A 144,179-nucleotide genomic window follows, 5' to 3' on the forward strand; every position below is an offset into this window, starting at 1 on the left:
CCCCCGGACGCGCCGCATGGTCGACACAGATGTCGTCGCGCTGGGCTTCGTGTCTATGCCCGAGTTCAGCAAAGCCTCAACCGCCTCAGGAGTATTGAAGAAATGAGTCTTGTCCTGGGCTACCACACGTAGGCGAGCCGGAAAGAGAAGAGAGTATTTCAGGGCTAGGCTGCGGAGTCGCTGTTTCACTGCCAGGAAAGAGTGCCGCTGACGTTGCACTTGAACAGTGTAATCAGGGAATAACATGATCTTGGCGTTGTCAACCCTGACGTCAGACAGTTTCCTAGTCTCTCGCAGTATGGCGTTGAAGTCTCGATACTTCAACACACGAATAAGCATGGGTCTTGGGTTGGAGCCTGTAGGAGGGGCTGTGTCGGGACCCAGTGGGCCCGCTCCACTACGAAATGCTGAGAGAGGGTGCCCTCGGGAAGTAGGTCTGTGAGCCAGCGCTCCATGTGCACCTCCGGTTCCCTACCTTCCCATCGCTCCGGCAGGCCTATGATGCGGACGTTGTTCCTCCTCGCTCTCCCTTCCGCATCCTCCGTGTGGTCCTCCAGGAATTCCACTCGGTTGAGGAGGTCTTGGACATGCTTATCCGTCTGCACGACCTTGGGCGTGACATCGGCCACAGTGGCCTCTAGGGCAGCCGTGCGTTCCGATAGCTTCTTGTGGTCAGCCCTCAGGTGCGTGAGGTCAATGGCAACGCTATCAATTTTTGTTTCCAAAGATGTGAGGGTCAGTTGCAATGATTACTCTAGTCGCTCCATCGCCGCCAGCATCGTGTCTAGTTTGGAGGTGGTCTGGTCGTGATCTGTAGATTTTGCCATCTTCCCCTTCATCTGTGTGCCGCTAGCACCGGCCTTCGTCTTGGGTCCCCCAGACATGGGCAGCGTGATGTGGTGTGGTGCTCGGGCGCACGCGGGGAGCCCCCCCAGGTCCTCGAGGGGGGCGCAGGGCAACAGCTCCACTAAGTCAAGTGGGTGGCCACACCGCACACCAAGGAGAGTGTTCACAGCTCGGTAGAAGTAAAGAGGAGGAGTAAGGTGTCTTCCCCTTGTGTAGACAGTACCCTCCGGTGTGCCCAGGCAGCAAACCCCTCCCCGCTCTGCAGGTCCGATGTGAGAGCCACAGTCCCCTGGCTGCCGCCAGCAGCCCTGCACATCCAGCCAGTCATCCGGGTGGCACCGATTACCTCAGTGAGCACCCCAAGGCCAACCAAGACAACTGCGTGCCTCTCCGGCACCTCACACAGCTCCCTCAGCTCCCTCCGGAAGGGGGGTTCTCCAGCGACGAGGCGATCAGGTCTGGGGCCCCAACAGGGCAGATGACGCCGCTCATTTTCCACCTCGGGCAGCCAGCCAGCCAATGTATATAAAGGAATCCATGCACCAATGGAGGGTATCTCCAGCTCAGAGCCTGGGAAGCCGGTCACCTCATGATTATTCTGCCAGCGCTCGTCTCACTGTCCAGCACGAAAGACTCTGGGTATGGTCTCCAGCAGGGGGGACCCTTGGGTGCCGCCCACGGGCTCGGCAGGCCCCCACGCCAGCCAAAGGAGTCAGCCAAGTGCACAGCAGCTCCCGCTACAGATCAGGCAGGTGGCAGGGGTCGAAGCCCTCCTCAGGGACGGCCGATCCAGCAGGGCCCCCCATGCAGCACCAGCGTCCGCAGGGGGTAGGGTCCGTGAAGACTTGCCGCAGCTGCCAGGCCCCGCCCCGCAGGTCCCACCCGGTCAGGCCTTGCGGGTGTGGCCAACCCCAGCCCCGCGCCGACCTGCGCGCCGACCTGCGCGCCGACCAGGCGGGCCCACCGAGGGGGGTTGTCCGATCTCTCCGTCTCCGGAGCGGTCAGCAGCCCCCGCGACACCCCACAAGAGGCAGGGGTCCAGCTATTGTCCCGATGCAGCTCCGCTGATGATTCTCGGGACAGATCCAGCTCCGCAGCCCGCAGGCCTCGCACCACAAACATCAGCGGCCGGGCCTCGCGGTCACAGCACGGCCCCAGGCTTGCGCCGAAACCCACACCGGCCGGGAGAGCCCGCCAGGGGGGCGCTAACTCCACGCCGCCGCAGGACTGGCCAGGGATCTCCGCTCGGCTCCAACCTTGACAGGGGCACGGAGGTCGGCCCCACACAGCTCCGGTGATAGGTAGGGCCTGATTTTTAGCAATTATCTTGGATAAATGGCCTGTGGTAGGGGAGCTCAGCTTGGAGCTCTACCCGGACACGCCGCCATTGCGTGCTTAGCCACGCCCCCCCAAACAACCCTTATATTATAGGTTTAAAGACAACCTATATAGAAAGCTATCCTAGTGGTAGCTGTGGAGAGCAGCCTTCAGGCTAAGTCTTGAAGGAATGTAAAACAGCTTGTTTTACCAGTCTATAATCTCGTGAATGACCACATGAAAGGAGAACCACAGCAGGTTATATATATAAAACATATGTATTTAATCTAAACACATCCATCTAGTCTCTTTAGGAGGCTAAAGGCAAAAGTACACACAGTAAACTTATTTAGCACACAGTAAATTAGCACAGTATGCATTTAGCCCTAGGGGCGTCACAAACCATGTACTAAGAAAAGCGTTTAAGTACCACTACAGTCATAGAGACAATGCCTAGGGCCTGTAGAACCGCTGGGGCAACCAGGAGCCACCCAAGGTAGTGACGCAGGAGACCCACGGGGGACGCGTTCAGCGTCTAAACACAGTCCCGAATCACCATTGACTTCTATAGGGAAAGTTGCAATTAGAATTTTAAAGATTAGGGACACTTAGAAGTGAACTTGGAGCAAACCCCTTGAGAACTAGATAGCTCGAGAGTCAAGACCCACGGGAGCACCGAAGTACTCATGTTATCTCACCCAGGGAAGCCGGGTGCATAGGTGTTTTTTCGTGTCGGGTTCGTCTTAGTTTTCTATGGCGAGCTGCAGAAAAGTGCTGCAGGCGGCCAAGTGGAAAGTGTCCAGATGGATCCAAGGGTGGATCGGAGATCTGAAGAACCTGAAAGCAGAGGGGACAGAGTCTGGGTCACTTGCCAGTGACCAGGCAGGCAATAAGAAGGCGCCTTTGGAGGGGAGTCAGGGCACGTCTGGATCAACCAGAGAAGCCCAAGAAACAAAAGAGTTACCTTCATGGGGACCCACCAGTTGACGGACCAGGGATGGCGAAGGGGCCTCAAGCATAAATGCTAGAAGCGGGTCCACTGAACACTCATGGAGTGTCGGCCCACAATCTTTGGTGCAGATGGTGCTCAGGGTTGGACTACGAGTAGCCTAATGCACAACTTCGGGAAAGCTCGGGAAGTAGGTGCACTAACAAATATGCACGGTGTCCAGGAGTTCCGGTCCCACGTCTCTCGAGATGGCTACAGGTCTCAGCTTTGCTGTGATCTCGTGTGGCCACAGAGATGTCTGTAAGTCCATTCCTGTGTCGTAAATCCTTCAGGATCCAGCGGGAGCCTTGGAAATGCAGACCGGCAAGATGCTTCTTTGGTGCCTGATTGAACAGGGGAGTCACTCCTTGACCCCAAGGGAGATCCTTCCATATTCTAGTCGAAATAGAATGTCGAAGTTACAGGATATATGTTGCAGAGTTTCCTCCAGGATAATATAAACACCTAATGACTGGGTTCCTATACTTATACTAAGTTTAGGGGTTGTACTTACTCTAGGGTCCCACCTATGGGAGGACCCAGGGTGGTGGTGGTAACACCCCTTCCCCTTTGTCCCGTTTTGTGCAAGAGCAGGGGCTGAGTGCCCCTGCAACCCGTTAGAACTGGGGTATGCACAGGGACACCAAGTGTGCCCCCAGCACTGTCTGAAAAGCATTCACTGAGTGCACCAGCCCAGCCCGAATACACTAAAGTCTGTCTGGGGAGGTGGTTATACATCCCTGTGATAGGAAACCTATTGTCCAGGCCTCCCCCTGGGGAGGCATAGGATTCTGATGCATTCCTATCTTAACAAAACGTTGTAAATCTGGAAATGTGTGAGGTTCGATGGATGTTGGGTGGGTACACCGTAAGCAACACCATTCAGAGTAATGCGTGAATGGGGCCCATATTTACAAGGCCATGAAAAGTCATTCAGGGTGACTTTACATGGCCTTGTAAATATGAGCAGGCCCATAGCGCTGCCCGTGCATCAAAAAAGGGCCACATCTGTTACATAATCGCCTTGTTAAACAGGCTCATAGTGTGTAGCCTGTGTTGATTCACATTTGTAGATAGGGATTGAATTTTGCTGTAATCAGATCAACTAAATTCTGATTAACAAAATCCGCTTTAATCGTAACCATATGCTGGAGTGTAATGAAAAATAGATGGTTGTTTTGAAACTTTGTACAAGCTGCTACTGACCTTTTTTCTGTTTTATAGAGTTTTAAACAGTGCGGAGACACCAGCATTGAAAACCTTGTGACTGATTCCCCTAATGTGAGGGTTGGGATTGCATACACTACCTTACCAAAACAGAAGTCCAAAACTAAGGTACAGAAAGTACTTGGTATTAGTTACAGCCTATGTGTATCTAAATCGTGTTTTTTCACAGGTGTGGGCTTGCAGGAGAATATGCCTCATGCAGGAGCCTATCTGTGTGAAGGACTGTCCTACAACTATAGACCCGGGGTCTCTTGAGTGTGGAGTACCATGAATATCAGATTTTCCATGAGTTTGGTGTGCCCACGGGCAATAACTTGGGTGCAATGCACTTGTGATATTTTGAAATCAAATGAAAATGAAATGGTGGTTAAGAGCACCTGGTTTTTCATAATAAGTTTGACCCTGGAGATGTATGAAAATATTACATAAAAGCAACTTTTTAATATTTATGCATATTTCTATTCACAGTTTTATCAGTGGGTGCCAGATTTCCTTCATCCTGATCGGCTGACGAGGTTTACAGCTGTATATGATGTTTGTCAGATTTTCGGCAATTTGTTTCTCAAAAACAGGGTTATTCCCCACAATTTGTCTCACACAAGAACACGTCTCTTCCAAGGCTTGACCCATATCTGTATTCTGTGGATTTGTTCATTGATTTGAGCAAAGATCCAGGCACTAGTCACCATGCCATTCTTTGATGGAGCGGAGCTGGCTGACAACCAGGAACTCCTGCCAACCCTGGACATGTCGGAAAACTAGAGCTCCAGAGTCATCCAATAGGATATGGCTTGAATGAATCCCATCAAACTGTAATACCAAGAACAGGTTTTATATAGGGATTAAGGCAACAAAGTTTGCACCACTATTTAAATACCGTGACTCAGTCCAAAGCGAAGGTGCTAGAACCAGGAATGTAATCCCTATACAAACCTCAAACAAGGAAAATAAGGGAACCCTTCTTCCTTGGCAAGCCAAACTTTAGAAAATGACCAGCACCCTTCAAGTTTAAAAATACAGTTTATGAAGAAAAATATTTTTTTGTCTCAGTATTTGTTAAGTCACATATAACATTGTCAAGATCGTTTTCCCAATGAATATATAGACAAGAGGCTTTAAATCTTCAATTTTCTTTCCTTAATTCAGTTTTTCATTTTTCATTAAAATAGTCGCTGATAGCCAAAGAGCCAACGCGTTTCGTCCGTCACCGGACTTCTTCAGGGCTATACATAATAAAAAGGATACAAAAACACATATTTACAAGATTGCAATCCATAACTGCTAATGACTAAACACACTTTGTTTGTGGAGACAGAGAACCATAGTTTTTTAGTAAATACAGACAGCTTGCTAACATTTAAACAGTCTTTTGGGAAAACATCTACATTCACATTAATGAAAATACCGGACAATAGAGAGACAACATAAAATACATAAACTTTGAAAAATGTTTTTTGATGAAACTGATAAAAAATTCCAATCAAATTCTGATCTAATATCAAAAAGATATCAAGAGAGATGCACGAACAATGACTAATTTGAACATAATATGTACAGGTTTCTATACCTATAGATATTTTATCATTATTGCAAAGAACATTTTGGTAAATGATACTGTACAGAAAGAGTTTCTTAAAACATGAATTAGACATATAAAGAGAGGTTCCTATATCTTACAATTACATTGTCATAGTTCCAAAGTAATATAAATAGAAAAATACCTGCATATAAAGTGTACATTTCAAATTTCTAGATGCTGTATGGTTAAAACTTCCAACAGATTCATCTGCAGAGGTAAAGACAACCAATAAATATACCGATACAATATATTATATATAGGTATCTAATCTAAAAAGTCTGTGTAACCCATCATACTCACGGAGATGTACAAGAAGATCCTTTCTTATTAAGGAATATTGAATAATTCAAATTGAGGTCATGGAAAGATGTAACAACGGTTTTTGTCAGGCCAAGGTGAGCCCTAAAAAAGATATTTATTGTAGAAAAAATCAATGTTGTTTTATTCGTATTTATGAATGAGAAAAGAGAAGATCTTTATATTTAGACTGCATAGAGTTACTGGTAAACCAAGGGATAGATCAACTTGTAACAGTTTATAGATGCGTTCTCCACACATAATCCCATTTGAATTTAGAAAACGAAATGAAGTTACTGATAAACCAAAGGATAGATCAGCTTGTAACAGTTCAAAAAAGCGTTCTCCACACATGATCCCATTTAAATTTGGAAAATGAAATAGACGATCAATAAAAGCAATCTCATGTGAAGAGCACACATCTTAGTAACAAGATATAAAATCCTTTACACGGCAATCCTTACGAACACAATATTAAGATGCCACAAATAATGATATCAATGTGGCCAGAAAAATATAATCGTTAACACACATTTGTAATAAAAGCTACATACCCAATAATAAGGGCATATTCCCATGTTCCTCCCTTGGTCAATTGAATTCAGCAAAAGGCAAGATAATTGAAAAGCCCCGGTTTCCTTAAACTTCGTAATATACAATGATTCTTAAGCAAAAAGTTCCTGCAATATGGTAAAAGGATATATATAAAAAAAGGGGATAGTATTGGTACCTAAAAATATATTAAGGATAGTATAAGTACTTAAAAATGTATTAGAGATCGATGGTAGACACAAGAGAACTGCTCAACCAGTGAGCTAAATAGGCAATGGCCAGTGCCATCTTAGATAAGTCAAAGATTATCAAAAATAATTCTTAGTTTCTTGCCCAATAAACCATAAGTGAGCCCAGTAATATCATAACCATAGGCAAAGTATACACACGTCATATATCATATCCCCAAAGTAATCCAGCTTTTTTTTATATAAAGAGGAGAGAAAATTGCGAGCCCCACTTACCAAGCACACCGCAACAACGAACGTAGCAACCGGTACTCTGGTTCAACTAGAGAACCCAGAGGGCCCTCCTTTTATACAAAAAACGGAAAACATATAATTGAATAATTAACAATTAATGATTCTAATGAGCCGCACAAACGTAAAAATAATGGCTGCACTATATTTTGGTTTAGTTAAAAAGCTATTAAAATGGTGGTGCCATCTTAGAACGTGCATAGGTGCTGTCAAAAACAACGTTGTATTATACGAACAGTATTTAAGAAGCCTTCAAAGGTCAACAGCATTTTATGAAAACATTTACAAGACAGAACAAAACCCATAAGCTACTGAATGAATTTAAAAACAATCGCGCACGCGTCAAAAAACTAAATGTTTTTGTATATTACCGGGCAGCTCAATATAATGGTCAGTATATTGTCAAGTAAACCAGGTACGGTATGTATATATTGCATGGCGTGTAAGAACATTCTGTATTCAACAACCGAAATCTCGGCGATATGTTAAACCATATCGCAGGATTCCAAAAAAGGCAGCGCCATATTGGAACAGTGTGTAAAGCGCAAACAAGATAGCGCTACCATTGAAAAAGAATAGAAAAGTTTCCTAAGCAATACTTTTAATATACGTTATGCCGCCTATTTTGCCTGTGCTTTTTTGTACAAAATCTACCATTGGTTTTTGCAAATACTCATGTCTTGATTTACCAGTTCCAATGTGGCTTTGATATTTCGCCACTTTTTTAACCTTTCCTATACATTGTCGCTATTTGAACTTCTTTGGGCAAGAAAGCCTCTTATGTAATATCATCTTCTTGATAACTTTTAAGCCTGCCATGTTTCTAACTTAAATGCTTTGTTTATAAATTGAACTGCTCTGCATCATAGATATTATTCTGTCTTACTATGAGATAGTGTCCTTTACAACTCCCATTTCGTGTCCTAAAAATGGTGTATTCACTTGGGCATCCCGCCGTTACCGGCTTTCTGTTTCTTTTTCAATGGTAGAGCTATCTTGTTTGTGCTTTACACACTGTTCTAATATGGCGCTGCCTTTTTTTGAATCCTGCGATATGGTTTAACATATCGCCGAGATTTCGGTTGTTGAATACATAATGTTCTTACACGCCATGCAATATATACATACCGTACCTGGTTTACTTGACGATATACTGACCATTATATTGAGCTGCCCCGTAATATACAAAAACATTTCGTTTTTTGACGCGTGCGCGATTGTTTTTAAATTTATTCAGTAGCTTATGGGTTTTGTTCTGTCTTGTAAATGTTTTCATAAAATGCTGTTGACCTTTGAAGGCTTCTTAAATACTGTTCGTATAATACAACGTTGTTTTTGACAGCACCTATGCACGTTCTAAGATGGCGCCACCATTTTGATAGCTTTTTAACTAAACCAAAATATAGCACGGCCATTATTTTTACGTTTGTGTGGCTCATTAGAATCATTAATTGTTAATTATTCAATTATATGTTTTCAGTTTTTTGTATAAAAGGAGGGCCCTCTGGGTTCTCTAGTTGAACCAGAGGACCGGTTGCTACGTTCGTTGTTGCGGTGTGCTTGGTAAGTAGGGCTCGCGATTTTCTCTCCTCTTTATATAAAAAAAAAGCTGGATTACTTTGGGGATATGATATATGGCGTGTGTATACTTTGCCTATGGTTATGATATTACTGGGCTCACTTATGGTTTATTGGGAAAGAAACTAAACATTATTTTTGATAATCTTTGACTTATCTAAGATGGCGCCGGCCATTGCCTATTTAGCTCACTGGTTGAGCAGTTTTCTTGTGCCTACCATCTATCCCTAATACATTTTTAAGTACCTATACTATCCTTAATATAATTTTAGGTACCAATACTATCCCCTTTTTATATATATATATATCCTTTTACCATATTGCAGGAACTTTTTGCTTAAGAATCATTGTATATTACGAAGTTTAAGGAAACCGGGGCTTTTCAATTATCTCGCCTTTTGCTGAATTCAATTGACCATGGGAGGAACATGGGAATATGCCCTTATTATTGGGTAGATAGCTTTTATTACAAATGCGTGTTAACGATTATATTTTTCTGGCCACATTGATATCATTATTTTTGGCATCTTAATATTGTGTTCGTAAGGATTGCCGTGTAAAGGATTTTATATCTTGTTACTAAGATGTGTGCTCTTCACATGAGATTGCTTTTATTGATCGTCTATTTCATTTTCCAAATTTAAATGGGATCATGTGTGGAGAATGCTTTTTTGAACTGTTACAAGCTGATCTATCCTTTGGTTTATCAGTAACTTCATTTCGTTTTCTAAATTCAAATGGGATTATGTGTGGAGAACGCATCTATAAACTGTTACAAGTTGATCTATCCCTTGGTTTACCAGTAACTCTATGCAGTCTAAATATAAAGATCTTCTCTTTTCTCATTTATAAATACGAATAAAACAACATTGATTTTTTCTACAATAAATATCTTTTTTAGGGCTCACCTTGGCCTGACTAAAACCGTTGTTACATCTTTCCATGACCTCAATTTGAATTATCCAATATTCCTTAATAAGAAAGGATCTTCTTGTACATCTCCGTGAGTATGATGGGGTTACACAGACTTTTTAGATTAGATACCTATATATAATATATTGTATCGGTATATTTATTGGTTGTCTTTACCTCTGCAGATGAATCTGTTGGACGTTTTAACCATACAGCATCTAGAAATTTGAAATTTACACGTTATATTCAGGTATTTTTCTATGTATATTACTTTGGAACTGTGACAATGTAATTGTAAGATATAGGAACCTCTCTTTATATGTCTAATTCAGGTTTTAAGAAACTCTTTCTATACAGTATCATTTACCAAAATGTTCTTTGCAATAATGATAAAATATCTATAGGTATAGAAACCTGTACATATTATGTTCAAATGAGTCATTGTACATGCATCTCTCTTGACATCTTTTTGATATTAGATCAGAAATTGATTGGAATTTTTTTATCAGTTTCATCAAAAAACATTTTTCAAAGTTTATGTATTTTATGTTGTCTCTCTATTGTCTGGTATTTTCATTAATGTGAATGTAGATGTTTTCCCAAAAGACTGTTTAAATGTTAGCAAGCTGTCTGTATTTACTAAAAAACTCTGGTTCTCTGTCTCCACAAACAGTGTGTTTAGTCATTAGCAGTTATGGATTGCAATTTTGTAAATATGTGTTTTTGTATCTTTTTTATTATGTATAGCCCTGAAGAAGTCCGGTGACGGACGAAACGCGTTGGCTCTTTGGCTATCAGCGACTATTTTAATGAAAAACTGAATAAAGGAAAGAAAATTGAAGATTTAAAGCCTCTTGTCTATATATTCATTGGGAAAACGATTTTGACAATGTTATATGTGACTTAACAAATACTGAGACAAAAAAATATTTTTCTTCATAAACTGTATTTATAAACTGTAATACCCAAAATCCTTTCCAATCTCCAAAATATATGCAACAAAAATCACAATTTCTTCAATTCTCTGTCACAAAAAAACTCCAGACCTAAAGGCGAATAACAGATGTCTAACCATCCCACGGTCCCACACTTCTGATAAAAATCATGCCCCACATGTGTGGGGTATGGTTTCAATCTGCCTTCACTATCACTATGTAAGGACCAGATTGACACTACATTGACCTAACACACTCACATATTTGGTCTAATGCTGTCCCATATGAAAGGCCCACCCTTACATGTGAACTACTGCTAGAACTATGGGAATGCTAACTGGTGGGACTTGTATTGACCTTTTTTCTGTTTTACAGGATGTCAAACAGAGGGCTGATTTGAGAGGCAAAAACATGCTGACTGATTCCCCGATTGTGAGAGTTGGGAGTGCATTCACTGCCTTACCTAAACCAAAGCCAAACATTAAGGTACACAAACTACCTTATTTAGGTACAAGTTATGTTTATCAAAATTTGTAAATTAGAAGGATGGTAGTCCTTCAGCATGGGGGAACTAATGTCCTCCTACACCCTAACAAATGGAGCACTATTCTTCAAACTCACATTCAGGCCCTTTTGTAAAGTTCATTCCGGTCACTCCTGGAATCCGCAGGTCCCCAGAGCTGGCCTCTAGGTACCAGGTGTCTCGCCACCCAGGGTTTGTGCAGCTTCTAGTATTCAGTGGTCAGCTGGGCCTTTTTGAAGTTGATGATCCTTCTGATTTTGTGTCACTGAAACATTCTAATAGGAGGGCAACAGCCTGTTCATTGTAGAGCAGTTTCAGTCTCTAGGTACCAGGAAAAAGTCAGGAGGCTGCTTTCTTCAAGGAAGGCCTTCTCCAGTTTTGAATGTTGCCAAGGCAAGGCATATTCAGAGGAGGTAATGGTGAGGTGCTAGTCTTACCCATGTGCACTAGACAGTGCTTAGAGAATGCTCCCTACCAAATCACATCTACTCTCTTACCCTATGCCAAACTCCTTTTGTAGTCCTTCCCATTGGAATTACTGTAGTACTTTCTGGAGCCCAAAATTTAACACAACTGAGCCCTGCTTCTTCCAGGAAGGTCTTTGGCTCTCTCTACCATCACTTGCCTGGTTAGAAGGAATCTCCTCCCCTATGTCAGGATCAAACCCGCTTCTCCCTCCCACTAGGCTTGGTACCAAAAGGTCTAGGAGGGTCATGAAAGTGGAGCATTCTGACTTGTCAGAATTAAAGCTGCCCTTTGATGTGCCAAGCTACATGGTTTCTTCCGGATGGCTAATCCCTGCTGAGAGGCCTGTTTTTGACAACACACCTGCCAAGAAGCTAGGCAATTGTCATTTGGAGGGTAGGGTCAATAACTCCAGCCGAGAATGTGCATTGGCCTCTTGAGGTAAGTTGAGTGGCAGAACTGGTTCTAAGTTACTCCTCTTTTTGTCATTTCTTTATTGAGTTTTAAGCACAAAAACAAGAAATAACACGTGGGGTGTTGTCCGCCGAAACAACATATACTGTGGAGTCTCAGCAGTATTGCAGTGGCACGTCTGTAACATGATAATCACCACTGCGCACACTTGAACCCATTACCAGGTGGGTAAGTCCACTTGCTGAGCACACACATTGCTCAAGTCTTGTACTAGCTTAAATATAAACATGAAGGTCTTATCCGAAGTTGTCGCCATCTTATTTGCTAAAACAGGTCATGCGCAGGGCACTCTACAGCATAGATCTTCACCTTATTCCTGCTGGGGTATGCTAGGTGTATGACTGCAAGTGACGGGGCCCTATACCACAGGATGTCTGGGATGACCACTGTTATGTATGCACATAACCTGCTGAATGGGGCATGCCCATGTGGTGCACTCAAGGGGGTGATGATCTTCAACTGGATAGTGTAACATAGGAAGTGTGTCAGAGAGTGTGGGCAATGTCCTAGTGCAAGTATCCTATTGTGATTTTATGGGCACGCAGTGTCAAGGAGGACACATGTCGGTCTTTGCTTCCAGATTCAAATGTAAATATCCCATAATGTTATCCCCTGTCCCTCGCCTCCATAAATTCAAGACTTTATCATGATTTCTGTCTCTGCCTTTGCTCAGCTAAGTAAAGCCTTGAGCCAGCTCTTTGTACCAGGAGCTGCACAGGGCATCCAAGAAATCACAATTTATCTTTTAAACAACAAAAAGGACAGGTCGAGGAATTTATGGAAGAATTAATCCCCTTTCATTTTAGTTCTAATGCCTAGCATGTATGTTTCAGGTGTAACCAATACTATGCGCTCTACTAGGGTCAAGAAGGTTCCCCCTATATTAGTCTGAGCACATTGTACTACCGGACAGTCCCACACCATATGGAAATATCTCACAAATGGCGAGTTGCCCCTTGTCCAGAGCACCGAGGCCTTTGTAAACATGTGTTTGATATGTTGTGGTGTAAAGATACGCTTGGTGCAGGTAATTTAATTGTGTGTAGCGGAACCTTGGGTTTCATGACACCTCCTTAACCTATTGTGATGCTCACTCACATTGCTAGTCAGTGAGATCGGTAGGCGTGTCTGTTGCCCAGCGCTCCCCAACCCCAGCGTCCATTTTGTGATGTTGCGCTAGTGGGGCAGTGAACAATGCATTAATGATCTTCTATGTTCTGCTGTGGGATACGTGTGCCATGGTCCCATTGCTCCTGGAAAGTATGCAGCGTTCCCTCCACATAGAAGTGAGTCAGCTTATTTCCATGGTGTCACATTGTGGCGCTTTGTGACTGTCTGTTGGTGTGGTAGGGGCCATATGGGGGTCAGTGGCGAGTATGAGAGGGTTGATCTGGCCCTACCTACGTATTTGTGCCAGCGGATGCGGGCCATCCTCCTTTGGTGAGTCTAAGTGGCCAGTAGTGCCCTGGATCTCAATAGACTTGTGTATATATATGTTCCCCCTTAAGTATGTGAGGTGAGGTCTTGGTTTCCCGTATCAGTGGTAGTATTCTTTCAAATCGGTCAGAATGTTTTACAAGTATGGCTTTGTGATGGCTCAGGGGACCGCCCCTTGCATTACTGTGTAGTTTAGTGCTCCAAACTGTCTTTGGAGGGTGGAATTAGGTCAGCTTATGTTTGACCATTATGTCTAGCTTTGGGAGGGCTGTATGCATCAGGCTCGACAGTCTACCCTGAAAGATGATCTCCGGATTAAATTATTTTGCATGGGGGAGAAGATATTTGTTTAATCCAATTCCCACGGGTCTGGGCCGGATGCTGGTCTCTGGTATGGTGGCAGGTCAAGTCAGGTTCTAACTGCTCCCATACAGTCACAGGCTTGGCTGCCTTGATTTGGGAGCTCCGCGGAAAGGATCCTGGTTGCAGCTGTTCTGAGTGGTGGGCCGTGCTATCTCTGGGGCAACGGGCTAAGTGTTGGCTTTCTGGCACTGTTTGGGTGTCATGCAGTTTTAGAAAATGGGTTACTGGTTGATTGGGAGTGAGCCCTGGTCAAGCAGCAGCCACAGTCCTTGTCAGGGAAAGGCATAGGCATAGGCAACCACCCAATTAGTCTGTGTTTAATCCTCTAGTAGATGGGCACAGAGCAGTCAGGCTTAACATGATGGCAGTGTGTAAAGTATTTGTGCAACACTTCAAACAGTAAGGCAATGAAAAAAAAACACAAAAAGTTCCCACACCAGGTTAAAAAACTAGAGCTCAGTTTAATAAGTAATCAAGACCAAAATGACAAGCATCCAATTAGTAGAACTGGCGTCTATTCAATTTTTTAAGTTTTAGGTCAAAACAGCACCAACCAGCGCAAAGTGCCAATTGTGCGTATCTGGTCACGCCAGACCAGGACAAAGTCACAAGTTCAGGCCATCTGCGATGACACGTGGGATGGCTACAGGGATCCAGTTAGCTTTACTGACAGAGTACCTGAAATCCAGGTTACAGAGCATTGTGCGGATCCAAGTCAAAGATGCGCCATGCAGCCGAAGCGATGTGTCAATTCCAAGAAGCGTCGAGGCTGGTGTGCGAATTCCTGTATTGTTTTGGATGTGCTACGAGGCTGCTCATGGATGCACTTTAGGTGCACTTCTGAGGGTCCAGGTCTGGGGTGGCACCACTTGGTAGGATAGACTCATAGATGAGTCCAGGTGCAGAGGGAACGTTGTTGGAAGCCTGTTATGTCCATGAGGATATAGATCAGGAGGACAGCCATCTAGCCAATGGAGTCACTCTGGCTTCTGAGCTCAAGAGACGCAGATCCAGTCCAACTCAGCCAGGCAAGAAGGCAGCACAGCAGGGCATTAGTTCTTTCAAAGCGGCAGTACAGCAGAGTGGCAGTCCTTCAGCAGCACAGCAGTCTTTCTTCCTGGCAGAGTATCCACAGGGCCGAGGCAAAAGCGGTAGAAGAAGACAAGGAACCAGGGCAGCACAGCCAGACCAAATATACTAGGAGAGACCACATATACAGTGGAACCCTGCGATTGAACAACAAGTGAAGAGGAGCAATGTCCAAGGATCCACTGCCCTCGATGAGTCATACATCATAATAGTCAATCTTAGCCATGAGACCTTGACCCCTCTTAAGACTATAGCCATAGTGATCATGAACAGCACAGATTACAATCAGAAACATCTCCGCCAACTGAGTGATCACGGGTAGTATCAACATTTACAAAATGACCCAACTCAGAGACTACAGAAAACCATCAAGACTCTGATAGAGAGAGGATATGAAGCAGGCTGGATCACTAGGAGTGAATCTGAGTTCTTACAACCCACTCATCCCAAGGTTCCATATTTCAACATACTCCCGAAGATTCAGAAATCAACTAGACCACCAATAGTTTCGGCGATCGGCTCTAACCCTGGGCGTAGTTCGCGTAGTAGTGCTACGCGTAGCTACGTGAAGTGCACTTCGCACTACGCGAGCTACGCGTAGGTATGCGAACTGTGTAGTGTACTGTGCAAAATGCTGTTCGCACTGACTGCAGAGTGCAGGATGCTTGTCTGCACTATTGCACAGTGCAAGCAGTCGTTTTCTGCCGCTCGAGTAGATGTCTACTCGAGCTGCAGCTTTCTCAACGTGGACTGGTAGTTTCTCATTGCGAGCGGTCTCGAGCATACGCGACCACTCGCAATGAGAAACCTGACCTCCCTGCGTTGAGAATCTTGCCGAGAGGTTTATTTTCCACGCTCGTGATTGCCAACTTGATGTTGCTGATGGCGAACAAGGAAAAAGTCTAGCCGGGATGTCATTTTGCTCGCTCGAGGTCATCAACTTGACGTTGAAGACCGCGAACAAGCTACGCGTGTTAGCACTGTGCTACTTGCAATTCGCTTAGTGCAAAATAGTGCAAACTTCGCAAACTACGGGAGCGCAGCGTAGTACTTCGCCCAGGGTTAATTGGCTCCCTTTTCGAGCCCCTATCACAATTTGTGGATTGGTTCCTGCAACCTTGTGTGTCAGAAATGCCATCCTACCTGTAGGATACAAAGCATGTTCTGAACACATTGACAGGCATTACTTTCGATCCAATTAAACATTTACTTGTCTCCTACGATGTAGAGACTCTATACACGAATATCCCGCAAGGTGACACACTGAGGACCACTGCATATCTTCTTAGCTCTAGAACACGAGAAGACATGACACCTACCTTATTCATATTGGAATGTGCAACAATAGCAATGAAAGATGATTTTTTTCAGTACAAAGAATATCTGTATTGGCAGACTAATGGTACTTCAATGGGGAGTATTTGTGCCCCGAGCATAGCAAATCTATACATGCACAATTTTGAAATGTCTTGCATCTACCCTCCATCCAATCCATACACAGAGAACCTGAAAATTGGGAAGAGATATATAGATGACATCTTGGTGATCTGGGAAGGTGACACAGAGACACTGCATGCTTTCTCAGGGTGGGTGAATACCAGGAACACCAATCTCAGATTTATCTGCGAACACAGCAGAGACTCCCTACCATTCCTGGATCTCTTGCTATACCTCAAAGACGGTGGTATTCATTCAGAACTCTACAACAAGCCCCTGGATAGGAACTCCCTTCTGAGCTATAATAGCTTTCACTCCTGTGCATTAAGGGATAATCTGCCAGTAAGGCAGTTTCTGAGACTAAGGAGAAACTGCACCGAAATATGAAAATTCAAAGAACATATGACTACACTTAGTACTAACCTATCCCGGAGAGCATACCCAGAAAAATGAATCAACCGAGGAGCTAAGCGTGCCAGAAATATTAATAGAGAGGCCCTCCTAGGTAGGCACATCAAACAATGTGATGACAGGTTAGTCTGTGTAGGGACCGACAGTCACTTGACCAACACAGTGAAGAGGATTGTGACAAGAAACTGGCCTGTACTAAATACATGAATAGACCACTCTTTGTACTCAAACCCATTAGGAACATCAAAGATATGGTAGTCCACACCAGCCCACATACTGAACAACCACAGTTAGTACAGAACACACTGTGGTCCCTACCACTGGTAAGGAGACACCTTCCATGTGGGTCATGCTCAGCATACCCATACACTATAACAACTACACAGATTGATTTAGGCTTACGGATACTATGGTAACTTCCCAGACATACAACTTGCAACACAGAGGGGGTAATATACTTATTGAGATGCCCATGCAGATTAAATTACATTGGGATGACTACTCGCAAGCTCCGCACAAGGATCATTGAGCACCACAGCTCTTTGCGGTGTAAGAGAAACAATACAAAACTGACTAGACATTTTTTGCAGCATGCCCACTCTAAGAACGATATCACCTGGCTGGTATTTGACAAGCCCAACTATGCAACCAGTATAGGTACTTTAGAGTCAGTTCTCTTTCATAGTGAACAACGCTGGGTCTATAGGCTCGAAAGCGACAAGCAAAGGTTAAGTGACAATATATACCCTAGTCAAGACTGGGAAGTTGACAGACCAGTTTGCCTCCCAGCATGATGCCAAAAAGTGAGTTGAAGGTATTTTCCATATCGACCTTAGACACAGTAGATCTGGGCTATGCTCCCCTGGACGCCAATATGCGTGCCCATTCCTAGTATCTGACTCGTGAAGACCACAACACTACAACATGAGAGAGTGCCTCTGTCTTTACCCAGCTTCAACCTATATATTTTAATTGTAGACCATGGAACTGCCAACGAGGGATGCTCGCTCGGGCTATAAGGCTACCTATGATCACCTGACTTTGTCCTAGGACATACCTGATAGCATTGAGTCACACTGCCTGATTAGTCAGGTGTAAGGATACAATGCCTTTCTCCTGTTCTTTACAACATTTTACTGTTGGAAGTTGTTATTTTTTCAGTTTATACCTTTTGGGACACAGCCATTGATTTTACTCTGCGCTTTGTCCACTGTGAGCCCGCCACCTCTCCTTCACACCACAGGCACTGAGTGGTTTAATTCCATTCCCCGCCTCCCCCCATGGAGTGCAAATCCCAAGCATCCTTGGACGCAGTAAGCTCCATGTCGAAGCTTGGCACGCAAACTACTTACTGAATATGGGCCCGTCTCCCGGCTTCATATTGACAATCGGTGCTCACAGGGTTAACCCTCGCCGATACACCGGGAAGACTGAGGCACCTAACTTTAGGTAAGTTCACTTGTGGGATTCCACTTTTCCATTTGCAAGAAACCTGCCATACCACCATTTACCAGGGAATGCGCTAGTCTCACAATCTGACATCCTTCTCAATATAGATACCTTCATGAGAGGGGTGGCTGCCAGTAAGTGTGCTCCACTTATTAAAGATACAGGTTTACTATATCTAAGGGTCACTGCACTTAAAACCTATAAGTCACCCCTATAGCAGGACTTTACAATCCTGAAGGCAGGGTGCTTGGTTCTAAGTAAGAGGGTGCCCCTGCATAAGCAGGACACCACTGCAGCCTACGGAGTCTATTCTCCCGGGTTGTCAGTGGAGCAGTCATTGACGAATTTAGAGGGGAATTATGCGACTGCATGATAACCATCTCTAAAATGGCTGCCACAAACCGTATTGTGTTTGGTGTCAAACATGTTGGAATCATACTCTCACACTGGTAATCGGTGTGGGAGGCATGATTCCACCCATCGGTAGAGCAATCTGTGAAGCTCTCAGTGTTCCTGCTACTAGCCTTCTAGTCCCGCAAAGCACAAAATGGATGCTGCCGACCTGAGACACATTCCTGCCCTCCTGCTTCTGTGCCAAGCTCTAGAAGGGGAAGGCAGAACAATAGGCATCCTATCACAGGGAGGTGTGACAAACTCCTAGACAGGATTTAGTGTATTAGGGCTGGGTGGGTGAGCTTCCCAGTGACTGAAAGTCTGCACAAGGGGCACATTTGGTGTACCTGTGTATAGTCTAGTTCAAGCTGTAGGCTCCCGCTCTGGCGCGAAAATGGACAAAGGACATGTGTGTAACCTCCCCCTTGTCCAGACCCTCCCCTGAATCTTCCCAACCCTTGTCTTAGGGTACTTAAGGGCTTACCTGGCTGTATGACCATTGATTCATTGTGGACAAGATTCAGACCTGAAACCACAGCGTTTCAACCGTCTGGGCACCCTGGACTTTTCTAGACTTCGTTTGGGCCTGACTCTGTCTCCCTCTCAGCCTGCTGCATCTTCTGTGCCTGTGCAACATACAGGATCCATGCCGAACCTGTGGAGAATCAAAGACAACTGAAGATAATACCCTTGGATTAAAGGAGTCATTCCTCTGCATTCGCAGGCACCTCAACACTACTGACCAGTCTGACAATTCTGAGCTCCTATGGACTCTGAAGGTTCCAGCACCACAGGAGGTGGGTTTCTATGTCCCTCGAGGCTCGATCTGCCCTCTCACCAAGGTTGAGGCTAGTATCCCTTGTTGGGGCTGCAATACCTGAACCCCTGTGCATCGCATGTATTTGCAAGTGCATGAGCTTGTTGGCAATTCCTTGACAAGTGAATTGGGCTCTGAGTAGCCCCACCTCTGGTGACTTTCTCTACAAAGATATTTATCCATCTTGCACCAAGTGTTCTGTGGCTTGCTGTTTTGTGAAACTGCAAATTCTATGTCTCCATGCTGGTCCGAACCGTACGCTTTCTTGACTTCCTGTGTAGGTTGTTGTTGCCGAGGCTTGTTGGTGCTCCTGCTGGACACCTATCCCTCAGCACCCGCCATGCTTCGTGGGACCGCTTGCATCCAGCTCCTGGTTGTCCTCAATGTCGCCTGGTCCCCGCAGCCGCGGTGTCAAGAGCACCATCTAACTATCCTGAAGCACCCGACATCAGTGGGCATACGTATCCTGAGCCCCTGGTCACTTCTAAGCGACCCAGACTATGTCCACTCTGCTTACAGGTACTCTTCATCTAGAATCCACATTTGGATTCCACCGGACATTCTTCTCCCTTTCAGCAGTGGCACTTTCTCGAAGTCCTCCACTGAGTTCGACGGTGGTTTCCAAAGGTCACTTCGTCCCTATGCACCCGGCTTCCCTGGGATAGTTAACTTGGGTTCTTCAGTATGCACGGGTGGGGTGGATCTCCCACCTTCTGTCTTCCATGGGATTTCTTACAAGCCCACTGGGAAGGGTCCCTTATCATTAAAACTCCAACCGCGACTTGTACATAGACTTGTACCGAGCACGCGGTCGTGTTCCCACACAGCACATGGACTCCTTAGGTAGTTCCTTGGGCTCCCAGCAATTCTATGTCTTCTCAACATTGTACTGACTCGAGTCGTGGTTCTTATTCCACTTTCTTAGTATATGGTTTGGTCCTCCTCTGGGGCCCACTGTTTATTAGTGCTATTTACATTGATTTCTTTGCAATAGTATTGTGTGCTTTGTGTATATCTCCGTGTAGGAGATACTGGAACGTACTAGAGAGTATTATATAATAAATACATATTTTTATAAATACCTTGTGTGGTTCTCTTGCGTTTAATCTACACTATATAATTGTATTCTGGTAAAACAAGCTGCTTTTCACTCTTTCAAGTCTGAAGGCTGCTCTCCACAGCTACCACATGGATAACTTTCTAAGGTTGTTTGAGACCTCTTAAATCACCATAAGGGTCGTCTGGACTGGTGCAAGGTGCCCACTTTAATTAGTAGACGTCATATACCAGGCCAACTTCTCACATGAATCCTTAGCTGGAAAATTGTTGAGAGTCTACCACCAGAATTAACTTAGGGTAAATTAGGTAAATATTTCAGGGATAATTATAATTAGTGCTCCCTGTTTTCCGCTTTTACGTATTTTTACAGATAAATACAGACAGAAACCAATGTGGTTTCTGTCTGCATTTATTTTTTAAAGTGGATACATGCAGTAAATTGTGCTCTTTTTAAGTGACTCTCTGTGCTGTCTTTCCTGAATTAAGGGACAGCAGCTGACCAGGTGCACAGCACGATAAATAAAAAACAGGATGAAATGTCTTTAAATAACGCCATATGTCAACATTCATTTATAGTATATGCTAGTATTGGCTGCATTGTTATGTAATATTTGACAGCTTAAACAGCTAAAACACGACGAACATCACAGTATAAGTGTGCATCTATCAGTTACACAAATATGGAAATGTAGTTTTTCAACTTCATTTATACGCAAAACACAAAATAAATTTGGATAAATGCGGATAAAATGGGCAAAAAATAAATATGGATAAATACAGACGGTAATGTTAAAAAAAAAAAATAATATCAAACCAGGATCCTTCATTATAATTAAAAATCCTTCTACAACTCAAAACTTGGAAAAGCAGGATATAGAGCTCAACAAATCTAAGAATTTCCCTTTACTTTACTCTCCTTCTTCCTAATTTGTCTCCTAGGAAAATCTATTTACAAACTTTTTGAAAAATAGAACATAAACTCTGTTGCACAATGGTGACTCATGTCAAGATCTCTCCATTACTGAAATAATGTGGATTCTATTTCCACATTGTGTATTACATTTATTAATAAAAAGTAATGAATATTAGTAGATTTTTAAAGACTTGTATGTGGAACATGACTGCAACATCTGACAATTAGTTCAGTGACACACCACTGCAATCAAATGCAACTGGAATAATCAATTTTCCACAAATATATTCAAGAAATATACATTTTTGTGTCCCTTACAGTAATTCAATATGCATTTCAAGACTTAAAAATTAAGAGTTAAAATGAGTTTAAATTAAGGTTAAATGGGGCATGGCCAAGATGGCGGATGGCTGAGATGCGTTTTCGTCCCTCTCTGATCCTCACTGGAAAGCCCCGCTGACAATAGCCTGGAGCAGGTGGACGCCGCTCCCCAGTGGTGAGCGAGTTGACCTCTGGTACCTGGCAGCCCAATTCAGCAGCTGCCCCGACTCCTGGACCGGTAAAAGGACGCAGAGACGCGCAAGACCGCGTGTGGGTCTCCGGACGGCTGCAACTAGGCCGGAGAGTTGGAGGACCGACTGTGAGCGCTGGGACCGTAAACTCTACCGCAGAGACACCGGTGTGGGCCCGCCCCATGGTAGATTTCCCTGGGGACTTGGTGGGGCCCGGAAATCTCCCGCTCTGCACCATAGAACTGTCCAAGGCCCCTGGTGGCTGCAACAACCCCTGAGGAGGATCCTGAGGTGGGATTTGTGCTTGTGCTGCATCAACTGCAGGGCAGAGAGCGGGACCTCGTCCATTCACGCCCAGAGGAGCACACCTGAAGGCCCGCTGGGCCGACAGAGCATCGGGCCTGCAGCAGGGAGTGCAGAGCTTGTCATTCCTGAGAGCAAGTCCAGAGGGACCAACCCAGACAAGAAGGTGCGGAGAGGGGGGGAGCAGCTGCAGAACTAGTGGATGGGCCCCCCAGTGATATACCGACCTGATCAGTGGGCCCCAGGGTGGACGGCAGGGGCCCGTCTCCTGTGCCCATGAGTGAACTGGGGAATGCCCCAAAAGCTTCAGCAATTCATAACCGGATCAAGCCTTACATCGAGACAGATGCCTCGCTTCAGGCCCTTGAGTCCCCTGGCCCTTGTTGCCTAAACCAGGCCTGCACTCTCGCGCCTGCATATAAGGGAATAGGAAAGGCCTGAGCATCCAGACACTGACCATGGCAGGGGGCAGATCACCCTTCCCTGTTGACCTCCCTCCATGCGGTGACCGATCCGGGGGTCTGCATCCTTACTGGGCACCTCCGAACCCCCCCAGCCTACGGACCCCCCAGCCTACAATTCAAAGCCACAGGCACACCTCCGTCTGCTCCAGCCCCTGGCTTGTCCTTTGCCTATCACCAGCGAGCAGGGTTGGACCTACTGCCTCCCCACCATGGCTTCGGGGAAAACTAAGAGAGGCAGGACGGTGAAGGGCATGCTTCTCTGCCCATCGGGGGCACACACAGGAGACCCGGCCCCCTCTAAGAGCTGCGAGGAACCAGCAGATGCCACTCAACCAGAAGCATTTGTCTCCGGGGCATCGCTTCCCGGACAGAGGGAAAGGACATTGTCGCCTTCGTATCTGAACTATTTAGAGCAATCCTGGATGCTGGCTCGAGCTAGAAATCAAGATAGACCACGCACACAGGGTCGGACCTCAGAGAGGCCCGGATGGACCTCCCCCACACATCCTGACTTGCGTCCATGATTTTACACTCAAGAAGGAACTCCTAAGGACTGCCAGGGACAAACATCCAATCCAGTATCTAGGCCAGTCTACCCTCCTGTATAAGGATTTGGCAGCGTCTACCCTTCAGAAGCGTAATGCCTTCTGGCCGGTAACCTCCCACCTTAGAGAGCTGGGGGTGTCCTACTCCTCGGGACATCCCTTTCGAATGTTTTTTTGCTTAGCAAGCTCCACCACCTTCCCTCTCTGTACGAGGCATGCTGTATACTCAACCTGAAGGACTCTTCCCCGGAGGGTCCTGGCACCGGGAGGGGAGGCAGTGAGAGAAGGGGGCCTCACGGTCCTGGGGGCCCATGATCTCCCCCACCTCGAGTCTGACCAGACCCTGACACCATCTCTAGGGAGAGGGGGACAGTCCTGGTTACCCTAGGAGGAGACTCAGTGGGGGCGACGGCTACATGATCTGAAATGCTCCTACCACTTACACTCATTCTCTATGAACTTCCATTCTTTTCCTCTTTTGGGGTTCAGAGGTGGGGAGTGCACAAAGATTCCTCCCTACCTTTGGTATTCCATGGAGACACCCATACTGGACAATGCTCTTCTCTTGAACAATATGAGTTATTTGTTTAATTTGGCCATTAGGTCCTTTTGTTATGGGGACTTGTTGGACCTGGTGACTAGACACGCTTGTACATCCCATATCTATTGTACCACATTTGACTCAATGGCCCACTCCCTTGGCACAGACGGGGCTACTTGAAGATTACATGACTGACCACTTAGTGATTCTCACACTCAATGTTAAGGACCTAAACCAATACGCTGAAGCAGAGCTCTATCCTCTCCTATCTATAAAACTCTGGGGCACACATAAATGCACCTTCTACCCAAAGATCAGCATAGATTCCGCTCAACGGCATTCCCCTATTAGTTTTTCTTGTCTCCCCCGGCTAAAACGGCTGGTGTTGCGATCCTGGTCTCTAAGACATTCCCTCGTAAGGTGGGGCTTTAACAGGCAGAGATTAAGGGCAGACTTCTAGCATCCTCTCTACCCGTAGGATCTAGCAACCTCACAGTGGGCACCATATACTCCCCCAGCAAAGGAGAGGAACCCTTTCTTCGCAAAGCAGTGTCTAAAATCATGGGTACACATTGAAGGATGTTGCTGCTGGGGGAGGACTTGAATCTTATATTCAATGCCAACCTGGACAGATCAGCACAATGCCACAGACAGGCAGGGACACTCTCGGTAGCGGGAGAGTCCTGGCTGGGCAGCATGGGCTTGATAGACCTCTTGAGCCACACACAATCTTGGGGTTTGGCTAGATGCCACTCTTAGCTATCAGGAGCATACCAAGAAATTAGCAGGTACTTGCTTTGGCCTACTCCGAGGGTTTAGACCCTTGTTGGGGTTCCTTGATCCTTCTACCCGCCAGATGATAGTACAGGCGGCCATCCTGTCCAGATTGGACTATGCTAATTCGCTCCTGTTAGGGGCAAATAAGGCAGGAACGAATCGTCTGCAGCGTGTTTAGAATGCAGCAGCTCGTGTCCTGCTGAGGCTCCCTAGAACTTGAACTGGGGCGATTTGCCACCTTCATTGGCTGCCTTTGACGAAAAGAATCAAATTTAAAACTCTGTGCCTGACTTTTAAAATCTTAAACTTCTCCTTCCCTGAGATCCTTTCCATATTACTGGTACCCTACGTTCCTATGCGCCAACTACGATCAGCTGGGCAACACCTAGCTATGGTCCCCTGAGTGAAGCGTCTCCGATCTGGTGGACGATCTTTTCGCTGTTTGGCGGGTAAATTGTGGAATTCCTTGCCTACGCAGATTTGTTGTCTGGACAGCTTTATTTCTTTCCGTAAGGCCGCTAAGACCTTTCTCTTTCCAGTGCCTTAATCCCGTATCTCATCAGTGACACTGCTACTAGCGCCATGACACCTCTTCGCTGAGGTAGCTGCGCGCTATATAAATGATTTAAATTAACTTAACACCTTGACTTCCAAAATTCCACCTTCTACTCTCATACTCACAAAACTTATGCTTGTATGCTTGACTTGACTACATTTCTAGGACACTCTGGAAGTGGCCTCCATGGTCCAATCAACAGAGATTGAACCCAGTTTGCTTTCTGACCACACCGCTATGACAGTGACCCTTGCTGTGCCGAGGTCTAACCCACCCCTCAGAACCTGTAAACTTAAAGATTTCTTGCTCTACCGCCCTGAGGTCATAACCCAGATCACCACAACAATCCAGGACGATCTGGTAATCAACGATACCCTTGAAATCTCAATTGCCTCTCTGTGGGATGCCTTAAATGCTGTGGTTGGAGAAGAATTTATAGCTATAGATTTGGCGGACAATAGAATCCGACATGAGAAGAGGGAGAGCATGTCCTGCCAGGTGGAAGAACTAGAACATATACATAAGAGAACAGGGGCCCCTAGGATCTCTAGACAGCTCGAGACTGCCCGAGCTCAACTAGCTGAACTGCATGTGGACAGTTCAGAACACGCAGCCCTTAGGCTCCGGCATAGGTTTTACATAGGGGACAACCGGCCTTGTCGCCTCCTGGCTGTAGGAGAGTAGGGTCTGCTATCCTATGGTCACCCCAAATTTTTGCTTTTTGCTTCACTGGTTTATGACTTAATGTGGCTGTGGGCCTGCTAATCAGACCCACAGCCTGCTGTTCTCTCTCTAAATTACTGCCAATGCACTTTAGGTGCATTACGAATTGGAACTGGTTCACCTTATTGGCCCCTGTAACAGTGTACCCTAGGTACCCAGGCCATAGGTGTTCCCAAGGCCTACCAGGGGCTGCAGCATGTATTGTGACACCCCTGGCCCGGCCTCCATATTTGACACAACTGGCTGATCACTCAGCTGGGGTAAGTTGGTGTAATCACCTCTTGCTTAGATATAGTATCCCTATATCTACCCTTAAACTGGACACATATGTTCCTATCAGCCACTCCTATGGAAGGCCTCATCAATCCTGGAGGCAGAGTGCTTGGAAATATGTGAGATGGTGCTCTAGCATGAGCTGAGCCCGTCTGCAGCTGTCGGGAACCACTCCCTGAGCTTTTCCGGGATATTGCCATACCATATACTCTTAAGTGCATTATAATCCTCGCGGTTAAATGCTATCTTTGGTTTGGCTTTATCAAAACATGGCGAGTAAGGTGTCATACGAATTGGAATACTATCCCCTCGACAGTTCTGTCGACGGGGATAGCATTCCACCCTTCTAGAGGGACCCGACATGTGTGTAGCCTTAACCCCGGTTAAAGTTAACCAGAGCCTCAGCATCACAAAATGGATGCTGCCACCACAGACACGAGTCTGACCTCCTGCTGCTGGGAGTCCTTCCAGCAAGGGAGGCTTGGACAAAGGGTTTCCTGCCTTGGGAGGTGCGAGCACCACCCCAGACAGGGTTTTGTGTATTGGGTAGGACAGGGCTGAATAGAATCAGACATGCCCGGGGAACACAAGGTGTCCCCGTGCATAAGCCAGTCCAAACCGGTCCTGGGACTCTCCAGACCCAGGCCTGGCGAGGAGCTGGACAAAGGAAAGGGGGTGTAACCGCCCCCCTTCCTGGTTCCTCTCAGAGGAGGGACCTAGTAGGTGATCCACCCCTCAGATTGGGAATAAGAGTGGGAGCAGTGCCATTGCACAGCAGATCATCCTGAAATCAACTTTAAACAAGAAGAAGACTGGACTTCGACATTCTGCTGCTCAGAAGACTGAAGAGAATCTCCCTTGTGGCCTAGGAGTGGCCACCCTGTGAAAGCAGGCACCAACCAGCAACTCGACGTCTGCTTTGCCGCCGCCTCCCGCCGGAGCCCGAGCCCAGAGCTTGGCAAGACCCAGACTCTCAGACTTCTCACAGCCCGATCCACAGTCCCTGCAAAGAAGGGACCCGTGGAGGCACCGAGAGACGTGGGACCGGACCCTTGGAAGACACTCGAAAAGCTGACTGCGCAGCAACCGAGGCATCCTCGATGTTGTGCTTTGGGAACTGAGAACCCCCACCACCGAGCAGCCCTTGCACCGAAGATCAGCCCCCCAGCATCTCCACCATCTGCGTGGGGCCCTTTTGCATTGTGCCACTCGACGCGCCATCTCGGCTACTAGCCACGTGGTCAGCGGCCATCTTGGCGACGAACTCGACAAACTACACTGCGGGTCTGGTTGCTCCAGACTTGCCCTAGCTCCTGCAGAAAGGAGCCCCCGCTCTGACCTTGCTGGTCTGAGTGGTAAGCATTTTTTGATTCCTGCGTGGCTTGCATTAGCCAAGGCCTGTTTGCTCCGATCAAGTTGCCGACACCGCCAACAGCGGGAAGCCTGCGTAGGACAGCTCGTGATCGACTCCTGGACGTCCTCGACCCCCGGTGTCCACGTGGCTGCAGAGAGAAGCTACACCTCAACGCCTGTTTGCACCCGACATCGCCTGGTTCCAATCTGGTTCCACGGTAGTCACTGGCTAGTGACTTTGAACCTTGTCCCCTCTGCTGTCAGGTCTTCACATCTTCAGATCCACCCTTGGATCCACCGGAACTCTTCACATCGAGCCGCCTGCAGCATCTTCAGCTCCAAGCACCATCGACCAGCGTGACGAAACCCGACACTACTTCGACCCTGTGCACCCGCTTCCTGTGGGTGAGGTAACTCAGCTCCGCCGGTGTTCCTACACTGGTACACATCTCAAGGGCCTGTGTCTTAATTTTCAGCGTTCTAGGTCACTCGGAAGGTTCTGAATTAACTACCTTTGTACTTTTTACGCACCATAGACTTTACATTGGTGAGTGCGTGCACTTTAAACACTGCACCCGTGTCCCGCGGGCCTTTCCCGACTTAGTCACTGCTAGTCTTGAATAGCTCCAGCGATTCCCAAGGCCCTAGGCCTGTTTCCGTTCTGATTGGTATCTCTTATACCACTTTCTTAGTATATGGTTTAGGTGGCCCCTAGGGCTCATCCATATTGTGCAACTTTTGTGTATTTTAAACTGTCTTGTGATTTAACGCTTGTGCTTCTGTGCTCATAAAGAGTCCAGGATATTTTATAGTTAATAAATCAATATATATTTTCAATATATATCTGTGTGGTGTCCTTTCATTTGGTATTCAAGGGGGTTGTGTATGGTAATACAGCTGGCTTCACATGCCTTTCAGAGTTTAGCCTAAGACTGCTTTGTCCACGTTACCACTAGGATAACTGGTCTACAAGGTTGAATTACAACCAATCATCATAAGGGTTGCTTGGCATGGTACAAAGTGATCACTAGAATTAGTGAGCATTATATACCAGGCCAACTTCTCACATTGGTGAATAGCGGATTGGGATCTGAGCTTGCTGTTGTTTTACCATTACAATCTTTGAGATTATCATTTGAAAGATCATACAGGTACCTGCTAGGTACATATAAAACAAGACTAGTATACTTAAGTTCTACTGAACTTAGTTGTTGTAGAGCAAAGGGAGTAGCACACCCTGACTACAACTACTAGATAGGTTTAGTAGGTAAACACCAGTGTAGGTAGATTGCAACACATCCACCCACACTAGAGTAATGTCTGGAGCAGAGGGTTCCACTGGGAACATCCCTGTTGAGAGTGACCCTCCAAGGGCACCATCCAAATTTGCTATTTTTTCCTTTAAGGAATTAAGACAGCTTTGTGTCTTAAGGGGTCTGAGGACAGGGCCTTCCCCTATCACAGACCACCTTAGAGAGATCTTGGACCAGTCTGAGACTCTAAAGACCTCTAAGGCAGACCCCACAGGGGATGCTGAAGGAGGCCATCCTTCTGAGGATGACACTATAGACACCCCTGTCCCTATCATCCTGGTAGATGAGGAAGCCCCCATCACTGGAGCTCCTCAGGTAGATGAGGAGGAAGAAGAGGAAGAAGAGACAGAAGGGGGAGCAGTGAGTCAGATGATGACAGAAATAGTCAGGTGCTGGTCAGTAGACTGAACCAGGCTAACTTAAGCCTATTTGGGACTGAATCAGGTAACAACCCATTCAGACCCCCAGGTGGACTTAACCAGAAGCCTAGGAGGAGAAGGACTCACTCAGGTGACTCTAACAACTCCCATGCTTCTAGAGGTTCTCATGGTCACTCCAGAAGGGAGATGACTAGCCCTCAGAGAAGGGAACATAAGGCCAAAATGAGAGAGGCTGAATTGAGGATCCAGAGACAAGAGTTAGAGGTTGCCCTGGCCCAAGAGAAACTAGCTAGAGGAAGACAGCCTAGAGAGAGTGGGGTAATAGAACCCACTGGTGGCAGCAATATCCACAAGGATAAAGACAGGTCTTTTGATAACAGAAACCTGAGTAAGATTGTGCCCCCCTACAAAGCTGGGGATGACATCCATAAATGGATAACTGCAATGGAGAGAGCCTGCAGAGTACAGCAGATCCCTCAGGAGCAGTGGGCAGCAATCTTGTGGCTCTCCTTTGAAGGTAGAGGCCGAGACAGACTCCTCACAGTTAGTGATGGGGATTCTAGAAACTACTTGGTCCTGAAGAGTGCTCTGATTGATGGGTTAGGCTTAAACACTGAACAGTACAGGTTAATGTTCAGAGATACCCAGAAGACACAGACTCAGGACTGGTCTGAATTTGTTGAGTGTGCCACTAAGGCTCTGGAGGGATGGTTGCTGGGAAGCAAGGTTACAGACTATGAAGGATTGTATAATTTGCTGATGAGAGAACAAATTTTAAATAATTGTCAGAACCAGCAGTTGCATCAACATTTGGTTGACTCAGATTTGACCTCTCCCCAAGAATTGGGAAAGAGGGCAGATAAATGGGTAAGAACCAGAGTTAAGCAAAAGAACCAGAAACAGAACCAGGGTGGTGACCAGAAGAAAACAGACCAGAAGGGTGGGGAGCAGAAAGCTAAAGACCAGAAGTCTTCAACAGGGCCCAAACTGATACAGAGGGTGGGTCCCAAACTTCCAAGAAAAAGAAGAAAAAAGGTCAGAAGAAACCCTGGTGTAAAACTTGTAAAAACACCTCTCACTGGACAAGTGAGTGTAAAAAGGGTGGAGCCCCCAGCACTGCAGCCCCTAAGGCAACTGCACCCACTAGTACAGCTAGCAGTGCTGGTCCACAAACCAAGGGGGTAGTGGGTATCACCTTGGGAACTGAAGGAGATTCTGACCTGGTCAGAACCCTTACACAGGCTGTTCTGATTTGTGAAGGGGACATAGATTTGACCCCTGGCATAAGTCCCAGTAACCTGGGCAAATACAGACAGACGCCTTTGATTAATAACAAAGTGGCTCAAGCTTACAGGGACACATGTGCCAGTGCCACAATGGTGACACCTAACTTTGTGGACCCTGGACAATACATGCCAGGTGATAATTACCTGGTGACCAATGCCAGCAATGTCACTACTACACATAGTGTGGCACTTGTTAACTTTTCCTGGGGAGGGGTAACTGGCCTAAAAAGAGTTGTGGTTAGTGCTGATCTCCCAGTTGAATGTTTGTTGGGCAATGACCTGGAGAACTCTCTATGGTCAGAAGTTGAGTACAGGACTCATGCAGAGATGTTAGGGATATCATCACATGTCCTTGCTGTGACCAGGTCACAGGCCAAAAAGTGCCTCTCTGAACCTCAGGTCTTGGATCCTGGAACAATGGACCAAGTACCTTCCAAGAAGAAGAACAGGAGGGTTAAGGCTGTGCCTTCCCAACTGCCTACAAGTGAGGATCAAGCTTCACAGGAAGCTGGTCTTGAGACCCCTGAAGGAACTGTCTCTGAAGAACTTGAACCTGATCAGGTTGAGTTTCTGGGGACAGGGGGACCTTCTAGGGCAGACTTGTGGCAGGCTCAGTTAACCTGTCCTTCTCTTGAACCCCTCAGACAGCAGGCTGCTGCTGAGGCTGCTGGGAATGCTCAAGGTGCCCATAAAGTTTATTGGGATGAAGGACTCCTTTACACAGAGGGTAGAGACCCCAAGCCTGGTGCAACCAGGAGGTTGGTTATACCTCTGCAATTTAGGGGTTTCCTTCTCACCTTGGCCCATGATATTCCTTTAGCAGGACACTTAGGCCAGAATAAGACCTGGGACAGGCTTGTCCCTCACTTTCACTGGCCTCACATGTCTGAAGACACCAAGGAGGTTTGTCGCTCCTGTGAAACCTGCCAAGCCAGTGGTAAAGCAGGTGGAACAACAAAGGCCCCCCTGATACCACTACCTGTGGTGGGGGTTCCCTTTGAAAGAGTGGGGATTGATATTGTAGGTCCAATGGATCCCCCTACAGCATCTGGGCACAGATTCATGCTGGTGGTGGTGGACCATGCCACCAGGTACCCAGAGGCAATTCCACTTAGGACCACAACAGCTCCTGTTGTGGCCAGGGCCTTACTTGGAGTTTTCTCCAGAGTGGGGTTTCCTAAGGAGGTAATATCTGACAGAGGTGCCAACTTCATGTCAGGATATTTGACAGCTATGTGGAAGGAATGTGGTGTCAACTACAAGTTCACCACTCCTTATCATCCACAATGTAATGGGCTTGTTGAGAGATTTAACAAGACCCTAAAGGGCATGATCAAAGGATTACCTGAAAAGCTCAGGCGAAGATGGGACATCCTACTGCCCTGCCTTTTGTTTGCTTACAGAGAGGTCCCTCAAAAGGGGGTTGGCTTCAGCCCCTTTGAATTGTTGTTTGGGCACCCTGTAAGAGGACCCCTGTGTCTGGTGAAGGAAGGATGGGAGTTACCTCTCAAAAAGCCTAAGCAAGACATAGTGGACTATGTACTTGGTCTCCGCTCCAGGATGGCAGAGTACATGGAAAAGGCATCCAAAAACCTTGAGGCTAGCCAAGAATTACAGAAAGCTTGGCATGACCAAAAGGCTGTCCTGGTTGAGTTTCAGCCTGGACAGAAGGTATGGGTGTTGGAGTCAGTGGCCCCAGCAGCACTCCAAGACAAATGGTCTGGACCCCATACAATTCTGGAGAAGAAGGGAGAGGTTACCTACTTGGTGGACCTAGGAACTCCCAGGAGCCCCCACAGGGTGCTCCATGTCAACAGACTAAAGGCATATGTCAGCAGGGCAGACATGGGCTTGCTCATGGCTACAGATGAGGGACAGGAGGAAGAGAGTGACCCTCTCCCAGACCTGCTCACTCAGAACCCGGAGGATGGTTCAGTTGATGGTGTGGCCTTAGATGGCAGCCTCACTGAACATCAGCAAAATGACTGTAGACAAGTTCTACAGGCATACAGGCATATGTTCTCATTGACACCCAGTCAGACTAACTGGTGTACCCATGTGGTGGACACTGGTGACAGTCTTCCTGTAAAGAGAAAGATTTACAGGCAACCTGACCACGTCAGGGACTGTATAAAGACTGAGGTGCAAAAGATGCTGGAATTAGGTGTCATTGAGCCTTCAGAGAGCCCCTGGGCTAGCCCAGTGGTTCTGGTCCCCAAACCTCACACCAAAGATGGCAAGATAGAGATGAGGTTCTGTGTGGATTACAGAGGACTCAATGCTGTCACCAGGACAGATGCACACCCTATTCCAAGGGCAGATGAGCTCATTGACAAGTTGGCTTCTGCCAAATATTTGAGCACATTTGACTTGACAGCTGGCTACTGGCAAATCAGGTTAGCTGAGGAGTCTAAAGCCAAGACAGCATTTTCTACCCCTAGTGGGCATTATCAATTTGTGGTGATGCCCTTTGGTTTGAAAAATGCACCTGCCACCTTCCAAAGGTTGGTGAATCAAGTCCTCACTGGGTTGGATGACTTTTGTGCAGCTTATCTGGATGATATTGCTGTCTTTAGCTCCACCTGGGAGGATCACCTGGTCCAACTGAAGGAAGTGCTTGAGGCTCTGCAAAAGGCAGGCCTCACTATCAAGGCCACAAAGTGCCAGATAGGGCAGAGCAAGGTTGTATACCTGGGCCACCTTGTAGGTGGAGGCCAAGTTCAACCTCTGGAGAGTAAGATCCAGACCATAAAGGACTGGTCCCCTCCAACTACCCAGACTCAGGTCAGAGCTTTCTTGGGCCTGACTGGGTACTACAGGAAGTTTGTTAAGAACTATGGGTCCATTGTGACTCCTCTTAATGAGCTGACATCTAAGAAGATGCCCAAAAAGGTTCAGTGGACAGAAAACTGTCAAAAGGCATTTGATGACCTGAAGAAGGCCATGTGCTCTGCACCTATCCTGAAGACTCCTGACTACTCAAGAGAGTTCATTGTCCAAACAGATGCTTCTGAGTTGGGAGTGGGAGCAGTGCTTTCACAGCTTAATGTAGATGGCCAGGACCAGCCCATTGCTTTTATTAGCAGAAGGCTGACCCCCAGAGAGAAACGTTGGTCAGCTATTGAGAGGGAGGCCTTTGCTGTGGTGTGGGCCCTGAAGAAGTTGAGACCATACTTATTTGGCACTCACTTCCAGATTCAGACCGACCATAAGCCCCTCTTATGGCTTAATCAGATGAAGGGTGAAAACCCCAAACTACTCAGGTGGTCCATTTCCCTACAGGGGATGGACTTTACAGTGGAGCACCGCCCAGGGACTGACCATGGCAACGCAGATGGTCTCTCCAGGTACTTCCACTTAAAACATGAAGACACAACTGGTCAAGGTTAGTCTAATGTCCCTGCGTTTGGGGGGGGGGGGTTGTGTAGGAGAGTAGGGTCTGCTATCCTATGGTCACCCCACATTTTTGCTTTTTGCTTCACTGGTTTATGACTTAATGTGGCTGTGGGCCTGCTAATCAGACCCACAGCCTGCTGTTCTCTCTCTAAATTACTGCCAATGCACTTTAGGTGCATTACGAATTGGAACTGGTTCACCTTATTGGCCCCTGTAACAGTGTACCCTAGGTACCCAGGCCATAGGTGTTCCCAAGGCCTACCAGGGGCTGCAGCATGTATTGTGACACCCCTGGCCCGGCCTCCATATTTGACACAACTGGCTGATCACTCAGCTGGGGTAAGTTGGTGTAATCACCTCTTGCTTAGATATAGTATCCCTATATCTACCCTTAAACTGGACACATATGTTCCTATCAGCCACTCCTATGGAAGGCCTCATCAATCCTGGAGGCAGAGTGCTTGGAAATATGTGAGATGGTGCTCTAGCATGAGCTGAGCCCATCTGCAGCTGTCGGGAACCACTCCCTAAGCTGTTCCGGGATATTGCCATACCATATACTCTTAAGTGCATTATAATCCTCGCGGTTAAATGCTATCTTTGGTTTGGCTTTATCAAAACATGTCGAGTAAGGTGTCATATGAATTGGAATACTATCCCCTCGACAGTTCTGTCGACGGGGATAGCATTCCACCCTTCTAGAGGGACCCGACATGTGTGTAGCCTTAACCCCGGTTAAAGTTAACCAGAGCCTCAGCATCACAAAATGGATGCTGCCACCACAGACACGAGTCTGACCTCCTGCTGCTGGGAGTCCTTCCAGCGAGGGAGGCTTGGACAAAGGGTTTCCTGCCTTGGGAGGTGCGAGCACCACCCCAGACAGGGTTTTGTGTATTGGGTAGGACAGGGCTGAATAGAATCAGACATGCCCGGGGCACACAAGGTGTCCCCGTGCATAAGCCAGTCCAAACCGGTCCTGGGACTTTCCAGACCCAGGCCTGGCGAGGAGCTGGACAAAGGAAAGGGGGTGTACCCGCCCCCCTTCCTGGTTCCTCCCAGAGGAGGGACCTAGTAGGTGATCCACCCCTCAGATTGGGAATAAGAGTGGGAGCAGTGCCATTGCACAGCAGATCATCCTGAAATCAACTTTAAACAAGAAGAAGACTGGACTTCGACATTCTGCTGCTCAGAAGACTGAAGAGAATCTCCCTTGTGGCCTAGGAGTGGCCACCCAGTGAAAGCAGGCACCAACCAGCAACTCGACGTCTGCTTTGCCGCCGTCTCCCGCCGGAGCCCGAGCCCAGAGCCTGACAAGACCCAGACTCCCAGACTTCTCACAGCCCGATCCACAGTCCCTGCAAAGAAGGGACCCGTGGAGGCACCGAGAGACGTGGGACCGGACCCCTTGGAAGACACTCGAAAAGCTGACTGCGCAGCAACCGAGGCATCCTCGACGTTGTGCTTTGGGGACTGAGAACCCCCACCACCGAGCAGCCCTTGCACCAAAGATCAGCCCCCCAGCATCTCCACGATCTGCGTGGGGCCCTTTTGCATTGTGCCACTCGACCTGCCATCCCGGCCACTAGCCACGTGGTCAGCGGCCATCTTGGCGATGAAACCGACAAACTACACTGCGGGTCTGGTTGCTCCAGACTTGCCCTAGCTCCTGCAGAAAGGGGCCCCCGCTCTGACCTTGCTGGTCCGAGTGGTAAGCATTTTTCGATTCCTGCATGGCTTGCATTAGCCAAGGCCTGTTTGCTCCAATCAATTTGCCGACACTGCCAACAGCGGGAAGCCTGCGTGGGACAGCTCGTGACTGACTCCTGGACGTCCTCGACCCCCGGTGTCTACGTGGCTGCAGAGAGAAGCTACACCTCAACGCCTGTTTGCACCCGACATCGCCTGGTTCCAATCTGGTTCCACGGTAGTCACTGGCTAGTGACTCTGAACCTTGTCCTCTCTGCTTTCAGGTCTTCACATCTTCAGATCCACCCTTGGATCCACCGGAACTCTTCACATCGAGCCGCCTGCAGCATCTTCAGCTCCAAGCACCATCGACCAGCGTGACGAAACCCGACACTACTTCGACCCTGTGCACCCGCTTCCTGTGGGTGAGGTAACTCAGCTCCGCCGGTGTTCTTACACTGGTACACATCTCAAGGGCCTGTGTCTTAAGTTTCAGCGTTCTAGGTCACTCAGAAGGTTCCGAATTAACTAACTTTGTACTTTTTACGCACCATAGACTTTACATTGGTGAGTGCGTGCACTTTAAACACTGCACCCGAGTCCCGCAGGCCTTTCCCGACTTAGTCACTGCTAGTCTCGAATAGCTCCAGCGATTCCCAAGGCCCTAGGCCTATTTCCGTTCTGATTGGTATCTCTTATACCACTTTCTTAGTATATGGTTTAGGTGGCCCCTAGGGCTCATCCATATTGTGCAACTTTTGTGTATTTTAAACTGTCTTGTGATTTAACGCTTGTGCTTCTGTGCTCATAAAGAGTCCAGGGGATTTTATAGTTAATAAATCAATATATATTTTCAATATATATCTGTGTGGTGTCCTTTCATTTGGTATTCAAGGGGGTTGTGTATGGTAATACAGCTGGCTTCACATGCCTTTCAGAGTTTAGCCTAAGACTGCTTTGTCCACGTTACCACTAGGATAACTGATCTACAAGGTTGAATTACAACCAATCATCATAAGGGTTGCTTGGCATGGTACAAAGTGATCACTAGAATTAATGAGCAATATATACCAGGCCAACTTCTCACACTGGCAAGCTGTCTTTGATGCCAACACCAATTGACAGGGGTCCCAAAGGTCCTGGACAGGGTGGGACCCAAATGGACCGATGATGCACACATAGTTGAACCATTTCTGGAATATTACCAGACTCTTTACACAGCACAAGACCTCGCACCGGACGCAATCCCTGAATATCTCAAGGCGTCTACTACTGCCACCCTGGCGTCCATGCAAGCGGCGGAGCTAAAACACCCAATCCGGATAGACTAAGTCATCTTTAGCATGTCCCACCTGAAGCTATCCAAGTTCCTGGGGCCAGATGGATTACCAGCCTCCTTTTATAAGACATTCTGCCACAGTTTAGCCCCTATTCTTACCAGGCTTTTTAATGCAATTGGAGACAAAGGGTCACTTCCCCCTTCAATGCTCCGTGCAGCAATAGTACTAAATTCCAAACTCGGGAAGGACAGGACTCACTGTTCTTATTATCATCCCATCTCCCTCTTGAGCTCCTTACAGGCATTCTTGCTGCTAGGCTTAATCCCCTCCTCCCAGGCATCATAGGTCCGATCTGGCTGGATTTGATCCCCAACGCAGTGTAGTGACAATACAAAAATGATCCTGTACATAATTGATAAAACCCAAAGATATGCCAAGAAAGAATGCTCTTGGCAGTTGAAACAGAGAAAGCTTTCGACAGGGTACAATGGCCCTATTTGGAGGCAGCCTTGACCCTTTTTGGCATAGGGGATCACTTTCAAAAGTGGAGTCTTAGTAGCTACACTCAACCAACAGCGGTAGTTGGCATCAACAGCTGCTGTTCCTCCGCCCCTAACCATCTCACTAGAGGGACCAGGCAGGGGTGCCCCTTGTCGCCCCTGCTGTTCAGCCTGTACATAGAACACATGGCCCAAAAAGTATATTCCAACTCGCAGATAAAAAGGTGTCCAATACGGAGGAGAATTGCACTCCATCGGCCTTTGCCCAGATGACGTCATAGCCTCATTGGAGGAGCCCTCCGCTTCACTGCCCGCTTTCTTAGCAGCACTGGAGTCATTTGGTCAGACATCAGGCTTTACGGTAAATATCCAAAAATTGCAAGCCCTCAAACTACCCCCTGGCCACAGACGTTAGACACTTGCAAAAGGCCCTGCCCAAACAGTGGGCCCCGGTATCAATCCCATATCTAGGCCTCCAGAAAACCACTGCCATCACTGACACTATTAGGCTTAACTAGCAAAAGCTAACTCACTAGATCAAATCCGAACTGTGTCAGTTGTGGTCATACTCCCTCTCTTGGCTAGGACTAATACTAGCAATTAAAATGACCATCCTCCCCAGGCTCTCTCGCTAAAAAGAAATTAATGGATGTGTGGGCAGATAAGCATCCTCGTATCTGTAGAGCCCTCATCTACTGCTTCCAGATGAGGGTGGCCTGGGAGTCAACAACCTTGTTCACTATTACCAGGTCACCTAATCAAGGGTTTTAGTGGTATGGTCACATGCAGAATCTGAAAAGAAATGTCTGTTTATAGACCGAGCTCTGGCTGGCCAGGCACCGTGGCGCATCCCATACCTCCATAAAGAAGCACAGTCCAGATCACTTACTCTTGCCCATTACCAAGGCTTTGCTGGCAGTCTGGGACCGCTTAGCAACACAGAGGGGTCTCATGACCTTTCCCTCGCCACTTACCCCCATAGTCAAGATCCTAGATTTTCAACCAGGCACCCACAATCCCTCATTCCAAGTATGGGTACATGCCGGATGCAGGTTGGTGGGCCACCTATTTGACTTGAAGGGTCCACTCCCCTTCGCGACCCACTGTTCAGAATTTTCCCTCGCTGAAATGGAGCGTTGGCACTACACTCAGATCTGACACTGGGCATTGCACCCCACTATTTGACCTGGTGCAGACCGGCAACTTACCCCCTTCGAGAGCTGGCTTGTGTCGAGGTCATCCAACAAGCGCCTGGTCTCAGACCTATACTGCCTGATCAATTCACCTACAGAGGTCTCCAAATCCAAGAGCCAAACAGGATGGGAATCAGAAAGAGGCAAGGAGTTTACAACATTACAATGGGGCTACATTTACTACACGGCGCGACACACCACGCATAGCATGGCCAGTATGGTGACTGCCACAAAGATCGTCACATACTGGTACTACACACCCCACCAGATTCATAAATACAACCAGTCTAAATCTCGTGACTGCTGGTGCCACTGTGGATCCTGAGGTACACTCCTACACATTTTATGGGAATGCCCGAAGATTAGGTCCTACTGTACACCGGTGCTCATTGAAATTGACACTGATTTGGACACATCCCAGCCCGTCACCATTACTTCTCTATCTCACTCTTATGGTCACCAGGTTCAGGTTCAGGGGTGGAGGGACAGGGGAAGGGGGGGTGGTAGACGCTGGCAATTGTTATGGTACACTGCAAGTGTAATCAGCTCAAATTAATTTGAAGTACTCTGCTCGGAAAATTATTTTGCTCAATGGTACATTGTGAAGGAAAGGACGTTTGATATGGTTCCACATTTACTGCTGAACAAATTTGAGTAAAGGTTTTGACTTTTTTCATTCTTTAGGATTTCAAACAGTGGGATGGAGCAAGTTACAAAAAGTTGGTGACCAACACCCCTAGCATGAGCACAAGTGCGCTTGCTGTCCATCGGAAACAGTGGCCAAACATTAAGGTATGCAATCTAGTCAATATTATCCACATTCTCCAAACACAAGGGTAGTGGATCACTGAGACTTCACAATTCACTTGGGGCTAGATGTAGGTAATTCTAATTTACTGACTCATAAATACCGAATTTTACCGATTCGGTATTTATGAATCGGTAAATTAGAAGGAGGGAGATGTAGGTGAATTTATTTTTTGAAATACCGATTCTGTAAAAATCGGTATTTACCGAATCGGTAAATACCGATTCGGTATTGCCCATTGATTCCTATGGGCCTTGAAGCCCGTAGGAATCAATGGGCAATACCGATTCGGTATTTACCGATTCAGTAAATACCAAATCCTGCAAGGGTGCAGGGGGTGTCACTTTGACACCCTCTAGCACCCCGAATACAGGCACGTGTAACATGTGGCACACATACATGCCCTAAGGGCATGTCTGTGTGTCACATCGCACAGGTGTGCATGCACAGATGTGCATGCACACCTGTATTCGGTATTTTACCACCCAATAGGATTGGGTGGTAAAATACCGACTCTTAAGGGCCTGTGGCACTCTTTGAAGTGCCACCTACATCTCATTTACAGAATCAGTAAATTTACCGATTCTGTATTTTACCAATTCTGTATATTTACCGAATCAGTAAATTTACTGATTCTGTAAAGGACATGCCCCCTACATGCCAAATCCTAAATACCGGTCAGTAATGGCCGAAATCGGCCGTTACCGACCGGTATCTGGGCTCCTACATCTGGCCCTTGGTCCTAGGTGCACCTGTGGGCCATTGCTCATTTCATTTGTACCAACCTGTAAGTGAATGCACAATGATGTCCTAAACAGTTAATGTGCATATTTTAGTCCCATAGACCACTGGTGTTAAAGTCACACATATGTCAAGCCTATTTGGAGACCAAATGCAAACAACTGCGCCTTTCACCTAGTTAGGCATCGTAAACAATTCACACAAACAACATGTTTTTCTTCTAGTGTGTTTCTGAAACTTACCTAAAGTGTATAACATATTGATGGGTGCTTACGTGATGAGAGGTACTTTTCTTTCTATCAATTTAAAAATGTGGTTTTCTCTTAATGGTTTTTCAAACTTTTTTTAAAAATAACAAGTGAACTCCCCCTTACCCAGTTATGTATTTGATACTAACTTTTATTAAAAATGTCCATACAAACAGTATAGTTTTTCTTCTGCTCACAAATCATGAGAACAGCGTCAATAAAGCTCGTAGATAAAGGAGCAGCTTTGGGGGTCAAAAGGAAAATTTCCATGGCATCTCTGTACTTCTTTATTTTGGCCTCGTCATTTTTCCTTTCACCCTCCCCTCCAAGGGAGATGAAGATAGTTTCAATTTGCTGAGGTAAAGTTAGTTCCTCCAATCACTAATCTGGGTGTAAGCCAGCTACTGGTTAATAACACTGAAGATCTGTTCCTTTGCTTGTTTGAAAGCAAGAATATACAGGCCTCATACTCCAGAACATTGCAACAGCCTAGAAGCCTAGGCCACTGTGGACGATGAGATATTTGTGAGTTGCCTTGAGGAGTTAGTGTTTCCAGTGCTAAATTTGTAAAGAAAGAAATTGTCCGGGACCTTCTTAGGAGGCCAATGTAGATTACATCAATCATACCCCCTGCCTTGCTGCCAGTGACAGTACCAATTCAAGTACAAACCATCATACTTCTTCTTTTCTGACAATTCAGAATATCCCAGGCAAATCAAAGCAGTAGCAAATAATGTTCATTTTGATTGTATATTGAATTGTGAAACAACTGTTGTTCTGCTCCTTTCAAAAGTAGACAGACACCATCGACATGTGGTGGACTGTCGTAAGTGCCGGTGTTGATCATAAGTGCAGGCGCCGAGCGCCAGAAACCACCAGCTCAGATTAGGCACTGGTTTCAACCTTGAAATTATTTTGGTCATTCCTCTCCAGATCCAGCCAAAAGGTCTGAATTAGGTCCATGAAATCAACACCACAAATGATTTTTTTTTTCAGAATAATACGGTCATACCGTCCGTGCTTGCTCTTCAGTGTTTACTTGTATTCATTGATACTGCTCTAGAAATAGCACCAGGTGAACCTACGGATCTAAGCTGATGATAGTCAAATCTACTTTCAGCTCGAAAAAATGCTGGTAAATCAAGTTGACCTCCACATAAGATGATAGGAGAATGTGTGAAATACGTCTAACCACTGGCAATACCTCAAGGTAGCACTCCAACCCACTTCTTCTGCCCTTCCCTGCCAACTCTTATTAGACACAGCCATATGCACATCAGTTTTGACCCTGCTCAAATAGAAATAGTCCAGCCTGAACTGCAAAGCCAGGTCCTCTCTGAACCAGAATACAAGCAACCCAAGACCTGTTTCACCCTGATTGAAGTCATCAATTGGGTGTAGCATTGTGTAAGTAAAGTCATAACTCGGGATGCCTGTCATGCTTCCATGGCATCCTTGTTGATGCTGAGTGTTTTTGGGATTACTGGAAGGGGGCATGGTTTTTATTCTTTGAATATTTTTATCATGAGTCCTGTTCCTTCTTGCACCTGTGACCAACAGTGGTAATTGTAACATGCTTTAGGATCTTCGCTAGGTACGCCACATGTTGAGGTAATTTAGTTACTACCGCTTTTAAAAAGATCGCTGCAAATACCTTATGATGAGAGGAACGTAGTGAATCCTCCACTGGAGGATTTTCCTCTTGTTGAGAGACTACCACCAGAATTAACTTAAGGTAAATTAGGTAAATATGGCAGAGATAATTATCATTTTATTTCCTTCAACAAGAGAATACTTAGAAATGCAGTATATGCTGCACTGCAAATCTAATTATTTCCCTTTACCACGCACTTCTACTTTTCCCACTGTGTTGTCCTCCTAAAATATGTTTTTACCAACTGTTTGTATAATAGAACGTAAACTCTCTCTAGTACAATGGTGTCTCATGTCAAAATGGGAAATGTGGATTCAGTTTGCACATTGTATCTTACATTTATAAAAAACCATTCATGAATATCAATACATTGTTTAAGACTTGTTCGTAGAACATGACTGGAACATCTGACAATTAGTTCAGTGACACACCACTGTGATCAAATTTACAGGAATAATGAATAATTCACAAATATATAAAAGAAATGTACATTTATATGTCCCTGGCAGCAATTCGATATGCTTCTGAAGACTTAAAATTCAGCTTAAAAATAAGTTCAAATTATGCTTAAAATTAAGTGTTATCCACTCAATCAGATTTGAAGTACTCCATTCGGAGAATTATTTTGCTAGATCGGCCAGTGTGTAATAGAGGACGTTTGGTATGGTTTCACATTTGCTAAAGAACACATTTGAGTTAAGGTTTTGACTGTTTTTATTCTTTAGGATTTCAAACAATGGGATGGAACAGGTTATAGAATATTGTTGACAGAGACCTCTAGCACAAGCCCAAGTGCTCTTGCTGTCCGACCGAAAGAGTGGTCAAACCTTAAGGTTTGGAATCTATCCAATATTACCCACATTCTCTGAACACAGGGTAGTGGATCACTTAGACTGCACAACTTACCTTGTTCTAAGTGCCACTGTGAGCCTTTGCACAATTCATTAGTGACAATAAGCAAGTGAACACGCAATGATGTTCTACACAATAAATGTGCATCTTTTAGTCTCATAAACCAAAAGGCGTCGAAGTCACACATATGTCAAGCTTCTTTGGAGATTAAATGCAAACAGCTGTACCATTCACTTAGTTGTGCACCTTAAAATTCATGCAAGCAAGACATGTTTTTGCTTCTGCAATGTTTTTCTAAACTAACCTAAAGTGTATAAAACATTGATGGGTGCTCAAGTAAGAGCGTCTGAAATATATATTTCAGATACATTTTTATTACAAATTTCCATACACACAGTACAGTTTTTCTTCTGTTTACGCCGCGGGACTCTTGCCTTACACCACCTAGCTGCCGGGGCTTGTCAGAGGGGGACTCCCTGTCCCAGTGTGCACTGCTCCAGACAGAGGAGCCAAGGACAGCACTCTAGTGCTTTTAAGCACATCTTCACTCCCACGACGCAGGACGCGTGCGGGCCAAGGGCGGGCCCATCCTTGCCCGTCATTGCCAGGAAGAGCCAGGGCCACCCCCTTGCATTCGGTTCAGGACAGCAGCGTGAAGAGTCATGTCCTATTTTGCAAGATACTGTAACTCTCACATTTGTTTCCCCGCTGGTCTATGGCTAGCTTTTATCAGCCCCTCGCTCTGTAATTTGGCACAGACTTTTTTGGGTTGGACACTGAATTGGATTTTCGTCCCTCCCTGGACAATTGATTAACTGAATTGAACTAATTACAAGTTGTGTCCATTTTGATTGTTAAACCTGCTGTCTCCCTATTGTGTGTATTCTGAAGGACTACTTGTTTTGTATTTGTTATATTGGATGGGCCCTAGCTTCTTCGTGACACCTATACTCCAGCTGCCTAAGCATTCTTAATTACTCCCTCATAGTATTAGCCACAGACTGTTTGAGGGGCTATTTTGTTTGATTACAAGGAGCGTGAAGGATTACAACAACCACGAGGCCTGGATCTACGCACACCTGTGCATCACGCTGCCCCGCCTCCCCGTGCTACATAGCGGCTCGTGGCCCCCGCTTCGCGGGACGCGCGTGGGCGCCTGCCGGGCAAAACCTGGGCCAAGGGCGGGCCTGTCTGAGCCCGTCCGAGTACGAACGAGGACGGGACGGGACGGGCCCCACTGTTTAATCCTCCATCTGAGCAACATATGAAGGTTAGTACGCATTTGCTGGATTACTAAGACCGCCCTTCGTACTTTTTTTTTGCTACAAACTATTGGATTAGCTGTATTGTAATAAAAGTAGATAATGGCTACAGCGAAGGCGGGAAAGGGGAGAAATTCGCTATCAGGCGGATCTATTGTGTGCACACTAGACCAATTTTTAACCAGGGCATCTGGCACATGAAATTAAAATGACTGAAAAGAGGCTATCTATGGAGCCGATTTTTGATAAGCAGTCGTCAATGGGCACGCTGGCCTTGGCATCATCACCAGTGCCTCAATTAACAGCCAATATTGTGTCTTCAGGTTATACTGGTGAGGGAAATCAGTCATCAAAAGTTGCTGACAGTTTGTCTAGTCCCCCAGCTACTGTGGACACTGTAGTAGTTGATCCATGTATCCCTCTACAAAATTGCGAGCTTTCCGGACCCACAAGACCGAGATTGCTAACACGGTCCGCATCCAGTCCTAAATTGGGGACTATTTCTCCGGCACCATGCCCAGTAGTCAAAAGAAAGCGTGGTGGAGCCACACTGAAGAACAAAAAAAACAAAAAAAGCAAAAATCCAGAAATGTAGCAACTTGGGGACAAATCCAACCACAAGATCTGTAGCGGGCCCTGATACACCCCAGCTTATTGCACATGGGTCTATGACTTCACTAAGTACTGGTGATATGTTCCCCACTGAGTTAGGGGAAGACTTTTGGGCTAAACTGGAATACATATTTACTGAGACCTGTCTTCCTATCTATGATAGACTGAACTCTATAGAAGACAGACTTTCGCATCTCGAATCATTGTTTGGCCCTGCACAGGCAGAGGGTGGCATGTGGGCTGAAGGTGGTACTGGAAATATAGAGGGGCTGTCTAGGACAACAAATGCAGTTTGCCACCATGTAACCCTGCCGGCCCCCAATGACTTAGTGGAATTATCCGCCCCAACTGTATTACCCAACGAACACCCTAATCAACCTAGTGACTGTGTTGTGTTCAATGATCCAGCAATACCCAGAAGTGAGGAGGGTGGGGGGGACAGAGGGGTAGCAAAACATCAACCTTCAGCAAATATTTCTAAGACTTTTGATGTACCAAAGAGTGTGCTACCACATATAGATCTCCCTCCTGAGTCTATACCATATGTGGCAGTTTTAGCAGGGGTTCCTGTTTTGAGCCAGGCAAAACAAGACGTCTACAGTGAGCTTAAAAACAATTGTATCCATTGGCTGAATTATAACAGGCCTCTCCCAAACCAGGTATCTAGTGAAATCCTTTTTGCTAGACATGTGGACTGGGTGGGACCCGGACGAAAAACATTCAGGGCGATTGTGTTGTAATTAATTTTAGGAATAGATGGGCCGTTGAGCATATCTGTAACTGGGCAGCAGGTTGTTCAGTAACGCAAATCCAATCTCTTCCCCTAACTTACTTTTACTCGGCTGCGCATACTAACCTTAATTTTGACTCTATTAGAATAAGACAGCCTTGGGGGGATGGGGACAACTTGGGTTATAATGCCCAGTCAGGGTATGCCAACTGGAAGGGATCCCAAAATCGTTCTCCTGCACTGGCTATGTTCCATCACAACAACAGATTCAGCATTTTGGACCTAGTAGACTGACGGTCGAGGTGTTGTTTGTCCCCACTCGCCAATGTTGATAAAACAAGTTTCTTAGAAGTCAGTGAAGGTCCTGCAAGAATGGAATGCCGCATTATCCAATATGGTCCTCAGGGGGGTGAGAGCATCCCAGCGGCAACTAGAGGTAATGGCAGGGGGGGCAATAGGAGCAAGCATGACGGTGCGCTGTCTGGTGCCCCGCCTCCAGTAACACAGGAGGATGTAAGTAGTACGAGAACTACCATGGTTAAGGGAAGGGTCTGAGATAGAGCACCGAGGAAGAAGGGGCATAACCCTGGGATGGGGGGGATGCACATGGATGACCCATCACCTGGGGTAGTCAGTTGTAGCAGGACACATAAGAACCCCAAAGTGCGGGAGGCAAAAGGTAATATTAAAATTCTTTCATGGAATCTGGCAGGGATCAAAAACAAATTCTTATGTCCAGATTGGGGTTTGTTTGTAGAAAAACACAATATCTGTTTAATGCAGGAGACGTGGGCCCTGGAAAATAACCAATGGAGAGGCTTCACCCCTTTTAACATACCGGCGACAACGATGGGTAGGGGCAGACCATCCGGGGGATTAAGCATCTGGGTGGGCACGCACCTAGGTGCTAAAGCTGAGCAGCTGCCAACAAATTCACAGTACATACAATGTGTTCTCCTATCCCTTCCAGCTAACAAATTGCCCTAATAAATATCTACTCAAGGCCAACGCAGAGTGGGCAAGAGTCCAGAGTCATTAAACAATTGAGAGACTACATACTGACTCTCGACCCGGAGAACATTCTAATAATAGGGGGCGATTTTAATTGCCTGTTTGAGCCCCATAGTAATGTGAGCCTAGATGACCAAGATAGTGAGAATCAGTACTGGAACATTCCAGAACCCCTGATCCCATCTGTCAGAGCGTGGACGCCGCTGGTCCTCCAAATACATTTGTGTATCCTTTCTTTTTCTCTGTGGGCTTGCAATGGGAGATTAAAATCGGATAGACCTGGCCTACCCACTTTTAATAGAGAAGGGCAAACGTCAACTATAGACTATATTATGGTCGAATCTAGATCTTGGGATAGGGTCCTGGATTTTCAGATTTACCAGCTGAAAGATAGCGACCACAACGCTCTAGTTATGACACTTAAGCCAGGGAGCTGGGCCCTGTCCAACTATCCAGTAGTGCCCATTCTAGCTCAACAACCTCTCCTTCTACATAACAACAGGCGGAGAGTAAAATGGCCCCATATACTAGATTCCCCAAATAAGTTAGCACACATATATCAGCAGGTTGTGCCGTATCTTAGAGAAAGGGCTGGGGTCGGGCCATTGGGCACTCAAGTAGCGCAGGACATTAGGCCGCTTGAAATACACAATCAGCTGAGCTCCAAGCTGCTTGGGGTGTTTTATCCGGAAGTAAGCATTAAGGAAAAACCGGTCCCATCTCACCCCTGGTATAATGCCTCCTGTCGTAAAACTAAAAGAGATTTATTGGAAGCTATAAAGGCCAGGGACAAGCCGAGGATAAAGGAACTTTGGTTGCAGTACAAGCGGGTTATCCAATCTAAGAAAAAGGCCTGGTAACTAAAAAAATGGGATGATCTGAGAACTTCTCTCCAGTATAAGGATTCGAAATCCTTTTGGGCAATAGTTAGTGACGGGGGAGGGAGGGTAAATCAGCGATAGAACCAAACATAGCACCAGCAGTATGGGAAGCCCATTTTGGAACCCTGTATGCATATTCGGACAATGAAAGTTTAGCACTTCCAACTTTAGGCCTCCTCCATGAGTATAGATTGGGGGCGGGGGGGTACAGGAGATTACTCCCGTTGAAGTTGAATCTGCTATTGCCAAGTTATTACCTAACAAGGCGCCCAGTCTTGACAAGCTTCCAGGGGACCTATTTCAGTCAGAACCAAAAATATGGGCCCCTTATCTCTGTGTCCTGTTTAATTTAATCCTAAGGGGAATGGACCTGCCAGACACCTGGCGTGGTGCAGAGATAGTTCCCATCCACAAAAAAGGCTGCCCCCTACTACCGTCCAATTACAGGCCTATCAGCCTGATAGACATCACCCAGAAGTTGATGGGACGAATAATCCTGGAAAGAATCCAGACCTGGGTCGAGGAAAATGAGATCTTGAGCACTTTTCAGGCCGGTTCTAGGACGAGTACGTCAACTATTGACCAGATATTCAGACTTCAGGTTCTGTATTGGAAAACAGTGAGTGTGGAGGGTGAAAGCCTCTACCTCATTTTTGTTGACCTGAGGTCTGCATTTGATCTGGTCCCTAGGGCAAAACGGTGGAGTGTACTCTTAGATCTTGGCATCCCCCTATACCTCTTGGGTGTGTTAATAAGGCTCCATACAGAAACCTACGCCCAAGTGAGGTGCGGGAAGCATGGAGAACTGTCAGCTCGCTTCCCAGTAAAAAAGGGGGTGCGCTAGGGGTGCGTCCTGGCCCCTACCCTTTTTAGTTTATATATAAATGGGCTTATAGATCACCTACTAGGTGTAAAGGATATTGATGCCCCAAGGTTAGTTTCAGGTCGGGTACCCGCATTGATGTTCGCGGACGACACTTTTTTTTTTTAACTCTTTTTATTATATATAAAGAAAACAAACAAACAAGGCAAAAAGAGCAATACAGTGCAGGTGCATTCCGGAGCAGGAGGGAAAAAGCAGGAAAATCATAATGCAAGTCAATTAACAAGAACCAGAGGGGGCGGGCATAATCGGGGGAAAAGACTCAAGATTTTAAAACATGAAAAGTAGAACAAACCATGGAATGTCGGATCAGGGAGAGTGTGGGACATCGGGGACATCAGGAAGGGGTGGTGTGCATATATCACCTCTGTAGGAGTTCCATTGACTCCAAATTTTACCCCATTTTTTGGGCCCACCTCGCGCCACATACACCGTCTTCTCTCGAAACATACACCAATCCATGTTCTCCTTCCATACCGAGACAGTCGGCGGGCGATGAGCGCCCCACAACTGTGCAATGTCTCGTATGGCAATCATGTTGGCCAGGGTCGCCCATCGCGTCTGAGCCACGTCATAGTCATTCGGTTCCCACACATTCAACAAACACCGCCTAGCTTCCGGTTGCATTTCAACTCCCGTGACCTCCTTCATAACCACATGCACTCTATTCCAAAATGTAGCAACCTCTGGACATTCCCAAATTATATGAAGGAAGGTGGCAAGTTGACCACAACCACGGATGCATAACCCATCTACAGAATAACCCATTCGAATCAGTCGCGGGCCAGTCACATAAACACGGTGCAAGATTTTGAGTTGGACTAGTCGAAGACGGGCTGGTATTGCGACCTCCTTGGGTGAGGAAATGCCGTCTCTGGTCCAGACCTCTCTTAGATGTGTCAACAGGTCAGACCGATCATTAATCAATTTCTTATAGATCAAAGAAATCGTGCTATCGGGCACATATCTGTCAAGTATTCGATCCTCCAACGGGGAAGATTCCGGAATATTAGTTCCATTTGGGAAAACAGAACTCAACGCATGACGAATCTGTAAATAACGAAAAAATTCCCGATCACTCAACTCATATTCCGCCTTCAAGACCTCGATAGTCTTGATCCCATCCTTAACCCAGAGATCGCCCACTCTACTGATTCCAATCATATCCCATTTCTCAAAACCTTTCGTCCTCCACAAACTTCCCAACCTGCAAGAATCATATAAAGGGGTTGCTCGGGTTAGTCTATCGCTCCACCCCATTGCCGCATTTGCACAATGCCACACCTGCACCGCAATCTTGGTAGGTCCAGTAAGCTTCCGGACCGATGACCTAGAATAGAGCGCCCTGCTATAATTCCCACTCGGTAACAGCCACCTATCCATCTCAAATGCGGGATCTAACCCCGGACCATACATACAGTGATTGATTGCACTCAGTTGAGAGACCCAGTAATAGCGCCTGATATCTGGAAGAGCAATACCGCCGTCATACCAGGGAAGCGTAAGTTTAGGGAGGGCGATACAGGAACGCCCATCCCAAATCAGCTGTCTTTGTAAACTCTCCACCTCCCGGAAGTATTTTGCCGGAACTGCGTCAAACTTTTTCTGGAGCGCGTATAAAAACCGCGGTAGAGACATCATTTTGAAAAGGGTCACTCGCCCGAGGGGGGACAAAGGAAGGCTGCGCCAGCCCACCACGTCAGAACGCAATCGTTGTAGCAGAGGGAGTAAATTACGATCATACCTGACCACGGGGTCCAAAGTGATAAAAACTCCCAAATATTTGAATCCCGCATGTGTAACCTGTATGGGACAACCACGCGGCAATACAGGGGTGCCACCCGCGAGCACTTATATACAGGACTTAGACCAGTTAATCACGAGGCCTGAATTGCGGCCGAATGAAGTCAGCACATCAAACAGCACGTTTAACGACTTTTGGGGCGAAGTGAGGTACAACAAAATATCATCCGCATAAAGCGATATGCGATCCTCAAATTCAGGAGTCCATTGTATACCCCTCATCGATGGTTCCCAGCGCAACCATGCAGCCAGAGGCTCCAGGGCAAGAGCAAAGAGAAGTGGAGACAACGGACATCCTTGTCGAGTACCCCGTCCCAGAGCGAAGGGGCAGGATACCCGACCATTGACCACCACCTGCGCCAACGGTGTCTCATATAGAAGTTTCACCCAGCCAATAAAGCCAGGACCAAAGCCGAATTTCGCAAGGGAGGCCCACAAATACGACCAAACCACGGTGTCAAAAGCCATCGTGGCGTCAAGGGAGACCAAGATGGCCGACTCCCGGAGATATGGGGCTCTCGCGAGAGCGCCGTGCAAGCGTCTCAAATTCAGTGCTGTATCGCGGCGTGGGATGAACCCTGACTGGTCCGGGTGAACCAAGTCACCAATTACATTTATAAGACGGTTAGCTAGTACCTTAGCGAGGATCTTTGGCTCCGCATTAAGAAGCGATATGGGTCTGTAGGACGCACAACAAGCCTGTTGCTTCCCCTCTTTGTGAATCACTACTATCGATGCAAGACGTTGATCGTAAGGAAGGGAGCCAGTATCTCTCGATTCCAAGAACATATAGCGAAGATATGGTGCAATCCTATCCGGACGCAGCTTATATAGTTCAATAGGGAGACCATTGGGACCCGTAGCCTTCCCCGATCGAAGAGAGCGTATGGCAAGAGCTATCTCATCTACTGAAAGTGGAGCGTCCAACAGCTCCCTATCTGAGTCCGATAGGCACGGCAGCGAAATATCCTTCAACAACTGATGAGAGTCTTCTTCAGGCCTATCAGACACTGAGGAATAAACCTCCCGAAAGTGATCAGCGAAGCACTCAACTATCTCAACCGGGTCAGTCACACGCATTCCATCAAGCTTCTCAATCATCGGAACCACACGACTCGCTCTTTCCTTTCTATCCAACCAAGCAATCAATTTCCCAGCTTTATCCCCCACATCATATAGCTGCCCCTGTCGCTCCCTACTCATGAGTTTAGCGGCATCGGTCACCAGGGCCCTGTAATCAGACTGTTTGAGACTAAGGACATGAAGTTTATCACGGGTGACCCCCAACTCCAACCCCCCTTCCAGTTCAGTAATATCAGCCTCAAGTCGGACCACTGCCTCATTTCTACTTTTCTTAGCAGCAAGCAATCAATGATAAGGCATGTCCACGAAGGACTGTCTTAAACGCTTCCCACAATGAAAAAGAAGAAGACACCGATCCCTCATTCTTAAGAAAGTAGTGATCCAGAGATTTAACAAGTTCAGCACGGGTCTTAGGGTTGTGGAGATACCAGGGGTTAATCAGAGACACTCGACTCCCAGTGCCCGAATTAGTGTCCATATAAAGCCATACAGGAGAGTGGTCCGAAATTCCCAGAGCTAAATGTCTGATCTCCTTAATCCATGAGGCCTGTGCTGCCGGCATCAAGACATAGTCCAACCTGGAAAGGCTACCATGGACACCCGAATGGAAGGTAAACTGTGCCCGACCCGGATGCATCACCCTCCAACAGTCAATCAAGCCCAGCGTTTCCAGAAATCCACTCAACCATGATTGGGACCTTGCGAGATCCAGGGGGGGATGGCGGTCCTCTACACCAGAAACAACAGAATTAAAGTCTCCACCCACCAGCAACATACAGTCAGGAAGTCCCAGAACCACCCTCCCCAAATCAGCGAAGGTCGAGGACTGCAAACCAGGGGGGACGTATACAGAAAGCAGCGTGATGGTCTTCCCCTCCCACCTACCAGTGAGAGCAGCATATCGCCCTCTGTCGTCACATATTACATTGTCAACCTCAAGGGGAAGGGAGTTCCACACAAGAATACCCACCCCCCTGGAACCGGAGGTGAAACCAGCGTGGACAGCAAGGTGGTACCCCCGCCTATTCATAGCTTGACAAGTGTTCCCAATCAGATGTGTTTCCTGCAATAACACTACATCAGGGGAGAAGCGTTTCAAGTATTGTAACACCACACCCCGCTTTATCCTATCCCCCAATCCATTAACATTCCAACATAAAAGTCTCAACCCCCCACAATCGAAACGGTAGCGGAGCCCTCCCCACCCACAGCGCAGCACCCAGATCAAATAGTAAATCAATACGTTGCCTTGAGAAAGAACCAAAACACCCCCCAAACATTCCCCACCCTCCCCCCACAATCCCCAAAAACGAACTCCCCCCACCCTGCACCCCTGCATTAGACTCAAAAGCCACCCCAACTTGCAGTGTGCCTGTCGCCCTAACATAAACTAATCTACAAAAAGAAACCCAGAGGAGGAAAGATTCCCATCTCCTCGCCACCTCCAAATATACACATAAGTCTTATAAATACAGGAGACGTCAAACCACGGCAACATGTCGTAAACAGTGTCAGAAATCCGGGAGTTTCCACTCATTCTTGCTCAGGTTGGCCGCCCTCAGCTCCGCCGGAGTGTTCTGTGCGATCTCGTCGCTCAGGCAAGGAATCAAGCCAGTCACTCCCTCTATCGGGGCGATCAAAGAAAAATGTCCGGTCCTCATATTCAATCCGTAGTCGGGTCGGGAAAAGCATCGCATACTTCAGTCCCATGTCTCTCAGTCTCCGCTTCACTCCATGGAACTCCATCCTCTGTTTCTGAACAGATTGTGTGAAGTCCGGGTAGAAGCTCACAGTGGTATTCTCAAACTTTACCGGGCCACCCGTCCGCGATGCCTGCAGGATAGCGTCTCTATCCCTGAAGTAGAAGATTCTAGCAACAATCGGACGTGGGGGAGCACCGTTTTTCGGCTGACCACCCGGAACCCTGTGCGCACGTTCCACGGCAAAGAATTTGCTGAGGCCTTTAGGAGCAAGATGGGTGAGGATGAGGTCCTCAACAAGGAGATCCGTGGAAGAGGCTGTGGAATTTTCCGGAACACCAATGATGCGCACATTGTTGCGTCACGACCGGCTTTCAAAATCCTCCAGTCGACGATTAAAGAGGTCATTAGAGGACCGGAGATTATGAACCTCCGTTTGTAAGTCAGAGACATCCGTAGTGAGGCTGGAAGTCTTCAAATCCAAGGATTTTACCTTTTCGTTGGTCCTTTCTGATAATGTTGACGTCAAAGGCCACTGTGTCGAGCTTGAGGGCGATGGCTTCATACTGTTGATCCATAGAAGTCTTCATACCAGTGATGGCGCCCATGACGTCTTGCAATGTAAGATCAGCCAACATTTCGGGGTCCTCGGTCACCTCACCCTGATTTCTGTTCGCCCCCCGGCTGACACCTTAGTTTGGGTGTAGCGGTCCATAACGTTTGTTTGGATGGCACCCCCTCAGAGAGGGGTCTTGGTTTTGCGTTTCTCGCTGTCGGGTTTGCCCGTCATGTCGGGCGGTAAGCCCCCAAGAAGCGCCCTGGACCTGGTGAAAATGGTTTGTGCGTTTTCCACACAAATATCACCAAAAGCAACGTTAGCGGGCATATGGCGGTAACCACATACACGCCTACAGCCTACAGTGAAAACTCAGGGTCCGGGCGCAACTAGGGCAATCAAGACAGGATAGAGATGCGAGAGGGTGAAAACCCAAAAACGAAACCGAAAGTCAACTCGAGGCAGCAACCAAGACTCCGCAAGCCGTTGTTGTTGAATTACAGCCTGGGTACTCGGACCACTCGAGGCCCGGAGGAGTCCATGAGGCAGGCCACAAAAGTTCAAGAGATCATAGTGACGGTTCCCGGAGTCCAAATGGATTTCTGAAAACAGCTAGTATGTCAGCTGGGTTGCGTCTTCAATAGCCCGTCGACGTTGGCAGGATAATATTCAGGATAAATGCGGGAGGTGGCGAGGGTCTCGGGAGCCCTGGGCTCACGCAGCCATCACGGATGCACGCGTAGCTCCTCCCCCGAGGACGACACTTTGTTGTTGTCCAAGACATCAATGGGTATCCAACGTACCTTGGAAGGCTTCGCCGATTTCTGTGCATTGAGAGGCCTGGAGATAAATGTATCCAAAACTAAATTTATGATCTTCAATCCACCCAGGCAGACCCTTCCAAATCCAGTATTAGATGGCATACCTTTGGAGCGAGTAAAAAGCTTTGAGTATCTGGGCATCATCCTTGTGGAACATCTGGAATAGGATACTCAGGTAGCAAAGGCTGCTCTAAAGTTAACTCAAATGGTGGGAGGGATATCGAAAATGCACAGAATATCTGAGTACAAGCCTGCCGCTCCTGTTATAGAAATTTATAAAGTACAGGCTAGAGCGGCTTCTATGTACGGGGCGGAGCTCTGGGGGCACCATAGGCCCACTAGCCTTACAAGGGTAGAGCACACATTTATGAGGAACCTGTTGGGACTGCCTGTTAGCACCCCGTTAGTACCTCTCCGGCTGGACCTAGAGCTACTCCCCATTGAGGTGGAAGTGGCTTTAAGGCCACTTACTTACTGGAGAAGACTATGGTCAGTTCCTGAATTAGCGCCCTATAAAAATGAGTTTAGGGATGTGTGGGCTGAAATCAGAACTAACAGAATCCCGTGGTTAACTCACATCAAGGAACATTGCAGTAGGATTGGCTTACCCAAGTTACGGGGAACACCAGAAGAAGCGTGCCCGGCAATATCTAGGGCCAATCTGGTATACCATCATAGGCACCATAATCTATTGTCTCTTCATGTGAGTTCTACAGTTGGTAGACTGACATCTCAGTTCCTCCAAGTAAAAGAGGACTACAAAAAGGAGGACTTCCTTGACCTGATTTATCCAGCTTCGGCAAGGAAACTAAATATGCAATTCAGGATGGGTAGTCTGCCGCTTATGTCATTTACCATCAAATGGGACATAAATAAAAATACTGATTGCCCAGCGTGCAAATAGCATCTTGAAAATGAGATTCACGTCCTTTTTTTCTGTCCCAACTACCAGGCTGTAAGCAAACACTGGGTGAAACCCATTTCCTCCTAACCTTGGCTTCAGAGAATGTTCTAAGACCTTTAGAGTATTAAAATACGACACATACCCCCCGATCGTTTTTGCCGTCTCCAGTTTTTTAAACGGGATGTGGCATAAACGCAGGAATTTTTCATTGAAATCATTTGATGATTTAAATATTTGTAGGAAATTAAATGTACAATTTCGATAACTATCTAGAATGGTTTAATTTGATTTTAATATATGATACCAAGGTAATGGTTTAAAATTTGTGAAGCAGGTGTACATATATGATTGTGATTGTCCTTGTTTTGTTTTATGTTATTTAACCTTTGCATTGTAGTGTTTGTATGTATTTTATTCTGTACTTTTATGGTCCATTGCGACCGAAATAAAGTTATCGAAAGAAAGATATTTATCCAGTAAAATAGCGACCGGATTCAGAGCAGTGATTGTTACTTGCCCGCACCAGTGAGAGATGGGGAAAAGGGAAGCTACTGAGGGCACGGGGCAGCCCAAACGGGCAAGAAAGCGAAAAAGTCCACCAAACCGCTGACGCACAGAGGCAACAATTGCGTCATGGATCGCATTGATTGCCTGATAAGTGAATGCGAAGGTGCCTTAGTTGCCTCACCAGGCCCCGATCCCTGTCCTGCCATTAGGCAACCTTCCACCAGTTTCACCAGCCCCAGTGGATATGTTTAGAAGATTACCAACCAAAGCGACTTTGTTGAGCAAATAGGGGTAACTGTCTCATACTGTGAGGGTCCACTTCCACACCCTTAAGTTCCATTATACCCCATATAAGCCAGCCCGAGCCTGCACCTGAGTGCACCAATAGGTCCGCCCCCCCTTTCTGATCTGATTGATGACTCGCTGGACCATCAGTCCGCAGATGGCCTAGGCGAACCAGTATCTGCACCTGTCTCTTACCATGGGTGTAAGCACCAATGCTCTTATCAGCTCATCAGCAACCTTAGAACCGAGGTAGGGACTTTAATATCTATGATTGATGGGCTTACTACTTTGGTCAAACAACTGCTACAGAATGACACGCAACCTCAATTGCCCATTGAGCCCTCCCAAGGAACACTCAACCATCCAACTAGTACAGGACCCTCTTCACTTTTGTCTGGCAAATCGGAAGGGGTTTGCCTTCCCCACAGGCAACCCTGTCCACACTGTGCTGTTATTTCTCAAACCCAAGGACCAGCCTACCAAAATGCCACTCCTACTAACTATTTTCCCACTGTAATGTCCAGAAACAGCCCTTCCAAACACTTAGGGGTAAGAAGTATAATCTCACACCAAGACTCAGTACATTCAAACCACTACAGGTCAAAGCCGTACTTACCACCCCCTATTAACTCAGCATTAGTTCAGAAAATTCATATGGTCAATGTCCCCAAACTTAACGGGAGTGTGGGGTATGAGGGAAAAGATGCACTCACCAACAAAGCGAATAATTGGATTTGTCACGTCAGGTGATGTCGTTCTGTGATCCGTGACAATGTTATCAGGGCAAGAAGACTCACATTCCCTGTTCAACCCTATGACTGTATTGAACTAATTCTTAAGGGTGCAGATCTGTCTGAGGGTCTACTTGCTTTGGAATATCGCACTTGCTCCCCTGATGATTCTCAAATCCAATTTAAGAGCTGTAGACCACAAATGCAAAGAGCTGTTGGCTCCTTTGCTGACCGTGGTGAGTCTATCTGAGTTCTTATTTAGATATGAATGATTGACTTCAGGGGGAGGAGTGTTATAATGCTGTGCCTTTTCCCTCACACAAAACAAACATGCTCATGAGGGATAGTCCACCAACCATTCAGAGAAGTATCATAGTGCTGGGGGAAGAAACTACACAGGAGGGAGGGGTGGGAGGATCTTGTTTCACTTCCAGAGAGCCCGACCCTGGTAGAAATATCAACCGCCATGTAATCATGCAGTCTCCCACCAGCACCTGTCCCGCTATCCCAGGATCTGATTTGCTTCCCAGATCAGAACTTGACCAGCAGCTTAGAATAGTCTCCTGGAATGTGGCAGGGTTAAGATGCAAAATGTCACTCCCCCACTGGAACACCTTAATTGAGGGATTTGACATTTGTATTTTCCAAGAGACCTGGAGCCTGGTCCCCTTGTTCAAATCTGGGTATGCATGCTATTGCTCTCCAGTGACCGCTAGAGGAAGAGGGCGCCCAGCAGGGGGGTGGATAATATGGGTGGGGATCGCGCTGGGATGTCAGATCACCTTCCTCCCAAGCCCCAGTCCTGATATCTTGGGGGTCCACATTAAAGGTCCTAATGGGGGCATTTCCATCGACCTATTTAACATCTATGTTATGTTAAGGGGGAGACCTTCGCCCACGCTCACACTTCTGGAAGAGGAGTTACATAGGTGCCCATCCTATTCAAGACTAATATTAGCACGCAATTTCAACACCTCTTTTGAGCCCCTAGACATAGAGGACTTCATGTGGTCGAATGAAGATGGCTGTAGATGGGCTGTCCCCCAATTAGACCTTCCTCCAGTTAGGAAACGGACAAAGCTGGCACTCCAAAAGAATGCCCTAAGCGCAGAATTTCAGCCAAGGGCAGTGAATGGAAGACCCCCCTCGATTGGGTTGGGCGTGAACACGTTCAATAGGGCCAGCGGTCCATCCCCGATCGACTACATCCTCCTCGACGTGGGGCTTTGGAGGAATGTGATCGATTTGAATGTGGGTGTTACAACAGACAGTGATCATAATTCTCTCTGTCTCATTATGAAGCCCCTGTCGGACAATCTCCCTACCTCTATGAGAGGCGCCCAATTGAGTAACACCAAGGAGGTTCATCAATCCTACTACAGGTGTGCACTAAGATGGCGGAAGGTAGTCTTACAGGAAGATCAGATCAGGAACATACATAACGACTTGGAAGCGGGCACTATTGAGCTTCAATCTCTGGCCACATGTCCAGGTAGCAAGGATGAGATAGTTATGATCCATACACGTATCTTTGCTCACCTCAGCTCCCACTTCATTGATTCAAGAACTGACCGAAGGCCAAGCACTTCAAAAGGGGGAACAGTCTTGTGGTACACAAAGGATTCTAAACGTGCAAGCTCAAATCTAGTTTAAGTCATCCAAAGTAAAAGATGGTGATTTAATCAAAACCTCTAGGAAGAGCTATAAGTCAACCTTGCATCAGTCGAGATGGGCCTGCGATGAATCCCAGTGGCAGCAATTAAAGGAAGCGTGCACGGGTAAAGATTCCAAATCTTCCTGGTCCCTGGTTGCCTGGGGTAACCAAGAAGGGGCCCAATCCCCACCCACTTATATTACGGGCCAGGCCTGGTTTGATCATTTCTTGAATCTTTTTTCGGCCTCTGGGGAGACGCCCACTATGGAGGAAGCTGGGCCCCTTATCCAGCCCTCGACAAACTAGTTATTTACCCTGAACGAGATCAAGTCCTCTCTAAGAAGAACAATACGATCTAAGGCGGCAGGGCCTGATGGCATACCGGTGGAACTTTTTCTTATCAGATATTCCAAGCTGGGCTAATTACATCTTACACCTGTCCAATGCTCTGGCCAATGGTGCTCCAGTTCCAGGGCCATGGAAGGGGGCCGAGGTGATCCCAATTTATAAAAAAAAGGGGACAGAAGCAAACCCTCAAATTACAGGCCTATCAGCTAGCTAGAATCCCTCCTAAAGGTCTTCTGTAGAGCCCTTCTGCACAAAATACAGGCTTGGGAGGAAGAAAATGCAATCTTATCCCAATACCAAGCAGGTTTTAGGGAAATGGCGGGACTATCGACCACGTATTTCGTCTCCTGCTCCTCTACTGGAAAGTGGCTGTGATCGGTCGAGCAGACTACTCTTTATCTAGCTTTTATCGGTTTAAAGACTGCCTTCTACTTAGTTCCCAGGCAGAAGCTATGGCTTGTGCTTAATGACATGGGTATTCCGCCACCTATCCTCAGCTTGCTAGTTTGATTGCATGTGGGGAACCATGCACAGGTCAGATGGGGGCCAGAGGAACAACTTACAGAGCATATCCCAGTTAGTAGGAGCGTGCACCAAGGTTGAGTCTTGGCTCCCACCCTTTTTTCACTGTACATGAATGGGGTGGTCAGTTTTCTGTAACAAGAACCTGCAGACGCACCAAACTTGGGGAAAGACAAGGTACCAACCCTATTGTTTGCAGACGATACTCCGCTGGTGTCCAAGACTCCGGCAGAACTTCAGCCTCTGCTCAATAGATTTCAATTGTTCTGTGATACCAGGGGTTTGGTCATTAACTCTACCAAAACCAAATTCATGGCCTTTAATCTGCATAACACCTTCAAAGGCAGTGTAGTGCTAGATGGGTTCCCCCTTGAAAGAGTCGGTACCTTCGACTACCTGGGTGTCCGCCTCTCAGACTGAATGTCCTGGAATCCTCAGGTAACCAAGATGTTACTGGGCCACAAGCGTGTCACAGGAGTACTAGGGAGGGAACATCGCTCCTCACATAGTAGACCGGTTACTGCCGCCTCGCAGGTCTATGATTTGAAGGCAGATAGTGCAGCGCTGTATAGCGCAGAGTTGTGGGGCTTTAATAAGACACCCAAGCTTATTACCTCAGAGAATAAATTTCTAAGGAACCTTGTGATGCTTCCCCAAACTACCCTGCTCACACCACGAATGTTTGATATGGGCAGACGCACTATTAGTGACAGAGCGAAGCTCAGCCCGCTGCTTTACTGGGCACACATTATGAGGACACCGGAGCTACTGCCCTTTGCGGAAGCCCTGGCAGAGGTTGCCCGTCTTGACACGTAGGGTTTCTCAAAATACTCTGCACCGTATCCTTTTTTGTGCTTTATATAGGGACCCAAGAAAACAGTTTATTAAACCTGTTTTATTATCACTTGGTTCCCGTTTTTATAAAGAAGGTTATGATCACCTACTGTCCCTTTCAACCCCAGTGATATGTAGGGCAGTACTTGGCTTTATTAGAGTGGCCCTTGCCATTAGAAACCGCTATTGAATGGTACTCCTTGTGGTGTCATTGATAAAAAAGACCATTATGTGGATATGACAATGAAATTCTACATGCACTTTATGAAATACTGAAACAGTTAAATTGTTTATCCTTAAAAGTATCCTGATCCCAATATGTATTATGTACTGTGGAGTCCAAGATGAATTTTATGTCTTTTTAATATGTTAAATGGACCTTTTAAATATATGTATACTTTTATGATTCTAAAGTATGAATCGAAATAAAGTTATTCTGATGATGATGACACGTGCAATAAGGTAGGGTGGATTAAAAATGTCAGGAATTTGGTGACAGATGTCGGGCTCAAGGGTCTTTGGGACAAGCCAAATCCCACCCTGCTACAAAAAGAGGTCCAGAAGCAATACTACTGGAATGGGTGGAGCAACATGAGCTTCCCAAGCATACTCTGGGGAAACTTACAGAGGAATGTTTGCTCCATAAACAGGTTAGATCATTGGAACCCAATCTACACATAATCCAGGTCCCCCAGGAAAGAACGCTATACATTCACTTCAGGTTTGTTGCCCTTCCTGTGGGCGAGGTTTCAGCTAAGTGGCACCCTAACTCTTCAAGTTTAAGCAATTGCCCCGGTGCAACGCCCCAGTGAAGTCCATAGCCCATGTGCTGTTTGCATGTTCTGCTTATATGCAGCCCGACTGCGATGCACTTCGCATACTGAAGTCGGATGCCAGGCCCTTTTTGCCTAAACCACATGTAGGGCATTAGAAAGAAGGCACTTATGAGATCATCTTAGTAATGACTAGGTTGACCCATAGTTGGAGTTGCCTTTTGGGTCCCAGTGACTAAACTTAGGTTACCCCCACGTGTTTTAGATGTTGCACAAGCACTTTATTGTAGATTGATTTCATAACCTGATTGCTAGGGTGGGATCTTAAGGTCAACCACGTGACATCCTCTGCTTGATGCTTTTACCATCCTTCACTAGTTTTTATATTCCACACACGTTTTTAATGATTGAATCTTATTTTTAAATTTACGAAAGATTTTATGATGTATTACTCTCAACTGGCTACTGTCGAACAGATACGGTATGCATTTGCTGGTTGTTACAGGGGTGTGCTTTTTTTTCTAACTATTGTGAGTAGTTGAACTGAACAACCTATGCAATTTTGATCACATTGGTCTAGCATGCTTTAGCCATGCAGGTAATTTGCTGTCAAATCAACATTTTGAGATATACATTTTTGCATGTCTATTGTGGGTTGTCTTGTTTGAATTCTTCTTCTTTTATATTTTTAACAATGTTTTACTATGTAAGTTTTGTGTAGCTTTTATGACTTGAACAGTCGAAATAAAGCTTAATGATGAATCATAACAACATCAACAATCAAGCTCCCTCCTTCACGTACTTACCACCACACTCATTCATGTGTGACAATTGAGATTAATCCAGGTTGCCCAAACCTATACCAATGCTTTGTGCGGCAGGTATCATTCATTTTTATTGTTTATTGAATAGCAAACCAACTGTTGCTGTGCTTAATTCACAATTAGACAGACATCCCCACCATGAGGCAGACCGTCATAAGTGCCGGTGCTGGTATTAAGTGCAGGTACCGAGCACCCGAAACCACTGGCTCAAATTAAGCACTGGTTTCAACCTTGAAATTATTTAGGTCATTTCTCACCAGATTCAGCCAAAAGCGCTGAATTTAGTCCATTAAATCAATACTACAGACGATGTATTTTCAGAGAATAATAAGGGTCATCACTTCCATGCCTGCCCTTCAACATTTACTTGTATTAATTGACACAATTCCTGAGGTAACACCAGGTGAACCTGCAAATGCAATCTGATGAAATGCAAATCTACTTTCAGCTAGAAAAAAGGCTGGTGAATCAGGCGGACACACATATAAGACAATGTGAGGTGGCTTGCAATATGTCTAACCACTGCCAATACCTCAGGGAAGCACTTCAACCCATCATTCTTTTGCCCATCATGCCACCTCAGATTAGACACTGCCATGTGCAAGTCAGTTTTGACTCTGCTTAACTAGGAATAGTCCAGCCAAAACTGCCAATGCAGGTCCTCTCTGAACCAGAACTTAAGCAACCCAAGACCCTGTTTCACCCTGATTGGGGTTCCTTAGTGGGGTGCACGTTGATTCCAGTGGCACAGTGAGAAAGCACCAATGTTCGGGCATACCCTCAGCCAATAAGAGCGGAACATGAAACACACCATAGGTGATAGGAATATGCTTTCAGTAAGTCTTATCACTTGTAAATGCTCTTTTTTATAATTTCAGTCCATCGTTCCTTGGTCCACATTGCCACCTCAGTTAAAACCGATATATCTGCAACTCAGTCTTCACCCAGCTCAAATAGGAACTGTCCAGCCCAAACTGGAAACCCAGGTCATCGCTGAACCACAAAACAAGCAACCCAAGACTGGTTTCACCCTGATTAGGACTCTTCAGTCATTGATTTCGGTGGGACAGCGAGTGAGGGACCCACGACTAGGTCTACCTTTGGCACATAGGGCGATACATTATGATGGAAGGCTGCTTGCTATAAGTCTAACCACTGGCAATTGATTGGGTGGCATTTCAACCCATCGTTCCTTTGGCCACCATGCCACCTCAAATTTGACCCAGCCATATACAAATTAGTCAAGATCAATAGGAACAATCCAGCTCGAACAGCAAATCTGGGTATACTCTGAACCAGAATATAACCAACCCAAGAACGGATTTGCCTTGATTGAGGCACTTGAGTGAGGTGTAGCTTGGGTCCAGTGGCACAGTAAACATGAAGCCACATCTAGGCATACCCATGGCCACTTAGAGCAGTACATTACACACACAAAAGCTGATAGGAATATGCTTAATGTAAGTGTAACCACCTGTAATAGCTCTGGTTAGCATTAAACCCCAAAATGTTTTTGTCCACCATGCCATCTCAGCTTAGACCCAGCCATATGCAAATCAGTCTTGACCAAGCTCCAATAGGAACCGTTCAGTCCAAAGTGCCCAGCCAGGTCTTCTGAGGACCAGAATTCAAGCAGCCCAAAACCGGTTTCACCCAAATTGGGGCTCTTCAAACCAGTGTAGCTGGGTTCCAGTGGACCAGAGAGCAAGGGACCCATATCTGTGCATACACATGGCCACTTATGGCAATACATCACACACATAAAAGGGGATCAAATGGGATGTTTGCAATAAGTCTCACCACTGGCAAATGATCGGGTAGTATTCCAAGCCTTCGTTCTTTTGCCCAAAATGCCACCTCAGATTAGACCCAGCCATATTAAATCAGTCTTCACCCTGTTACAAAAGGAACAGTCTAGCCCAAATTCCCAAGGCAGGGACTCTCTGAGCTACAAAACAAGCAACCCAAGACTGGATTTGCCCTGATTGGGGCTGTTTATTTACATGTAGCTTGGTTCTAGTAGGACAGTGAGCAAGAGACCCATGTCTGGACATACACTCTGCCAATTAGGGTGATACATGAAACACACAAAAGGTGATGGGAGGATGCTTGCTATGAGTCTTACCACTGACATTCACTCGAGTAGCATTCTAACCCATCCTTCTTCTGCCCTCCATGCCACCTCAGATTAGACCCAGCCATATGCAAATCTGTATTAGTTTGATTTCTAGAAAGTGACTAGATATATGCACATCTGATGATAAATGTGTATGTCTGTTAATATCGCTGAGAAAGGTGGCTAATGTGTATCATTTATCTTGTGATGTTCTAAGTTTTCTTGGATATTAGAAGCATACACTGACTACATGGAGTATGTTTCTTGTTACATTTCTTACACCCTTACCCCATGCCAACAGCTGTTCTCAACTCTTCAAGCAGTCCTGGCACCTTGTGGCAAACTTGGGTGACATTGTGTAAGGAAAGTCAAAAATCGGAATGCCTGTCATGCTTCTGTGAACTTCTTTTTGGTGCTGAGTCTTCTTACGACTGGCAGGGAGCATGGGCTTTTTCATTGAATCTTTTTAACATGTGGCCCGCTCCTTCTTGCACCTGTTACCATCAGTGGTAATTGTAAAAAGCTTTAGAATCTACTGAAGGTTCTGCACTTATAGGGGTCATTTAATGACAAATGATTTGAAAAGATCAAAGAATACCAAAATTCTCTAAATAGGGACAACAGGGCATTATATATAGAGAATTCTAGATTGGTAACAGGAAATGATGGGGGTGTTTTTCACAGAGGGGTTCTGAGTGAAAACAACCAAACATCAAGAGTGAAGCTTTACTTGTCTATAGAGTCACTCAAAACTCCAAGGTGAAAAACAACCCTATAATTCGCCTCTTATCCATCTACAATTTTAGAATATGTATGGCCCCCAAATCACCTAAATCTGTTTTCACTTGCTATGTCGGTGAAGAGGATTAATGGATGAACCATAAATCACATGGCCTCTCTGACATGTCTAAAATATGCCTTTTCTTTCAGAAGCTATGCTCTGTGGTTTGCAGCACTGTTTTGACAGGCTCTTAGAGAGCACTGCCAGAGCAGCCTAGAATTCCTTTGTAACGTAGCAACAGTGAGTAACAGTTTTTGTTAACAACACTTTCTAGGTCAGAGCAGTGAGTTACTGTGTTTGAATCCTATTATTCATCTTAGCATTTCTCTAATAGGTGCACGCATCAAAAAGATTTCAGTAGCAATAGATTATAACCCGATGAAAAGGAAGTGCAAATTTCTCCATTAGATAATTCTGTTGTTGAGAGTCTGCCCCCAGAATTAACTTAAGGTAACTATGGCAGAGATAATTATGATGGCACATACTTCAACAATGTAAGACATGGACATGCAGGATTTATAACTTACTCCACAAGTCTAAGGATTTCCCTTTAACATATAATTCTACATTTTTCCAATGTGTTGCTCTCTTATAAATATATTTTTACACAACTGTTTGCAAAACAAGGCACACATTCTTTCTCATACAATGGTGTCTCATGTCAAAATCTCTCCATTACCGAAGAAATGTAGATTCTGTTTGCACATTGTATGTTACGTGTATTTTTTTTTAAATATGCATATTAATAGATTTTTAAAGAATTGCATGTGGAACATGACTAGAACATCTGACAATTAGTTCATTGACACACCACTACAATTGAATTAACTGGATTAAAGGCTTTTTCACAAATATATTTGGGAAATATACATTTCTATGTACCTGACAGCAACTCAATATGTATTGGAAGACCACAAATTAAGCTTAAAATAAGTGTGAAGTAGGCTTAAAATTAAGTGTAATCAATTTAAAGAGATGTAAAGTACTCCAGTCTGAAAAGTGTTTTGCCATACCATTTAATGTGAAGGAAAAGAAGTTTGGTATGGTTTTACATTTGCTCCAAACCAAGTGAAGGTTTGCTCATTTTTATTTTATTATTTAGGATTTCAAACAGTTGCTTGGCACAAGTTACCCAAAAATGTTGACGGAGAACCGTAGCATGAGCACGGGAAGTGCTCTTGTTGTCCGACCAACACACTGGCCAAACATTAAGGTAAGCAATTCATCCAATCTTATGTATATTCTCTGAACATGAGTAGTGTCTCACTAAGACTAGACAACTCACTTGGACCTACATGCATCTGCGGGCCCATGCACAATTAATTTGTGATAACCTACAAGCGAGTGCATGAGGAGGATCTACACAATGAGGGCCTGATTCACAAAGGTAAACTTAGACCTGAAGTATAACTTTACACCTTAAGTCAAAGTTTAGACCTTAAGTCTAAGTTTAGACCTAAAGTCTAAGGGCCTGATTCACAAAAGGTAATGTTAGACCCAAAATCGAATTTTACTATTCATAAAAATAATTTACTACTAGTAATTTTACTAGCACTAAACTTACCACTAGTAACTTTACTATGAGCAAGTTTACTAATAGTAACGTTACTAGTGGGAACTTACCTTTGAGAATACTGAATTGTAGTAAATTAGACTTTTGGTCTAAATTAGACGTTTGGTCTAACTTTACCTTTGTGAATCGAGCTGGCAATGTGCATCTTTTAGTACCGTAGACCATAGGTGTCAAAGTCACACATGTCCAGATCATTCAGAGACCAAATACTAACACCTGGACCTTTTAACTAGTTGAGCACCTTTAAATTCATGCAAACACAACATGTTTTTGCTCATGCAATGCTTTTCTAAACCTAAAATACGGTGCAAAAAACAGTTTTGTTTGCATAATTAAGAATACATGAGATGTACATTTCTTTCTATAAATTGAAAAAGTTGTTTTCCCTCAATGATTTTTCAGACTTTTTTCAAAGTATGACATGAACTTTTATATGTTATATGTTATGATAGTCTTTTTGAATGTTCAAATTCTCTGAATTATTGTTTGTTCCAATACCAAATTGTTTAAAAGATTTATTCTACATTTTGACTTTTTTGAGGGCAACACAGTACCAATTCATGGAACATGTGCCACAGTAGATATGTTTTTATATTTTTTGTAACCTACAAAACGTTCATCCTAAATCAATCACTTTCGGAAATCCAACAAATGCAAATTTCCTGGCCGGTGATGCAATTTTGAAAACCCATTTGAAGACAGATTTAAAATAAGGTCAAATGAGATCAAATACATTGGAGCAGTCAGTCTTTTATTTTAACCACTTTATGTGATCTACAGATAAAAAGGTAGGGGCAGATTTACAAGCCCCTTGCGCCACTTTTGCATCACTTTTCCCATGTTGCAAGTGACGCAAAAGTGGCGCAAAAGGTTTGTAAATCCGCCCCGTAGTGTGGGTTTTGGAATGTGTAGCATCAATATGTAAACTCAGGTTTTTAATCTATTTCTATTATATAGGATTTCAAACTGGGGGCTGAGACAGCCAGTACAGCTCATTCATTATTCACGCCTAACATGAAAGGTGGAAGGGTCATCATTTTCCAACTCAAGCAGTGGTCATACACCCAGGTACAGAAGAAAACCTTCTTTAGGTGTATTGTTGATTTACAATGGCTTCAATTCAATGGGTTTGCAAGCAAAAATATGTCTTGATTTCCTGATGATGCACTGCTTTAATATCATCTCATCCCAATTCTATAGATATTCTGACAACTTTCTAGTAGCATTTTGAACTTCAAAATAATTAAGTCTTCAGTTTGAAAAATATTGTAAATATTTAGTTGATGCACCCTTCCCTACAACCAAAAAAATAGACATAAGCTCTTTAGACAGTCATATACTTGAGACGATGATCAATTTACTTTGTTTCAATTTGCAGTTATGGGTATTTCTAAAAAATGTCTTTGACTTGTCATCACATTTTGACTGTTTACCCAGACCTAGCCGTGGACATAGACTCTCAATTTCAATGATACAGGTCAGTACTGAAAAGCTCTGCCATTTGTTCTATGAATAACGTGATTCACATGATATTATATGATTTCTGAAAAGCCCTGACTTTGTTTGTAACTAATGGCTAATTACAGTATCTATTGAGATCAGTGTGAAAGATGGTTAATGAGCAGGATTTATCTTGTAAAATCAACAATTTTCCATTTTGTACTTTCACTGACCTATTAGTCCACATGTGGGTAAAGTGTTTTGATAAGATCACACTTTATTTCAGAAAATGTTGTATCCAAATGTACAATTTTGGCATTTTCATACTTGTATATGAGATCTTTAAATTCACACCTGCAAGCCATACTTGTGCTTTTGCATTTCTATTCTAAAACGACCTTAGTGTCTGTGCATCAGTCTCACAGTCTTTTACAAAAATATAACCATAATATAGATTAGTTGTATAGTTTAGATATTTCTTTCTGTTATTTATAAAGTATATATGTTGTTTAATCAATGCATAGCAAAGGTTTTACAAAGTAGCACATCAACTCAACCATCCATCACGGAGTCATGAAGATTTTCTTTTAAAGTAATGTGAGTTTCCTTACCAAGCTGTTTAAACCATGTATTATGAGGTATCTTACTTTCATTTACAAATTTTCATAAAACAAAATTGACAAGTTGGTATGGAATTAGTGGAACAGCAAACTTGTTTTACCTGTACAATGTAAAACTCTAGTAAAGTTCGGTCATTTTGAAGACTCATTTTAATATAGGTTTGATAAGGTCCACTATGGTCAATAGACTAGAGATTGCTTGTCATTTAAACCTTTGTTACAGTTCAACAAAATATTATCCCTGTGGATTATAGAATGTGGAGCAAGAAATGTGAACACAGGTTTTTAAACCTATGTCAGTTTCATAGGATTTCAGCCTATGGGCTGTCAGTCAGCACAGATCTTCTAGCAGACCCACCTAAAATGTGCAGTTATTAAAAACCATTTTTATAGTCAATATAAAATGAACAGCTAATTTTCTACGATGATATTGCTTGCTAAGCAGCGAGTGGCAATGGCACTGGGTAGTTGCAAAGCACACCATTTTTAAGACTAGCTAAAGGATAGCACACCTTGTGGAATGGGTTGTGACCCATGCTGACACCCTTCCCATGGTGGCAAAACCAAAAAATGTCTTGGAACCCCTACGCATTTATAAGCCAATCCTCAACATTGTGTAATGTGCTTCAATTTAATTGTTGGGAATTGACTGATTAGTATAGTGGAAGATGCTGCTGTTATAGGTATTTATGAGTCGGTTAGCCCCCCTGCATTGCTCCAACCACAGTGTGTGATATTTCCCAGCTTATGGACAGGAGGGGTGATTTGGGGTTGGGTTTTATGATGTCCTTGCTGTGTCATTTTGTGGTTACAAAATGTGTTTCTTTTTCATTTCTTGGAGCGATGAATACACCTATTCCCTTTATATACTTACTACTCTCTGCCTGTATATTTCATAAAATGTTATAACTAAAAATCTTTTGAAAATGGCACCTTTAGGAAAGGTCACTTCAGTTAGATTTTTGCTAACTGCGGAGAATGGCCACCTCTCTCGTGATACCAGACTCCCAAACACTTGTACACGACTGCTCTCACCACTGATTGACCATTCAGATGTCAGATCCCTGTTTTTTTAACTTTTATGCCAAAGATTAATATATTAGTTTTATCTGAATTTATTCTTATCTTATTGAGATCCCAAGAAGAATGAAGCTCGGATACATTAATTACAATTCTAAACTGGTCTTGCCTCGCAGGACAATGTCTGCATATTGAAGAATCAGTTTTAAATGTCCTCCTAAATTTGAGGGGAAGGAGCAGTAGTTGAAAAGTGTGTTTCCCAGATCTGCCACATAGAGTTTGAGTAGAAAATGTACCCATATTGCCAATATTACAATCCCACATCAAGCCTCTAGTAGTATAGATTTTAGGACATGAATTTGTAGTGCTGCTAATTTAAATGTTAACCTTTTTCAGTTCATTCAGTGGAAATGTCTCTATTTTCAAATGTACACAGTCGCCAAAAGCCAAGCTACAGACACAACCCGTTTTTAGGCACATGTTTGGTGTTTTAATAGCTTTCATTAATTGATTTTGACAAATGAAATGCTGCTCGCTCTACTAATGATGCACTGTTTCAAAATCTCATGTCAAGAAATGCTGAGCACTGTCTAAAATCTACATTTACATAGAAGTAATTGGGCCTGTTTCAGCATATTTATAGCTATGTTTTGTGTAAAAGAATAGTAATAGTGTAGATTTTAAGTTGAGAAAGAAAACCATTGGCAACATATTTTACCTCTTTTCATCCTATAGGATTTTGAACTATGGACTGCCACAATTTGCAACAAGATACCTAAAAAGAGGTTTGAGGTCATCCCTGTTGTCATACAGCTACCAGATATCCAGGTACAGTGACTTAGCCATGGAAACAGTTCTGTAAAGTTGAAACTTAGGGCCAGGTTTAGCAGTGGACAGTAATACACCAGCCAACAAGAAACAGATGCCCTTCCTTCATTCAGGTAAATTATTGTGCAGTCAAAGGCATTGTTCCAGGCAGAGGAGTCATCACTAACTCCAAGATGGGGAAGACAAATGAGCAGCAATACAATTGCTGGAAATCGCATTGAGCTGACCCCCAATCTTAGACGGTGGTTTGTCACCATGCCCAGTGGTGCCACTTATACATACATTTTGAAAAAGCTTTGTCTGACAAAGAAGCACTAGAAACACCATTCTCTATGTGCAAATATACAGAAACTGAGGGTGTACCAATCACTCATTATTATAATATGTCACTGTATAACATTAAACTGAATAACCTTTGATCATAATTTGAGCAGTGATACCATACATCATATTTTATAATTCCATTTTGGAGATACCATATATTGTTACTATTTGGGTCTCTATATTAGCCCAGAAGAAGTTTTTACAGAGATAAAGGAAAGATGTGTTGGCATAAAACATGATGGAATAAAGCATAAAGTGATTGTAGAATTTATTTTAAACACAAGTGTTTATAGTTGGAATTCATCTATTGAGCGCACCACAGTTTATGATTCAATTCTCCCATGTGAACTATCATTGCCTGATACAGAAAATACTCAAAATGTACATATCTACATGGCCAGGATATTTTCAATGTGGGTACAGAGAATGTACCTCTTGTTGCAGGGTATAATTTTGGGGACCGCATTAGTGATGACAATTGCACCTTGCAGGAGAGGCAAGGTGGTATTGAATTCAGGGTTTTCAATAGAGACAGCTTCAACCATGCTGGAGGATGTGTTTGACTCACTAAGTAGACAACCTAGCAGTCTAACTGAGGACCTCTTAATGAGGCCTTACTGTTTGATCTTCTAAATCATTCAGATGGGTGAGGTGCATTTTGAAAATTATGAAACATAATATTTAATTTATATCCTCAGACGGGCGTGGCCACGACCACCATCAAGATGGCCGCGTTCTTGTGAGGCTCTGGCACAGGCAGTCCGTCTTCAGCAGCAAACACCATTGTTAACTATGCACAACTGGTCACAGAATCCAGGAAAACCCTACATGGACCTCTGAGAGACAGCGGGATACAGTGAGACGTCTCCCAGGGTTGAAAACACGGAGAAGGAGAGGGAGCCTCAGAGGCCCCATGGCAACAGTGACCATGGTCGAGCCTGAGGCCGGGACCGCTGGGTCCCGCCAATGTGCACACCAGCTCCCCCTGGTCCCATTCCCCATCCTCGCCCAGCTGGCCACCACCCTCCCAGGGACATTCACAGAGGCTGCATCTGGAGCCCTTACAGGAACACAACCATCTCAGGCCTGCCTGTGAAGGAGGACGAACCTATGAGATGCGGACGCATTGATGTTAATCCTGTGCAGTTATGCTATAAATTGTCTTGCGCCATTGCACATGTCTCCAAGCACACGTCGCTACGACACAACTGATATAGAATCAAAATATACCCTTAGGTAGCACTCCCCATGACAAGTCGAAGACAGTAGAACTTACACTTATATACTGGAATATCCATGGCATTAACGACCCACGGAAGGGGAAGCAAGTGCTCTCCTACCTAGCTAAGCACAATGTTAAAATCACTCTGCTGCAGGAGACCCATCTGTCTCCATGCACTGATCCCCCTTTTGCCAATCAGTGGAAAACCATAGGTACTTCTCCTATAGTTCGTACTTCCTGGGGCACCTGCATACTGATCCACAAGAGTGTGCCATTTACCCTCACGGCTCAATACTCTGACCCCAACGGCAGATATCAATATATCCAGGGTACATTGGCAGACCGAAGGATCCAAAGAATCAATATATAGGTTTCTTTCATCGCTTGTCCATCAAAGGCTCAGCAGAATCTCCGTCCTTCCCTGAAAACATTCTGGCTATAGCCCAGTCCTGTTATAAATGAGAATCCCATGAAGTTGCCCCATGGCCTTCAGCTGGAGATTCGGAGGAGAAGCCCTGCTAGAGCCTGTATTCCACAATGAACTACAGTCCTCTATTACAGAATATTTTGATTTAAACACCGTATCCGTATCCACACAAGTAACCCTGTGGGAAGCCTTCAAGACCTATATCCGCTAAGTGTGCATTTCCCAACACACAGTCATACTGTGTGATGTTCACACTCAAGTGCAGAAAACTGAGAAGGCATTTCATGATACAGACCAGACAGTGGGGGAGGGGGATAAGGACCGGATGCACCAACAAAATATCCTCGTTACGGAGTTCCTTGACTTGGCGGATAGGAAGATTTAATACATGGACAAACATGCTAGGGCACAACGTTATGAGGAGGGGGAGTGACCTGGTCGCACACTGGCGTGCTTATTACACCCAAACGGACAGCAGAACTACATAGCCAGGATATGCTCAGATATGGGAGCCGCTTTCACAGGCAGCGAAAACATCCTGCATGAATTCAAAACATACTATCAAAACCTCTAAACCTCTAGCGCCACTTACAATCCCACAGTGATGACCTCCTACCTCGAGGACTTAGCTATGGTTTGGCTGTCAAACGGGCAGCAGGAGTTCTTTAGTGAACCGTTGATGCTGGAACACAGAACACAAGCTATCACCGCCAGAGGTCCCTCCAAGGTGCCAGGCCTGGGAGGGCTGACTGGTACCTTTTATAAGACATTCAAAGAACTACTCGTCCCACAGCTCCTCGCGCTATATAACAAATCGTTAAGCACCGGCGAACTGCTGCTGACACTCCGAGAGGCAATTTTCATGATAATATTGAAACAAGGCAAAGATCCCAGAAAATGCACTTCATATCGCCCATTATCGCTATTTAACCTCTATAATATAATACCTGCCAAAGCACTGGCCAACAGACTGGCATTGCTGATGGAGCAAATCATTTCACCAGCCCAGGCTGATTCGTCCCACACCGCGCAACTTCCCTCAATCTACGGACACTATTTGCAGTGCTCACTAAGGTTGCACTGGACACACCAGCTGCGGTGGCCATGCTGCATGTGGAAAAGGCCTTCATCTCACTTGAATGGCCTCTCTTAAGAGCCGTTCTGAGAAAACCAGGCATTCCCCCACCGTTTCTTGCATTGATTATGCTACTATATACCAAACTCACGGCCTGTTTGAGAAAAAGCGGCACGCTCACAGACGCGATCCCAATATTTCGGGGCACTATACAGGGATGTCCACTTTCCCTCCTACTCTTTATAATTGCAATGGATCCACTGGTAAGGGCACTGCAGGACAGACACATACACAGCGGAATGTATGTATAGGCATTTATATAGCGCACTACTTACCCGGAGGGTCCCAAGGCGCTTCGACCGCTGCGAAACCCTTCCTGGCTTCCCTGAGAGATGGTCCCTTAATGGGTATCTCCAGGGTGAGACCAGGCATCCCCGGCGGTCTGGTGGGGCCGTTAGTGAAGATGAGGCAAGCTAATGCCCAGAGTTGCCGAGTGTGATCGCTGATCAGAGTGGGCACCGAGGCGAGAGAATTATCGAGTCCGCTGACCCTGGTCCAGAAACCTGCCGCGCCGGGAATCGAACCCTGGTCCCGGGCCGTCCTCTGCTCTCGGGTCTGCCGCCTCTAACCAGTGAGCCACACTGGTGAGGAATGTAACTTACATATGGCCCATTGCTACTATCGCTATACACAGACAAAATGTTCCTGTTTATGCGACACCCCAGGGATAACCTACCCCCGCTCATGCAGGAGATAGCCAGCTATGGTCGACTCTCAGGACTCTGCATCAACTGGGCAAAGTCGGAGGTCTTCCCGCTCACGGATGCCACCCAATCCTACTGACGGAATACCCCCTCAGATGGACCACTGACTGCACTAAATATTTGGGTATCCAAATACATAGGGATAGAGATCAGGTCCTACTGCCCAATTATGGACCGGCATTGGTCACCCTGAACGCGCAATTTGAACAATACGTAAAATTGCCTATTTCATTGATGAGACGTGTGGCTATTCTTAAAATGGTGGTGCTACCATGCTTTTTATATCTGTTCACTACCACCCCCATCCTGCTCACACATTACTTCTTTGGCAATCTACGTGTCATTCTGCTGTGACTGACCTGGGCGGGGGGCGCCCCTGGGTGCGCTGGGAGTCATTGCCACTTTCCAATAAGCATGGAGGTCTTGCGGTACCTGACATCTGCCTCTGTATCTACACATATCATTGGTACTACCCTGACGCGCGCATACCATACATACGCCCAGAAAGCGCTCAGCTGGATGGCTTCCTCCACTCACAGATACTGCAGCGGGGCATCCCATTCAAAATGTTGAACATACCGACAGTTTCCACAACCTGCTGGCCATGGCGCAGGTTGCGACATATACTACAGGGTGGTCCCCTGTACTCCGATGTCATCCCCATCGCAGATAATCCCTGGACACCACCCACAAGGAGACATTGGTCAAAAGTACACTTCACAGATACTTAATGTCCACCCTTGGCAACCTGTTCCTCAATGGACACGTCATACAATTATCAGGCGACATGTGGCCGCCAAATGCATCATAAATGGACTTTTCTGTCTTTAAAAGGCTCCAGAGCTCCTTTAAATCTCTCATACCCACCTATACAATCCCTCCAGAAGACTTCACACCCTTGTCTGTAGTGATTGAGGCATCAGATGGAGGACATATGAAATCTAGGTTATACCAAGATTCCCTGGTCCTAAAACCAGACGTAGCATCCCGGGTGCGGAAGGTCCGGGAGAAGGAACTTGGGGCTCCTATTGCAGACCAAATATTGGGCTACTGCTGCGCACAAATAAAACGCATTTCCATTAACCAAAGACATAAATGGATACACTTTAAATATTTCCACATGTGCTATTTCTCCCAAGCAGATATTGCAAAGTTCGAACCCCCAGACACGATAAATGTCTGAAATGTCATACCCTGGAACCAATTTTGCCCACCTAACTTGGACATGTCCAGTGATTGCTCACTATTGGGAAAATGTATATATCCAGATCTCCAACATGACATATTACAAGATGGCTCCCAATCCAATGGTTGCTCTGTTAGGTTACACCTATGACATACCCCAGGCAATCTGCTGGCTGGTTTCTGTTGCATTATTACTTGGCATGAGGGAAATATTCCTGAGCTAGGGTGGGCCCAGACCTGACTCAAAAGCATGAGCAGAAGCGAAAAAATTTTGGGAGACTATGGCAATCTACAACCCCTTGCATCATGCCCCAGGGATATTTGGTCGTCCTTCCGTGTATACCTACACTCTCTAGACAAAGACGTGACTGAATAACCCCCCCCCACGTCTTCAACACAACCAACATAGAGAGACCTCTTCATACCTCAATGTATTAATTACTGCTGGCTATGTATATTGCACTCTACTTGTCCTTTAACCCCTTGTATGCTGATGACGATACCAAGTCGTCATGCACTACAGTGCTCGTGTGCTGATGACGGCCTGGTATCGTCATGGCCCGTCCCTGTTCTTTTGTTTACCGCACAGCGGCGGAAACGGGCCAGCAGCGAAGGGGTTAAAGACTGTACTTGAAGACGAAATAGACTTGTATGGATCTAATTTTTGTAGTCACCATACATGTTTCATCATTATCTTACAATACTTGATGCAGCTGTATTATGTACCTAAAAACCAGTAAAGGCAATTAAAAAAAATTATTTAGATCATAATGTTTACTTTGGCTTATCAAGAAGATTTTGTTTTGTAAACACGTCAAATACAATGTGCATGATGCACTTTATGCGTGCATTTGCTGCAAGTGCTGAATATGATTGCCATGTGGCTACCACTGGTGATGAGTATATTGCACTGCACTGCACTGCACTGCATCTACAATGCCAACAATAAATCTGTTGATCAGTTGAGTTGGGGTAGATAATGCTATGTTCCACAATAAATGAAAAACAGATATGAGCTCTGGTGTGCAGCAGAACACATCTTTAACTAAGATCTTTTTTTTTCTTTTAGACAACATTGGGCTCCTTGGAGAACGTAACCAACTGTCCCTCCCATTTTGACCGTGCACTCCGGACTTGCCTTTGTAACAAATTCATTCTTCTAGGATATCTGCAAAATGTAATCAGCTTTCCTTCAAATTTTATCAGTGCCCTCAAAACCAGCCAAAGCCACAAATTAATGCTTCAGGTTAGTATTATAAGGTTCTGCAAATTGTGCAGTAAACAACACATGATTGCTATGATCTGGCATGATTCTGGAATGACTCTGCTCTCTTTATATTTACTGTATGTCAATGGAGATCCATGATATTCGAAGTTAGCATGCAGTATTTAAGGTGTGAGGTACCTCATTCTTTGGTCCATGGTGTGAATACATAGACTACATCTTCTGTGACATGTATCACACTCTTAGAACAAGATATTACCAATCCTAACTATGTATACTTCTGGTAATCTGTGGCACAACATACAACTATGCCCCAGGAGTGAAACTGTGTGAATTAAGTAGAAGCACAGAATATGCTGATCGCATTTTTCAAACATCTTGTTGGTACCGGGTCTACTTGCAGGTGGGTTGCAGATTTTTTGTCTTTGGCTCCATGGCTCACATGGTCAGCAGCTTTTCAATTCTGTGACTAACACCGTCAATGTCCAATATGAGAATCTAATATTTTTACTTCTTTTCAAGCAATTGAAATTCAACATCACAGTTTAAGTGAGGCCATGTGGCTCGATTTGAAGTTGCCTGTTATTGAACTGCCCTCAATTTGTGTGGGATTAGCTAACTCTAATGTTAGAGGATACTTCTCTGGTGAACCAGCAGAAAGTCTATGGTGGACACACCACAGCTGGCCCATTACCAGCCACCTCTAAATCAGAGCCAATGTTTTCTTCTCTTATAATATACTGCTCCAAAAATAAAATATATATTTTAATCTTTTTACATTCAACAGGATGTTACCAGATGGTGTGACACAAGCAACAAAGAAATGCAGACTATGATGCCTAGCATGAGATGCGGGAATGCCCTTGCTGTCCAATCAAAACAGCTGCGAAAGATTGAGGTACACACTCTTTTGTTAGGTACAGGGATATATCATCATATATAAATTGTGATTTCCACTGTATTTTATCAATTGAATGTTATTTGATTAAACTATACAGTCCAAAGAAGCAATTGCACAAACATTTCATATGAGATTTCCATTGTATGACTAATATAATTTCCACAACTTTGATCTTATGTCGTAGAAATAAATCAAACTACTTCTGTTTCATTCCTATAGACGTTTTAGCCACTCTGTAACTTCATCAGTTTACTTTTTCCATTATGCAGTTATTGGCAACAACAGACCAAAGATCGTCAAATTTGTCCTGTGCACCAAGTAGAATCTTTAACCACACCTACTTGACCCTGACACCCCAGGTTAGATTGAGAAATTTCTATTTTTTGGTTTTTGAACAATTTATGGAACAAGTAATGTAGTGTGTCTGCTGGAAAGGGATTTCTCTAGCTCAAAAATATATATTAATGTATATTGAGAATTATGTGCAACATTGTGAGTGTGCAATATTGTTTTTGTGACTTGTTCCATTTCTCTGGCATTAGTATTATACTCTGAGTACATAAAACACATTTTTTGGTAATCTTCTTTTACTCATACTTTATGACCTCATTCATTCTCATCTTGTTAAGTATTTTCAGTATCTAGAGATGAACTTGAAGCTTAACACTAACAGTGAAATTATGAAAGCAAAGGACACAATGCACACCCACTATATTACACAATCCAACCTTCCATTTATAAACTAAATGACTCTGCTCTTCCACTCACCTAGGTAAATCTGGCATTATAACATAATCTCTCCTTTGTAATAATGTTGTTACTCAGACTTTTTGGAATCACTATTAAGGTGTAGGCATTGTATCTTTGGTTCTTTAGACCAAATGGTCAGCAGCTTCTCACAACTTCTGATCCGCTCATAGAAGTTATAGACTAGCATGCTCATGTATCTCCTCCTTTTTTTCTAATGTAATTTATTGGTATTTTGGTTAAAATAATAACCAACCACCCAAACAATACAAGGATAGCAAAGCAAAGTATGGGACATCAAACTGCCTTCTTAGATTGTCCTTGAACTCCTCTCCTGCACCTCATGTACCCTCCCCAGCTGTCTTCCCACTAACACTGCCTTAATTTCTTTTAAGGGTTTGTACTTGTGAATTGAAACTGAGATCGATCTGTGTGATCTGTGTGTATCTTGCATGTAATTCCTCGATAATGGGCACTCTCTTGTGTGGACTACATATTGTTCTTATGAAAGAGAGTTTCTTTTATCTGAAATGCCAAGACAGAAATAGTGATTGTGTGAGGACCAGAAACCCTTCCAATGCATTCAAATATAACATTTGGGAGGCATGCCTCATATTCTTCAACATTTCAGCAGCGTAGGCCACTGTGGACCATGACATACTGTAAAGCAGCCTCGAAGAGTTAGTGTTTCCATCTTGATTTTTTTTGGGTCATTCTCCTTCAGATGCAGCCAAAAGCTTTGGATTGGGTCTATGAAATCAACACCACACATGGTGCCTTTTTGAATATTAATAAGGGTCTTACTTACCATGCCTCCTCGTCAAAATGTACTTGTATTAATTGACACAGCTCTTGCAGTAACTCCGGGTAAATTTACAGTTGTAAGCAAATGATATTTAAATGTACTTTCAGGTTGGAAAAAGGCTAACTAATCAAGCTATCACAAAAAGGCGATAGGAGGATGCTCGCAATATGTCTAACCACTGCCAATTGCATTTCAACCCACTATTCTTTTGCCCGTCATGCCACCTCAAATTAGACCCAACCATGTACTAATCAGTCTTGTTCCTGTTCCAATACGAACAGTCCTGCCAAGCCACCCCCTCTCTGAAAACAAGCAACCCAAAACTGGTACCACCAATATTAAGGCTCTTCTGTTAGGTGTAGCTTGGTTCATTCGGCACGATGGGCAAAGGACCCAACTCGGAACATGACCATTACCGCTTAAAGCAGTTCATGACCCACACAAAAGGTGATGGGATGATACTTGCAATAAGTCTACCACTGGCAATCGCTTAGAGTAGCATTTTAATCCATTGTTCTTTTGCCCAATATACCACCCCAGATTTAAACTAGCCGTATTAAAATCAGTCTTTACTCTACTACAATAGAAACAGTCTGCCAAGTTACGTCCTTCCTGACCCAGAACACATGCAATCCAGGACAGGTTTTGCCCTGATTGGTGCCTTTCAGTTGGGGTTGTTTGGTTCCATTGGCACAGTGAGCTAGGAACCCACGTCTGGGCATATCATGGGCTACTTATGGTAGTACAGGACAAACACGAAAGGTGATAGGAGGATGCTTGCAATAGGTCTAACCACGAGCAATAACTTGGGTAGTGTAGGGGAGTAGGATATGCTTACTATGGTTACCCCCACTTTTTGCTGTGTTTCACTGATTTATCGACTTTAGTCTGACTGGGGCCCTGCTAACCAGGACCCCAGCCTAGCTGCTTCCTCTCTAAATTGATTGCATGTACATTAGGTACACTCCAGATTGGTTACTGGGTCACCCTTATGAGTCCCTAGTATATGGTACCTTAGGTACCAAGGGCATAGGTACCCCAGAGGCCTACCAGGGGCTGAAGCATGTATTGACAATACTGAAGGCAGAGTGCTTGGTTTCGTGTGAGAGGGTGCCCAAGCATGAGCTGAGCCCTCTGCAGCTTTCGGAATCTCTTCCTTATAGCTGTTCTATGATACAGCCATACCATATACTCTTAAGTGCATTATAACCTCACGGTAAATGCTAACTTTGGAATGTCAAACGCTTTGGAATACTACCCCCCCCCCCACTTCTGGAGGGAGAAGACATGTACACACTGGTAAACCCGGTAGAAGTTAAACAGAGCCCCAGCATCACAAAATAGTTGCTGCTTCCACAGACACGAGTCTGACCTCCTGCTGCTGGACGAAACTCCGGCAAGGGAGGCTTGGACTATAGGTTTTCGGTCCAGGGAGGTGGCAGCACCTCCCAGACAGGCTTTAGTGTATTGGGGCAGGGTGGATGCATTCAGTGAATGCTTTCCAGATAGTGCCTGTGGCACACAAGGTGTACCCAATGCATTTCCCAGTTCAAACCGGTTGCTCGGGCACTCAGCCCCAGCTCTAGCATGAAACTAGACAAAGTTGAAGGGGTGTAACCACCCCCTCCCCGGGGTCCTCCCATAGGTGGGACTCTAGAGTTAGTCAAACGCCTAAACTTAGTATAAGTATAGGAACCCAGTCCTTAGGACTTTAGATTACCCTGGACGAAACTCTGAAACATAAATCTTGGACCTTCGACATTCCATATCAACTGGAAGAGGGAAGAAATCTCCCTTGGGGTCAAGGAGCGACTCCCCTGTCAAACAGGCACCAAAGAAGCATCTTGCCGGTCTGCATTTTCAAGGCTACCGCCGGATCCCGAAGAATCTGCGGCACAGGACATGGACTTCCAGACATCTCCGAGGGTGACATGAGTCCCTAGCAGAGTTGAGACCTGTAGCTATCAGGAGAGACCTGGGACCGGAACTCCTGGACATCCAGCACATTTGCTAGTGCATTGACTTCCCAGGTTTTCCCAAAGTTGTGCATTGGGCTACTTGTAGTCCAAGCCCTGAGCATCTTTTGCCCTGAAGCTTAGAGGCCTACACTCCACAACTCTTCATTGGGCCCGCTTCCTGCATTTCTGCTTGAGGTCCTTTTGTGATCCCTGGTCCGTCGACTGGTGGATCCCCACAAAGGAATCTACTTTGTTTCTTGAGCTTTACTGGTTGCTCAAGACGTGCCTGGACTCCCCCCCAAAGGGTGAGTCCCTCAGACCTTGCTGGTCTGCTCTGAAGCCAATCTTTCTATTTTGTGTGGGTTGCTGTTGCCAAGGCTTGTTGGGCCCAATGTGGATACCGACACCTCAGCACTCGACAATCGACGTGGAACAGCTCTAATCCAGCTCCTGTTTGTTGTCGACGCCTCCTGGACCTCGTGGCTGAAGAGTCAAGATTCACCTACATCACCCGAAAGCACCCGACATTGGCTGGCATCTTCTTGTCGCCTTCCTGGTCACTGGCTAGTGACCCAGACTCTGTCCCCTCTGCTTTCAGGTTCTTCAGATCTCCGATCCACCTTTGGATCCATCCGTACACTCTTCACTTGGTCACCTGCAGCACTTCTTTGCAGTTCTCCATTGGAAACGACGAGAAAACCCGACACGAAAAGACACCTATGCACCCGGCTTCCCTGGGTGAGGTAACACGTGTACTTTGGTGCTCCCGTGGGTCTTGACTCTCGAAGTGTCCGGTACTGAAAGGGTTTTTCCAATACATCATTCTTATGTCTATCATGCCAAATCAGATTAGACCTAGCCATATACAAATCAGTCTTGACCCTGCTCTAATAGGAAGCATCTAAATTGAACTGCCAAGCCAGGTCCTCTGTGAACCAGGACAATTTTTTCTTTTTAAAAAAAGTTTTATACAGCTCGACCTAGACCCTAGACATCGGCTATCAGAGCACTTTACATGAGCACCAGTTTTGTTACATGAGAACACATTCATTTTTGTTAGGCACAGGAAGATTAAACTATTTGCCCAGAATCGCAGGACGTTGAGGGTCGTTGCCAAGACTCAAACCCGGTTCCCCAGCTTCGAGGTCGACCACTCTAGCTGTAAGGCCAAATCCTCTCCCCACAATCAATCTAAGACCGGTTTTGCCCTGATTGGGGCTCTTCAGTCCAGTGTCGCTGGGTTCAAGTGAGACTGCAAGCAAGGGACCCCTGTCTGTGCATACCCATGGCCATTTAGGGCAATTGATCTGGTAGCATTCCAACCCTTCGATCTTTTGCCCAGCATGCCACCTCAGATGAAGACAGCCATTTGCAAATTAGTCTTGACCCTATTCAAAAAGGAAAAGTCCAGCCAAACTGTCAAGCCAGGTCCTCTCTGAACTGCAACATGCAACCCAATACTTGTTTTGCCCTGATTGGGGCTGTTCAGTCATGTGTAGCTTGGTTCTAGTGGGTCAGTGAGCAAGGAACCCATGTCTGAAAATACACTTGTCCAATTAGGTACTGACAATCGTTCAGGTTGCATTCCAACCCCTTTTTAACCAGACGGGAAGATGGAAGTGGCCGGCGCGGCAAAAATCCCCTACCTTATCCGGAGCATTCGGCATATCCTAGAGTAACCACCCTCCTTTGGACACAATTTGACAGGCAAAGCACCAGCACTTTCTCCCATGCTTGCCGAAAAGTATTTGGTTATATGGCTTGCCACCCTATAGTGGTGCAACATTATCATGGAGTTGCAGGAATGAGCTACATAATTAAGATAGGACGGGATTTGAGGGTACAGTGCTATCCTGGTCCAGCTCCTGATGGCAGGATGGTCCAACCTCATCACTGCACTAAAGTGCACTCTGAAGATTGTGGAGTCAACTAAATCTCTGGGTATCATTCTGGACTAAAACCTTAATATGTCGGCACATATCAACACAATGGCAAAAAACGCCAGATTCCACTTGAGTTACTTACGAAAACTAAAACCTTTTTTAAATAAAGCAGACCTCAAAACAGCAGTTCAAGCATTGGTCATCTCAAGGATTGAATATGGTTGCACAACCTTAGATGGACTCCCTAAGATCTCAACAGCCCCGTTGAAAGCATGTCTTAATGCAGCCACAAGACTCATAGTGGGATCCAAAAAAGTTGACCATATCTCCACCAACTTGAAAGCTCTCAACTGGCTTCCTTTCGAAGCACGAATCCAGTTCAAACTGGCATGCATCACCCACAAAGCAATACACAACAATACTCCAGTCTACCTCGCCCAGAAACTCACGCTGTCGGGAGGGTCACGTTCCTCCAGAAGCAAGGCTGATCTACTACTGAAACCGGCGCGCTTCCGTAAGAAAAGAACGTATGACCGAGCATTCTCAGGGGCCGCACCGAGAATCTGTAACGCCCTCCCCCCGACTTGAGAAGAATGCCAGCCATTGCAAAATTCAAAAAGGAAGCAAAATCGTTTCATATGAGGAAATTTCTCCCATAATTCCTTAAAACTGTTCTTTATTTATTTCATTCTGCCTGGCGGACACAATTTTCACACTACAAGCTCACTGTACAATGTTGGTCTGTTAAACTCGTTTTTATCTCATTGTTTTAAAAAGTTCTAAGACTTTATGGTAATCTATCAGTGAACTTTTTGGTTGCTGCTAGCCCTTCGGAATTACAATTACTGCAACCACCAATGTCTAGTAATATGTAAAGTTAGAAATGTTGTTTAAATGCTACTGTAAAGCGCTCTGACGCCCTTTGCAGGGTCATGATCGCTCTATAGAAAACACTAAAAATAAAATAAATAAAAGAAACAAGATATCATTATAGCAGACCACAATAAACCAACTCTTATAAGATTTTTTGAAGTATTTTCTAAACTGGGACTAAATCTCACAACAGAGGCAATGTAATCAGTTATCTGAGCGTCTGTGATGAAAAGAAGGTCTAAAAGAAAATGTTCTCAAGGTTTGTGAGTTACCACTCTCTCTGCTTTTTGGAAATAGTATTTACAAAGTAAAACTGGAAGCTTTTCAGGTATACAGGAGGCAAGGGTGTATAGGTTACCGGCATCAGAAGAAACAGTGTCATCTGCAGACATCTCTAAGGGGAACGCAACTACTACCTAAATCACTTAGTAATGTGACAATATTGATGGGACTATATGGCTTGTAGTTCCTTAGAAGAAGGTGTAGAAGGGAACCCAGAATTTGGGTTGTATTTCCATGAACGTGCACGTCTTTTTGTCGTGTACTCAGTTTTCTCTCAGTATATATGTGATGGTAATGTGCCCTATTTGCTTCTAGAAGGCTTTTGATCTGGTGGTATTGCTATTGCCACTTCCACATTGTGTGATCCTGAGCCACGATCAGCTTCTTAGCTATTAGATTTATGAGAGAAATGTGTGGCCCGAAATGTTCAAAACAAGATTCAGTTGAGATAACTAATTTAAAATGTAAATATTTGGCTCATGGACTTTGCAGCATGTCCTTTTAACTAGCTATTGAAAATTTAGAAAGTCAGGTTGACATTTTGAAAATAAAATCATCAACCATCAGGCATCAAAAGCAGATAGTCTGTAATTTGGGCATGTTTTTATCTGTACTGTTACCTTCTTTTTACATACAATGTAATTTTATTTCCAAGAGAGGCTTTTACACTATTTAAGTTCACACAGATTGGAGGTTTGTACCTGCCGCCGTATCACTCTTGGACACTGTACTCTACCCTCTTGTGCGGACCTGTCCATATGCCCAAGGAGAGTCCAGCGTAGTCAACCTAGCTCTCTTGAACAATAAAAGAAACAAACAAAGGACTAATTGATACAAACAGGGCAAGTCCGAAGGAAACCTTTAGAAGTGAAAATAGATCAACAGACCCTTAAGAGAATGCCAACTTTTATAATGGGACTACATTAATAATACACAAAGGACTAACAAGGACATGAGTACAGCAAGTCAATAGGATTTAATTAGAAATGGGAAGAGACCATTACACCTCACTCATGGATATGCACACAGATTTGGTGAACTGTACAGCTCTTTTTGTGACAAAGCGAAATAAGTTTCGACTTGTTTTAGGCAAAAGTTTGGTACTTGTTGGCTGTACCTTTCATTATTTGCTTTGAATATCTATCTAAGTTTTAATGTGCTCTGGTCCGTTGATGGAGCCTACAACTAACAATTGGTTGTGTCAGAAAACTTAAGTCATGATTTTTAGACAGTTAAAAAAGGAGATATTGTTATTGTAAAAAGTCCAAATAATCCCAAAACAAATATCTGTAAGAGTGTATTTGGTCTGGAAGGAGACAAATTGTGCCTCACTGGTCCTTCAGATCTTTTGAAAAGGCACAGCTATGTAACCAAAATACATATATGGTTAGAAGGTGACAATATTATGAATTCCCTAGATGCTCGTGCTTACGGCCCAGTTCTGTATGCACTGATAAAGAGGGTGCATTCTTCTAAAGATCTGAGCTCTCGCTCCGTTTGGCTATGTAGAGGAAAGTCCTAATGGCCTTGTACTTCGAGATAGTTGAGTGATAGGCAATAATTCTGTTAATTTAGCAGTAGTTTTATTAATTGACAATAAAGTATTTTTTAATTAGTGGAAGGTAGTATGTAATTTAGCAAAGATGCAGCATAAATATTATCAGAAGTGCACATTCAAATGTTGCTGATAAATTCATACCTCTCGTTGGAACCTAACTGTGCATGTGACCATTCTCTGTGCGGACCCAGATCCCAGTTCAAGACTGCCAACACCAAACGTCGTCTGGGAAAACACGTCTTTGGAAGCTCAGCAGCCTAAAACTTTCAAGGTGTTATAGGTTACTCACTCAGCTTGAGAAATTCTTAGCAATTTCAAATGGTGTTCACATTTTTGAAAGCCAGTTTAAAAATGTCATGAACATTAGATAAACAGCGTTTTAGCAAAAGCATAGTCTAACCACTTTCCGAAGTATGAACATAGCATGCCCTGTCTATCCAAAACAATCCTCTGGGAAATAAATATATTTTCTGAACTGGTACCTCACATTCAGAAAGGGATGCTAAATTAGACAAGCAGCATTGTTTCACAATACTTTTGTAGCATATAATGAGGATGCCTGAGACCTCTTGTGTGAAATCCTCAAACGATTTGTGATGAAACTTTATAAAATGAAACCTGTTTTGTACGAAAATCACATTGTTCAAATATATGTTTTGTGTACAACTGTACTTTGATACATTCTCACATGCCTTAATTGAAATCCTCCATTATTCAGGAAACTATAGGAATGGTCTGTTAACGTACTAGTAGAAAATATGTGTTCTTTATCTAAGAACAGTATTTTGTTTTTCCATTTTTCAGATATCTAACGATGACCAAGCAAAATCCAAGAATAAGAAGGGTAAAAGACAAATAATAACCATCATCATATACCTTAGGTCAATCCACCCAGTTTCTGAAAATGGAAATGATGGAGCAGGCACTGCTCCTACACATGTGTAGGTGAGTAGCATCATGGTGTGAAAATGTCAAGGTTAATAAGGACATCAATCTTACGGGTGTAAAGGTTGTCCTGGGATGATGAGCTTTAGGTTAATTCTTCATCTTATTTTGGATATCTAGAAATAAACTAAATGAGCTCTCAGATATGTTTTAGGCAGTTCTTACTCAGAAACAAAGTGCAAGTGCAGTGCAGTGCGCTTTACAAGTATACCTACAAGGCCCAAAGGTTTCCTTAGTAGCCCACTGATGGTAATACCAAATGCCAGAAATGATAAATAGCAAGGCTGCCTAGTTTTGATTCCAACTTAGGCCTATGTCTTCCACCACACTATATTTCCGTCCTCTTAACCTCACTTTTGCAGGGTTTTTTAATCCCTGCTTACTGCATAGAGGGCTGTTTCTTATCTTCTTCTTCCTCCATCTATATCTCTTTTCTGTCTTTCTCTGCCTTACTATAGATAGTCAAATGTGAAAAATAAGTCACTAATTCTATTAAAAAAAAGTGTGCCATTGGCCACAGCCTGTCCCCACCTGTACAAATTAAGCAGTGGTATTAGGGCTTCTACTACTTGACAACACTTGTCATATCTTGCATTACATTCCTCTATTATTATAAGACAACTCAATTACCTTATCAAGTCAATAGAAATGCTCACTCAGCAGTTCCCTCCCTTCTGTTCTCCTAGATTGCTGCACAGGATCTCTTTCATAAATACTGTTGAATTTCAACTACTGGTTGAATGGGGTTACTATTAATACTGGTTTGAAACTCCAGTGAGAAAGTCAGGGCAATAAAAGGGCACGCTTTTTAAAACATTCACTCAAGGCACTTCATCTTCCCAGGCTTTCTAGCTGGCAAACAAGGACTGCCACCAACTAGTCGTGCTACATGCTTTGCCTCTGCTCAGCTCCTTTCATTGCTAAATGCATCAGATGGCTTGGCACCTTCACGTGGAAGAAGAAAGGCAACTGAAAGATACTATGTTGAGATTATGTTATATATTATATATATATATATATATACACACATATATACATATATATTTACATACAAATAGATAGATAGTAGATAGATAGATAGATAGATAGATAGATAGATAGATAGATAGATAGATAGATAGATAGATAGATAGATAGATAGATAGATATATATTAGGTTTTGGGTGATGCGCAAATTATGACTTTAAGCTATAACTATAAATGTAGAATTTTGAAGATTTGTGTACTTTATTTTGGCTTTGTATACAAATAATTAATAGGTCTTTATAACTATAACTTATCTTCAAACTTTGGTTTATTAATTGAATTTCAATTTTTATAGATATTTACAAACAAGTTTAGAAAGATTTACCACAGTTTTTTCCCATTATTGTGCTGATGTTTGCTCTCTTGTTTGGATTCCCATGAAGCCTTCTATATCTTCTTGTTTTTTTGCACCTTTCCTGTTGCCTCCTCTGCCTTTGTGTCCGTGACCTCTGTACCCCTGTGCACCTTTGCCCGCTTGTGCTATCAGGCTTCCTTACGCCGTATGGTTGAACACCTTTAAAATGTTTGATTTTACTCCTGCCGCTTCTTACTGAACTGATGTATCACATTCACTTTCAGCTTGCTCTGGATGGTCACTACTCCTGATCATTGACTGTCTTTTTGATTCTGCCAGAGGCTGCTCCCCTTGCATCTTTTCTTGTATATTGTTTCTTAGGTGATCAAATTTTCTACCGGTTGTGAGGATTTGGCCTCTTTCATAGTCCACTTTGTCTCAATGGAATGTGCGTTGTTTTTTAGCCTTGATCTCTTATTCGACTTTCTCCAATCTTCTTCTTCGTCTTCAATTATTAATATCATTATCAAATTCTTCTTTGATACACTTTCTTTCAACATATTGGTCATTTTTTCGAGCTCTGCTGACTGATAATCTTTCACAGTCTTTGTTGCATATTTTTCAAGGATTTTGAGCATTGTTATTCCTGAAGTCATGATTGCTTGTCACCCACTCCTCAATCATCTCTGGATCTGGGTTGTTGAGGATGGGTGTAATAAAGATTCTTAATTCTCTCTGGACTCTGCCCCAGTCCATATACTTCTGCAAAGTGGTAGCCTTCCACTACTTCAATTGTTCTTGTTTAGATGCCCTCCATAAGTTATCCCACAATTATTTTTTAAGTATGTGTCTCATCCTGCGTTGCATCGCCATTGCTATCATTGGTATTAGTCCTGTCACTGGGTTGAACAAATAGTTTCTCTGCAGCTTGCTGTCTTTTTATATCCCTAGCTGCAGCCATCGTAATATGTTTCCTTTCTGGATTCTGGGTTATCCAGCAATCCTATGAATCTCTTGGGTGTTTGGGGAAAATGGGCGCTCATATGGTAAAATTCACTTATTTTCTCTATTTACAAGGCAGATTAGTCTGGTGCATCCAAAATTTTGGGAAGAGAACACCCTTACCCCCCTAAACTCAATCACAGATTGAAAACTCAATACAATAGTTTTTGGAGCTCGCAAGCACGTATCAATGTCTAGATTTCAGAAATAATATAAAGTACCAACACAAATTGTCAATGGGGCTCTTGCTGTTTTTTTTCTTTATTTTCATCACACTCCAATCCCCTTGTGCCAACGCGTTTCGCCGTGGTTGGGTTACCCTATGGCTTCAGCAATCCTATGAAGTTAATGAGAAAACATGCTATTGCTGACCGACCTGTAGTCTTGCTTTCAGGTCTGTTGTCCAGACTAGATGACAATTGAACTGATACCAGTGTATAAAGATGTTGATGGGTGTGATTTATTTTATGCCATAGATGATATGATGACATGTTGATCACGTTGGATAATCACTATGTTAAAATGGGCGAAAATGTTACATTGACCCAGCGTCAACAGGAGATTCCTTCATTTATGTTAGGTGACTATGAATCACATGGGTGTATTAAAAGTACGTGATAGTGATCATAACCTGACCATAATCAAGGAATCAATTGCTCCGGAAGTCTTTGGGCAGTTTTGCTGCCTATTTGTGTAAATAAACCTGCTACATTCGCACCAGAGTGATGGGCCGTCTTCCCTTTTTCACCATATGGAATGAGAGATATTGGGAAACTGGATTGGTGGATTATATGGGGCTCGCTACCCCGCTGCACAATCGTCGCACTAAAGAGGCTTGGGGAACTAGCAACATCTTTGTTTGGGTGGTCTGCTGTGACGACGCGACCTCTGGTTAGGACTTTGCGTCGGCTGCTACACAAGCAATATGAAGGAATATATATATATATATATATATATATATATATATATATATATATATATATATATATATATATATATATATATATATATATATATATATATATATACGCTCCAAGTATCCCAGGAAAATCACTCCAAAAAGGAAAGTAGCACACGCAGGGGAGGTTTCCACAGGTATTTAATGGAAAAACCAACAGCAACGACGCGTTTCGCCTTGGGGCTCGTCAAGTTGTGCAGAGAGCCGAGGCGTGCGTCAAATTTAAAAGGACACCATGCGAACTCATAGAAATCAAGGTAGGACTACGCAGTGTTGTTGTGGTCGCCATATTGGAACGGTGTAAAACACAATGCTATACTGGCAATTCAAATGCATTTCAACATAAATACACTTGTGGAAATAAATGCCTTTCTAGAAATCAACAATTGCAAATACAATAACCATAAATTACGTTAATCGAAGTGCATAGTCACAACCTGTATAAACGAATATTGCCCTGGATGGGCATGAGGTTAAACTCCACGAGCCTTAACGCGCTAAATAGCAATTATACAAAAAGGGAATAGCTGGCGCGGCAGAATGTCAACCGATCACATGCGCCTCGCTCCTCAATAATGGAGTGATAACTAGACTATATATATAATATAAAATGTTAATGTGGAGTTACACCTCACTATTATCACGCCCTGTATGGGCATACATGTAGATATATAGAGTTAGCGCATGGATACCAAATTCTATACAAATATGTAAATATAAAACCATTAAAAGAATATGCAAATTCATCATAATACACATATCCTAATAAGGAAAGGCACAGTCAGGAGAAATATGAGGAAAAGTTGCAAAATATGTTGGTAATACAGAAAATCAGTACCCATCCAGTTAACCTAAATGGACTGATAATTCCTCATGCATGTTGAGGCCATACGGGTGCTTACTCTGTAGATCTATGATGTACCTAGATTCGAGTCGTCTAAGTTTAAGCAAGCGATCCCCGCCTCTGATACTCAATGGCACACTATCAATACATATAAATGCTAACAGGTCCCTGTTGCTTTTATGCGTTTTGGCAAAATGCCTGGCCACCGGGTAGGTGTCATCCTTCTTAGCAATCGCACGCATATGTTCTAATATGCGTAGTTTTACTGCATTAGTCGTGCTGCCAATGTAATTTAGGCCACATGGGCATGTTAAGCAGTAAATGGCATAAGGCGTGGAACAGGTTAAAAATTTGCTAATTCTTTTAGGAGTGGTGACACCCGGTATCTTGTAGGTGAGCGTCCGCTTACTATATTTACAGGCCTTGCAGCGGCCACAAGGATAGAAGCCATTGAGAGCTGGCAATTTGGGGGTTATTTCAGGGGCAGAATAGTGACTAGAAACCAGATGATCCCGCAATGATCTTGCTTTTCTGAATGTAACAAGGGGGTTCGTTGGTAAGTCTGATTTGATAGTATTGTCAGACAATAAAATATTCCAATTTTTTCTAAGGATTTGCTTTATCTGGCCAGCATTATTAGAGAAAGTTGTAATGAGTCGAAAGCTACCATTGTTAGATCTGTTTTTCTTTCTAGACTTTAGTAGCTCTTTACGCTTCATTTTCTTAACTCTCTCATAGGCCTTCAGAAGCACGTTGTCACCATAGCCCCTTACTCGTAACCTCAGCATGCTGGCGTGTGCCGCTTGTTCAAAATCACTATCATTGGAATTATTTCTGCGTATCCTTAATAGCTCCCCATAGGGGATGCTATCCACTAATTGGCGGGGGTGACTGCTAGTGGCAAATAATGTGGAATTTCCCGCCGTCTCTTTCCTAAAAAGTTTAGTCTGTATGAAACCATGGCTGTCAATGTAGACCGTGAGGTCTAAGTAGTTCACAGAAGTTTGGCTGATAGTGCCTGAAAACTTGAGGTTGATGTTGTTGTCATTAAGAGCCTCTACAAAGTTGTTAGCAGTATCTACAGGACAATCTAAAATAATAAACAGATCGTCTATATAACGATACCACCTTATAATCTGGCTGTCCCATTCAGGATGTCGCTCGCTCCAGGTTACCTGCTCCTCCCACCACCCCACGAAAAGATTCGCAAAGCTGGGGGCGGAGCAGGCACCCATCGCGACTCCGGACATTTGTCTATACAATTGCTTGCCAAATAAGAAAATGTTATTGTTGAGACTAAACATCATGAACTCCATTAACATCTTATTATGCTCATAGAATTTAGCTGGACGCTTATCCAAAAAGCTGGCCATGGCTGTGAGACCATCACCATGTGCTATACACGTGTATAGACTGGTGATGTCAAGTACCAGCATACAGTAAGTGTTCTTCCAAACAATTTCATCAATGCAATTTAGGAAATGTTTAGTGTCTCTCAGATAGGATTTTAAGGACATCACCAGACGAGACAAGAATGAGTCCACATAAATAGAAAGATTTTCAGTCAAACTCCCATTGGAAGGCCCTCCGACTTTTGGGGGACACCAACACTTATGCTGCTGTGAATGAAAAAACATACAATCAAAGTGTGGTGGATTATCACGAGATGATAACTAAATGGCACAACGTTAACATGTTGAATACAGATGAATATTTGTTTTTACGTTGTCTCAGCCCCGTGATCCCCACTTTTTATTACCTTCCCAAGGTACACAAAGACTTGATAAACCCTCCGGGCAGGCCCATTGTGGCTTCCATCCAGGGCAATATTCGTTTATACAGGTTGTGACTATGCACTTCGATTAACGTAATTTATGGTTATTGTATTTGCAATTGTTGATTTCTAGAAAGGCATTTATTTCCACAAGTGTATTTATGTTGAAATGCATTTGAATTGCCAGTATAGCATTGTGTTTTACACCGTTCCAATATGGCGATCACAACAACACTGCGTAGTCCTACCTTGATTTCTATGAGTTCGCATGGTGTCCTTTTAAATTTGACGCACGCCTCGGCTCTCTGCACAACTTGACGAGCCCCAAGGCGAAACGCGTCGTTGCTGTTGGTTTTTCCAATAAATACCTGTGGAAACCTCCCCTGCGTGTGCTACTTTCCTTTTTGGAGTGATTTTCCTGGGATACTTGGAGCGCATATTTAAACACGGGTACACCCCCGTTTTTGTGTGCACCCACTCGCGTGTGCAATTGGTTGGTGTTTTGGAGCTGTGGGATATATATATATATATATATATACATATATATATATATATATATATATATATATATATATACACATATATATATATATATATATATATATATATATATATATATATATATATATATATATATGCGAAAGCTTCTCTCTCCTTCGAAAAAGAAAAGAGGCACAGCATATATATATATATATATATATATATATATATATATATATATATATATATATATATATATATATTATGGTTTAGCAATGTTAAGAGGTAGTGAGGTAAATGTAGGCTTTTATATATATTATACCTGAGGATTGGATTGTAGCTCAAACAAACTCGGCATGGAATGGTGTCTCATGCGTGTCCAGAGAGCAATGTAGACTAGAAAATTTTAAAAATATCATTAAACAGACTGCTAAAAGCACCAACGCAAAGTCTGGGGGAAGTTTACAGACACTTTTCTTGTTATTTGGATTGGTGTGCAAGCTCTTCATTGCTTACATATAATATCTATAGTTCAACTGTTCATGTCTTAGATTTGTGGCTTCATTTCTGTAAAGTGTTAAAAGTTCATATGTGTACCCAGTTTCCATGTTTGTAAGCAAAACTCCGGCATGACTGGCAAGATAATTCTGTTTGATAGGGTGTTGATTCAACCAATTAATGATTAGCATAAATGATACTGACATGATTTAAAGAAGCAAAAGTTGATCAGAAAGCACTCAAACCTCTGATCTAATAAAAAAAAACATTTTATTTAGGGGCATGTTTCAAATTAGTTTTAGGCATGTAATAAAACATATTATCTTGGTTTTACATTGCGTTTTCCATGTTTCATCTCTATAATTACGTATATGAATCAATCAACCTGTGTTTATGCTATACCAACCAAACAGATATTTATGTTACTTGTTCTAAATTCTGCAGGTTTTCAAATTTGGCACAGCAGATGGTGTGGTAACAACTGCCTTGAGTTCCAATAATGATTTCAGAGGAAGAAAGATAATTTCCATATCAACTCATTTTCCATTTAGAAAGAGTTTTTGTTATAAATGATTAATAAGGCCTTTTGTGCAGTATTTGTTCACAAAATAAACTTTATTTATCTTAGTTGAACATTGTCTTGGCATCAATTATTTAAAAAGTCTCTGAAACTATCCTCTTTCTGGAGGTTTGTAAAGCAATTTTATAACATATAAATCATCTCACTTTTGATTCCCCTTTTTGTCTAAAGGTAGATTAATGAAAATATAGCACATAATGCATGACACACCTCTTTTTTTAGATAAGAACTTGTGTCATTCTGGGAAAGCCTAAAACCTCAATCGAGGTATCTCTGTGAAATTTGACTAAAAGGTGTCATCAACCCTAGGGTGATAAGGTTTTTTTTTCATTTTGCAGTAAGCGCAAGTTGATTACATTGCTAATATGTAAACCTTTGTAATCTGCTTGCACCTGTCACAGATGAAAAACAGGAAGGAAGGCAGACAGTAATCCTGAGATGAAGTGCAAATTGCAGATACATTGTGATTTGATTTGGACTCTGTGGGCCATGTTTACCAGGGAGAACCACACAAAATTCGACCATACAGAGAATCCGCAAAATCTACATGCTTCTCTGGTTCACCTGCAGAGCAGACATAGCCTGATTATGCTTTGCAAGTGGATTGAGCAAGTTTGTATTCTGTTTATATTTTTTGCTCATTATTATTTTTAATCACCTCTGTGGACTAATTAGAGTAAGGGTGGGATTTATGCAAATTTCCCATGGATTCGATTGCTATGTATGAGTGAAATAGAATGGGAATTTGTGATTTCAGGCAAACATTTAAAAGAGTACAACATGCATACTTCAAAGTTAATCACATTATTTTAATCCATACTTTTTCATTGCTTAGAATAACAGATTAACAAAAACATACCAATCCCCTGTGACTCTAGTCTCTACAGATTTGCGCGGTGTGACTTTTTACATTAACTCAGTATCATCATCAACAATTCATGTGGAACTGCCTGGCAAAAATTAAACCAAAACAAATAAAAAAGTGTTTCTCCCTCTAAGTAATAGTGGCATTGTATGAATGTGCCACTATATGAATGGGTATGTAGTGAATTTTAATATTCAGGTTTATGACTTCTATGATACACAAAGAGGATTGCAACTACTGCATCTATTTTCTAATTGTCTTGCCTATTGCCTTGTCTAGAGGTCCGGGAAAAGGTTTAAAATAATACTATATAGCAGAAGTGAGGTTACGTCTCTGCATTACCTCCAAAGACAGGTATTTGCAGAACTACCTGTAAAATTACCTGCAGTATCAATGTTACTGCTGGTCTCTGTATATGTTTTTTGCATTTTTGTTTCAATAAGCCATTGGTGGGCCAAGGCTATTAATAGTATATCTATGAAACAATAACATCTGCAACCCTTGGCTTCCCCTTTGGTACACCAAAAACTCCACTTACGACCCTTGTTTACAGAAATCATGAAGGCAGCGGCTGGGACATTAAGTTAATAGGGTTCTGAGAGACCTGTTTATAGCCTGCTGTTTTCACTTCGTGTCCTTAGTGTAGTGCCTGAGCAGAAAATAAGAGGATGTTAACGGCCAAGTGTGGAAGAAGGCGTAAATCATGTGCTGTTATTTGTGATGTTGAGTGTGGTGTCCTACCTGCTACCCCAACCATTTTAGTGAACAGATATCCATGTTTAGCTCTTTGGAAAATGTACAATTTGGATAATTGTTTATTATGGATCTTCTTCTCAGTTCTAAACATTAGAAATTCTTCCATGCAGTAAGAGTAAACCCACAGCATATGTAGGGACATATTCTCAAGGACTTATCGCCAAGTTAGCAGCAATTTATTGCAGCCAAAGTCACAATAAATGTATTGTCCCATTCTCAAGCTGGTGCTAACATCTGATATCACCAGTTTCCCTGCGATAGCAGCCGCAAAAAACCTCGCCACACATGACACTGGCAACTATCGCTAATAAGATGCAGAGTAGGCGTTCCCGTGCAAAAAGCAGCGACAGCACCACTTCACAACATTCTCAACGACCAGCCAGATCGGCGATAAGATCACAAAACAGGCGATAAGGCACGTTAGCAGCAGGAATTTAACAACCTGCTCTTACCTGGTGTAAAGTCAGACAAGAACCTGCACTATAACAAGCATTTGCAATGCAATAGGTCGCGCAGTAGTTAGAGTTTGAGCCATTGCCATGGTAAATGGCAATGCCTTTTATTTATGTATTGGTTTATAAAACGTAAATAAAAGGCATTGCCAATTACAATGCCAATGGCTCAAACTCTAACAACTGCAAGACCTATTGCATTGCAAATGCTTGTTTTATAGTGTTTTGTGGTCCGCTAGCCGCCTAGAAAAACACATGTGTGCGTTCAAGGCGCGCTTTCCCCAGTTTGTCTCTGCTGTGGCAGACAAAAAGGTGCCAAGAGCGTCCATTTTACTGTGCGACGATTCTGTCTATTTTCCCTCTTTGGTTGTAAACTTTATTTACAGCCTGCGAAAATAGAGTGCATCTGAAGTGATCACCTTTGGGCACCAGTGCACATTTGCCATTAAATTAGCCACGCTAGACACAAGTCCGGGCGCACGTCCTCTGAGCATCTTACAAATCCTGTCCGTGCGGGTCTGGTGGTGGCTTGCCGTGGACTGTGGACCTGAGATAAAGGCTGCTTTCTATCCTGATCTACTCACAGGAGTGCAGCTTCACAGGGGTGTTACACCCTCGTAAAAATGTCTTGTGTGGTAAATAGCTGTGTACAAGTGCTTTCATTCTGGTTCTGTGAAGTCTGTAGGATATCACCTGGATTTTGACATGCCCACGCAAACAAAAACACAGTCTCGTCTGTGGTCTTCACAAATGTTTATTGGTTGGCAAAATATTGTGTTTTAAGTGCCCATAAGACTCTACACTCCTGCCCTTAAGCCCCACTCATGCCCTGCTTCTCATTTAATGTATATTTTAAAGATATGCCCGCGTCATCTCTGCCCCTCGAGCTCCTGTGCACATTCCATCTCCCGGGCCTGCCCCGTCATAACTTTTAAGTTCCATCAAAGCTGCTCCCTGGAAAGATGGGATAAATTACCTGGCTTGTACTAGCGAGTATAGTATCAGTCCACAAGTGACGACGCATCGGTCGGCGGTAGCTCACATTCTGAAAGCACGTCCATGGTGACTGCTAAGTGCTAATCGCCAGAGTGCGAGAGACCCTCCTGATTATTGTACAGCCGATTTTGCATTTTTAAATAGTGTGCACATGAGTCTTTCTTTCTGGATTTAGACCAGTTAAGATATTTTCAATAAAGTTTAAGAAAAAAAAAGTCTGAAGTTAAGTTTTTGTTTTGTCTTTATGCGGAACTAAACGTCCGTACCCAATCGGAACTAATCGTTCCGAAAGCACGTCATTTATTGTGTTGTGTGTACGTTCTGCAAGTAGGTTACAGTATATGTCCTAACAGGTAACAGCCCATAATTTTCCTTAAAGGGTAACAGCCCCAAGGTTTGACAGCCAGTACGAGAGAGCGTATTTCGGCACTGCTTGCTAGATTTTTCACTTTTTTATAGGTTTACATTGTTAAACCTATAAATAAGTTCCTCATGCTGCAGTTGCTGTGTTTACTCGACAGGTTCTTAACGATGAGAACCTGGCAACCCACATTTTCCAGACGGATGGCTCTTTGTGTTCAACAGGAAGCTAGGCAATCTGTGTTGGGATGGGGGCGGGGCCGCAAAAAATACAGGAAGCTGACGGGAGCGCTCCTGTGCCCGTCGGAAGATTTGCGTGGGGAGAGCCCCGCCTGTTGGCGACCGCTGGCTGCCGAGGGAGAGAGGGACATGCAAAAACAACCCGGTGAGTGGGGGGGGGATGTATGTGCGTGTGTGTGTGGTTATGTGTGTGTGTGTGTGTGGTTGTGTGTGTGTGTGTGGTTGTGTGTGTGTGTGTGGTTGTGTGTGTGTGTGGTTGTGTGTGTGGTTGTGTGTGTGGTTGTGTGTGTGTGGTTGTGTGTGTGTGTGTGTGGTTGTGTGGGTGTGGTTGGGTGTGGTTGTGTGTGTGTGTGGGGTTGTGTGTGTGGTTGGATGTATGACATTACAACGCATACTTTTACTCCGCATACCATTACAACGCGGTATTCACAACGCATACCATTACAACGCATAGCGCTTTGGGGTGCTGGATAGTGGTAAGTATAATTTACTATTCTAACTCCAGTCCCCGTGGACCCTAGGGAAGGTGTTGGATAGTAAATTAAACTTACCTCTTATCCTAGAGCGCCCCCCAGCGTAATGCGTTGTAATGGTATGCGTTGTAATGCCTGCGTTGTAGTGGTAGTGCGTTGTAAAAAATGCGTTGTAACAGGTGCATACCGTGTGGTTGTGTGTGTGTGGTTGGGTGGTTGGGTGTGTGGGTGTTGTGTGTGTGTGTGTGGGTGTTTGGGTGTTTGGGTGTTGTTGTGTGTGTGTGTGTGTGGTTGTGTGTGTGTGTGGTTGTGTGTGTGGTTGTGTGTGTGTGGTTGTGTGTGTGTGGTTGGGTGGTTGTGTGTGTGTAGTTGGGTGTGTGGGTGTGGTTGTGTGTGTGGTTGGGTGTGGTTGGGTGTGTGGTTGTGTGTGGTTGTGTGTGGTTGGGTGTGGTTGGGTGTGGTTGGGTGTGGTTGGGTGTGATTGGGTGTGTGGTTTTGTGTGGTTGTGTGTGTGGTTGTGTGTGTGGTTGTGGTTGTGTGGTTGGGTGTGGTTGTGTGTGTGTGTTGTGGTTGTGTGTGTGGTTGTGTGTGTGGTTGTGTATACGATTGTGTGTGTATGGTTGTGTGTGTGTGTGGTTGTGGTTGTGTGTGTGTGTGTGGTTGTGTGTGTGTGGTTGTGGTTGTGTGTGTGGTTGTGGGTGTGGTTGTGTGTGGTTGGGTGTGATTGTGTGTGTGTGTCTGTGGTTGTGTTTGTGTGTGGTTGTGTGTTTGATTGTGTGGTTGTGTGTGGGATTGTGGTTGTGTATGTGGTGTGTGTGTGGTTGTGTGTGTGGTTATGGTTGTGTGTGTGGTTGTGTGTGTGGTTGGGGTTGTGTGCGTATGGTTGGGGTTGTGTGTGGTTGTGTGTATGGTTGTGTGGTTGTGTGTATGTGTGTGGTTGTGTGTGTCATTGTGGTTGTCTGTGTGTTGGATAGCGAATGGTACTGAGCACTAGAGTCAGGCCTCCGGGAGAGGCAGATTACACATTTGTGGTCAAATACAGAACACCACCGACACAATACACAACAACACCACACTAGAAGGGTATAACCATTTGAATTTTTTATATAGAGGACGTTACTTTAGGACTGGTAGGGTACACTCGAGGATCAGGGATTAACTGTCTTGGGGGGGTGGTGGTTGGTCCTCAGGGGAGAAGTAAGTAGGAGGGCTGATTCTCTGGGAATACTCACAGCTGTTTATCCAGTCTCTAGTCCGGCTCTTAATCTCCTGAGCCTCGGGTGGGGGGACTTGGGGAGGACCACTGCGGGTCAGATTCAGGAGCTGCTCCCACCCAGAGGTCGGGGGAGGGCTCGTGGGTCAGGAGCCGGTGTAGAAATGCTGCTGGGCTGTAGTCCTGTTCTGACGTCACCCCCTGGCAGGGAATGAGGCCTTGGTGCGCACCGGCAGGTGCGGGTCCTTAAACTGAGGTGTCCTCTCCGGGTATTTTCACGTCCACGTCGGTGGATGTCCGCAGCGGCGCGCCCTACGTGCACTCTACGGCGACCGGAGCACGGGACGTACTCTCACGGCTACCGGAGTACGGGCGTATTATTATTATTTATTTATTTATTATTTAGAAGTTTTCTATAGCGCTAACAAGACCCGAAGGTAGCAGAGCGCTTTACAATAGAGGGAATGAAAAGAGAACAACATGACACAAATCCAATAAAGCGATCAGCGAGCGACAATTTGGAATGCGGAAAAGTTCGGACAGCAGGACTTCTTGGTAGCAGGATTCAATGTTACTGCATGGGTTCAGGGGACGCTTGCTGATCCAGGTTACCCGCAACCAAGGGAACGGATCAGGCACAAGGATTTGAGTTGGCTCTTGAATTCTGAATAGGACGGTATAGTTCTGATGTGCGGGGGGATGGCGTTCCATATTTTGGGAGCATTACCTGAGAACGAGCAGTCCGCAGTTCTCTTCTTTCTGGTTTTTGGTAGGATGAGCAGCAGGGAGTTGGAGCTTCTCAAGCTTCTGGCTTGGCCTGCTTTTTTGAGCTTGTTTGCCAAGTATTCCGGTTTGCTGGTGTGGAGGGCCTTGTGGGTGAGGCAGGCCGTTCTGAAGGTGCTCCGCATTTCCGCAGGGAGCCATTCGAGTTCTTTGAGTGCCGGGGAGATGTGGTCAGATTTTTTGCAGCCTGTGATCATTCTCGCTGCCGCATGAAGTGTTGTTTTTAGAGGGGCCAGGTGCGATTTGGGGATGCCTGTTAGGATTGAGTTCCCATAGTCCAGTCTTGATAGAACTAGAGATTGCGTGGCTAGTTTGAGGTCCTTGTTGGGAATGTAAGGTTTGATTTTGTTCAGAAGTCTGAGGTTGAGAAATGCGCTTTTCGCCGAGTTCTTAATGTGGTTTGTCAGGGTTAGTTTGGGGTCTAGGGTGAAGCCCAGGGATTTGACGGAGTCGGCTAGCGTGAGGTTGCCTTTGAGAGCATCGATCGATTTTAGCCACTCGGTGATTTGAGGGTTGTCTTCTTTGTTTGAGATGAGGAGTGTTTCTGTCTTGTCGGGGTTGAGTTTCAGGTGATTCTTTGTCAGCCAGTCTTGAACTTCATTTAGGACATCGTTAAGTCTGTGGATGTCTTTAAGAGAAGAGGTTTCCAGGTAAATCTGCGTGTCATCCGCGTAGAGGTGGAAGTGGATGTTGGCGTTCCTGAGTAATTTGGCGAGCGGTTCCATGTAGATGTTAAAGAGCTGAGGAGAGAGCACTGATCCTTGCGGGACACCCTTGTTGACCTGCTGGGTTTCGGAGGGGAAGTTCTTCATTTTTATTGTTTGCGTACGGTTATGTAGGAAGGAGGAGTACCACTTGAGAACTACATCGCCGAGGCCGGCTCTTTCTTGCAGGGTCATGATGAGGAGCTTGTGGTCCACCGTGTCGAACGCTGCGGAGAGATCAAGGAGTATGAGGAGGCAGCACTTGTCAGCGTCAAGAGAACCATGAATGTCGTCTATGATGTTCAGCATCGCGGTTTCTGTGCTGCGGCCTTGTCTAAAGCCGGATTGGAGGGGGTCCAGGAGGTTGATGTGGTCCAGATGTTGCGTCAGTTGCAGGAGTACGCAGCGTTCAAGTGTTTTTGAAAGCAAAGGGAGGTTGGATATCGGTCTAAAATTGTTCAAGTCACTTGAGTCAAGACCGGGTTTTTTCAGCAGAGGAGTGACTTGCCCCATTTTTAGACAATCGGGGACCACTCCGCTTTGTAAGGAGCTGTTTATGATTCTTCCCCAGATGGGTGCTAAGGTAAGCTTCATTTTTTTGATTAAAGAGGGGGAAAAGGATCTGAGACGTGTGCTGATGGTTTGGAGGTCGAGATCAGCGAGATTATCTCAGTTTCCTGGACGGGGCGAAAGCTTAGCCAGGGGGAAGGAAAGGAGTTGGTTGGGATTGCCAATGGGAAGGCCGGGTTACTCTTCTGGAGGTGCGGGTTGTTGATGTCTAGAGACAGTTCGATTTTTAAGACCTTATCGTTGAAGAAGTTGGCGAAGTTATCACAGAGTTCTTTGGATGCCTGCAGGGTTGAGGGCCGGGGTTTGGATGTTTGTTGTCTGATTATGTTGTAGAGCTCTTTGGGTCTGTTTTTGGATTTGACCAGTGCCTCACGGAAGAAGCTGGATTTTTTGTTTTTGATGTGGTTGTTGTACTTCCTGCGGGCAGATTTTAGTTGGAGGCGGAGAATGGCGGTAGGGTTGTTTCTCCACTTTCTTTCTTTGGCTCTCAAGTTTCTTCTTTCTGCGTTGAGGTCCGCAGTGAACCAGGTTCTAGATGGAGTGGCTCGGCTTCTTTTGAGCTTTAGAGGAGCAAGATTGTCGAGTATGGAGACTAACCCCGCGTTGTAGTGGTCGACGAGATCATTGGTCGAGAGGTGCAGTGTGTTATTTGGAAGAAGTGAACTTAGCTGACCTACCAGGATATCTTGGGGTACTTGGGAGAGGTTTCTTGACCATTTGGGGGGGGTCTTGCATAGGTTTAAGCGAGATGATGGGGTGATTGATATGAAATAGGATCATGTGGTGATCTGACCAATCAACGGGTAGTATGTGGTTGACGGTGATAGAATTCTTTTGGGCAATGATGGCATCCAGTGTGGCTCCTTTGTAATGAGTCTCCTCGGTACAGTGTTGGGTGAGGTTGTTATCATCAAGGAGGCTAGATAGCGATCTGATTAGAGGGTTATGGGTCTCATTCCATCGGAGGTTCAGATCACCAAGAATTAGGATTTTGGAATCGCCAAGTGCGTCTTGAGCAATCAGGTTTGATAGTTGTTCTCCAAACTCATTATTTCTGCCCGGGGGTGATAGAGTAGGTGGCACAGTAGAGAGTCGTTGTCTTTTGTCTTGATGACGGTGGATAGACATTCAAACGAGTTGTACTCGAAGGAGGAGGTTTCTGTGATGCTCCAGCTATCCTTGTGGATGATAGCGACCCCACCTCCTCGTTGTTGTTTGATCCTGTCTTTGGAGATGAGGGAGAAACCGGGTGGAACCAGCATATCTAGGCAGGGGGGGGGATGTCTTATTAAGCCAGGTCTCCGTGAGGAACGCAACATCAATGTCATGAGTGAGGATGGCTTCAGCTAAGTCTGTTGCATGTAGTGAGGCCGATCTGCAATTGATTAGGAGGCAGTTGGTGAATTTCTCCTGATTGCTGGTGGTTCTATCTTTAGTCTCTCTGGGTATAGCGGTGAGGACTGGTAGTCTCTGTTGTTTGACGATGGGTAGAACTTTCCGGTGACCTGTGATAACTTGGATTTTGGATTTAGGTGAATCAGCAATGGGGGAGTCGTAGGTGGCGGCTAGTAAGGCTGCTTCCCTGTCTGACATGGGAGCTTCTGCTCTAAGCGGCCTGGAGGTTAGGTGTTTAGAGCCCGCTGAGGTGGGAGAAGAAATGGAGAACACGGGTCTGGTGCAGGGGGCTCTTGTTGTTTCGGGTTTTTTAGAATCGGAACACTGGACCTTGGGGAGGGGATCGAGAGGCTGGGCACTGAGGGCTTTTAAGGGCCCTTGGGAGATGATGGTATTGGCGTGCAGGGGGGTCTGGGGAGAGTGTTTATGGGGGTTACAGGCTATACCGAGGTTAGAGAGGATTTCTGATAAACCTAGGGTGATAGTGTCGACCTGATTTTCCAGGGCTGCGAGCCGTTTTGTTATGGACTCAAGGGAGGGGATGTGGGCAACCGGGGTGGGGCCAAGTGTGGTAGGGTTTGCGAGGGAGGGTTGGGCGATAGGGGTCAGGGAGAGGGACAATTGTCCACGGCAATGCCCGGCTCGAGCCGCGACACCGTCAGCAGGGCTCGAGTCAGGGACAATTTTGAGCTTCACTGAGGGACGGGAGCTGCGACTGCGTCTGCAGGACTCCAAGGGGGTTAGTCAGCACCCTTTCTATTCCGGAGAGCCGCGTTCGTCTCCGCAGGACTCGGTGGGCTCTTCTTGGGCACGCGACCCCCTTCTCTTTCAATCCCAGGATCCAACTGCCGCAAAAACCCCACTCGCCCGCCTAGTGATTATTTTCAAAAATCCCCCTCATGTTCACACCTCCTTTTGAGGGGGGCTCCGGCCATCTGGTGTCCAACTCCCCTTTGAAGTCGGGATGTGGGCGTTCCTACTGGCCAGCAGGGATCGAGGTCCGGCCTGGCCAGAGGGCAAGCGTGACTTCTCCGCCCCTTCCTCCTGGTAACAAGATGGCCCCCGTCACAGTTGGCCGGGGGGGATGGGGGCTTTGAGGGCAGAGCATGGGTTGGCCTGGCTTTCTATCTGCGGGCCTGGGCCTAAGCTTTGTACTCCGGGGGAGAAGGGTGGGGGCTGTGCGAGGGTGGCTGTTTGGGTTCAGGGAATTGGGGGGATGTAGCGGGGGACAGCAAACAGGGTTGCTTTGGTGGGGGCCTCGCTCCTGGTGGGGGCCTTGCTCAGGTGACGGTGGGGGCCCTGGGTGTATGGGTGTGTATGCCAAGGCGGCCAGGTCTAACAGTGTGTGATTGTGGTTGTGTGTGGTTGTGGTTGTGTGGTTGTGTGTGTGTGATTGTGGTTGTGTGTGTGTGGTTGTGTGTGTGGTTTTGCATGTGGTTGTGTTTGTGTGCGTGTGTAGTTGTGTTTGTGTTTGCGTGTGGGTGTGGTTGTGGTTGTGTGTGTGGTTGTGGTTGTGTGTGTGTGTGTGGTTGTGTGTGTGGTTGTGGCTGTGTGTGTGGGGTTGAGTGTGGGGGTTTGTGAGTGTGGGGGGTTGTGAGTGTGGGGGATTGTGAGTGTGGGGGGTTGTGAGTGTGGGGGGTTGTGAGTGAGGGGTTGTGAGTGTGGGGGGTTGTGAGTGTGGGGTTGAGTGTGGGGTTGTGCGTGTGGTTGTGGTTGTGTGTTTGACAGTAATACTAAAAGCATCTCAAAATAAAGGAACACAAACATCGAGTTTGGAGAAAGAGAAAGCACGTTGTATGTCAAACGGGTGCAGCAAAGCATTAACACAACAACAAAACAAGATCACTTAGCGAAGACTGAGTGCTGATAATGGATACACAAAGCCCATCCTTTTAGGAGTTCTATTGCAGCCAATGTGCACTCAAACCTGCCCCCTCCTTTTGAGTTGCACCCCATATTTTATGAGTTATAACTGCTGCACCCACCATAGCGCTTTGAGATCTAAAGCGCTACATCGGTCTAATCGACTAACCAGTAGCCAACATGCTGTGCTTTTATAGAGAATGTGCCAAAGGTTTCCAGCTTCCTCATCATGTCCTCATGAAAGCGCCAATGAAAGGACTCCCTGAATGGTGCAATGGACATGAAGCAGCCACTGCGATCAGAAATAAACACTGTGAACGTTGTCCAGTTTCACTGCAACATTTCCTTAATGTTCCTTAAGTCACAAAACACTAATACTAAAAGCATCTCAAAATAAAAGAACACAAACATCGAGTTTGTGGAAAGAGAAAGCACGTTGTAAGTCAAACGGGCGCAGCAAAGCATTAACACAACAACAAAATAAGATCACTTAGCAGAAGCGCTCCTTCTACATATAATAAGCCAGAGAGTGGAAATAAAAAGAAAACACGCGAGTGGTGCGCGCCAAAGTGGCTGCCGTGAGACGCGCTCTGTGGTGAGGGAGGGGGGGGCGAGCAAGACAGAGAGGGAGAGCGAGGGGTGGGTGGAGGAGCATGCTGTAAGGCTTAATGAGCCATGAAAGAAAGGCAGATGGCGGCTGCGCGCATGCACGCTCGCGTGAACACAAGCGCTAGGCCAGCCAGCAGCACTTTGAAAGCTCACCTACTAAAGTCTCTCCGAACAGTGCATGCGCTGGCTCAGCAAGACCTAAAAAGGGAGATCGAAAATTACCATCATGTTACTGTCCAATATCATTGCTCGACTCCACAGTAAAGATCTTGGGAAATGTAATATTAAATACATTGGAAGATTGGGCAGAGGCAAACTCCGTTTTATCAACAACACAATAAGGTTTTTCGCTCTGGCTTAGGAACGGTGGAACAAACATTGAATCTCACTCTTATCACAGGCAAGTATGTCAAAGCCAGGTGAGGTGCTCTACATGTGGCTGTTATGGACCTCTCCTGTGCTTCTGACTTGGTTGACTGGGATTTGTTGTGGGAAATGATGGCCAAAGCAGGTATTGAGGCCCCCCTGTTAGACCTCGTAAACTGTTTACATTAGGACTCTACTGCAAAAGTAAGAACAGAGATGGTACAGCCCCTATCAAAATTACAAGAGGGGTCAGGCAAGGCTGTATTTTGTTCCCCCTTTTCTATTTTTATATTATATTAACTCTTTGCATGAAGTACTAAGTTCTCATAGTAAGGAAAATACCCAAAATTGGTTCAAAATCAGTACCGGCTTTGCTATACGCTGGCAACGCGGTTCTTTTAGCTTTAACCACAAACCTGCTTCAAAATCTATAAAACGGATTTCCCGATTTTATGACCAGTCTGAATTGAAAAGTGAACCAACAAAAATCATTTGTGATGATATGTGGGCTAACAAATACTAAATATATAAGCTTGTTTATAGGGGGGATCCCCCAACTGAAAAGGTACTTTTTTAATTATCTTGGAGTTTTAATAGAGGCAAACAGTTCATTGGACAAAATATTAACTCAGAGAGTGCAGGAAATCGGGGTGACGTGATTTAGCTTGTAAATTTGCTAAAAGATTGGGCCATAGACCCATTAATGAGATCCAACCATAAAAAACCAAAGTCTATTGGTGGCCTTATACAGAGCTGGAATTTGGGGTTATGCTGCCCCTGGGAAGCTACAGATAGCCAAAAATAGTTTTTTTATGTAGGCTGTTAGCTATCCCAAAATCTACCTCACACCTCATCCCCCACCTAGCACCGGGCATAGACTTTGTGGAGGATCACATTAAAATTGCCCCGCTATTATTGTGGTTGAAGCTATGGCACAACCCTAGGCAGAATTCTCCAGGCAGGTGCTAATGGACTATCTCAGTCTAGAAAATATGTTGGCCAGCCCATGGTTAACACAAATCAAAGATACCTTTCACACTTAGGGTCTTAGTCAACAGTTTGATACACCAGAAATTATTGCTGCTAAGTCTAAATAAATAGTTAAACAGGGTGCTGAAACATAGAGAGGACATGAGACTAGGAAAAACACTTGACATGAATTAAGTTACTAGGTATCTGGAAACTGTTACAACCTTAGGTGGAGAACCTTATTTATCCTGGGTTGTAAATCCTGAGCACAGATTTTATTTGACTAGGTTAAGATTGAATACGATTAATTTTTTGTCGCTTTTCCTGTAGTCGGGACATGGTTTAAATTTCTTCTGTGCTGCGCTTGTGATGGCACATCTGCTCAATCAACTGCACGTTTTTGTTTACTGTTTTGCTCCCTCATTTGAAAATTGCACTGCTGTTTTGATTTACATTGTTGTTGCTTTTAAGTTAAAGAAAAAAATATGCCTTTTATCTCGTTGGATGCAGTATAAGTGATGATAATTATTTTTACATGATGAAGAGTATTTGTTTTTTTTTAACTGTATTTTAACTCTTTTATTCTGTACTTTTATTGCTTCTCTAACTGGCCGAATAAAGATTATTATGATTGTGACTAACCATGAACTGCTTTCTTCAGGGGTGCGTGACTAGCAGCGCAAGATGGCGGACACAATTTGCTAATGCTCCTATGCCATCATGACCTGGCACCATCTTGCCACCAATAAAGAAGGCTTCTGGGTTATTGGTGTGAATCTGAGGCATTCACACCGTGCCTTGACACCAAGACCGCATTTATCAAACTCATCCACCAGACAGACTGCTTCTGAAGCTGGGCCCACTCAACACAGGTGGTGGCCTAGAGGGAAGATGGCTGCCAGGCAGAGTCTTGGGCTCTGGTTTAAGGAGTGGCCTGCAAAATGCTCCTTGTCGGCCCCTCATGTCGAACTATGTGGGGTGCCAGAATGGTGGCCTCACTAGCAGGAAGGCTTATTGTAGTCAGCCAGATTAGATGGCCCAGACACTGGCCCTCACACTATCACCCCCTACCATGTAGACCAAGTTTGCAACTGTGAGAAGACAGTGGATCTGCCCCATGAGCTGGGGGAGACAGGCAATCCATTGGTGTGTCAGCAGGAGAGCATGTCAGAGAGCGCCGTTGGTAAGATCTATGCCCTGAAAAGGCGACCTTCAGGAGTGGTGCCCTGAATGCATTGCAAGTAGACCCTGTGAGAACTGGAGGAGCTGCTGGCGTTCAAAAGAATCAACGAAGAACTATCTGAAAGTGGCAAAGGAATAATAATGAGAGGCACGTGGATTGTAATGCCCAGGACCCTGAGAAGAAGGACAGTGGAGCTATCACACGAATCACATCGGGCATGGTAGCTACAAAGAAGATGTTGCGGGAAAAGGTGTGGTTCCCAGGACTAGACAGCATGGTGGAAGTGATAGTGACACACTGTCATGTCTGCCAAATAACGGGGCCGCCGTCTAAACCAGAACCACTGCAAATGTCCCCGCTACCAACAGCGGTGTGGACGGAGCTGGCGGCAGATTTCTACGGCCCCCTGGAAACAGGAAGCTACCTGCTGGTGATCATAGATGAGTATTCAAGGTTCCCCATAGTGAGACCTGTATCATCAACTTCAGCTAGCGTGACACTACCAGTGCTAGACGATGTCCTGGCCGCATGAGGCTCACCCCAAACACTTAAAACAGATAATGGTCCACCATTCTCAGGGGAAGAGTTCAAGAAATGTATGGCATACCTGGGAATAAACCACAGGCGAATAACACCACTGTGGCCGCAAGCTAACGGAATGGCGGAGCGGTTCATGGGGACTATCAAAAAGGCAGTACAAAGGGCAAAATTGACACAGATATCGATTGGCCAATCCCTATGTCAAGTTCTAAGGGACTATCGAAATACCCCTCACAGCTCCACGGGAAGGTGCCCCGCTGAGCTGGTGCTAGGGCGAGTAAGCAGAACAAGACTGCCGCAAATCAAAGGAGAGAAGGCAGAACATAAAGACATTGCCAGAAGAGACAAGGAACAGAAAGAAAAGATGAAGAGATACGCCGACCAAAGAAGGCACGCAGTAACTGCCAAAATAGAGGAAGGAAACATGGTGCTCGTGAGGCAGCGGCAAGCAAGGAAGTCAGAATGCGCCTTCTCCAAAGACCCGCTGAAGGTAACAAAAATAAATGGACCAATGATCACTGCATCAGCAGGTCAGCGCCATGTCACGAGAAACAGTTCTCACTTCAAAGAACTGAGAACAAAAGAAGAAGACGGGCCGAAACAAGAGCAGACAGAGGACGTGACACAGGCGGAGCAACCAACAGAGGCCGGAGACCAGCGACCAAGAAGGGAATGTAAAAAGACAAAAAGACTGATTGAAGAGATGTAAGGAGGCGGAGATGCAGGAATAGTCGTGCAAGAGATGTCTCTCTCTCTCTCTCTCTCTCTCTCTGTCTCTCTCTCTCTCTCCGTCACGAGACACAGAGCTAAGGACAAGCAAATTTTGTTTACGAGAAAGGGGGAGATGTTGTGCCCTGAAGGTGGCACTAGGACCCTGCAAGGCAAGGCAAGGGTCGGGGACAAGGGACACCGGACACCACATCCGGTCAGGGGAGGGATCAGGGGGACACTCTGGGTCAGGACCTCGGGGCGAGAGGTCGCAGATAAGGAACACTGTATGACCTATGACAAAATCTGCAAATAAAGATACCTGTATATCACCACGACGCCTGGTGTGTGTTCTGTGGGTTCGGGAACACGACATGCTGCTCTCACTGTCCCGAGTGCAGAACAAACTATAAACTACATTTGGGTAGCCTGATACATATGTTTATTTGGTGTTGTGTTCCCCTTTTTGTGGTAACATTCACTGTGATGTGGATTATCTGGAATACTTTTTTAGTTGTTTCAGTATTTCACACTCGTTATGGTGACATGCTACAGTTGAGGATAGAGGTCTGGAATGGTGTAGGGGGAGTTGGAAGGTTGCTTCATTGAGTATAGTTTTGTTATTTGAAGCAGAAGTTATAGTATAGTGTTGGACTGGGTAGTAGAGAATTTTGATTGTTATAATGCAGGCTACAACGGGCTCTCATAATACCAGCAAGACTTGGAACTTTAATGCTCTCTTCGACCAGGCCAACCTGTGTGCCACCATTTTGTAGGTTAAAAATAACTCCCCTGAGAATTTGGTATGGCAAGAAACATGTTTGTTAGGCAATAGGTGTGACTTTCTGAGTCACCACATATATAACAGATCGCATCAGGCTGGGGTTGTCACAGTCTTACAGGGGGTTGGCAATTCTTCTCCAGCAATCCTTCCCTCTTGTGGTCATTAAGACTCAAACCCATGATACAGGTTGGTACGTGCTGGTTAAGGGCGCTCTGGACGAGACTCCTTGATTGATCCATTAGAGGTAGTAGCCGCCTTTAGCAGCTACTACAAAGAACTTTACTGTAGGCGTGCCCTCTTGAAGGAGTTGCATCCCATCACAAGAGCGCTAGCCATGTGATCCCTCGCCATTGAGCTTGACTTCCCACTTACGGTGGAGGCGATCCAAATGGCTTTTGGAAATTCCCATTCTCGGAAAACCCGAAGTCTGAATGTCTTAACTGTAGAGTATTTATTTTTACTGTACTCCTCGTTGGTTATGTCCCACCTTCCCTAAATTTATATGATGAAATTAGTTATACTGGTACTTTCACTAGAGAACTAACATCCCCCACAATAACTACCATTCTCAAACCGAATGAATCTCCTATAGCAGTGCTTCCTATTAGCCGATATTCCTGCTCAATGCCTAATTCCTACTTCTCAGCAAGATCCTAGCCTCCCGTCTGACCAGGGCTGTTAGACTGACATCTTTTGCATGGTTTCTCCAGTCTTTTTGCCTCTAACCTCCTTTTTTTGACTGTGCTGCATTTTGCTTTTGCTGGTAATCGAACTCTGGGCCCTTTACCACGGATGATGACCAGTGCTAAAGTGCAAGTGCTACCTGTCTAAAATGTAATGATATTTGGTTCCTCCATGATTGGCCTATTTGATTTACCTGTATGATCCTAGTACAGTAAACTGTGTTTGCCCAGGGCCTATAAATCAAATGCTACTATAGTTGAGCAGCACTGATTGTACCACCAACATGAGTAGCCCTGCAAGCATGCCTCTGGACTGCCACCACAGTGTCTGTGTGCAGTTTTAAACTGCCATTTCGACCTAGCAAGTACACCCACTTGCCAGGCCCAAACCTTCCCTTTTATTACATGTAAGGCATCTCTAAGGTAGCCCCATGGGCAGAGTGCATTGTATTTAAAAGGTAGGACATGTACTGTTGTGTTTTACGTGTCTTGGTAATGAAATACTTCTAATTTCGTTTGTCACTACAGCAAGGCCTTTATTTCCCATATGTTCTCATTGGAGTTGCCTTGTAACTTCTTACAAGTGCATCTGCCAGCTGGGAGCTGGTACAAAATTGGAGTTTGGTTTCTCTGGACTCACAATTTAAAAACACATCTTTTTGTGAAGTTGGTTTCTAAATTGCAGGTCTGAAAATGCCATTTGAAGAAGCTTGGCTTTTTCTTACTTTAACCATTCTGTGCTTCTGCCTGTCTCTTAATATAAGTCTGATTCAGGATGACAGTGGGTTATTTGTGCATTCACTCTAAACAGTCACACAAACGGATCTGAGGTGTGCCCTGCATACCCTGATGACACGCCACCCGGCTGATGGGACTTCCTGAGCTAGAGTGGTCGGAGGGGTTGACACTGACACCTGAATAGGGCTGTGCCTGTCATCAAAGTAGTGTGTCTGTGGTCAGTGCAAGGAAGGGTAAAGTCTTGTGCACTACAAAGACTTTTCTTTGAAATTTACCTACTTCAAAGACTGAAATAGGTATAAGTGCTGTACCTCTGGCATCATATACTCAGAACACTTCTGGGTTGAGGATATTCTGGCAGAAAGAAGAATTGGATAGCTGTCCGGAGGACTGACACTTTGATGTTTGCTTTTCTATGTTGGCCTGTTGCTTGCTGCTTATGTCCTGGAAATGAAAGAACTGGACTTTGCTTTCTGTATCCTGCTTCCAAGGTGTTCCAAGGGCTTAAGTTGAGCTTGCCTCCTGTTAAGAAATCTCAGGGCCATCAAAGACCTCTCATGCAAGAACTAAGCCCCTCTGCCGAGGAGTCCTACTTGCCAAGTTGTCCCAATTTCAGTCCCTGGGCTGTTGGAAGTAAGATTGGGGTGCTACTAAGCAGAAACCAAGGCATTGGCACCAATCAACTTTGAAACCTAATGCCGTGCTGGCACCAGAGCCGTGATTCAGCTCAACACACCAATCGCGATTTGCACCACAGGCTCAGACTATGACTCAGTGCCTCCAAAGCTCTGCCACTACACAACGCTCTAGCCAGGCACCACCAAAGTCTGTGGCACTCTTCTCTAACTCAAACACCTGTGGCTTGGTCCGACTCAAATGACCCCAGAAATTGAAGCCTCGCTGTTTGACTCTCAACATCTCATTTACACTGCTCCACAGTGAAGAACCGAGGTACCACAATGTCACCTCCCCTGCAGTAGTAAGGAACTGACACACCACCTACCCTGCCAGGCAGAGGGAACCAACGCATCACCTACACTGCAACAGTAAGGAACAAATGCCTCACTAGCCTCTGCGACATGTCACCTCCTCTGTGTTTTGCATCGTCTTTGTTTTTCATGATGCCTCTAAGGTTCTGTATTGGGGTCTGCCCGACTCTGTAACCGGCCCTTGCTCCATTAAGGTCGGACTGACTTTCTGGTTTCGTTGATGTCGACCATGACCAAATAGCCTCTGTTGGAGCTATTGTTGATTTCGAAGAGCTATACTCAATGTAATCTTTAAAAAGTGATATATTGATTTGTGCATGTTGTATTTTTGTCATTTTGTTCTTTTTTGACTCAGATAGATATTGGCTACTTTTCTAAACTGGTGTGAAGCCCCTTTTGTGGTGTTTTCCCTGTGTCACTGTTAGTGTGTGTGTGTGTGTATATATATGTATCTCAAAATGGCGGCGCCCTAATCGCATCATCCAGCAAGCAATTCCGGTGAGTACCCATGCCAACTCCGGAGGAAGGGTCTACTCACTGGTTCTTTACTCCTACAACAGGCCCTTTAGAAGCGCTGTCCCAGGATAAGAGTTCCAGTTCCTGTGACTGCGATGCTTGACCCTAAAATGTCAGTTCTCAACCTATGCCTACTCAGTCAATAACACTGACCAATCTCCTTCACGTCTTCCAACTCCTCCATTGTGTCTCTCTGAACCCGCATGCACAGTCACGCAACACAGCACTTGTCATCCCCCCATATCTCTGATTCCTGTACCCAGGATGATGACCTCCACTCAGCTTTAATTCTCCCTAGGACTAAGCTCAGACTCCCTCTATGGGATTGCAATCATTCCTGTTCCATAGCAACTTCCCCAAGGCCTCCCAGATCGACCATACAACCACGCTGTACCAGCAACTGAGTACCCATTACTCCCACATAGCAGACACGCTCCAGCCTCTCATCAACAACCCGCCATTCCTTATTACCACTCCCTTGCTCCCCAGCTAACCCCTTCCGAGGATTTGAACTCCAGCATCTAGTGGCTCAATTGATGCAATTCTGACTCCGCCACTTGTCACTAGTGTGATGCCTATCCCTAGACTGCACTCAACTGCACCTCAGCCCATCGCCACAGACGTACCAGCCCCTCCAAATTGTCGAACTCGCTCTCTCAGATCAGAATAGAATAGATGATTCTGTTCACACCCCAACAGGCGGAGCTGAACTTGAAAGAGCTACCCCCAATCAGACATAATGCCTTTTACCACACCAACCAACCTCAGCTCCCTATCTCTTAATCTCCTTAAACCTCATGGCCCGAACTCCTTCGCCATTATTTTCCCACAACCTCTCCCCTAAAGCCAGAAGAAACTTAAAACACAAATTGATCAAACAACACCCAGAAACACTCCTCGCGGACATTTACCACTGCTCCTCCAGGGGCCAAAAGATAATGGATCTCATTTTCCACACAGACAGACAGGAAAATTGGAACTCCTGTCTCAGATTGAATCTCCACATTTCCAAAACCAACAACACCCCCCATAGCTGCAAACTTATGTTCTCATCCCCTAATCGCCCTTTGCGCAGCGGCAACACCTCGGTGACCATCTACCCCAGTAGCACAGTCTTGATCCAAGCCAACAACGACAACCTAGAGGCATTAGTCTCCCTCTTCCCCTCGCTACACAACGCCCACTCTCACACTCGCCTCCCCCGACCAACTCACTCCCTATCCTTGGACAGCTCGAACTGCCATGCGATTCCGGAATACAATCCCACACATGTCGCCAATAACGACATCCTCTCTCCCCTTGACACCTGCCCCCACTCCATCCCCTTCGCTCCCAAAATGTACAGTTCTTACCCCCACCTTTATACTAGCCAGTGGCATGACACTTTGGAGGTTCTCCAACCCCAGACCGGCCGTTGCCTAACCCCTTCAACCTCACAATGCCACCTCCAACTAGTAATCACCAACCCTAACCCCCTAGCTATGACTCCCCGCACCCTCCCTCCACCCACATACAAGAGAACGGCAACACCACGGCACAATTCTTCGCTTCCCCCTCCCATGGCCACCCACAGTGAAAACATGGACATCACCGACACCATAATGCAGCTCGACTCAGACAAGTTCTCCCCCTACTGGGAGTGCCCCGCCCAGTCCCCCCTGGGAAGACGACACAGTGTGTCGCTCTACTAGAAAGCCAACCACAAACTATAATCCTGGGCCTCCAAGATATCCGATTGAACCTCAACACACTTCGAGAGCTCAGCCCTTGCCCGCACCCATCCCACGCTATCTCCAGCTCTAGTCATCAAAGGCCCACTAACGTTCAGGAATGCAATTGGAACTCAACCTGTCTCCCAAACCAGACACAGAGACCCAAAAGATCTAGACCTGCAATGTCCACAAGTGAAGTGATGGAGCTTGCCTCCTCGTATGACACTGCCTCCTCTCTCTCCCCTAAAGCCAAGACCCAAGTCATCTAAGGATTTAGAAGAGACCACTCCCCTCCCAGAGACCCAAGACCCCCATCCTTCCTCACAAACATCCCCAGGGCCCCCTTAATGAAGAAACTAAAAAATGGGCTGTCTTCCACCAAGTGCATGCTCATAAATTGCAGTTCAGCCTCCAAACATGCAACAGAGCTGGCTGAAACCATCCTTACTCCTGACATTGACATCACCTTCATCACTGAGTCATGGCTTAATGAGTACTCCTCCCCATTCATGGACATGCTTGTACCCCCAGGTTTTGCAATCAGCAATAAATACAGAAAAGACCAGCGAGGTGGGGGTGTAGCTATCATACACAAGACCAACATTTCTGAGACGGAAACCGACACCTTCAACTACAACACCTTAGAATGTCTAACCGCTAACATCAAGACAAGAGATAACAAACCACTACTCTGCCACCTCCTCTACCACCCGCATGGCCACACCGCCGCATTCGGGGAACATTTATCCAACCTGATAACCCACTGCTCACTCTGTGACAACACCAACTTAATTCTAGGTGACCTCAACCTTCACTGGAATAACGAAAATAACCGGCTGATCCAAACCCTGAATGAGCTTCTACACAACAATAACCTCACCAAACACTACGCAGAGGAAACCCAAAATGGAGGATCTACCCTTAATGCCATTATTGCCTATCCAGACTCAGTCACCATCGACCATATCCTGCCCGTTGACTGGTCCGACCACCACATCATCTTATTCAACATCAACCAAGTACTCCTAGCCCAGCCCCTCACATGGGACTCCCCTCAATGGGTGAGAAATCTAACTCGGATCCCCCTGGCAGACTTGGAAGTCATGATAAGCTCTCTCCTTCCCATCCCCACAGAGGATCACACCACAGCAGAACTCATCTCCCACTACAACTCAACTATGACTGACATTCTAAATGAAATAGTGCCTTTGAAACAAAAAAGAGTCAGAAGCACCCCTTTCAGATCCTGGTTTAACACGGACATAAACTCTGAAAGAAGGCAACTAAGAGCAGCTGAAAGACTCTGGCGGACCAACCCATCCCTAATCCTCCGAGACCAACTCAAAGCAATTCGCGGGATGTAAAAAAAACACATCAAGAATGAAAAGACATTTCTTTTGCAACGCTTTGGACAATGCTAAAACAGGCCTAAGAAGCTCTTCAAGCTCATTCGCCAACAAACTTCCAAACCCCCTGTACCCTCTGTTCTGGCCTCCAAAGACCTGTGTGAGAACTTCGCTAACTTCTTCAACAACAAAATCTCCAAGATTGAGCTCTCCCGAGATGTCAACCGCAGTCCCCCACATAAGAGTGCATCCCTAGGGCCAGGAGCAACCACTCAAAAGCTCCCACCAATACACTGGAAAGTCCTCAACCCCATCTCCTAAGCAGAGATAGCCAAAATGATCTCCAACTCCAAACTCTCCTCTCACACCTCCGATCCTATACTGGTCCAGTTAGCAAAAAAGGTCAATCTCTCCCTAGCCCCGCTCTGGACCAAGATCATTAACAGCTCCCTTACAGCCGGAGTCATACCGGACTGCCTCAAAGTTGGCCAAGTCACGCCACTAATGAAAAAAACGGGCTTAGACACTAATGATTTGAACAACTTCTGACCCATCTCCAATCTTCCTCTCCTATCCAAAATCCTGGAAAGGTGTGTTCTCCTTCAATTGACTAAACACATAGACAGCAACGATGTCTTAGACACCCACCAATCAGGCTCCAGAAAAGGATGCAGCACAGAGACAGCGATCCTCAATGTCATCGACGATTTACACAAATCACTCGATGCAGGTCAATGCTCCCTACTCATTCTCCTGGACATATCGGCTTCCATCGACACGGTGGACCATAACCTACTCATCAAGGTACTTCATGATAGGGTAGGGGCAGAAGAGGTGGTCCTAAAGTGGTTCTCCTCCTTTCTCCAGAACAGCAGCCAAAAAATAAAGATTAGAAACTTTTCATCTGACTTCCACCCTGTCAGCAGAGGCGACCCCCAAGGATCAGTTCTATCACCTCAACTGTTCAACATCTACATGGAGCCCCTCACCACCATACTCAAAAAGTCGTACATCCCCTTCCACCTCTATGCGGACTACACCAAGATCTACCTTGAAACATCCTCCGTTGATGATATTCACAGACTCAATGACACTGTAAGAGTACTTCAACACTGGCTATCACAAAACCACCTGAAACTCAATAAAGACAAAACGGAAATCCTCCTAATCTCCAACAAAGAGAACCCCCAAATCACAGAATGGCTAAAAGCAATCAACGCTCTAAACAACAATCTCACCCTGGCAGATTCCGTAAAATCACTCGGAATAACCCTTGACCCCAAACTTGACATGACCAAACGCATTTCGAACACCGCCAAGAGCACCTTCCTTAACCTGAAGCTTCTTAACAAAAGTAAACACTTCATCCCGCCTAACGACCTCAAACAAGCCCCTCAATCCCTGGTGCTGTCCAGACTAGACTACGGGATGGCTTCCCTCACAGGTACAGCAAAATCCTACCTAGCCCCCCTCAGATCTAAGCTCAACGCAGCAGCCAGAATGGTCACGGAGTGAAGAGGTTTGATCACAACTCGCCCGCACTCAGAGAGCAAAAATGGCTCCCAATTGAAATGCGTGCTAATTTCAGAACAGCCTGCCTCACGCACTAAGCCCTTCACACAGGGAAACCCGCCTACCTGGCTACCAAACTCAAAAAGGCCGGTCAGACAAGTAGCCTCAGAAGTTCCAACACTCTACTCCTCATCCGCAGAAAATCCGCAAACAAAAAAATGCTTCTCGATCCTTCTCTGGAAATGCCCCCAAAATCTGGAACTCCATCCCAGTTCATATCCGGACTACCCTCTCTTTTTTGCAATTCAAAAGACAACTCAAAGACTACTTCCCTAACCGTTCTCTTCCAAATGGATAGCTGCTGCCGAAAAGCCTAAACCTGCACTTTGCAGGACATAATCACTGCCCCACCAAGACGTGTACTTCTTCCCCTCTTTGCATGTACTCATTACTGTGACTCTCTGTGTCTTCCTTTCCTGTCTTATTCACAGTGAGACTTCCAATTGCGCCTTGAATCAATGTGTGTACGACCGTCTAAATTTGTTGCTTTAATCCATGTTGTGAAGCGCTCCGATACCTTTGGGTCTGGCTAGCGCTATACAAAGCTCTACAATAAACAAATAAATAAATATATATGTACACAAATACTTTTCATATTGCCTCTGGGATAAGCCTGACTGCTCTGTGCCAAGCTACCAAGGGGGTGAGCAGTGATTATCTTAGGTGTGTAACTTACTTACCCTGACTAGTGTGGTGTGCTCTGCCTGGCTTAGGTTCATACCCTAGCCAACCAGAATACATCATAACATTGGTGATCAGAGGTGAGGATGGGACTTGCATGTGTACATTATGTACAGTGATTGGTGCATACTAATTCCATATCATAGACCATTACAACCCAGCATGCTGTTATTTCTCTTTTTGTTTTTTAAAACTTTTGAGTTTTCACAATTATGTCTCACTCTGGCAAGCTATCAGCTGCAGATTTGGTGTTTGAGCAGGAGAGGTTGGAGACCTATATGGTGCCTCAGCTAAAGTTCTACAAGTAGCACAAATGTCCTTTTAGGGCCTCAGTAGGAAGGGGTAGCTGCAAAAGGAGCTGAGGGCCTACTTGGCAGCCAGGGAGGCTGGTGAGTACACATAAATTAGGAACAATAATGCGGGTATGGAAGAACAGAGCCTGCTTGGTGATTTTGTGTATCAGGATCTGCCTGGAGGAGAGCACTCTCCAGGGCCAGCAACAGTGTGTCCTCTAAAGATCTGTCCCCGGAGAAGCTGGAGTACAGGCGGGAAGCTAGAAAGCACAAGCTGGAGCTGGAAAAGCTCTAAATGGAGAATGAAAGGGAGCTCCCGCAGGAATGAGCTAAACTGAAAAGGGAGGCAGAAAAGGATAAGTTGGCTATAGAGAAGTATTAGTTGGCCATGGGGGAGGCTGCGTTTTAGGGCCAAGTCCAGTGTGTATTGTGGCAGCAATTCAAAGTGCAAGGAAAAGTGCACATACTCAAGAACCCAGGGTAAGAATATACCAGGGTTTGAGAACATACATAGGTGGTTTCAGAGCTAGGAGTCAGGTCTCCATATGAACAGGCTTCCAGAGAGAATGGGGGACAGGTTTATGGGACTACTTCACAGTAGAGGGGAGGACACATTGTTGGCACTAGGGAAAGCAAGTGAGCTTACATACCCTGCAATGAAGGATGCCCTAATCGCTAGGTATGATCTTACCCCAGAATGCCACAGGGACACATTTAGGAAGAGTACCAAACTTGAATCTCAGACCTGGCTTGGGTGATTCTTTTTGCAGAGCACGGATAGTTGGGTGAAGGGCAGTAAGGTAAATGATTACAATGGGCTGTACAATTTGTTTGTATGGGAGCACTTGTCTAGTCTTTGTTTTACAGAGCTGCACCTGCATTTGATGATTGAAAGTAAGCTTACTGACTCCAGGAAGTGGACCACTGGATGAGTACCAGATTCCACAAGAGGTTGTATGTGGGAGACTCAGCCAAGGGTAAGCAGGGTCCCCAATAGAAGAAAGGGGGAGACAAAAATAACAAGAGTAAGGAGTTCTCAAAAGGGCCCCAAAACTAGATCCCAGGGTAAGGATTCCTAACCCCCTGTTCAGAGAAAGTTGGTTACCGTAAGAAAAGCCTGGCGGGAAGAAACCCCCTGAAATGTACTGACTGTAAACAGGAATGACACTATAGAGGGAGTCCCAAGTGTCCCAAGCGGGCACCCCGCCCCCCCTCACTGTTGGGAAGTCACAGGGTGTGGCAAGTGTGGTGCTTTGAGAGGTGTTGCCCCCAGTTAGTGGTGGAGAGCCAGCTGAGATGACTCTAGTCTCACTGGGTGAGGGTGAGGTGGTCCAGAGAAACCTCATGCCTGATTATACTAAGAAGTACAGGCAGTGGGTGAACATCAATAGGAGGTGGGTGGAGGCTCTGAAGGACACAGGAATCAGTATGACAACTGTCCGCTGTCATCTGGGGTCTGAAGAGCAGGTAGACCCTAATGTGGTTCACAAAGTTGTTGCTGTATACGACAGTGAGCACCAGTCTGTGGTGGCTCAGGTTTGCATTTGAGTGTGGGGTGGGTCTCAGGTTCCTTGAGGGTAGCTGTGAGTCCATCCATGCCTTTTGATTGTCTGCTGGGCAACGACCTTGAGCACACAGCCTGGAAGGAGGTGGAGATCAGGTCGCACTTGGGGATTTTAGGATTGCAAGAATTTGTGTGTTCAACCACACCGTCCATATCAGCCAGAGAGGGCGAACAGAAGGAGCTGGAGCCTGAAAGAGTGGCCCAGGTGCCTGCCAGGAAGAGAAGGGGCGTGGGAAACCCGCTCCTGAAATTCCCATGGTCCAGGAGGAGGCGGAACTAGAGGGTGGGACAAGTCAGCCATGGGCAACAGGTTCGGCATGGTCTTGGTGGACCATGCCACCCAGTACCCGAAGCCATCCTTCTAAAGATGGTGACTGCATCCACCGTGGCCAGGGCAGTGATGGGGATCTTTACCCTTGTGATTTTCCCCAAGAAAGTTATACAAACTTCATGTCTCTGTACAGAGAAATGGGTTGGTTGACAGGTTCAACCACACCCTGAAGGGCATGATTATGGGTCTCAAAGAACCCATGAGGAATAAGTAGAATATCTTCTTACCATGCCTTCTGTTCGCCTACAGGGAGGTCCTGCAGAGGGGGTTTGCTTCAGTCATTTTGAACTTCTATATGGGCACCCTGTGAGAGGACGTCTCAGTTTGGTAAAAGAGGACTGGGAGCAAGCTCCTAGGAAGCCACCCCAGGATGTATTCAATTACATGTTGTCCTTCTAGTACCAGATAGACCACATCTGGAAACTCGCCCAGGAGAATCCGGAAGCCTGCAAGGAGGATATGAAACACTGGTATGACCAGAATATGACTGTGGTTGAGTTTCAGCCTGGTCAGGAAGTGTGGGTGATGGCCGCGTCAAGCCCTATGCTCTTCAAGACTGCTGGTCTGGACCATTTGAGATGCAGGAACGCAAAAGTGATGCCACCTACCTGGTGGTCATGCAAACTCCCAGGAACCCTTTAGGGACCTACACGTAAACCGCCTCAAGCTGCATTTTGAGAGGTCTGAGTTTAACATGCTCTTGGTCACGGATGACGGGTTGAAAAAGGAGAGTGAACCTCTCCCTGACCTCCTAGCCTCCAAAGAGCTGGATGGGTCAGTAGAGGGTGTGATCATCTCCCGTACTCTGACCTTAGAACAACAGATAGACCGTCGCCTGTTGCTGGGACGGATTGCCTCTCTGTTCTCACTCATCCCTGCAGTCTCCCAATGGTGAACTCACCACATTGACACTGGGGGCAGCCTACCTTTTAAGCACAAGTCTTATATGTTGTCTGATAGTCAGAAACAGCATCAAGGAGGAGGTCTCTACGATGCTGGAGTTAGGGATGACTGACCCTCGAACAGTCCTTGTTCCAGCCCAGTGGTTTTGGTACCCAGGGCTGCCCCACTCAGTGTTGCACCTTAACTGCAGTTCTGTGTTGACTACCGTGGGCTCAATGCCATCATCAAGTTTGACGTGCACCCCATCCCCAGAGCTGATGAGCTCTTTGACTGGCTTGAAGCTGCCAAATTCCTCAGCACATTTGATCTAGGTTCTGGGAACTGGCAGATTGCCTTGAACAAGAGGCAGAAGAGAGGTCTGTGTTTTCAATGCCAGAAAGGCACTGCCAGTTCTGTGTCATACCTATTGGGTTGAAGAACACCCCTGCTACATTCCTGAGGTTGCGGTACAAAAGGGGGTGGTGATGGACGGAGCATCTGAATCAATCAAACAGTCACACCCAGTCAAAAGATCTGGGTTTAATCCATCACCTTGACAACATTTGTACCATCTTCATGAGGTGTTGAAGGCCCTGCAGAGTGCAGGCCTCACTATCAAAGCCAGTAAGGGCCAGATAGGGCAGGGGTCTATGGTGTACTTGAGACACCAGGTATGGAGTGGTAAGGTGCAGCCCCTACATCCAAATGTTGACAACGTTACGGCTTGGGCACACCCCCAAGAGTCAGACTGAGGTGAGAGCCTTTTTAGGTTTCAACGGGTACTACAGAAGATTCATCAAGGGGTATGGCACCTTTGTTTCTCCTTGACAGAGCTGACATCCAAGAATCAGCCCTGTCACATGATCTGGACAGAGGAGTGCCAGTCCTCTTCGACACCATACAGGAGGCCATGTGCACAGTGCCTATGTTACTGGCGCCTGCTTCTCCAAGAAATCTGTGGTACAGACTAACGCTTTAGACCATGGTGTGGGAGGTGTGCTTTCACAGCTAAACAAAGAGGGCCTAGATCAACCTGTAGCCTTCATTAGTAGGAGGTTACTTCCCAGGCAACAGAGGTGGAGTGGAATAGAAAGGGAGTTGTTTGCTGTGGACTGGGTCCTGAGACCCTTCTTGTTTGGGACTCACTTCCGAGGTTCAGACAGACCACAGGTCCATCAGATGGTTAATGCAGATTGAGGGGAAAGAATCCTAAACTGTTGATGTGGTCCATATCCCTAAAGGCAATTGACTCTATGGAGGAACACCGTCCTGGAATAGAACACTCCAACGCTGATGGTTTTTCCAGGTTCACCCAGCTTAGTGATGAGAACTCCCAAGAAGATGGGTAGCTCTCCCCACTTTCAGCTGTGGCAACACATGTTAGACCTGGCATATCTTTGTGTGTTTGCCCCTGTCTTTTTGCCTCTAACCTCTTGTTTTTGACTGTGTGCTGCATTTAATTGTTGATGGTATTAGGACTCTAGTCACTTTACTACTGCTGACCAGTGCTAAAGGGAAAATGCTCATGTAATGATCTTTGGCTCCTCCACGATTGGCTTATTTGATTTACTTGTAAGACCCTAGTACAGTGCACTGTGTGTCTACTGCCTGTAAATCATGTGCTACTAGTGGGCCTGCAGCATTGATTGTACCGCCCACATGAGTAGCCCTGCAAATATGTTGCAGACCTGCCACCCCAGTGTCTGTGTGTGCAGTTATAAACTGCCATTTCGACCTAGTAAGTGCACCCACTGGTCGGGCCCAAACCTTCCCTTTTATTTAGCCCCAGGGTAGCCCCATGGGCAGGGTGCAGCGTATGTAAAAGGTATCCCATGTACTGTTGTATTTTACATGTCCTCGTAGCAAAATACTACTGATTTCGTTTTTCACTACAGCAAAGGTAATCTCTCCCATAGGTTAGCATTAAAGCTGCCTTGTAACATCTCACAAGTGTATCTGCCAATTGAGAGCTGATAGAACATTGGAGTTTGGTATTTCTAGACTCACAATTAAAAAACACATCTTTTAGTGAAGTTTATTTTTAAATTGAAGGTTTGAAAATGCGACTTTTATAAAGTTGGCATTTCTTGGCTTGGCTTACTTTAACCATTCTCTTCCTCTGGCTGTCTCTGAATACACGTCTGGTCAGAATGACAGTTGGACTGTTTGTGCATTCACTCTAGACAGTCACGCAAAGGGTGCTGAGGTTGCACTGCATATCCTGATGGGCCATCACCTGGCTGAAGGGTCTTCCTGAGCTAGAATGGTGGGAGCAGTTGACACTGACACCTGAATAGAGCTGTGCCTGTCCTTACACAAAGAAGCCTCAACCCCCCGTAGTGTATCTGGGGTAAGGAAGTGCAGGGTCTTGTACACTACAAAAAAAATTCTTTGAAGTTTACCTACTTCAAATGCTGAAATGGGAATAAGTACTGAATCTCTGACACATTGAGGACATTCTGCAAGGAAAAGGAGCTGGATAACTGTCAGTAGTGACTGCCACTTTACTGTGTTGGCCTGCTGTATACTGCTTATGTCCTGTGAGTGAAAGTGTTGGTCTTCGCTTTCTACATCCTGCTTCCAAGGTGGTCAGAAGACTTGAGTTGAGCGTGCCTCGAGTTAAGAAGTCTCAGAGCCATCAAAGACTTCACCTGCAACCCCTGGGCCTCTCTGTTGAGGAGACCTACTTGCCAGGTGGAGTCAATTCCAGTTCCTGGGCCCTTGAAAGGGAGTTTGAGGTGCTGTTAAGCAGAAACCAAGGCATTGACTTCGGAACCAGTGTCCATCTGCAACTCTGATGCAGTGCCACGGCCTGCACCGGAGCAGTGGTCACGCTCCATGCACCAACCACGAATTGCACTGCAGAGTCAGACAATGTCGCAGAGCTTCAGAAGCGACACAACTACACGTCAATGGAGAGGCTTCCGGGTTGACTGTAAACTGACACAATGCTACCTGTAAACAGATGCTGGGTGAGGAGCCGCAACACTCCCTTTGTGCCCGCTTCCAGATAGTGGGAGATCAGGGCAGTACAGTTTAATTATTTTCAAAGAATACACCACAGTCCTGATCAGATATGGTGAATTGAAAGATCCAAAAGCCTTGCATGTGCACAACCCCCTTAGCTACATTTTACCATTTGATTTTAGACTGCCCGAGTATTCAAACTTATAGAAAACGGATACATAACTCTCTTGCCAAGGTTGTGCATATGTCTAGTACCACTGATCCTAAGGTTGCCATCCAGGGCCTAATGAAGGGTTCTCACCCTCTAGGTTACTCTTCTGAGACTTGGGTTCCTGATCACTAAACATGAAATAGTGCACCACTGTCATCAGGCAGGACCTACTTCCATGTGCAAATGTAACACTGGTATGCAGTATTGGGCTGCTGAAGAGCAAGCAGTGTACAAATGGAGAGGGTGCAAGATAAAGCACAAGAACATCTGGGGTCATGGACTTCTTGTTTTGGAATGATTTAATGTCTAATGTGGCCCTTTGCGTTCTCTTTGTTCTGATTGTAACTACGATTGATGATCCATTCATATGCCGCACCGGTCCTTATGATTCTGTCCTATATATCTTGTTGATGTACTGTATTAATACTAAAACAAATAAAATGTGATCTAAAAAAAGAAATGCTTTGTTCAAATCTCCTACTCTCTGCACATTGTTGATTTGTATTCATACAGTGTATCTCTTCTAATAGTGACCTGATGGTTTCTATGGATGATTATATCCCACAAATATGTCCCATGTATATCCTGTCAACGATAACAATTGGCAATACAGAATCACTAGGCAACAATTAAGTCAGATACTAATAAAACCAGACCTAAATCATAGGACTGATAAAGGAACAACTTAATGTACCAGACAGTAATCGAAAAATATCTCCTTTTCATATTTTCACAAAATATTTTGAAAAGGTGGCTAGAATTCATCATACAAAACCTTAAACATAGTAACAATAACGAATGAATATGTTGATAGCTGCTCCCATGGATTGAGTGCCTATGGGTAATTTCACAGCTCTCAAAGTTATTTTACAAGTCTGGACAGCAACTGGTGTATTTCAAAACCTTCCTTACAGTATGATCGGATCGATGTCACAAAATATAAAACAAAACTATTTTTTCACAAATATGCAATCAAATACAAAAAATGTGGAGATGGTCCTTGAAGTTGTCGACGTGCATTTCGGCTAGCGTGCCGCCTTCGTCAGGAAACCACATTAAAAAGTATTATCCAGACCAAAAGACACGAGGTAAATTGCATCTTAAAGCTGCCTCAAGGACGGATGATAGTCAAGTGAATGCTGAAATTATGCCAGGAAACAGGATCATGTAGGGCCAAATCGACAATTCTGAAACAGTCCCTTGAAATTAAGACTTTGGCTGGCATATATTGGGACTGTGTACCTCACGTGCGGTTTTAATACGTCGTGAAAAGTCAATTATTGCGAGAATGGGGCCCACAGTCATCAAGCCTCGGATATGCTGGTTTAAGATAAACATGATAAAGCCAAGGTGGATACCTCTTCCTTGGTCATACAGGAAGCCGTCAGGTGGATATTTCGAAAGACTCCTATCCTGTCAACGATGACTTATTTCCATGTGTTGTCACCTCAGAACTAGCAGGTGTCCTTTTGTATATTTTATTCTTCGTGGGACTATTATAAAAAACAATGGCTCCTATTTATGAGAAGTGTTGCATCGCATTGTGAGGCAGGCATAAGGTTTTGATGCAATGGCGTCTTAAAAGTGGCGCACTGAAATCATATAGATTTCAATGCATCACTTCTACGAGGTTTTGATGTAGGGGAACGCCCGCCCTGCATACATTATACCAGACGCAGGTATCATATAGCGCAGGAGCTTACAAAGTGATGCATCTGCCTAAATGCGTCACTTCGTAATTATGGGGCAACTTGGCGCATTATTTACACCGCTGCTGGCTCACAAAAAGTGACGCAACAGCAGCGTAAATGTGACGCAAGGGCTCATAAATAAACCCCAATGTCTTGCCTACTGAGGCTAGAAAGAGGATTTGAAACCGCATGGAGCTTGTTCTGCAGGACATTCATAAGAATAAGCTGGCAGCCCATTGACTTATGTAAATGTGAAGCTAAAACCAAAAATTAATGCGAGGTAAGGTTCAAAATTTCTGGGGGGGATGAGATTCATTTAGTATGATGTCTTTAGGTTTGATATTTCATGGTATTCATGTTGCATTCAACTGTAGTAATGGCCTATTAATTTTCATTGTGAATTCTTATACTTGTATTCAATATTTGATTACCGCATACTATACAACTATAACTTCTATATGCCGTTACGGTGTTAAACTGATTTCAGGGGTAAGTAAAGAAGAGACCCCTATATCCATTTACCTGCAAAGCATCTGTTCCAGGTCTATTGCTTCTATATCCTTTCTTATCCAGTGAGCAAATCCCATAAGTAGGTCTGTGAGATACCTCTACATTTTCCTAACTTTAGTAGGGTCACTGGCTGTATCTACCATCTACTGTGGGCTACGGGAAATTTAACCAGTGTGTTCCCTAGTTACTGGTTTATCAGACAGTTGTCCCCGATGTGGGTCCTTCCTTAATCTTCAAGACCTAAGCTCTGATTTCTGTCACACACCATACCACATAGAAAATATCCCTGTGTACATGTAGAATTCCTTCTCAGGCATGGGAAAGGGACTCATCTTTGTTACAGCAAGTTTAAGTTACAGAGGAAACATTGTTTATCCATTAGTACCTGAGTCTTCCCAATATGGGTAGCAAAGTAAACTTCCTTGAAGATGTGTTGCACAATTGAGGGTTACGGGTGACACAGTCATTGGAGACACAGTGGGCCTCATTTATGAAAAATGACGCATCGCTGCGTGAAAACAGCGATGCGTCACTTTTCACTGTGCCCTCCTTGCGACACCAATGATGCGTTATATTTACATTATGACACATCATTGCGCAAGGAGTTACAGATACGTCCGTATTTCTGACGTATCTGTAAGCGCAAAAGTGACGCATTACTGGAGTGTGTCACAAAAGTGACGCAACTCCAGCAATGCGTCCTTTCACATGGGGCAAGCCCCATGTGAAAGGGCCTGCGTCAGTCTTACGCCTGCTGTGAGGCAGGCACAAGATTTTGACGCTACGGCGTCCTAGAAGTGACGCAGTGAAATTTCATAGATTTCACTGCGTCACTTCTACAACCCTTTCTTGCGTCAATACGCCCCCCCTTGCATACATTATACCTGGCGCAGGTATAATGTGACGCAGGGGTTTACAAAGTGACACATCTACCTAGATGCGTCACTTTGTAAATATGGGGCAGCAAGGTGCATTTTTTACGCCACTGGTGCGTCACAAAAAGTGACGCACCCGCGGCATAAAAGTGACGCAAGGGCTCATAAATGAGGCCCATTGTATCTTACAAGATAAACACCAGCTGCACCTCCTGCTCTAAAGAATATTTAACAGATAGAAGAGCCATTGGCATAGTGTTAATATTTTAGAGGGTTCCATGAAAATGTATCATATATAAAAGTACTTGCAAGGATGTGTCTGCTTTTGTTTTCAAGGACAAACATGGCCCGTGATGGTGGAGGGTGCCCTTAATTCACATTGGGATTGACAGGGTTTAGAAGTTAATACGCCTATGTAGAAAAGAGAGATAGAAGTTTACAGATAGTTCAGATGGTTTGTTCTACAGATCAGGGGAATGGCAACTTTGATCCAACTTGCCCGATGACACCTATCCAGGCTGTGAATCCCAAAAGTATAAGCAATGTCATGGGATGTAATAATGGGGAGTGATCCGTCTGTCTTAGCCAAACTCCAGAGGTTCTCTGTGTCCCTTAGTATCGTGGAAAGGTGGGATTTTCACTCTAGAATCGGAATAAGAATTCCAGAATCCCGCCACAGGTCGACTAGACCTTTTTACCTGTCATAGAGTGTAGAAGGCAATCTATTATAACATCATAAGGTCAAGTGGAAGTTCCTCCATCCGTTTCCCCAAAGAACAACTGACAAAAAGTCAAGTTTAAAGATTTATTATAAAGCCAAAAGCAGTTGTGTATATAAACACCTCAGTAACAGGTTCAAGAGATAAACAGGCACCACATGATCCTACGGAAAAGTCTCAATCGACTAAGAAACAGGACAAGTATCAATTTGAAGACCACGAGACTAGCAAGAATTGCTATAATTTGAGTCTTAGTAGACATCGAAGAAAAGAAGAAATACATCCAGATTAATCTGTCCCTATACTATACTAAATGACATCCCTACTTAGCAAAGCTCCCTCCTAACAAAGGTGTCAGCCGTGGTGACTTCCAAAGAAGCACACTCACTTGATTCGACTTAGCCTAAGACCCCATTTCGCATAGCAAAGCTCTCTGCCTACCCAGCATCTTTCTTCGCCCTCGTGCGCATCTGCTCTGCTCTCCTCCCGGGGTGCTGTCCCTAATACAAACCCCACAATATGGACGACACGCCCTAAGGTACGCCCCTCTCAAAAGTATTATTTTTCAAAGAAACTCCATTACGACATCTTCATCTTTGTTTGTTGAAAAACATCCTTGGGTCCCAGAGTCTGCTCCTCTTGAAGTTGCTTTCCTAAATTCCGCTCCTCCATGTCTGGGACTACCATCCTAACGCTCATATACAATGGGCCCTTCTCTACTATCTCTAGTTAACCTTGCACCTGCAAAGGAACGCACATAAATCGATTCACAGTTCCATGCTACTTGCAATTAATTTTCTAAAGCAACCTTCTAGGAAAGACATTTCCATGATTTAATGTAATGTGAAACATTCTTAGTTCGGCCTACACGGCCTTCCTCCCCACCTGGGCCTCTGCACGTTTCGGGATGTCACCCCCTAACATTGGCAAACATTTTCGTTTCAGCAAAAAGAATACATTCTCTAACTAAACACTTCTATGTCGTTACATGAATACAATAGTAAATTTCTAAACATGCATTTAAATACATCAATGCCTATTCGATCATCCTTTAACTGAATTAGTATTACACTACAACACATTTCTAAGTTAACATGACATTAGTATTTTCAAAAAACACTTTATGTTACAGCTATGTAAGATCTGGCACATGGGTTCATAGCCCTGTGTCATATTCAAACATGATTATAATCCTCTATATATGTGGGTGCTGATTACTCGTGAATATGGTGCACCCCTACAATTTCTAACACAGTTTTGCGCTCTCTCAGTCCCCCCTTTGATGACCTTTGTTTTCACCACCAACCCACATTCCTTAGGGTAGGGTAGGGACCGAGCTACACAGCACTTGCTGCAACATTCCCTCGCCTGAGCATTTCTAATACCCTTAGACTTCGATATTGATTGTCCTGCAAGTTCTCCATTCTCTGCTCTTGTACCCTCATCGATCTTGCCAGTCTATTTGATCTTTACAATTTGTACAATCTCAACAAACCCCATAATCCAATCACGCATGACACTATGATGATAAGGGGTTCCAGTACGTATCCAAGAAAACTCCTTCCCAGGTTTGCAAACCAATTTCCAACACTTCCAAACCCCTTGCCAACCTTTTCCCATGTATTCTCTTGCGTCAAATCGTTAATTTCATAGTGAATGGCAGTAATGTTCCGTATATATTTCTTCAGATCCTTGGAATTGTCTGGAATATACGTGCAACATTCCTGAACCTTTAAAAGTTTACAGACTCCGCCCTCTTTCGCCAGAAGGACATCTAAAGCAAGACGGTTCTGCAAAACCATTGCCCTAATCAATAGCATCTCACCATGAATCAACACCAGTGACTTTGCTGTACTCATCGATAATTCATCCACCACTGTTGCTAATCTCCATATCTTTACGTCATTTAAAATCACTCCCAACATTGGTATCGCAGCTCCAAACACATCTCCCACTTTTGCACCAGCACTTTCTCCTCTCTTTACCCTTGTTAATTTTCCACCCTCCACCTGAGCAAAATCCTCAGTGTGATATATCTTAGGAAAAATAATCGCCAGGTAACATGTCCCATACCACTTATCCGGCAATCTCACGCATGCATTTTTCCCACAGACAAAGTACACCGTAGGGATCACTTGCACCACGCTCTTCAGGAAATCCTTGGTGTAATATTCTAACGTGAAAGTGTGTTCACAAGTTGTCTGACCCACATACACATTTTCGTAATACGTCTTTGGCCTATGCAGACACAACTTCCCTTTCTGCACCACGTCCAATGCTATCGGACCATAGCTTCCTCTTGTCTTATGTCCAAGCTCCTCATCCGTCCAATCTACTTTGCCTTGACCTGACGTCTGCAACTGCTTTTGTTTTTGATATCTATCTTCTACCTGTTCTATGATCTTCTTCTCTACCTCTGTCAATGAGCAGGTCAAGTTGTGTCGGTGTGCATATGAGGTGTCTATTGCTCGTGTTGGAATGAAAAAGTATCTAAGTCTATCCTCTGATTTATAATAATCCCACTTGTTCAGGTGCTTATAATTTGGGAATTCCGGTAGCACTGCATCATATTTCGAAAAGAAATATTCAAAATGAGTCCGCCCATAAAATATGCTAAGCAGCAAACTACATGAAATTCCATACGTCAACGGCAGGTGATGGTATCTAATACCTTCGTCTACTGAAGCAGGCAACTGCATACACACATAACAATCTTTCGCATCCATCGCATCAATGTACTCATACAACAACTTGGCATACGCATTCTTTCCAAAGTTTCCTTTAGATAAGTCTGCATGTAATCTACGGCTTTCTTCTGCTAGCAAAGCTTTCTCGGCTCCTATGTTACCTCTTTCTGGCTAGGAGTGGTGGGCGTAGGTGTTCCCTCGACCCCCGATTCCTGCCCTTGTGGTGCTAAATAAGAAACTAAAACTACAAAAAATATAAAGAATATCACTACCCCTATAAGTGTGCCTATAATACATTTTGCCCTACGGGTCGGGTTCCCAGCCTCCATGGTCTTCAGACAGTATGATTCGTTTCTAGCAGCAACACAAAGTCTCTTTCTTGGCTTTATGAATTTTCTCGAACCGCACCTGGAAGCAGGGATCCCCTTTCAATTCTTCATTTCCGTTTGTATACAGGCGACCCTGACCCTTCTCCGTCCTCTAAGGGATGTCCCTAAATTTCTTCTTCTTCCACTCGGCTCTAAGTAAATTTAACAGCTATTTACAAAGTCTTTACTGATCAATGATGAGATTTTCTCCAACTGCACATAGCACGTAATTCAAGAGTTCCATGTGAAGGACTATTGATTCATAAGCAGGTATTTCAGGGCCAAACGTAGGAAAAACCAGTCTATTCAGGATCAAGTCATTTATCTTGCTTAGGAAAGGGGGATTAGGGACTGTGATAGTTAGTATACCTTCAATTTCCAGTCCAGGTACCAACAGTATCACTTCCAACTTAAAATTGGAAGTCGAATCGGTCACAAGCACCGACCTCACCCTCCCGGATCTCAGTACACCTGGCATTTGTCAACGGGTAGGTCCACTCCGGGGTGGCATATCTCCGACAAGGTACCCTCACCCTCCTAGATCTCCTCGGACCTTTCTCTTCTGACTCCTTTTTTTCCCCTTCTGGGTCTGATTCTTCAGGTACAGGTGCGAGATCTCTTTCAGAAGTCAACCTCACGTTCAGCCTTTTACGTCTTTCAGGCCAACCTGCCTCTGTGCTGTTCACCCCTCTGCTCCTCGTTGGCACAACCTGCTCATCTCTGCCTTCAGCTCTTTCAGGGTTGAGATCACCTTCACAGCAGCTTCCCCATTCGGAGGCAGATTCGATGTCACTGTCGTTGTGATCTCCCTCAACTCGATCAGATGAGTTACCAGCTTCTTCAGACACCCCCACAGCTTGACTTGTCCCCTCTAGTGGATCTTCCTCCACAGCTGGATTTTCTTCATCGAGAGGAGCTGTTTCTTCCAGGGGTGCTGGGACTCTTCGGGTGTGAGAAGCATGTATCCAATTCGGCAATCCACCGCACTTTACAGCAGTGTTCGTCACCAGGATAACTTGGAATGGGCCTCGCCAGCGGACGTCCAAGCAGCTCTTCCTCACGTGCTTCCGCACCGGAACCCAGTCACCTGGACACAGGTCGTGACAAAGGTCTCTAGAAGCCGGGATTTCAGCAGTCTGCACCTGAAGGGACACAGAATGGATGACGTCAGATAGTCCCTTGCAGTAGTCAAGAATCAGATCTTCTGTGATATTTAGCAAGGCTGCTGATGGGACAGACGGCAACCTCATAGCTCTTCCCATCAGCACCTCATGAGGTGAAAGTCCTGTCCTCCTGTCTGGCGTACTACGCATGCTCATTAACACCAACGGTAAAGCATGTGGCCATTTCAGGGACGTGGATGAGCACACTTTCGCCATTCGTGTTTTGAGTGTTCCATTTATTTGTTCCACTATGCCAGAAGCCTCTGGCCGATAGCTACAATTCAGTCTCTGGTCAATGTTCAGTGCAGCGCAGAGCATTTTCACAACTTCGCTGTTAAAATGTGTCCCTCTGTCCGATTCCAAAGAGGTCGGGACCCAGAATCTAGGTACTAGTTCCCTCAACAATAACTTTGCTACTGTGAGTGTATCGCACCTACGAGTTGGGTATGCCTCAACCCATCTGGAAAACACACATACAATCACCAAAACATATCTGAGGCGGTTACACTTCGGCATTTCAATGAAATCCAGCTGCATTCGGTTGAAAGGACCTCCAGACCTCCCAACATGACTTAACGGGACTGGTGTCCTTTTCCCAACATTCATCTGTTGACACGTAACACACCTCTGACACACCGCTTCTGCAGCCGTTCTAAACTTGGGATTGTACCAAGTCTGCCTGAAAACTCGTATCATTGCATCTCTTCCCAAATGCACAGGACCATGTATCTGTCGCGCCATCGGGCTCACTAGTTCATTCGGCAACATAGCTCTCCCATCAGCTGAAATCCACAAGTCCAGATCCCCTTTAGTACAGCCAGAGGTCACCCACACTCTTTTTTTCAAAATCAGACGCTTGCTCCTGCATCTTCCTTAATTCATCCCAAGTATCTGCCACTTCAAGTATCATGTTTAGCTCGGTCCCTCTATGCATCCCCTCGATAACTTGATCAGTGAATGAGTAAGCTTGCTCGGCACAGTAACGTGCAACCTCATCGGCATAACGATTTCCCAGGGATACAAAATCAGCACCCTTGCTATGTGCTGTACATTTCACCACAGCGATTTCTGCTGGTCCCTGCAGAGCTTCCAGCAGTAACCTGACAAATTCTCCATTCCTGATAGGGGAACCTGATGATGTCATGTTACACCTTTGAGACCACAACTGACCGAAGTCATGAACCACTCCAAACCCATATCGGCTGTCGGTGTATATGGTGACTCGAATTTTATTGGCTGCCAAACAGGCACGCGTCAACGCAACTATCTCAGCCACCTGAGCGGAGTGTACTCCTTCTAAACAGGCAGCCTCGATTATCCCATGAATCGTGCAAATGGCAAAAGCCGCTCTTAACTGTCCATCATTGTCTCTTATACATGAGCCATCTACAAAGAGAATTTCATCAGGGTCTTCCAAAGGCTCATCGACAATGTCTGGTCTAGGTTTGGTGCACAGTTCTGTCACTTCAAGGCAGTCATGGTCGTCACAATCATCATCTAAAACATTTGGCAATGGCATCAGTGTAGCAGGGTTCAAAACTGAGCACCTCTTTAGGGTCACATTCTCCGCAGCAAGTATAACCTGCTCTTAGCGTTGTGAACCTATTGTTGGTCAAGTGCTGCGTTTTGGTCCTGGTCATTAATAGTTCTACTGAATGTGGAACATGTACCACCAATGGATGTCCCATCACAATACTCTCACATCTCTCAATGCTGACACCTGTTGCAGCAACGGATTTGAGACATCCGGGCAACGCTGCGGCTACTGGGTCTAAAGTAGCCGAGAAATAAGCAACTGGTCTACAGACACCTCCGTGATCATGGGTCAAAACTGCTAACGCGCAACCCTCTCGCTCGCAGCAGAACAATGAAAACAATTTGGTGTAATCAGGCATTCCCAGAGCCGGAGCACGACATAAGTCCTCTCTCAACTCAAGGAAAGCCATCATGCAGTCTGTGTCCCACGCCTTCAGGGAGAAATTAGCAATCCACTGGCGACAGTAGCCAACCATTCCCATGAACATTCTAACTTCTCTCTGTGTTGAGGGCACCATCATTTTCATTATCGCCTCTATTCTGTCTGGAGACACTTTCCTTATTCCCTTCTCTATTCTGTGTCCCAAATATGGTACCTCTGGGAGACAGTATTGTAGCTTGCTGGGAGATCCCTTGTGACCATTTTCTGCCAGATGGTTCAACAAAGCGATGGTGTCTATTCTACAGGCATCTTCTGTCTCTGACGCAACAAGGAGGTCGTCTATGTACTGTACAAGAACCGAGTTCTGGGGCAGTACTAGACTTTCAAGATTCCTTTTCAATAATTGATTAAAAAAATCGATGGGCTCTCTGTATACCCCTGAGGGATACGACACCATGTTAACACGCGATCTTCCAGCTTAAAAGCAAAAAGAATTTGGCTCTCCTCATGTAACGGTATTGAGAAAAATGCCTGGCACAACTCAATTACCGTGAACCACTCAGCCTGTGCTGGAATCTGAAACAATATCACTGATGGATTCGGTACCACTGGACAGCATGGAACGACGATGTTGTTCACTTTTCGTAAATCCTGCACAATCCTGAACTTCCCGCTAGGCTTCTGCAAGCCCATGATTGGAGAGTTACACGGACTGCCCATTATTTCCTTCAGGATTCCCTGTCTAATCATGGATTCAATCACAGGTTTTATTCCCGCAATCGTTTCTGGAGTCAGCTTGTACTGGGGTGTTCTTGGAAATTCTGCATTAGGTCTCACTTGTATCTTAACTGGCTCCACACCTTTGATCAGTCCAATCTCCTCTCCTGTAATGTCCCAAACTTCCTGTCTGACTGTCTCTCTCAAATCCCAGGGGAGTTCCTCCACGGTTAGTGCAGGATACAGTTCTATGCACACACGTGTGTTTGCAACCTTAAAAGCAGCATCATCATCATTCGTCTCTAACTCCAATCCCTTAGGTGTACAGTAGATGGTGCAATTAAGTTTACATAATAGATCTCTTCCTAGCAGACACACAGGACTAGAATCACATACCACGAATTGATGGTTGTCCCTGAAGTTTCCTATTCTTACTGGAACTGGCTCAGTCAATGGATTCGTCATCTTCCTATTTGCGACTCCCACAACTTGGATAGTTTGTCCGGAAAGAGGCAAGTTAGGAACCACTGCGGACCGTACAGTAGAACGAGTCGCACCCGTATCCACCAGAAAGGTGGTGGGGAGTCTGGCGACATCAGCTTCTACAAAGGGTCCTCTCTGGTCTATCTCTAATGCTGCTCCTAAGGTGCACTATTCCTCTTCATTCAGGCACCGTCCTGTCACTGGGTCAAAGTGATAGTATTTGTCTCCATCTACCAGGAGAGGCATCTGCTGATAAGTCCTATTCCCTGCCGCAATTTTCGGTGGCTGGGGAACAGGGGCTCTAGGAGCGGAAGTCCCCCCTTTTGCCGCCTTGAGCTTTACTACTGTTGTTCTTGGTACTTGAGGGGCCTGACACTCCTCTTCCTCCTCCTGTACCTGATTTTCTGGGTTATGGGGACACTCGCGCCTCCAATGCCTGATCTCGTGACATTGATGACACCTCGTTGTCTTTTTCAGAGTCGCCAGGTCTACCCTTGGCCTTGGACCATCCTCGCTGTCCCTTTTCTGACCGCTCAATCTTCTCCCCAATGTTCCATTTCCAGACTGACCCTGTCCTCCCATTTGCATCTGGACTAGCATCAGCTTATCCTTGAGCTTCTTAGTTTTAGAGTCTATCTCATCACTGCAGTAACTTGCATACCTTAGGATCTCGTCTAGAGGTTTGTTATGCCAACAAATCAAATGTTGTTGTATCATGAGACAGATCTCAGGTCTCAGTCCCAAAACAAACTTGGACACAAACTGTCCCATGTCATTTGGATCCATTACATCTAAGCCACTGCACTGCTTGAATATCTGCAACAATCTCTCATAGTACTCATGAACTGTCTCCTTCGGTTCTTGCCTAGTTCGGTCTATTTTCACCCAATCTATGTCATGTGGTGGCACCTTTGTTTTTAACCACGTAATCACTTGCTCATACTTTATCATTACTCTTGGTGAAGGTCCATTTGTGAGTGCATCTCGTTCTGGCTCCTCCGTGGGCCATTCAACACTGATCTTACATGCTACCCACAGATCTCGCGGAACCACAATGTCAAACAATGTGTTCAATCAACCCACAGTACCTTTGAAATCTTAACAAACCTCTCGACCTGCTTGTACCATTCTACTGGGCTTTCTCTCAATTTTGGAAATGTGTTCGTAAAAGCAGCCAAATCTCCCCTGCTCCAGGGTACATCCACATATCCCCCGTGAGCTACCTCCCTCAAGGGATATGCTTCTGCATGCATCAGCCCCGCTCCTGGAGATGTCTCTATAGTGCTCCTTCTAACACTTTTTTTTTTTACCATTTTTCTTCCCATTTATCCAGTTGGACCCATATTCGGATTCCCACAATTAATTCTCTGATGTGGGTTTTTAATCCGATCACTCTCTTCTTGTCTATGTCTTGGTCTGTATACTGTAACCTATGGCCACCCTGAAATGCCTTCGTCCGGGTCAGGTCCACTGAATATTTGTTCGCTAATTCCGTTAGTTTCTCGTGAGCTGCCCTAGCTTTGCGAGTAACATCTTTCGCTACAAACAACAGTTCATCTGGTTCGTAAAGTTCTATTCTCTCCAGGGGTATTGTACCTTCCACTATCTCCTCCACCTCTGACTTGAGTCTTAGCACATCTATTCTCCTTGCCTTTATCACCGCTCTCAATGTGCCTTGACTAGAGGTTTCGCCCAAATCTTTCCCTTTACATTCCTGACTCACTCTTCTGTCTTCCTCAGGGGTGTTATGGGGAACACTTCCTCGCTTCCATCTTTCGCAGTCCCAATCTTGTCTTCTCTCTGCAGTTCCATGGGTAAACGTACCTCTATTTTCCTCACTCCCACGGTCCCCTTCCTGTCTGCTTCCATTAGACCTGCAATGGGATACCTCCCTATTCTCTGAACTCCAATGTCTACAATCGTCTCTTGACCTGTCGCTCTGGGTATCCGCGACTGTCTCCCAAGTTCTCAAATCTGGTCTCAATTCTCTAATCGACCGGGGCCATGGTCCTCTCAGATCCATCGGTCCTCTTAAACCCCCCTGTTCCCTAGAAGAATCTGCCGATGCTGCCAAAGGGGTGCTCCTCTTTATAGGTCTGGACCATTGGTTCCACTCGTCCACCACGTTACTCCTACCTTCGCTGGTATTTCTCTCCCTGTCTATTTGTGGCAGACTCTCATTTTGGGTCTGTTCTGGGTTGTACACTGATACTATAGGACCTATGGTGACGGGTATTGTAAGGGCATCTGGTAACCTCTGGGAACTGACTCCCTCTTCACAATGTACCTGCTGTACAGTGAATCTTCCCACTACTCTCGCTTCTGGGGTCCGTTGAGGTACCCCCTCACCTTCTACCAAGCCCGACATGTCCCCTACTGGGCCCAAGTCGCTCTCTCTTAGGACTCCACCGTCCACTACCGATGTCTCTCTCCCTGTTGGTGGTGGTGACCTCCCTTCTACTTCTGGATTATATGGAGGTGGTCTCTCTGACAGCAGTCTCTCTATCAAACTGTCGTCCGCTTCGCTGTCATCATCCTCTGTACTCTTTTTCTGCGCCTCCCTTTCATTGACCAACAGTGGATACAACCTGTCTCCCTCTATGGTCTGCACTCTCCACCTTTTGGCCAGTGCATCCCACCTCGCGTCCTGTACCGCCCTGACTGATCTGTTCACTCTTTCCTGTCTCCTATCCCTGTTCTTCTCGTGGGCTGCCCTGATCCATGCATTCAATGCTTCGAACTGTGTTGGTCTAGGCAAAGGTCGCAAAGAAGACATAATCGCTTTTAGCTGGTACAACACCTCTAATCGGAATGTCCCGTACCTAGGAAAAGTCAATCCCTCATTCCCGTCAGTCATCTTACACCAGTTCTCAAGCCACAATATAGTATGTAACCCAAAATTCGTAGCCATGTAATGAGCTGGCGTATCCTCGGGTGGAGCCTCTTCCCCACCCCGAGGTGCTAGTCTCTTTTCTCCCGAAAAATAACTTCGCAATCCTTTTAGACATTTCATGATGAAACCCACAACAATTCCTTGTTTACTACGCTCGTTTTACTTCACAATGACAATCCACCAATCCCAGCGCGGCTCCCTTCTGACGTCACACATTGCTCGCTAACCGCCCAATCTCAGCGTGGCTCCACACTAACCGTCCTATCCCAGCGCGGCTCTTCCTGACGTCACTCGCTTACTCTTTTGCAGCAGTTCCCCTCCTTTCTCCGCTTGTCTCTCGGTCATGCATGCGTCCCAATCATACACTTTGAAATGATCACTTCCGACCAAGCAATCACTTCTCTGACTGTACGTCCACAGTCTGACTGTAATTGTCACCGACTGACAAATGTCTGACCGCTTAACGACCAAACAATTGCCTCTCTGATAGGTTTCACACACACGGCAACTTCCGACCAGCGTCCATTACGCACGCATTCACACATTCGTTCCCCCTATCTCGGTCCTGCGGGCGATCAATGGTACCTCATGATCCCCTTTCAATGGTCGACAATTACTGTAGGTGTTCGATACACCCGAACCACTTAAACTCTCCTTGAGCTTAAGATTTTCACCGGTTGCGCGCGCTCACAACCTGTTCCTCTTTCACACTACAGGCACTCAACTCCGCTAGACAATACAATTCAACAACATAATACACACCGCAATCTAACACGCATGACCCTTTTCATACTCACTCTCTTACGACCTGCTGCTTCTTGCCGCACCGTCACTCTCCGTCATTTTCCGTGGAACGCCATCCTCCATACGAGGTTCTATGGACGCACATCTCCAGATCTCTATGGGCCTTGGGGAAATCTTAACCTACTCTAGATTACCCTCACTCCAGAAGATAAACCATCCTTCTCTGCTACCAACTGGAAAGGTGGGATTTTCACTCTAGAATCGGAATAAGAATTCCAAAATCCCGCCACAAGTTGACTAGACCTTTTTACCTGTCATAGAGTATAGAAGGCAATCTATTATAACATCATAAGGTCAAGTTCAAGTTCCTCCATCCGTTTCCCCAAAGAACCACTGACAAAAAGTCAAGTTTAAAGATTTATTATAAAGCCAAAAGCAGTTGTGTATATAAACACCTCAGTAACAGGTTCAAGAGATAAACAGGCACTAATACAAACATGATCCTACGGAAAAGTCTCAATCGACCAAGAAACAGGACAAGTATCAATTCCAAGACCACGAGACTAGCAAAAATTGCTAGAATTTGAGTCTTAGTAGACATCGAAGAAAAGAAGAAATACATCCAGATTAATCGGTCCCTATACTATACTAAATGACATCCCTACTTAGCAAAGCTCCCTCCTAACAAAGGTGACAGCAGTGGTGACTTCCAAAGAAGCACACTCACTTGATTCGGACTTACCCTAAGACCCCATTTCGCAAAGCAAAGCTCTCTGCCTACCCAGCATCTTTCTTCGCCCTCGTGCGCATCTGCTCTGCTCTCCTCCCGGGGTGCTGTCCCTAATACAAACCCCACAATATGGACGACACGCCCTAAGGTACGCCCCTCTCAAAAGTATTATTTTTCAAAGAAACTCCATTACGACATCTTCATCTTTGTTCGTTGAAAAACGTCCTTGGGTCCCAGAGTCTGCTCCTCTTGAAGTTGCTTCCCTAAATTCCGCAGTCACTCCTCCATGTCTGGGACTACCATCCTAACGCTCGTATACAATGGGCCCTTCTCTACTATCTCTAGTTAACCTTGCACCTGCAAAGGAACGCGCATAAATCGATTCACAGTTCCATGCTACTTGCAATTAATTTTCTAAAGCAACCTTCTAGGAAAGACATTTCCATTATTTAATGTAATGTGAAACATTCTTAGTTTGGCCTACACGGCCTTCCTCCCCACCTGGGCCTCTGCACGTTTCGGGATGTCACCCCCTAACATTGGCAAACATTTTCGTTCATTTGGGCCTACATCATTATAGCAAAAAGAATACATTCACTAACTAAACACTTCTATGTTGTTACATGAATACAATAGTAAATTTCTAAACATGCATTTAAATACATCAATGCATATTCGATCATGCTTTAACTGAATTAGTATTACACTACAACACATTTCTAAGTTAACATGACATTAGTATTTTCAAAAACACTTTATGTTACAGCTATGTAAGATCTGGCACATGGGTTCATAGCCCTGTGTCATATTCAAACATGATTATAATCCTCTATATATGCGGGTGCTGATTACTCGTGAATATGGTGCACCCCTACAATTTCTAACACAGTTTTGCGCTCTCTCAATCGCAATGAGGTGGCAGTACAAAAAAAAGTAATTCCTTAGATATATGTATGAGTATGAAGGGCTCCAAGGAGACTCTCTCGACCTCCCCCAGCTAATACTGGAAATGAAACTGATGGAAATTTTAAGTAAAAGAAATAAGCAGAAAAAAAATATCAAGAATACATCAACAATCCAGACTAGGGCAGAACTGCTAAGAAGTCATGTAATGCTCTACAGCAAGACAACTTTCTACGCAGTATTGTGTGACAGAGAGAGAGAGCAAAAATCCACCATATTGAGTAAGATATAACACATTTTTGCTCTCTCCCTGTGCTGGCGCACTATGTGTTACCTAGTGCCAACACAGGGACCTGTGCGCCATGGTGCAAGGGTGCCTGCATTACATGCAGGATTATTTTTCTGCAGGAAGGGATACCTTCATGCACATAAACAATCCTTGGAGACATTTTCTATTTCTACATATGCTGCATTCTGCAGCACACATGGAAAGTGGAAATATGAGGAGCAATGGATGTATCTCTCCGTGTTACGTCTCACTTGGGAAAGCGTACCATTTTGATACAACCCCAGGTTTACTGACCGTAGTAAATCCTGGTTTATGTCAAAGTCCATTGTGGATGTATGGGAACGCTCCTGCTCCACCCATGGAATACCTCAATACAGAGACCGCAAGGTAGAGATTTATGTTACTCTGTATTTACTAATCCATGTAAGGTGGTTTTGAGTGGCTTCGTAAATCCCATTTAAGGGCCTGCGTTGGAAAAGACGGTGACTATCAGACTCCTTTAAGGCTCACCAGCCATCCCAAAACAAGGTTCCAGGACAAGACTGACAGCAGGACCTGGAGTTTGATTGTTAAAAGGAAAGAGGGGGGTTGAATGAAAGCTCCACATTAAGAAGATCAAAGCTGCAAATAATCAACAAAATGAATAATGTAAAGGAGTTCTCCTAGCTGACAGGCGTTTGGCAACTGTAATTCTGTACAGCACTCCCAAATCATCATGGCCACAAAGATGTCCAGTCACTTCTGAAGACCAATATGATGATTACTTACTGAGTTTCATGGCTTTCTGAATGTTCATTGTCCTGAATAAAAGACTAGAAGGACAACTGGAACAATAAACGTCAGCGTTTGACAATAACAAAGTAGTCTTTCTCTTGGTGCTGCAAAAAGAACAAGGCACGATTGTAGTCTCAGACACACCCTTTTGGATACCCTTTCTGTTAAAAATCTCTTGTTGAAAAGGGAGAGTAACTGTTGCATCAATAAGTTGGGGCTGAGACCAGTCCAACTAGCTCTTCACGCCATCCTGCCATTTCTGTTCATGAACAGCAGTGCTATTCAGACAGACAACACAACAACGCAATACTTAAATATGAAAGCTCAGAAAATCTGGTGATGGACCCTAGACACAAGTTTAGCTTTAAGGACCATCCACCTGCCAGGACGGCAAAGGATTTCCTCACCAGGTGCTACGCAAAAAACCATGAGTGGGTTGGAAATGATACGATTCTTCAATTTATCTTTACAGAACTGGGTCATATCTCTTTGCTATGCTCCTAACTAAAAAACACCAAGATTTTGCATCAATAAGGTGGCAACCAGGTTCTCTCTGTAATGCCCTTTAGATAAGCTGGTCAAGGAATTACTATCCACCTTTCCATTGATTCCGCAGATCACTGGCATTGTCTGTAAACTTTAGAATTCACAGATAACACTGACCATGGTTGCCTCCTTGTGGCCAGACAGTTGTGGCTCTGGGACCCTCTACAAATGTCAGTAAAACAAACAAGAGGCTGCCATGCATACTAAACCTCCTCACCTGATCGCAAGGCCAGTTGTTCCACCCAAACTTAACATCCTTTAATTTGACAGCGCGACTCGTGACATGATACACTGACACACAATAATACGCCCACACTACCAACATCATACTCCAACAAGCCAACCACCAATACCAGTTTCGAACACAAGTAGCATAAGGCAACACACAAAAGATAAAAATATCAGCAACAAAAAATTCCATAAGAAAACTGATGGTGAAAGGGAGTTACGAGTGACTAATCTGTTAACAGTAGCTTCACCTTAAAAAAAATCAGGTCCTGAATTTCACAAGTTGAAAGTGATACCTTGACCTAATGTCCAAACCTTGCTATAATAAATCAACATAATCCCCCCAGCATACAATCTGTGCACTGTCACACGCCACTTCAAACATAAAAAATTACAAAACTTAATTAGCTCCATCATATGCTAGCACATGTACCACCATAAGTGCACACAACCAACATAATATGTCAGCAAATCCACATTCATATGCCAACACACTGCCCTTTATATATTTATCCTCCCACCATCATATGGTCAGCCTCCAAACATCATATAAGACCTGGCATGCATTGACTATAGCACGGTACACCCATCAATAGAAGTCCTCTCCGCACCTACCCCGTAAAAAAATAAAGCTTTATTCACACTCCCACTGGTGTACACCGATATAGACACCAACACTTTCCCATAGATCCACCATTATACAGTTAAAATCATATGCAACATGCATAGCATTATGTATTTAAAAACCCTGCCATAGCACAGAGATACAACCACCATTCCTCAATCATTAAATTCCAACACCTCAACCAGTGCACCCCACACAGCCACTCTTTTCCAGTGTTCTACAAGATCAGACCACAAAATGAATCATTCCTTCATACAACCTTTCCATTTTTATTAACATTATCAATGACATTCTCAAACACATGTCTTATCAAGTTTTCACAAAGTAATACAATGGGTAGAAGTTAAAGTTGTGTTTGGACCAGGGGTGGCTCCTCCATTTAAGCAGTGGAGCATTGCCCCACAAGCACCAGAGCTCAAAAATAAAATGGAAATAAGGTTTTTTTATTGCCATTTTATTTTTCAGCAACTACTCCTGAACTAAGAGTCAGGACAGGGTGGGGCCAGTGCTGCTGAGTGGCAGCAGCCGAGAGAGCTATGCGTATGCCTATTTGGCCGGCCATCTTGGGACGGCCAGCCAGACATGTGCTAAAAAATGGTTCTGGGTTAGAGAAAGTGCAGGCCTCCAATGCTCTTAGGAGCACTGCGAGAGCCTTCTCTATTCAGTCCTGGTGCTGCTGTCATGCTATGAGAGCAGCGCTAGGATTGGGTAGTGAAGTTTCCTGGTCCTGAGCTTGCAGAAGGAGAGAAGACACTGAGGGAGGACGATGTCGCACTGCAAGTCACAAAGGTAAGTCAATTGTGTTTTTTTCATTTTTTTTTGTTGCCACACCACCCTCGCTATAAGCCAGCCGCCACTGGTTTGGAAATGAGATGAAAGTAGCACCTTCACTTGTGAATGTCATTACTTTGTTTATGGTGAAGTCACTGTTAACATATTAGACTGCCTTAACTCACTTCTGACTTTCTTTAGGGAATGTGTATGTATGGCATCACATGAAATCCACAAAGTACCAAAGCTGAGAGAGAAGGAACAAAGTTGGATATCTTACGCAATTAGCATCAGAGCATATCGTACAATTGAAAACAAAAGCACCACTTGGGATTAAACAATGATGAAGAATGATATGTACATTTTTGGTCAAGAAACAAGGGGAAGAAATGAGAATAATATGTGATAAAATGGTTTAACAAACTGAGATGATACTGGAACAAAGAAAATTCGAAGGTGGGGATGCAGACATCCTGTTCCCAGCACATTGAGGGTTTAAATCTGCTAAAATAAATTTTTGATGTTGGTGATAGACTGACTTTTCGGATGTGGCAGCTTACTGCAATGTTCAACA

At 45.1% G+C, this 144,179-nt stretch overlaps 1 protein-coding gene across 1 annotated transcript; it reads left to right on the forward strand.

Annotated features, from left to right (window-relative positions):
• The first annotated feature begins 67,502 nt into the window (after positions 1-67,502).
• On the forward strand, positions 67,503-93,708 carry LOC147688489 (uncharacterized). The gene is made up of 7 exons (XM_086939842.1): positions 67,503-67,595; positions 69,934-70,026; positions 76,093-76,269; positions 77,036-77,146; positions 77,419-77,508; positions 86,060-86,200; positions 93,522-93,708. Exons 1-6 carry the CDS (start codon positions 67,587-67,589, stop codon positions 86,198-86,200), a joined length of 621 nt encoding a protein of 206 aa, XP_086795968.1. The 5' UTR covers positions 67,503-67,586; the 3' UTR covers positions 93,522-93,708.
• The last annotated feature ends 50,471 nt before the right edge of the window (positions 93,709-144,179 follow it).

This window comes from Lissotriton vulgaris, chromosome 10 (assembly GCF_964263255.1).
Source record: "Lissotriton vulgaris chromosome 10, aLisVul1.2, whole genome shotgun sequence".
Lineage (NCBI taxonomy): Eukaryota > Metazoa > Chordata > Amphibia > Caudata > Salamandridae > Lissotriton > Lissotriton vulgaris.

Coding starts and splice junctions, on each gene's coding strand:
- LOC147688489 (XM_086939842.1), top strand. Junction 76,270..77,035: donor GCCACAAATTAATGCTTCAG/GTTAGTATTATA, acceptor TACATTCAACAG/GATGTTACCAGATGGTGTGA. Junction 77,147..77,418: donor AACAGCTGCGAAAGATTGAG/GTACACACTCTT, acceptor TCCATTATGCAG/TTATTGGCAACAACAGACCA.